We start from the raw sequence: 117,986 nt of genomic DNA on the forward strand, positions 1-117,986 counted from the left end.
GACACTGCTGCCTTTTTGAACAGCTGTCAAATATCATAGTGAAGGAATTGGGAAATAATCCAAAAGTTTATATATGGGATGGCCAAGGTAAATATTTATTCAAAACTGTCATCTACTTAAATATGCAAATTTTAGTTTAACTTGGTCATTAGACCCTGATATTGATCTCCACGTTTTTCAGAACCAAACCCCCGTATGGGGCATCTAGCTTGGGCCGATGCATTTGTTATCACTGCAGATTCAGTTAGTCTGATAAGCGAGGCTTGCAGCACTGGGTATGCCCGTGAAAAAGCATCTGTGTGTCAAAACATTCTTATGTACTTTCGTCGATTCAAGTTTTTTAGTACCATCTCTTTAACAATGTAACAATTTTGCTGTTGTAGGAAGCCTGTCTATGTTATGGGAGCTGAGCGATGCAGGTGGAAGTTCACAGAATTTCACAAGTCATTGAGAGAGAAAGGAGTCGCTCGGCCATTCACAGGGTCTGAAGATGTAAGTTATTGATTGTCATTATGGCTTAACTATCAAATGTTTTTTTGGTGGGCTTGCAAGGCAACTTCCTATCAAAGGCATATTGAATAATGGCATATATAATGGAAGGATGGAGGCTTTGGAATCTACATTTTTGAGTGAAAAACTGATTACAAATTAAGAGGGCTATTAATCAGAAACCTATGGAATTCATTAGCTTTAAGAGTGTGGTTAGCTAAAGCTATTACTTCATCAACCGATGAAAAAAAGATCTACAGTAGTTTTAACCGGGTTAATGTTGCCAATAAATTTCAGATGAAAGAAAGTTGGAGCTATCCGCCCCTTAACGATACTGCTGATGCTGCTAAAAGGGTTCGTGAAACGCTTGCTTCGCGAGGGTGGAAACTGAAGACGACGTAGAAAGTATAATTTTTTTTGCGCGGGTACAGTAGAGTTCAATTTGAGTGTGAAATAATACGCGTTTTTTAGGGCCTCCTATTAGGGGGCATTAATTTTTTTTTTTCTTTTTTGGAACATGCAAAAGCATGAATTTTCTTTGATAGCATGAATAGGATATACAGATGGCGTGCCCTGATTCTTCAACCCTAACAATTTTTAAGCGGATGTATTATAGAGCATACGATCTTGCATTTATGGAGGAGGAGCTTCTATGTATGGCAGTTTTGTAAATGGGGTGAATAAAATTGTTTTTGAGGAAACTATCCTAGTATTCTGTGTTTCGCTTTTCCTTTCGTTTTTTCTGCCGGTTATCCTTCGATGATCTTTGGCAAGAATGTTTGATTTACCGCTCATGTTTTTTACCCCCCTTCAACTAAGATTTCTTATTTTTGGTCAAAACAACTTAGATTAATTAGAAATGTGTTGTACGTGGAGGGGAAGAGGAGCCCGGTCAAGGTTATTTATTCGAGACCCTCAGGCATTGTATCGGGATAAAATTGCTGATGGGATTGGTTTTGTATTTTTTTTCTTGTCCTTGATCCTGACTATTACTCTCTACTGTTTAAAATATGGGACATTTTAACTACTTTACAATAATTAAAAAAATTAGTTAAAAGTGGTTCGTATTATTGAAATGGTTATGAAAAACAATCAATATTTTTCAAGATTACCTGTTAGTTAAAATCAATCAATCTTAATTACCTCCAATTTTTTTTTTTACATGACCTCTCTATAATAAAATTAATAATAGGGACATTTGTGAAAAAAATTAATGCTATTGATTTTTTTTTTTCGAGATATCTTACATTTTAGATCAATACTAGTTAGTAAAAAATGTCTTATTTCTTAGATACGGGGGAGTATGACGAAGGTGCGGAATCTTTCATGTTGGGATGAAGACAGCAGTGTTACATCATGCATGTATACAGAGCACAATAATTTTTATTCTTTTATTCTTTTTTTTGGGGGGGGGGGGGTTAGGTATACAAGGAAGGAAAACTAAAACAAGGCGAAACTAGCTGCACCAGTCGACGGGGGGTCAAACAAGTCGTCACAGAAAATCTCCTGAGGCTGGAGAAAATGAAGTCGAGGTGCAGTGCTCATAGCCATCTTTGCACACCAGTCAGCATCAAGATTGCCTTCTCTTGGAATATGTTGAATTCTGACATTCCAGTCCCTTTGCAAATTTTTTATTCTTTTATTAGCGCTTGCGTGCTCGCAAAATTTGATAAAAAATAGGCAAATAGCAACACTATAGTCTGTGCAATCTTGTTTCATATACGCCAATTTTCCATTTTCTACTTTTCAGCTTTTATGAAGTGTAGTTTAATCAAGGGGAAAACCTCTCAGTGAAGTAAATGACAATAAATAATAAGCCTCCTTACTCAATCTTTTATATATAAAAATGTCCAATTAAAGTTGGAGTAATCTTTTGCATGTAAACTAACAATGAGGGTTTGGTCCCAAAAAAAAAAAAAAAATACAATGAAGGCATCATTGGTATATAATATGAGTGCCTTTTGAAAGGATAGATCCTGACTCTTGGGAGTACTCCATCCGGTCTCATTTACAAGGTATATTACAAAAAATTTATTTGATCCTACTTATAAGTTATGGTAGCACTTTTTAAGTAATATTTAAAAAATATTTTTAAAATTATTTTTCATGAGGGAGAAAAATAACTTGATATTACTTTTTAAATTTTATATAAGGATGTGTTTAAAATTTTATACACTTTTATTTTTCATATTTTTTTTACATTGATATTGCTGAAATTGATAGAAATAACTTATACATGAGGATTGGGGATACTTTTTAAGTTTTGAGATTTAACTCACTCATTTTTTGTTTTAAAAAATATAATACTGTCAATATTAATATTTTACGTTTTAAATATAAATTATATAATTCATAATGGGTTGCTCTGTTTAAGAATAACAAATCCTGTTTTTTTTTTTCTTTTTACCAACAATAACAAACCATGCATTTAATTTCTTATTATCTAATTCACAAAAAGCAGGTACTTGTAAAAGGATGAAAACATGGATTTCAAAGCAGTACCACGACCCCTTGAAAGGCAGTACTACAATCCATTTGGCAAGTCCTGGCGAGAAGGCGATGAAAGTTTTTTTTTTTTTTCTTTTTCCCTTTCACCTAAAAATGTAAAGAAAGCCATTGACATATATTATATCTGCAATATTTGTAACTAGCTAATTCTTTTATTAAAATAATACTAAATCAAGAAAGTGATGACAAAGTGATGGAATATCTTATTTATGCATACTTTATTACTCACACGTTTACATGTTTCATTAATGTATAGCTCAAAAAAAAAAGCAAGAAAAAAACTAGAAAACCATACTATTTATAAATTGCGTTATTCCTTATATTATTTACTAACTATTATGCACCATTCAGCTTTTTATAAATTATTATATTATACATATACTTATAATAACTTTTAATATTTTGAAGAAGATAATTTTTTTAATAATACCGAGATATATTAATCAACTAGGTAAAAGACAAACAACTGAAGAAAGAAACATAAAGGAACAAAAAGAAGATAAAAAACCACAACCTATTGAAGAAGATAAATTTTATTGTTGGCTAAACCTATTTCTTATGTTCTAAAAAAAGAGGCCATCACCATTTGAACGTAAAAAAAAAAAAAAAAAGTCGGGGTGGGGGTAACCATAAAAAAAGCGTCGAGTATGAAAAGAATGTTAAAAACCAGGTCAGTCTAATTGGTTTAGCGTGAATATTTTGTTTATAACTAATTTAGTTACAATTTTACGATAATTTTGATTTAACTATTAATAATTGAACTAACAAGGCTCGCGCTAACTGCCAACAAAGCATGCTCACACTCAACAGCGCCCCTGGAAGCCTAGTTCAAACGAGCCTTTCCTCTTTGACGCCACGCCACGTGGCTGTCCTTCCCTCAGGTCTCACCTGTAGAGTGCGACATCCCGTGCCCTCGCTCTCCCTGCAAGTTTTCTCATTCTCTGTATTCGCTGGTTTGTCTGTTCAAGAACCCTAATCAATTTCTTGATCGCTCTAGCTCCCAGCGGTTTCACTTAGCTTTTTTGACAGATCATTCCAGGATTGCGGTCTTCCCCGCCTGTCATTCCCCCTCAGGTGTGTGTGGTCTTCTTCATGCTTATTCAGAGGTTCCAGTTCTCGTTCGCGTTCGATTCTTTCTGGTTTCCTTTTTGCAATGGAGCGCTTCGTTTCATCTTGATTTTCTTTGATTGATTATTTGTGGTTGGTTATAATTGTCTCCCCTTCTTTCCTAACTCTTGTGCTGGGTCAGTGTTTGCCTTGGCGATTCCTTACAACTTTTATATTGATATTGTTTATATTGAAAATTGAAAAAATTTTGTATGACATTTGGTTTATTTTTATATTGATTTCTTGGGAATTAATTATTTTATGCAGATTAAACTTTTCAAGTGTATTTTTTTAAGCTAAATACGACTGCTTTAGCCGGTCTTGTTGTTTGAAGTCCGAGGTCTGGGTCTCATGAGAATTGCTAGGGGAATGCAGAGATCGTTTTGCGAGGGACTGGGCTGGAAGACATCGTTCAGACAAGGGATTGGCATCACTGTGCCCAAGGCAAGAACACGCGACAAACCGATGAACAGGGTTTTGGAACTTTAAATTCGGGAGAGAAATTGTGGCTGAGCTTATTTGTGGACAAGAATAATTATATAAGATGACTCGGATTTTGGTTCAGCGGGGTTCTTCTGGCAATTCTTCGTCAAACCCAAGTCGTTCTGCTCTGTCCGGTTCTTCTTCAACTCGGGTAGAGCCACCTGCAACAGTTCCCCAGGCTCATTCGACTGTGAGAGATGAGGACAGTGGACAGGAGGTACCGGACATACTTGTTGACAACGAGCTTTTGGATTATTCAGGGAGTAGTGACGGTAAGACAAAGAACGACGATCATTTGGTAGAAAATCTTCATTATGGGCAGAATGACACTCCAAGTGATGAAATAGCTGACGTTGAGAAACCTGTTAAGGAGGAGTTAGCGGCTGCGCGAGAATATGACCATAGGTTGTGTGGATTGAAAATTTCAGAAAGACTTGCATCAGGAAGCGAGGGTTCAAGCGGTGGTTCGTTGCGCAGTGCTAACAGTACTCCAAATCCACCGCCTCCTCCTGTTCCTCCTCCAAAACCGTCACCGCCTAACTTGAGTTCAAAGAAAAATGTGTCATCAAATCCAAATGCTGTCCAAATAGGACCATCTCGAAGAGCATCTGCGTGGCCTGTTGTTTCAGCCAGGACTTCACCTGCTGGGTCTCGACCTACTTCCCCTAAGTCTCTTAATGAGAATGAGGGCTACAATAGCGCTGACGAACAGAATCCATGCTTCCCATCCTCTTATGATGATTTAGTAAGTTGATAGCTAATCAAATCTTATTTGGTAAACAACTCAATTTTATTTTATGATCGCTTGATTTAGATGAATGGGTGATTATATGATGCTTTAACATTGTGGACTATTAATTTTCACTGTAAATCTGTCAATTAATTTTAAGGAAAAAAACTATTTAAGAATAAGGTGGATAATTTTGTCCATATATGCAAGTTTCATAGAAAAAGTATGAAGTTTCCATTTAGGTTGACTTGACTATCCAACTTGCCTTCTGTTTTTACGTAGAACTATTCAATTTGAATTATATTCCTGTTTATAGAAGTTCTTTTTTCTTTTCTTTTTATAGACATTTCTAGTTATAGACATTAGAACAATTGCATGCATGATGGCAGAAGTTGTAAACTGGATCTTTGTGTTTTTGGAATATTGCTATTTTACTCAATTGGCACTCAGTTTTTTATGTTACGCAGAAATTGTGTCTACATTGCATTGACCGTAGTGACTAGTGCTGGCTAGTCATTATTCTTTATCCTGTCCTTTAGGATTTCCTATGTTGAAACTTGAAACCTCTATGCTGGGTTTTAGTAACGGCTTTCCCTGATATATTTACATCCTTAATTATATTAGTAAAGGAATTTCTATTTGGAGGTTGTCTATCTCCTAGTTCCCTAATTAGGTTCCCCCTTGAATTCCTTTCCTCATCTACTGTTCCCAAATGTGATACGTTCATGTACACAATCACACATCATGTATCTCCCTAACTATGAATTACACACACACTTGTGCTTTGGCAAAGTGAGAATCGGGAACCACTGGTTTTCATCGCTTTAATATTACAATTTATAGCTTCACAGTCTTTCCCATGATATTCATCCTTTATTGATAAGGTTTTGATATATAATGTAGGAGAGAGAGCGGCAATTTGAAATTGATATCAGAAGGGCAAAAGGTTATGAAGTAAAAAGAATGATGGAGGATGGAAACTGTCTTTTTCGTGCAGTTGCAGACCAGGTGTATGGGGACTCTGAATCATATGATTTGGTCCGACAGATGTGCATAGACTATATGGTATAGTGACATTTTAGTTATGTTGTTTCTAAATCTTCATCTTCAATCCACGCTAGCATTATTATATCTGAAAATCTGCCTTGTTAGTTGCGTATCCATTTCATGACATGCTCAGTAGTGCCTATGATTTTTGTGGTCTTAAAAAAATTAGATATTGTGATCTTGGGTTTATGACGTTTAGTTTTATTCTATTCTTGAACTGGAGTGGAAAGGGCTAATACCCTTGTTCGGGAGAATTTTTTAAGATTCCTGTTACCTTTCTCCATTTTGACATACATCTATGCAGATATTGGGATTGTAATTTTATTGCCAAATGTGATATTTCTTCTATATGACTCATTGGATACTTCGTTAACAAAGTGGTTCTGCTCTATAATATGTGGTTTCCCCCCCCCCAGTGTATGAATACCAGCTCCTGGATATTTTATTTTCTTGCTTTTATACATTGATGGAAGTTTTATTGAACTTCAGAACAATTGTTTTTTCTTAATAATCTCCAGGAGCGGGAAAGAGACCACTTTTCTCAATTTATCACTGAAGGCTTCACGTCTTACTGTAAGAGGAAGAGAAGAGATAAGGTATGCCAAAGTATAGTTTAAGTCTTTAGGATGCTATGGCTTGTGATTTTTGTGGTGTGTATCTATAGTTATTGGGCTGTCGAATTGTATGTGTTTATATAAATTGCTTTCCATCCCTCCTTTTTTGTTTTCTTTTTAACTGTTGAGCACCTTGGGAGACAGGCTGGCCAAGTTACTCGTTCTATTAATATCAATTTCAAATTGACTATTTCAATTTTGCAAGATGGAAACTTGACCTTCAGAGCTGTATGTGGGATATAACCAGAAAAAAATAGCATTGGAGTTTTTTTTTTCTTTTTGGGGGGGGGGGGTGGGGGTGAGGGAGTGAAATTTGAAGGAACATATTAGTGCATGATTTGTGTAGCCTCTGCCCGTTTTTGGCATGGGTGGTGGAGTTAAACACTGTTTATTGCCATTTCCCATTTATGATGTAGTTTGAACACTTTTTTTCAATTCTGGTAATTTTAGTTTTATTTACTTGAAATAATGCATGCTGATTAAGAGTAAAGCATAGCTGTAGCCTCCTGTCTGGTGAAGTATACAGAGACAATCATACACATGGATGTTGACTAGACACCTTTGCCCATTCTAGGGTGTGCTGCGTACCACAATAAGGGGTTGTGTAACGCAACTCCTGTTGTGTTGCAACTGCAATCTTGACTGTCTTGTGCATGACAAATGTGACTTTGCTCTGCCCTTTATGTGCAATATTGAAACTAGAGAATGGAACGTAATGGGTGCGGCTAAAGATGACTGTAACCTCTCGGTTTTGCTTGATATGGCCAGAGGATGTCTGGTCTTGCAAAAATGGTGGGATGCATGTCCATGCAGTGCATGGTCCAGAACGATGATATTTTGCTGTGTTTTATATCCATTTAAAATTTTTTGAAATTACATATATTTTGAATTTGAATCAGGAGATAAATTATGTATCTAATATAAGATTGCAGGTTGGAGTAAAATTTGAGACTATTTTATGATTTGGTTAGAGATTGGAAACTACTATAGTTAATTAGGAAAATAGATTTCAATTGAAGAAATAAATATAGTCTGTTTAAATGCATGATGAAAGGAAATATATATATATATATATATATAACTTTGGGCAAATCTACGTCAACTGGTAGGGGGAAGAGATTGGGTTTGGATGACTAACAAACTGATCTGTAGTGTGATATTGGGGAAGCTGGGAAAAAAATATTTTTATATATAATTATATAGAAATAAAAATGAAAAGGCCATAATACCCTTCATCAATGTTTTCCTCTCCCCTTCTTCCTTCTTTCTTCTACATGCCATCATTGCATCCACGCCAAAATTGAACTTCTTCCCCATCTCTGCCGCTGGCATCCACACTACGGTTGCTGCCATTCCTTCCTCCTTTCTTCAACCTCAATCCCTCTTCTTTCAACAGCAATCGCAGATCCAGCGTAAGAAAAAACAGAAACACATTAAAAAAGAAAAGAAATGAATTGTCATTGCCCACACAAAATTGTTGCTGCCAGGGGAAGGGTGAACCATGTCAGAATGATCTAACTGCAATCATTATATTTCTCCTTTCACCTAGAGGAGGGTTGTGGAGGTTGGATGATGCAAGGAATGAGATGGATGACCTGACACTGCGAGGAAGGATATGGATGGTGTGATATCTGGACATTTTGGTAGATGTGCCATCGATTATAGCTTGGGAATGGGCTTTCATCTCATTTTTTAAAGGAATGATGATTCCTTAATTTATGGTAACAGGCATTCCTTAGTGTGACAATGGCTGCAACCAAATGCACAAAGTGATGTAATGCCATATTTTCCCCATTCCCTAGGGCCCATTTCCACGCTTCCTAAGTAATCATTTACTTACTAAATTTTATCATTCTATTCGTTAATGAGTTAAAATATGAATACATGACAAAATTTAAAGGACTGTAGTAACCACTCTTCAGTATTACAGAACATGAGCACTAGAAATAAGATCAATTTATGTTTTTGCTTATGCGAAGAAGACATTGCAATTCTTTTAATATTATCTATCAAATGCACATGGTCCTCATGGGGGGAGGCTTTCTATTGTGTATTTGTTGTGCTTGGCCAGGTCTATGGAAACAATGTTGAGATCCAATCCTTGTGTGAGATGTACAATCGTCCCATTCATATATACTCTTACACTACAGGTATTATTTTATGTTAGAAATAGTGATTTTAATGAATGTTTGCAATTATCAGTTATGCACTCTTTGTTAACATCAATTATTAATGCAGAACCTATCAATATCTTTCATGGAAGTTATGACACTGACACACCACCTATTCGACTGAGTTATCATCATGGGAATCATTACAACTCTCTTATTGACCCACGACGCATGACAGTTGGTGCAGGACTTGGGTTTAGCTGCCTACGTGGGGTGTGTATTTCACCTATCATGCTGTTTCTTGCAGTATCTCCCTTTTGTATTCATTCTTTTGTGCTCTACTCTGATAAAGCATAGGTAATTGAGGTTTATATACCGGTTGAAACAATTGGTAGGTATATAAACGCCCCCAAGGTTCAGGAAGCCCATGGAAGCGACCCTATAACTTGGGAAAAGGACACTTGATTTACATAAATCATTTGGTTAAGTAATGGCTGATCTTCCATTCCCCCTTTTTTTGCATTATAATGCAGACGAATGTTGACAAAGATCAAGTCAAGGCTGCAATTAAAGCTCAACAAGACCAACAGATTGATAATGCAAGTACCTTGAAATGTAATGCAGGCCAAATGTTGTTGAGTTCAATTAATGTTGACAACATTTTTTTTCTTGTTTCTGTGGACAGGCACTTTTGGCAGAGGGACGGTTTTACTCTGATCTCGAGCTTACAGAAAAGGAGATTGAGCGCATGGTGATAGAAGCTTCTCGGGCTGAATATCTTGCTGATGTTACATTTAAGCAGCAGCTTGCCCATAGTGAATCCTCAACTTCAAATGCCGAGCCATCATCTTCTGGAGCAAGTGAGTTTCTTGATCACCTTCATAGAAGCTGGGAAGTTAATCCATAAGTCTTGCTTTTATAGTAATACTATGGTAATATATACGAACACAAATTTTTAAGACTGAAGGAAACTGAAATGTAAGTGATTAGATAAATCAATGTTTAGCAGGATCATCAGGTGCAGATGGCAAGACGGAGATTGGGAAAGAGCGAGATTCAAATATTAGCAACGGCATACAGATGTTGCTATCCATGGGATTCAGCTACCTGCAGGCGATAGAGGCTTATAGCATATTTGGGGATGATGTGGATTCTATGGTTTGTTACCTCTTGGAAACCAGCAGTAGCAGCAGACGAAAAGGCAAGGCCACCGAATGAACTCAGAACTAGCAGTCAATTTATTAGGAGGAGGGGAGACACTTTATTCTCCAAATTAACAACCTGCCTTTTATGGAGACGAGACCCGAAACTTCAAATATTCAATTGCCGTCCTTGTCAATTATATAATAATCTCGTACTAGGCAAGATGTCCGAAAAATGAAATGATTTATTGCTATAACATATGAATACTCACCTTCGCAACTGAGAAGAATTGGCTAGATATATTTTCCTTAAATTTTTTGAGAAGTTTATATTTGTCTATTCTTTTTGCCGATTCTGTCTTCATAGGTATTATCTTTGCTCCAAAAATTTCCATGTACTTTAGATGGCTAACTCCAGCGTTCTTATCAAACGTTCAGCTTGAATCCCACGTGTATTTGGTGACTGACAACAATTTAATGCGATCGTCACGTTTTCCGCGACTTCCTAATCAAATAATATGCCTTGTCAATTCAATGGACTTGTTCATTTTTCGTTCCCTTTGGTTTTCTTTTCAAACCTTATCAACTCTCCATTTGCTCGAAAATTTTCCCTTGACAGGATCCTGCGAATTTGTTTCCCATTTTTTTTGTCAGCAGCTAGTATAAGTCAATTTGAGAATACATGTCATTAATTATCGTCCATAAAGAAGGCTATTCAACATAATTTTTATATCATATACTCCTTCCATTTAAAAATATAAAAAATTTTTAGAAAGTTAAATGTTAAAAAATATAAGATATTTTTAATCTTTTGAGGTGTAATTATTATCTTTTTTTAAAAATATTTCTGTTGATAGTGATTTTATATTTACTATAGTGTGTTTAATAAAGGTAAATATAAAAAGATAGGGTTAATTTGAAAGTAAGTAATCACTTTATTGAGGGTAAAATTCGGTTAAAAATGTTCCTATTGATAGTGATTTTATATTTACTATAGAGTGTTTAATAAAGGTAAATATAAAAAGATAAAGTTAGTTTAAAAATAAGTAATCACTTTATTGCGGTTAAAAATGCCTTGCATTTTTTAACGAAAGGAATATAAATTTTTTGAATCTAAACTTCAAGCATTAATTTTTAAGTTAAATTACCTAAAACTCTTATAAATTTTGAGGCAATTGTGAATAACCTCTCTTACTATTTAAAATTTATCCCTTAATTTTTAATTTTATTTTTCAAAATCTTTACGATTAATTAACTCTTTTTTGTTATTATTAGAGTTTGTTGCATCAGATTAATGCAATACATATGGCATACCGCACATGATATGGAAAAAATATTTTTTATTATTTTTAACACAATTTAAGGAGATGTAAAATTGTAATTTCCACCCTAAACACACATGACAATGCCCTCATATTTTTTTTTGTTGAGCTACATTGTTCACTACTAAAATAATTTAAAAGAAAAACTATAATTTATTATTTTTATAAATTAAAATATTTTTTATATCAAACAAAAAAGAAAAATATATAAATGATGTCATTATAAAAATCATATAAATAAAAAATTTTACTTTAATACAAGAAAACTATGCACTTTTGATAATAATAAAATGGATAAAATTAATAAAAAATAAATATTTAAAATTTTTCAGTGATGATAACATTTTATTTTTGCTATCAATGTCTCAATACAGTAGAAACCACTGTACTTTTTGCCTTGTTTTTGCAAATATCTTCCACTATTTCTTTAATTCTTGAATTGAATCAATCTTCTAACAAGAATGAGCATACGACAGCAATAAGATAAAGGACAGTGAGGGTTTTTTAAATACAAATGACGTTTTAATCATTATAAAAAAATTATATAATTTTTATACAATTATTATTATTTTACCTAAGATGCCACATCAGCTTTTTCGTGATTTTTTAATTTGAATATGACAAACTCTGTTACTAACATAACAAAGTAATTAATAGTAGGGAGTTTTGAAAAATAAAATTAAAGATTAGGGGTCAATTTTAAACCTTTAAAGATGAGGGAAGTCACAAACAATTGCTTCAAAGTTTGAGAAAATTTTATACATTTTAGTCTAATTTTTATCTTGATACTTTGAGTATCTCTAATGTGTATAATTTTTTTTTAAAAAATATCACTAATACACTAATGTATACGCTCATGAATTATCTGATGCGAAAAAATATTATTATCGACGTCATATTCAAATTAATAAATTTAAATATATATTATTTTCAGAGAAGAAACATGATACGCGATAACGCAAATGCAAGGGATCACAACGCAACCTCCCCTAACCAAATTTAGAGACCTAAAAATTAGTTTCCTCCACAAATATATTTTTTTTACTCAAACATCGAATATACAAATACATTCTATTTTAAAAATAAAATTAATTTAAAAAATATATAAAATTTTATTTGAAATATTTTAATTAAACAGATTATAAATAATATGATATATCTGATCAGCCTAAGAATTTGTTATCAACCTGTAAGGATTTAAAAAGAAAGAAAGGCGACTACTTTTATCTAAATTAATATTTTAGGAGTCAGCTTTGCTCCTCTCAGCCTTCACTCCGCTGCAGCTCCTCCAACCTCGAGAGGAGATCTAAACTGTTCAGATTATTTTGGACAGATTTAATATTTTTATTTTTATTTTTATTTTATATTTATTAAAATAAAATATTTATAAAAGTTATAAAAATTTTTAATAAATTTGATCACTAATATGAACAATTTACATTTGTATTGGAAAAATAAAAGTTGTAAAAAATTTAATAAATCTTTTTATTATCAATTTGGACGATAAAAATTTAATCTAAACAATTTAATATCATATTAATTTTTTTTATAATTTTTATAAATTGACCATTCATGTGTATTATGAATAGTGTATATTTAATATTAAATTTTTTATAAATTTTTATTTTTAATATAAATGTAAATTGTCAAAATTGGTGATCAAATTTATAAAAAAATTATATCTTTTATAAATATTTTATTTTAATAAAAATAAAAATATTAAATTTAAACTATTCAAATTAATTTAAACAATCCAAATTTCCTCCCTAAGTGGGAGGAGCTGCAATTGAGCTAAGGTTGAGAGGAGCAAAGTGAACTCCCATATTTTGATCATTAAAAATAGGGATGAAAAAGCCGTCAATAAAACACATGTTTTGTTTTTTGTTATGAACATTAGGATATTATATGGATATTTATTATTTTATATTTTTTAATATCTTTTGATTACTATAATATCTTTCAATTGTTATTATCTTATATATTTTATTCACTTTAATTGATATAGTTGTACCTGTAAATAAAAAGCACCTCAATTATATTCGATAAATCAAAAATAAGAAAGTTCTTTATTATCTTATTCTCTTAGTATAGCTTTCTCTTTTCTCTCCTCCTCTCAATATCTATTTTCATAACACGTTATCAGCACGACAGCTCTACTCTTAGTACTACCAGGTGAGTGCCTTTATAATTATTGGATTAGAAATTAATGCTCATACCAATGAACATCTTTAATAGAGATGGAGGCACAATTAGTTAAATATTGAGCAAATATTTATCATCCATGTATTCTTGTTATTTATGTTATTTATTGAAATTATTTTTTGTTTAATCATTTTTTCTCCCTCAATCAATCAAATAATTACACATTGTGTTTCACATCCAGAAGTATAAGGCACAATTTAATTTTAAAATAGTGAATCTAGAAGTTATTCATATACAATATAAAATAAATCCTAAAGTTATCCATATTTAATACACAGTAAATCCTAAAGTTATTCACATAAAAAATATAGGGTGAATTTGAAAGATTACCACATAGAATAAAGTAAATCCTAAAGTTATTTACCTATTATTATGGATATTGATTTTATTCAAGTAAAATATAAAGTAAATTTTGAAGATATCTACAAGATTTAAGATTATATATCCACATGATATAATGTAAATCCTGAAGATCTTTACATTTAATTATTTATTTATCCTATGTGCATTCAATTTCTTATTTTTTAATTTATTATTTATATATATAATTTGTTTAGCTATCTACACATATAATTAAAAAAAATAGATCATAATGTTATCCATCCATAACATAAAATGAATTATGAAGTGATACATATAAAATATAAAGTGAATCTCAAAGTTATTCACATAAAATATGAAGTGAATCTTGAAGATATTCACAAAATTTAAGTGGACCTTGAAGTTGTTCAAAAATATAAAGTAGATCATGAAGTTATCTATATTTAAATATATATATATATATATATATATAGTTTTTATTTTCTCTTATTTGGTTTTTTTTAATACTCTTACAATAAAATTATTGATAGCCATATTACTTTGATTATGGCCTGAAGCCATATCACTTTAAATCTTTATTATTTTAAAAACGATCGTTTTATGGTCATGATAAATTATATGACTAGAAGTCATATTTAATTTTGTTATTATATAGTTAGAAGTCATATTTGATTTTGTTATCATATAATCAGAAGTTATATTTAACTTTATTATTAAATGATTAGAAGCCATTTGTAATTTTGTCATTAGATCATCGAAAGTCATATGTGATTTTACTATTAAATGGCCAGAAGTCATATTTGATTTATTTGTGATTATATGACCAGAAGCAATAGTTGATTTTGTTATTATATAACCAAAAGTCCTCTCAATTTTTATTATGACTACTATGTAAAAGAATAATCTTATAATCCTAATGAATTATATAAACTTCATGGAATTTTGATGGGTATATTGATTATTAATTCATTTGTTTTAACTATCACGGCCTTGAAGGCTAATAGTTCAAAAGAATTGTTGGGTTTAAGAGATTATTTTTTTATAATCTTAAAGATTATAGTCAATAGAGTTTATGTTACAAAAAAATATGGCTTGTAGCCATATAGACACATTATATATCATTTACTGAACTAGAGAAAAATGTTAAAGGATGATTATGTTAGTTTAAAGAAATATGTTCATAAAGTGTTACAATCAAATATTCAATTATTATTGTGTTTACATATTGATCCAAGCGTTTATCTATAAATACTTATAAGAATGAGTAAGTTGTTTTCCTCCTTCTATGTATATGCACATTGCAAATTTTAATGCATATTTGATATTAAAATTGTTTTTCTCAAGGTATATGAAGATATATTTGATAACTCTTACATATACATATGTGTTCAAGATATGGTATACATGATGCATTTTTATTAATGATAAAGTTTCATATTAAACTCTACATGCATGTGTTGATAATCATAATTGAGATATATATCATATTTAGGATTGAAATAAAAGTACTGATTAGAAGTGTGCAAGTCATACAATAAGTAAAGCAATGAAAATCATAAATATATAAAAGTAATTATATGTAAATAATTCTTATAGGTTACTTTGTTGAATTCTTATAGATTACTTTGTTGAGTGAGTTACTTTTAAAAAAGTTTCTAAATCATTTTAAGAGTTCTTGGATATCAATTCTGAAGGAATTTTTGATGAAAATAATATTTCCTTAAAAAGACTTTCTAGATACAAGTACATATAATTTTTTTCAAAGTTTTAATAGTTAACTTATTTACTTCTAATTAAAATAATAATATATGATATCTTTATATCCAATGATGATATTAGATCTGATTAGATAATTATGATCAATATATAAGGAGTGAAATATTTGAGATCATCTTAATTATTGAAAATATTAGCACTACAATGTCGATTGATTGTAAATGCTAAAATGAAATAGCAAGAGTTTTAAGGTCTTTATAGAAAATTATAAACTTAGAACTATTCTTGTTTTGTTTCATATAGAACTTAATATAAAAAAAATTTCTTTGCATAATATGTAAATAAGATGATTAATAATCCTTTATTTTAAATAGCATTATTGTTTATGTATATCTGGTTATACAAAATTGGTAGTGTTTTTTAAAGATTTCTTATGCATATGAATCAAAATTCATCGGTGACATGTTATCTACATAAGTTTTAAATGAGTTATTAAAGATTTTTTTGATATTAGATATCATATTAAGATTGTAACTAGAAGTTTACAATTCTTAGTAAACTGAAGGTTTACTATTACTTTGGTTTGGTATACTAGAATTATATTAATATTATTTGGTATGACCGGTTAGATCATCTTGGATCAATATCAATGCAAGAATTATTGAGAATTCACAACTAGAAGATTCTTCCTGAATAGCTAATACATTACATACTTCAAGAATTCTCATATGTTGCTTAAGAAAAATTATGATACTATCACTGACAATAATTAAAATTGGATCACAGATATTTATGAATATATTGAGTGAAAATGAGCCCATTTAGATACCATGTGAATCATGCAAATGTCTAATGAGATTGATAGATGCATTTATAAGATGGTTATACACATGTATCAATTTACAACCAAGAGTTTGTAAAAAAGAAAGAACTATTATGTGCACAATTGTTAATATGGTGATCAGGATGAATCACTTAGAAAATGCTAGTGGTTTCATATCCTAGACTCTCAATGATTATGAGATGAAGAAAAGTCTATTCATTAGAATAGTCTATCAAAGATTATTTATGCCTCCAATAAAATAATTAGACCAAAATTTGTAACAACAAGATTTTTCATTTAAATATGCAAGTTTGCAATTACAGTAAGCTAATAAAGTATTGTGAATACCCCTACCATAATTTGACCTTTTGTCAAGAGCTAAAGACTGAGTCTTTATGATGAAGGCTCCACCACTGTATATGAAATATACTTTCAAAAAGAAAGTTGAGAATAATGCCAAAGTTTTTATGGTTCAATGGAATTTAATTAAGTTGTGATGTGTGGCACAATTTATGAATTCAATTTGCGCTACAAGCATTCATCTTGTGAACACGCAATAAAGTTGGGAATAAATGTTGGTTAATATTCTTCTTCTTGTTTGTTTCTATAAAAAACAAATGAATTTAAAAGGCTTATACTATATGGTTTGTGATCCTAAAAAGAGGGGAAGATGATGAAAAGTTGGAAATGAAAATACATGAATGCATTATTGATATATTATATAGATTCTCGTATATGAAACAAAATTTCATATAACATTGCATTTATGAAATAAAATAATTTCCAAATATGTAAATATTGATATAAAGAATAACTTTTTAATTCATGCTCCAGCTAATAATAACAAATAAAAAAACCACGCTTGAAGCGTGGAAGGCTAATCGGTTTAAAAAGAAGGAAAATATTATAAAAAAAAAGGAATAGATAAGTAAGATGATCATATTAAGGAGGCTATCATTCTAAAAGAAGCCAAGACATAATTAATTTTAAGTCTCTAGAAGAGGATTAGGTACCTGCTAATAATAAAGAGATATTGAGAAATAATGTTAATATGAGAAATGATGGAACCAAAAAGATAAAAGTTGTCAACAACATTTTTAATGAAAATAAAATATTACTATCAAATGAGGATCTTGATAGGAAAAAAAGAACACAATACAAATAAAATTACATTCACTTATTTATGACATGAAAGTTGTGAACTGATAGTTCAAGCACCTGAAGTATGATATTATACACGAGCATTTATGTAAAAAGAAAAATATGAAATGTCACATGCAAAGCTTGACTTTCAATATAAGAATATCTTACAAAGATTCAAAATATGCATTAATATATTATGTGGTGGATGAAATGATTTGTGATATGTTATTGCCTTAGTAGTATAGAAATCTGATATTCATCTACTAAATGATAGATTGCTTATATGGCTCTCTATACAACGACATTTACTTGAAAATTTCAGAAGAACTCAAGATGACAAAAGCTTGTAGAGTTTTTTGGGAGAATTTCTCGTTCATTATATTTGTTCGTATAATTGTATACATATTGATTTGCATTAAATTTGATTAATTGAGCATTATTGAACATCCTAAAGAGTATACATGAAACTTGATTGTTAGAGAAATATGTTAAAATAGCAGGTGATTAGATTGAAAATCAAGATCATTTTTCTCCAAAAGGATGATGAAATATGGTCCTGAAGCATTATATATGAATGCTTTCACATCACAATTTATGATATGGCCTTGATTTGCGATAAAGATATCTATTTGATATGATATGCTTGTGGAATTATTATTTGTAGTTGATTTACTCAACTTATTTGGGATTAAAATTAATTGATTATGCATGTGTTATACATGTCTATTTTGAAATATACAAGTTGACTTTTGAAAGATTATTTATTTATGAAAATATTTTTTACCCTCACAAGATATACCACAAGCAAAGAATGTGTTCATATCCAGAAAATATGTTTAAAGAAAATAGTTCAAAATATACATATATAGTCTAGCTGTAACACCATATCAACTCACAGATTTAAAGGCATTACTAATAATAATATTCAAGAAATTGATACACAAGTTAGGATACAACGACTCAAGAAAACTTAAGAACAAGGAGTGATATCATCATCAAGGAGAGTGAAAGTTATGCTGTACTCTTTTATTTTTAACCAAAGTTTTGTCCCACTGAATTTTCTTGATAAGGTTTTTATTAAGGCAGCTTCAATAAATATGATGATACTGTATACTCTTTTTTCTTTACTAAGTTTTTGTGCCATTGTGTTTTTCTTAGTAAAGTTTTAATGAGGCACAACATTTGAATATTTAAGGAAAAGTGTTATAAATATTAGAATATTATGTAAATGTCTATTATTTTAGATTCTCTAATATTTTTCAGTTACTATAATATATTTCACTTATTATCTTGTATATTTTATTCACTTTAATTGATATAATTGTGCCTATAAATAGCAGACACCTTAATTATATTCGATACACCGAAAATAAAAAAGCTCTCTATTCTCTTATTCTCTTAGTATAGTTTTCTCTCTTCTCTGCTCCTCTCAATTTCTATTTTAATAACATTTTTTGTTTTTAATAAAATATAAAAACTATTTTCTGACTGAGATCACTAGTTGAAAGTAAGTTGCAAGCCCGCCTTCGGTCCAAAAACAAATTAGTAGCAAGCATGCCGAGTCCAACCTGTGATTTGCACGGGGAAGCCATCAAGCTCTAACCAGCAAACCATAGCCTGGATGGGCAAATATAATATATAATATATATTCATGACCTTACACAAAACAGTGAAACACAACAAACCTCGGTTACGAGGTTGTTTTCGTCATTGACTGAAGGTTTCCTTCGACGATAAGCGCCCAAATTCGTTCCCCAGCCTGCGCTACCCGTCACTCTCTCTTTCGTTTAACATTGGCCCCAAATTCTAGGGTTTGCGTTGCAGATACCATCCGCGATGTCTCAGAACGGCAAGCTGATGCCCAATCTGGACCAGCAGAGCACCAAGCATCTCAACCTTACTGTTCTGCAGCGAATCGATCCCTTCGTCGAGGAAATTCTCTTCACTGCTGCTCATGTCACCTTCTACGAGTTCAACATCGACCACAGCCAATGGGTTCGCCATCCATTATCTCTTCATTTTCTGCTTTACCCTTTTTTGATTGCTTTCTCACTTTTCTCTCTGCTTTATGTATGACTGGTTTGCAGAGCCGCAAGGACGTTGAGGGATCTCTTTTTGTTGTTAAGAGGTTAGTTTCTTTTTATATTGTATCCAACGATGTCACAAGTGAATTTATGGTTAGTTAGGAATCTGTTGAAGTGTTGGTGTTGAAATCCATGTGCTTAAGGATATACAAATGTAATTGGTGTGAAATAAATCGAATAGTAGGTCTGTTACGTTTACCATGGATCAAACGGTTCATAGGCTCAACGATCAATAAGTTTAGAATGAATTTATGTTTGGGAAGCACGGGGCTTTTATGTTGGATTTTCTTAGGTTTCTATTCATCAGCTGATGTTAATCATGCCTGATTTTATTGCTCTATCTTGCTTCAGGAATACTCAGCCGCGATTTCAGTTTATAGTGATGAATCGTCGCAATACTGGTTAGTACGTCCACCTCCCTTTTGTTTATTGCCGTCAGTTGGTCAGTTATTCATTTTTGAGAATCTAAAATTATAAATTTTTGTGGCTTATGGAAATTCAGCCTGGTTCATGACTTGTCTTAATAATAATATGGATTTATGAAACCTTTCTCTTAAAGATAAATGGATTGTGGGGATGGCCTACACTTACTCTGCTGTTTGCTTCCAAGTCTTCCTTCCGGTGGATTCACTATTAAAGTTCATGTGGCAGTGATGTTTGCTCAGCTCTCCTGCGCATGAAAATTATTTCCAAACAGATTCTTGTCTTATATTTAGTATACTGTATGTTTAATATTTTCTTGTGTATAATATAATATTTTTGTAGTTATTAGGTGTGCTTCTGCCTTAAAATTTTAGGATTGGGGCTTAGGTATTGGCTATTGGCACTCCACGGCTGGCTTCTTACACTCTAATCAATATTGTGAGTATAGCAAATTAGTGAATATATGAACACCAAATATGCCTTCTATAACTTCCTTCAATAACAAATTGCATATCATGTTGCTGCTAGACATGGGGAAAGGAAATTCCTAGTGTCCGTTTGCGTAGCTCGCATTTGAGTCTTGTCTTTGTTTGAACTAGCATAAAATTGTGTTGGCATAAGCAGAAAATTTGGTGGAGAATCTCCTCGGAGATTTCGAGTATGAAGTTCAGATTCCATATCTGCTTTATAGGAACGCTGCTCAAGAAGTAAATGGCATCTGGTTCTATAATGCACGTGAATGTGAAGAGGTTGCAAATCTTTTTAACAGGTGCGGATGCAATTTTGCGAGCCCCTGCTTTCTGGCACGCACTTTCTATGTGATGTTTGAATAGTCAGTTGGTTACTTTTCAGACTGTCTTCATTATTCTTCCGTACATCCATGCCCCCATATTAAGGTCATGTAAATGTGATGAGTCGAACCATTTGTGCTACTTGAGAGGTGCCTATTTTCAAATCTATAATCTCTCCCTTCACCCCATTGTTGGTTGGATGTATGGTTTTTATACCAAAGCAGAACTGAGTGATATGCTTTAATTTCAATTTTATACTTTTTTTGGGGGTGGGGGTGGGGTTGGGGTTTGGGGCTCAGAATAGTTACTAGTTTGTTGGCATTTGATGCCTATGTCACCATCGATTTAGAATTATTTGGAATTGGCAAAATTGTCCATTGAATATTGTCACAAACTCATCACGCCCGACCATATATTCAGCTGTGTCCAGTTGATTTTCAGGATCCTTAATGCCTACTCCAAGGTGCCTCAAAAGTCAAAGGTGTCTTCAACAAAGAGGTAATAATACTCTTCCTTTTACGGTTCGTTTAATTATAACCTTTCTTCTTCCCAATCCATCCTCAAGGAAGGTTGATGTGGGTTGATTTACGGTATTCTATTTTCCTTATTCTTTCCCATAGAATTCTTTCATTACACCGTGCTTATATCCAGGCTCTTGAGAATATCATATGCAATATAATACAGGGTGGGTTCTGGTGTGATACTGATTGTGTAACCATAGCCCTAATATTCTGTTGAAGTTACTGACTGTGCAACCACATTGACCATAGCCCTATTATTGTGTAACCATAGTAACCATACTGAATTGAATTGTCTATATGATTTCTCCACCCCTGCACCTGTGCAACTTAACTACACTTTCCCCCCTATTTGTGATTGAAAAATGTACGTGTCTGAATATATATGATACAAGTGTGCTTTTATCTGATTAATGATAATTGGGTGAAGCTTGCACTTTGATGTGGGATTAATGCTTGTGATGCAACTGAAAATAATTATTCAAGTTACTGCTCAGTTGCATCTTTATTGTCAGGTCTTATCTTTAATCGGGGGAAGTGTATAAGTTCTGTTATTTCAGTCATACATATTTCATCTCTCTCCACTTTTTTGTGTCAGTGGTAGGTTATCATTGCAGTTGACAGCTTGGCTACATTGTCTTATATTAGACTTTAAGAAGTAAGCCTTTGCTTTTATTTACTCGCAGTGAGTTTGAGGAGCTGGAGGCAGTGCCAACTATGGCAGTTATGGACGGTCCTCTGGAGCCATCATCATCATCTAATTCAAATCTGGTTGATGTTCCTGATGATCCTTCCTTTGTGAACTTCTTCAGTGTATGTAACATAGAAACAAAATTATTTGCTTCTGATATTTGTGATGGATGTATCTTTTCTAACCTTTCTTTCATTGGACATGCTGTGAGTCTGAGTTACTTGCAGAGTGGAATTTTTATTTGCTTTGTTGCTTAACTTGGTTTTGCTCCTTTGTTTTTCCCTGACACTGGAGTGTCCTTTCTTCTTCAGGTCTTGTAATAGATTTATATCCAACCTAGCCTTGTTATATGTTCTAGGATTATTTCCAACAGATTTTATAGTCTTATACTTTCTTAGATCTAACCCTAAACTTGTTGGTTTTCCATTTTTCCTGAGTTTTTTTATCTTTGGAGACTTTTTTGAAAAGTTTCCTGAACTGGAGTACTGGATGCTTGAATATGGTGGTAGTAATAATTCATAATGCTGGAAAAGGACGCATTATATTGTGCTTTGCCAAAAAATTTCTTGTTTAAATTTGTACTGATGTATCCTGTGAACCTATTTATCTATTTCTGAGATAATATTTTATAATGAAGTTGTATTTTACCAGAAATGGACTCAATTGCTATATATGGCCCTTCTCATGTGTAAACGTTATATTTTGTGATGTTAACAGAGTTTCTAATTCTAAACTGAACATTTGGAACTTAGTTCTGATCAGGGTAAGTTTTTTCTCTAATAATGTTGCAGACAGCTATGACCATTGGGAATTCCACCAGTGCTCCAATCACTGGACAACCTTACCAGTCTTCTCATCCGATTCCTTCTCTTTCCGTGCCAACAAATGCTGCTACACCCACTGTGCCAACCTTGCTGTCCTTGCAGATACCTGCTCTATCAGCAGCTACACCTCTAATGCCCCTCCACACCACTCCTGAAGCTGGTGGCAGCAACAACCTAGCCACAAATCTTGTGAAGCCGTCTTCCTTTTTTGTTCCTCCCCCTTCATCTTCAACATTGATGGCCCCTTCTACTCCTTCATCCACTCCAGCAGCCCCCCCACTTCATTCTGCTGTTAGCATACAACGCCCACTTGGTACTCCCCTGCTACAACCATTTCCACCTCCAAATCCTCCGCCATCTCTTACTCCTGCTTCTGCTCCTCCTCCGAACTATGGTCCGGTGATTACCAGGGAAAAGGTCCGAGATGCACTTCTAGTGCTTGTTCAGGTTAGCCTGGTTGCTTAGTACTGTTTGATATTCTTCCTATAATACCATTTACAAGCAAATAGTATACTGAGTCAATCATAATCTTTTATGTTATATGGTTAATAAGGTTGTGTGTTGTCCTTTTTTCTTGCCCATTCTCGTGTTCTAACTTTGCTGTGTGCTACTTCTAGGACAATCAATTCATTGATATGGTCTATAGAGCGCTGCTGAATGCTCACCAATCATGACTTTCAAGAGCTGTCAAGTCATCAACTTGCTAGAGGCATTGTTTATGGTACTTCACATTTACTGTTATTTTTAGGCCAGGTCTTGATCATTATGTATAAGCTTTTCAGTAAAGTATCCCAATATGTAACATTGGTTGTACAAGCTGGTGATGGCCATCCGGCTCTCGCTAGTTTTTTGAAATGTCGCCATATTTTTATGAGACCGACGTGGCGTATTGTATCAAAAAGATTACAAGAGTATATATACATATATCAAAAGCTTATGGGTTGAATTTTAACGCAAAATAAACTTTCACGTCGAATGTATCGCGCCTCATACAAGAAAATGACTAGGCCCAAAGTTTAAACAAATAGAGAACAGGCTCCACGTGTATCGCTGGATTGAAACTTCTTCCCTGAGCATATTTATGGGCAATTGTGAAGCGGTGTTGAGCCTCATTTGGTTTGTATGTTGTGTTTAAGATTTTTATGATTCCGACAAGTCATTCGATAAAGGCCTATCTCTATAATGCGGAACTTTAGTCAATCAGAATATACGTTGATCCCTGGTGTATTTATGACCCATTATCGACTAGATCGGCTTCCAACCATGTCACTTGGTAATCATGCCTTTGTCGCATCCACCATCTCGCCAGCAAGAGGAATATTGTGATTCATATCTTACCGATTTCCATTTGAAACTTGAAATATCAAACCACAGCTAGGACAATTGATCTGAATTTGAATTTCCTCTTAATGTCCCCTTTTGCAATTAAGAAAATAGAAAATAACCTTAAAATTGTTTTTATCTTTTAAATATTTGAATTCTATTAAGACTATATTTAATATATTGAAATTGCTTTTATCGAAGTTGCCCAGTCAGATAAAATACGAAAACAAGCTTTTAAAAATAATTTACTTGGGAGTCATGTAGAGGGGAATATTTTGGATGGTTATAGTTATATCACGTTTATAGTTATAACCATACCTGACACGCTCGGAGACACGGGTCGGCAACAATCGGAGTTCAAAACTGATCTTACCGAAGATTCAACTAAAATTACTGACACGAGATTTGATGAATAAGGAACAGGAAAACCTAGTCGCTATTCAAATATATTCTAACAGTATATGCCACCTGACAAATGCTAAAACATGAAAAACCATCAAATGCTTTCCAATCTTATTTTTCACAACTAGCATTGACCATTGCAACTGGAATTCCGACGAGGTTTATTCCAGCCAACGTCTCATTCTTTGAAAAAATGAGATGCTGCTAAATTCCATTTCATCACGCTGCCACTTACATTTATCCCTTGCTCTGCCAAAACGCAGCAAATAAGATTTTCAAAATAAACATCGAAATTTTACTTGAGCCCCAGCGTCCTCATTTTTAGCAGCACACAAATCAAACATCTTGCCGTTCTCAACCTCTAAAACCAATCAACGTTACGCAGTTTCATTATAGACTCATCCTAAAGTTCTTCTACCGGAGATCGCAATACACGGGCAAACCTTGACGCAAAAGCCTACCTATTTATTACTATGCAGTCTTCACTTTTCGTGAGGGAGGCCGTCGAAATAAGCTGATTAGATCATCAAGGCCCTGATTAACAGCATCACCAACAATGAGTACCCAAACTACGCTGTGCATAAAATTTTTGCAAACTGATGTTAAGTAAGAAACAGAGGGATACCCTAGTTGTGATGACCAAGAAACTGAAGAGCAAAATTAAATACGACCCCAATACTAACAGCAACAGAAGGTCAAATGTGACACTGGCGACCTGTAAAATCAAATAATTTGATTATTTCCCAAGCTAAGGGTATACAACATGTCATAAAACAAAAAAGCTCACGCCTTTTTGTTATATGTTGAAATCCTCTCTCTTAACTAGGAAAATATGTAATTGGAGGGAAGGGAAGCCAGGCAGGTCAAAAACCTGGGAAAAATGTTGCACCAAAAAACCCCCCCCCCGGGGGGGGGGGGGAGCAAAGACAACAATCAAGAAGAAGATTGAAAATATCTAAATCAGTGATCTATCCACTCTATCCACAAAGATCCGTTTATTAAGTTCTCTTCAGCCACTTAAAAAAGGGAGAGACAACTTTTAAATGTTTCAAAGTGAACTTCAAATACCTGATATACATTAAGCATTGCCCTAGTTGAATCATAGAAAGTGAACATCCCATCTAGCACATCCCGATGCAGATCAACCTGGTCAGTGTGATCTTCTAATTCCTGGAAACAAGTATATCGCCTGGGTTAGTAGAAAAAGGTGGTAAAACAAGGGATGCTTTATTGTCAACTCTAAGTTTTAAGGGAATTGGGGAGTTATCACCCTTCACTAACTTTTTTCTTCAAAAAAAATAATATTCCCCCCAAAACACTACACAACATTAGTTATTAGCACTAAGCCCATTGGCACAGCACATCCAGTCCCTAATCAACCAAAAACCAAGCCATAACATAAACATCCCAAGTCAGCGCAAACTTACTCTCAGCTGGCCTATCAGTAAAACATACAAGAACAATACCTTTTTCAGTGCTGCGACAAAAGGATCGTCTTTTGGCAGAAATGGTGCAACCCGAGGTGTTTGGGACAACACATTTAACCAGGATCGAATATAAGAAGGATTTACAGCCAAACTACTGTTGTCTGCAAATACCCGAATATTCTTTCCTTCATGTCTGTAGATATGTCTCTGCAGAAAGAGGAGCAGATGATTGTTAAGAAACAGTGAGGCTTCACAACATAAAGATGCAAAATAATCAATGCTACATCTTACAAGCATCAATCTTGTCATTCCAAGAAATGTATGTATTTGTTGGGGATAAGACTCTTAATAGCTTTTGGTGCTAAACATAAAATTAATGCACATGCCAAATGTCAGACCACTCCCTCAAAGTCCGAACTCCCATTAAGTGATAGAAAGAAAGAATTTACAAGAAATGTTGCCAATCTGTTCTTACAATGTTCCTACGATCACTATGCAACGTAAATAAATTAATCCTACCGCAAGACTCTCAGCAATTAACTTCACACTTCTGACAACTGCTGTTTCATTGACAAAAGGCCTGCAGAATCAAGCTCTCAGAAAAATGCTATGTGAGGAAAAATAATCTGGGTTTTAGGTCAAAAGATGAACCTGCTGTCAACAAGGCCCCCAGTCCTTTCTAGCAAGTCAGGTGCAGTGGAGAGTTCAGAGAGGGTGGCAGCAGTAACTCTCAGCCTAGAAAATTGTTCATGCTCCCAAGCTACCTACAGCAAGTAGCTTGGTAACCAACTTCAAAACAGTAAAAGGAAGAACGCACTGGTAGCAGAATAGTGAATACTTTTATGAGATATCAAGAGAGAAAATTTTTATTCCTAAAGGCAAAGACAAATAAGTAGTAGGTAATAGCAGATGGACTAAAAGTCATTAACATATTCCTTTCAAGAACCAAGTAAAAAAGGAACTAATAAAAGAAGCATGGAGAAGATACGTGAGAGAGAGAGAGAGCCTCCCCAGCACCTTGCTCAGATGCTAATTAAAACAGACAAAGGCATATGGAGCTATGCACAAATGTTCAGATTGTTGAGATTAAGGAGGGTGGATAAGGAAGTGAGTGTCTAATATGGCATCTATAATGAAGTTGAATACAAAAGAAAGGCTGAATAAAAAATGATTATAGACTCTACTAGTTGAACGGATCTGTAAGGTTCAGCACTTACTCGAGGATTCGAAATATTTATTTTCTTGTGCTTCAAATTAACAGTAAAGCCCAACTCTTCTGCCACGATAGAAAAATCCTGCACGAAATCCAACAAAAAAACATCAAAACATAAATTGCACGTCAATGCATTTCTGTATAGCTACCTACTCTGATGTGACAATTTACTAACGTCGAAAATTTGCTTTATGTAGACATTTTCTGGTGGCTTAGACACATGAATCCACAAATCATTTTCCCATGAACCAATACTATTCAAGCAGATAGCATAGTCAATGCTTTCACGCATACGTTGATCGAAGCTGCGAAGCCACTGGAACAAGCGGATTCAAAGTTACACAATATGAAATTAAACAGGAAAGACTAGCTAAAATGTGACAAAATCTGTCACCAAAAAGTGAATTTACAAACAGAATCTATCACCTTACGAGTTCCATTGTAGTTGTATGGCCCGCCAGACATCAGTCCAAAGAGTACATTGTAATGTCCTCTTGTCTTTGGATTAGAATAGAGGAGAGAAAGCAACCTGGCTACTTCGAGGAGAGCCACAACACCACTTCCATTACTATCACTTCCCACTGACAATGCCTACAGTTACAGATATTTTTAACGCGTACATGAATAACACACCAAGTGATATTATACCTATAGGTGCAACAAGAAAAAATGCATATAAATTACCAGAAAAAGAAGAAGAAAAAAAAGTACATACAGGAGCAGCCCCAAAAGTGTCATACGATGCCACTATAGCAATGGTGGGTAATTGACTAGCGTCATCATCAGTCTTCTTTCCTGCCAACCATCCCTGCAGCGATACCATTGATACAGAACAGTGGTTAAAATAGTGATTCAGGTTTTTCCCAATAGCTAGGTTAAAGATAAAAGAAAGGGGAGTTTTATTGAATGTTTGTAGAGAGAGGTTGGTGAAATAAGTAGCATTTCTGACAATACCATGCCCCTAATTATCTATCCAAAATCAAGCCAAATCAGAATAATAAGAAGCTCTCTAACAGATGTCTGAAAGCTTTTTAGATTCTAAAGCTATAATAGGTCTAAAATACTTTTCACACTCAAGCATAAGAAACCAGAGTCAAGAGCATCAACCATGTATTATTAAAATATGTTTCAGTTTAATAATGGTTCAAATCACTGCCTCTACCGAAAAGGCTGAACTAAAACCTGAATGTTTGTAATTGAGGGAGATGCAACTTTCTTTGGTTCTGGAGCTGAAACAACAAACTTGTATCTGCAATTGTCACAAGGCAAAGAAATAAATGAGAACACCAACATTGAAAAGAATAAGGGTTAAAAAAAAAAAGCAACTCTAAAATCAATAAATTGAAACATAATCCATCAAAGTAACAGATAGTATTGAGAAGGGAAAAATATAGGAACAATGACACTATCAGCAATTGAGCATGCCATATCTAGTGCACGGATACCAATTAACTGGGTTCAAACACTCCATAGCTCAGCCTGGCTGTCAAGAAGCTTTGCACGATTTGATTCAAACAAGGAAAACTGCCACTAAGTTGCTATATTTAGGGCATAGAGACCAATGAATCATGTCATAAAAAATCATGTCAACTGACGTGACTGTCAGGCAAGTTAGCAAGATTTGATTCAAACAGTGAAACTATACTAAGTATTAACATATTTAAACTTACCCGCCATTAGTTGCAGTAGCAGGCTGGCCAGTGGCATCATTTTTCTTGATATCAGCTAACACAGCATGAATGTTGTCATCCTCATAAGCAAAATAAACAGGGTACTGTAACAAGTAGCAACTCCGTAAAGTAAAACTTCAGTCAAAAATACAAAAAAAAAAGGTGAAAGATGTAGAAGGACAATGTGACAGAAGGGGGGAAACGCAATTATGATAACCATGTTCCCAGCCTCAAATGAAAAGGAAGCCACACATACTTTGAAAATGAAAAGTATTAGAAGTAAGCTCTAATATCTCATGAATCTAATATGCATACAATGAAATTATCTAAAATCTGATATGCAAACTTACAATGAGTTTACAAGGACAGTTTTGGAAAAATCAATGCATTAGTTGATACTGTTAATAAGATTCATGTTGAACACAGCTTGGCCAGGTAATTGGTGACAACGTATTGTGGATACATACAACACCAACAAAGGAGAAAAGATATGGAAAAAAATCAAACCAAGTTTAATGAAAAGGAATTCATATGCCACTCCCAGGTGGAAAATCTTTTATTCCCTCCGGTCCTAAATACAGGTCACATTTTAGAAGAAATATTGTGTTCCTAAAGATAGAAAACTTTGCATGAGTTTTTGGCGTATTTAATGCTTTTCTCCAAAAATGCCCTCTTTAAAGAGGATAGAAAGTGTACTTGATTTTTAAATTGATGATTTTAATTACGGGTAAAGATGAAAATTTATTCAATTTTAAGACCAATTTAATGAGATAACAACCTTTCTTTGGTTCTAGTGAGGTGCTTAAAAATGACTTATATTTAGGATTGGGGGAGTATTTTACAGGAAAATTAAGAAGGGAAAATAGTACAGGAGAAGCTGGATCCAATCTACTCACAGGTAAGTTGTTGTGTATTAGTATCTGTTCCAGTTCAGCCAACGCATTCTTCAGCTGCTCCTTACCATCATCTTGATGGTCACTTTTCATGCCACCTTTATTTTCCAAACTGAACATCTTAGGTAGCAAAAATAATAAGCCCCCCAGTGGTTTCTTTTCAACAATATATTCTGCCATATACGATCCACAAGAAATTAACATTTGGCAGACTTATAAGTGTAAAATCGAATGACATTCATCAAATAATAATCTTGACAAATAAAGAGGCTTAAAAAGTAAAAACTAAGCATTCAGCTACATTACTACATAAAATAATGTAATTTGTGGTTAACTTTTTTTTTTTTTGGCAACAAGAATGGATAGCATTAGTAGGTTAATTACAACAGCTAATTTATCAATTTAACATTTATAAACTCAGCGCAACTTCCCATGCCTCCCAGTCATATCGCACTGAATAAATTTATATGGAAGCTGTATATTTATGAGCACTTCAAGACACGCTACAATATATTAGAATGCCTCTTTGCAGCTCATTACTTAATGTCTCTTGATGGTTTGTAGCTCCCTCTCGTGTATCAAGATTATTACGTTCCAAGTAACTCAACATTTTCCAAATCTCATGATGGGTTTCTAATAATTATCCTTTGTCTCTTAAGACTAGTATGAATCCCCCAATTCAACACTTTAATTATTTGAACGCCTGTGGATTTTTTTACCCATAAATCAAGAATAAGCACATCCATTATTTCGCACGTTAGAGAGGAAGATTAATATCAAGTGCAGCGATCTGAACCACCACTTCTCGTCCTCGCTCTCAAAAGGTGTCAGATTGCCATGTAATGGTTTGTACTGACAAGAAAAACAGAACAGACCCAACTTCCAGCCTAGCGCTGGTGATATGGAAATTTATTTCGGTTCGCTAGCCCCATAATAACACGCGTTCAGACCATATATGAATCGAGAAAATTCAGAGTACAAGATAACGCCATGGTCATTTTGCTGTTTCACCAAGACTTCTGTAAGTATCGGGCCAGAAAAGACTGCTGTAACTAGCACAACATTAATCGGGTTATGCTTCAGAATTGCGTCATAAATCACTTCTTGTGCAACCAAGTCAGCACGAAAAAGAAAATAGGAAGAAGAAGAAACCTTTGACAAAAGTCATGTTCAACTCGCGAAGCGGAATCACGAGCACAGTGCGTGAAAGATCAGCATGGGGGGAGAAGTGAAGAGAGCCGGCATGGTGATTGAGACTAGCGAGTCGAGATCCGAATGGAGCACCGGACATATCATACTGAATCAGGCGGTAGACATCGACTACAGTGGCGGCGTCACAGAGCTCAACGCAAGTGACAAGGAGGAAGAGAAGTGCAATGACTGAGTACATGGACTCCACGAGCAGTTGACGCTCGTGAGCTTTTCTTGGCGCCATAATCATGGAGATCTAGGGTTAGGGGAACCTGCGACTGCGAGAGATGGTGGCGATCTGGCAGGTTTACATAAATATATTGTTTATATGTCGTAGGGATGGTCGCAGTAGAAAAAACGAAGGGATTGAGAAGAGATAAAGCGAGCTATCGAGGAGGAAGAATGGAGGCCGGAAAGAAAGCTCAGTTCCAGTGTAGCCAGTGTTAGCTGAGCCCGGGATTTGCTGCCTTGTTGTCACTTGTTATGTTGTTCGGTTTGGGGTCGTCAATGGGAAAGCCCGGTATCACTTGTGATCTGACGAATATTCATGGTGAACTTTAATGCAAGCAATTTTGCTTGTTGAAAAATTTATACAATACTGATTTTAATTTATTTAAATAAATATTGTTTTTGTTAACAATAGACATTTTTTAGATAGTGAGTGCAAGACTACGAATCTGGCTAAACATGTAAGATAAGAAGTCTTCAAAATAATTTTTTCAATAACTATAATTGCTTGTTATAAGTGGATGCTCCTCACAGCAGGACCATTTCAGAGCCAATCAAATAATTTTAAAAGAATTACTTTAAAGTCTCTCTTATCATAACTAATTAATCTTGGATTCATTAGCAATTGAGGTTAAGAGATTGTGTTGTCATGCTTCTAATTTCGATTGCCAATAAACTTATAAGTAATTAATTGTATTAGGTGAGAATTTATATGTAATTCTCTTGACAATTTTTTATCTCGTTGAAATTAATAGGTGATAGTGAGTGTGAGTACTAAAGCCGGCACAATTTGGTTTGACACGATACCATGAGCAATGCTCGTAGCTTCAAAAGAAAAGTTTACCCAAATATTTTCAAGGCCTGCTTTAAATAGATCCTGAAGTCCAACAATTGGGGTTGGGATAACAAGCCTGATAGAGTAAAGTTAAATGCTAGCAACCTTGATTGATTATCTCCAATAAGTCTTGGAGATCTTCATTTCTTATGCCGATTCCGATCGCACTTTAAATGCTCAGCAAGTCACAATAATGAGGATGAATGAGTGTCATTTTTATTGGAATTGTCTGGTATGACTATATCAAAGTTTTCAGCTTTACTTCCTTGACTTATTTTTCATAGAAATTCGAGGAATGGTTTCATTGGTTAGATTGATTGCATGCTGATGCAAGAACTGAAGGCACAAGCAACTACATCGATGGAAAATGAGAACCAGTAAAGAGCAACACAGGAACATCTGTATATTATCCTTCATTATAGGCCAATTTTGAGGCAAAAGCAGAAACCATAAAATGACCACCCTCTATGACCCGCAAAGAGCAACAATCACGAAGATTAACTACTTTGCACGCTTCCACAAATTTTGTTCTCCTTTTTACCTTTTTTCAGGTCTACTCTTCAAAAACCCTTAATTTGTTGGGGCTCTCTCTCTCCATGCACTAGTTGACTTATGTTGGCCTTATTTGGTTAACTAACCATTGTAATCAATAAAGTCGATAATTTATGCGAGTCCAATTAAATTTAAATCAATTTCAAAACATCCTATCATTTCTAAAAAGCTCATATAGTTAAGCTTGATCATAATATTTTCAAGTTTTGGATTCATTCGAATCAACTTGAATATTCAAAACTTTTTAAGAATATTTTTTTCTTTATCTTTTGAAATAATATTAATTTTTAGGTAATTGTCTTAAGCATAACACATTATTTTAACTTTAAAATAATAAAAAAATAACTTATCAACTTGATACTTAAGTAGCTTTGTTGTATTATGTGTAATTATTCATTAATATTTTTTACTTGTGAATTAATATCTTAGTTGTTTAAATATTGCTCTTATCACATTCATATATAAATATTTTATATATTTAAATTAAATTAAATTAAATTATTTTAATTATGATTAAGTTGATGTCAATTCAATCATAGTTAGACCACTAACTTAAAATCATTGCTCTAATTAGTTTAAAATTTTTAATAACTTCTGAGTATACTATACTTTTTAATTCTGAGAATATGAGAAAAATAATGATCATTATATTATATAAAAATTATCTAATTATGAGTAAAATACTATTTTTTAATTATTTTTTTAACTTTTTATATTATTTAACTCTTACATATAACGAATACTTACTCTAGTTTATTCTTACTTTTCAACCAAATTTGGCGTAGATGATAATCAAATAATTATTTAAAAATATTATTTTATTTATTATATTTATTTATCTAGTAGTAGAGTCAGAAATTTGTATATGTCAAAATTTTATTTTAAATTAATCATCTTATTTTATAAAAGATATAAAATATATTTGGTGGATACACGAATGTTATATAGGACTAATTTTTTAAAAAAATAAATTGGGTCTTAAAATATAAAAATTAATATTAAAATATATTTTAAATATTAGTTTAAAATATTTTATTAATTAAAAATAAATAAAAATATGAAAATATAAATATATTTAATTTTTTGAAAAAACTTTAGTAATGCACTCAAATATATAATATTTTAATATAAAATGATATAAAACTTAAAAATTTAATTAATATTTGTTATATTTTATATATTCCTTGAAATTTTTTTACTCAGGCTAGCCAAAACCAAATAGAGCTTGGCTTGAGTTTTGTTAGGCTTATTCAAGTTCATCCAAATAGACTTAAATATTAAAAAATATTTTTTTAATTTGGTCCTAAATTTTTCAAATTCAAGTTAGCCTATCGAGCTTGATCCAAATTATCGATTATAATAATAAGGTATATTTTTTGATTGTAAATGAACATTATCAATTAAAAAGCCTTGAAAATGGCATTACATTTTTCTTTGAAAAGCTTCTGCTAAATCCAATTTTCGTTATACACACACACACACTTTCATTAATCATATTATACTAATTTACAATACAATTCATAATGTCAATACTGTATGTATTACTATTTAGAACTTCCATTAATCCATTATACTAATTTTCATACAGACTTTGTTTTACTACCTTCGTTAAAAATATAAGATATTTTTTAAGGAGTTGAATGTTAAAAGATATTTTTAATCTTTTGAGGTATAATCATTGTCTTTTTTTTTTTAAATTATTACTATCAATAATAATTTTATATTTATTATAAAGTGTTTTATAAAAATAAATATAAAAAAATAAAATTAATTAAAAAATAAATAATTATTTTATTAAAAAGTAAGATTTAATTAAAAATATTTTATATTTTTAAATAAAGGAAGAATATGGCTTTTTGTAACTCTATTTTTAATGTCTTGAAAATATTTCAAAACATCTGAGTTAAGATTTAAGGAGCAAGCGGAAACACCCAAGCTCCTTGCGCGCCTCCTCTGCTCCCTCGTTCTAAAACCCCTGGTTACAGATTGTGGAAACCGTCCTTCCCCTCCGGCAACCACCTGCGAAGAGAACGACAGCCATCTGTTGCAGAAACCGACGACGGAAATACTGCAGAGGCAGTGGAAAGCGTTTCAGTGTCCGACTGGAGGTCTCTGCAAAGCTGAGCAGCTAAAGAGAGTTATTAATGGAGAAGATGAAAATAGAAGAGGTTCAATCTACCACCAAGAAGCAGCGCGTTGCCACCCATACACATATCAAAGGCCTGGGACTCGAGGTTCTCTGTTTCTCTCTAACATACTCACCACGCACATTCCGACGAAGGAAACTACCCCACTCTTCCATATCTTCTGTGGGCTCTTTAGAGTCTAGGGAAGCGGGTTTTAGCAGCTTGGTTACTGTCAAATCTTGTTTATTCTTCTTTACAAACTTTCATATTTTGGCAATCTGGGCAAAGGTCCTCTCAATTTTCAATATTCCTCTGGAAAATGCCATTTCTCTAAATTTTACATTATTAGTACTTTTCAACGACTTTAAAAGTTCATTGCTGTTAGAAGTTCAATCATCTCACCGTGGACAAATTTTAATCTTTGCTTTAATGCGGTTAAGCAAGAACTGAATCCTGTTTCTCCTCATATTATTGTTAAATTTAGTTCTGTAGAGCCGTTATCAGTGGCACATTGCAAAGTTAAATGTTAGGTTCCCTTTTGCGGTGATTCTTACACACGCGTGTAATGTTGTTGGGGGAACCTACTCTTCTTGTCTTATAATGAGAAGCTAGGAGGTTTTGGAAGAATCAAATGTATTGTTTGTAGACTGACATAGGCTTTTTTTATCGATCGGATAGGCATATCATTAGTGGTTTCTTCCACTCTCGAACCATGTGAATGACCTGCTCCTCCCCCCCCCCCCCCCAACAGGCCAATGGAAGAGCACTACCCTTTGCTGCAGGCTTTGTGGGACAGGCAGAGGCAAGAGAAGCAGCAGGTCTTGTGGTTGATATGATTCGGCAGAAGAAGATGGCTGGCAGGGCACTCTTACTGGCCGGACCTCCTGGAACTGGAAAGACTGCACTAGCCCTTGGGATAAGTCAGGACCTTGGGAGCAAGGTTGCTACATAATTCTTTCATAAGTATATTGTTTTGATATCAATTATTTTCTTGTCAATCTTATTGATTAAAATGAACTGTGATACTGATGTGAACTTCACTGGCTTATTGATATTCAAAGGTAGGAATCCTCTAATCTGAGCCAAAAAGAACATGCTCAGCTAATAGCAAACCAAAAGATGAAATAAAAGAACGAAAACAAAGGGGTTCTCTAGCTCCCGAGAGATTAGAAGCTCCCAACCATTTTCTCAGATTTTTCCTACCTACTTCAATTGCAACATGTTCTTAAAACCTTCTTCTGACCTCTCTTCTCTCTCCAAATCTCCCTCCCTGCTCGCACTTTATTACATATAAGATTTAGTTACTCTTGCGTTCTATATTGTTTTGCTGGTCCTTTTACTGCTACTGGCCTTAATAGCATGAGGCCCATCAGAGGTGGCTTCATTAGAAGTTTCTTTTCTTTTTTCTTTTTTTTTTTTAAATTCCATGCAGGTCCCATTCTGCCCTATGGTTGGTTCAGAAGTGTATTCATCAGAAGTCAAGAAGACAGAGGTTCTGATGGAAAATTTTCGACGGGCTATTGGCTTGCGAATAAAGGAAAATAAGGAAGTATATGAAGGAGAGGTGAATTAATTATTATTGATTTCCCCTTTGAAATTGTTGACAGTATCATAGTCTGTTCTTGTCATCTTCAAATCATTGTTGATGTCAAGTCCTTATGTGTTGTTAGTCTTTTGTTAGGTAACGGAGCTCTCACCTGAAGAATCAGAGAGTATAACAGGCGGCTATGGCAAAAGCATTAGTCATGTCATTATTGGATTAAAAACAGTAAAAGGAACCAAGCAACTGAAGTTAGATCCCACCATATATGATGCCTTGATTAAGGAGAAGGTGAGGCTTCCAATTTCTATGGGTTTCATTTTTTTTATTTTGTTTGTTTATATGCAAGAGAAATTATAAACTTTTTAAATGGTTATTTGAACGCTATTTTATGGTTATGTGAACCTAAGAACGCAGAGAACCTGAAGTTTTAATTTAAAATGTTTACAGGTGGCTGTTGGGGATGTCATATACATTGAAGCAAATAGCGGAGCAGTGAAAAGGGTGGGTAGAAGTGATGCCTTTGCAACAGAATTTGATCTTGAAGCAGAGGAGTATGTCCCACTTCCAAAGGGCGAGGTTCACAAGAAGAAAGAGATTGTTCAGGTAATTCATCTGAAGAAATGCACCTGTACACTAATAACATCCCTCAGTATTCCATTTTGGTGTAACTAGTTTATATGAGAACCCCTGTAACTTTATCAGGCTCAAGACTTTCCTATTTGTCTGGTTTCATTTTTGTGAATGCTGTTGTTATTTTCAGTCTGAACAATTCTTTTTCAAGTTCTTATGTAGCTGCTTCTCGGGAGATTAAGTATTCAAAATTAGTAGCTTTTTTATTTTTTTGGGGTAACTTAAGTTGTAATGGAGAATTTTTGGAGCAAATGTCAGGAAATATGTAGCCAAAAAGGTCCATATTCTATGTGAAAATTCTCTTTAAGACATTCTACACACACACACACACACACACACACACAAACATATATTACTCGTTCCTGATTGTGATCAAAGTTACATTTTTTTTATTGAAGGATGTAACGCTACATGATCTGGATGCTGCCAATGCACGGCCTCAAGGTGGGCAGGATATTCTATCCCTAATGGGCCAGATGATGAAACCTAGGAAAACTGAAATCACTGATAAGTTGAGACAAGAAATTAACAAGGTACTAACTTTTGGCAGAACTTTTGACCGATACTAATTTTTCTCAGTATCCAAGTGTATGTGAGGAGTTGAATGTTCAGTTTTTGGGTTTCTTAGATGCTTTCTCAAAGCTCAACCACTTTCAAATTTCCTTGCCATATTTTATAATCTTTTAGATGTTGTGTGCAATGATTTGAAATCAGTGATGTTCACATAGTCAATTTTTTCAGAAGAATGACCACAGGAAAAGAGACTAATGAATAATAGACTATGTAAATAGATTACTTTTCACGATCCAGGCCCAAAAAAAAAAAACAAAAAAGACTATGTCTAACAATGTGCTTCTGTTATTGACAGGTTGTCAACCGTTATATTGATGAAGGTGTAGCTGAGCTTGTGCCTGGAGTTCTATTTATCGATGAGGTGACTTTTTCACTCACTCACAGAGTCGCAATGCATAGCTTCTATTTTTAAATTATAATTTGATTGATTTGATTTCTAAATGCTTTTTGCAGGTGCATATGCTAGACATGGAGTGTTTTTCGTATTTGAATCGTGCTTTAGAGAGTTCCTTATCTCCAATAGTAATCTTTGCTACTAATCGAGGAATATGCAATGTGAGGTATGAAACTCTAGCAATTGTTTTTATAAAAATTGTTTTAGAGGTAAATTCGGAGAAACCAGAATCAAATGAGAGAATGATATCTGATGTTCAATGAGATTTGAATTCTATATTTAGACATGACTTTATTGAGACTTGCTAAATAAAGCATGCCTTGCTTCTCTTGGTTGCTTCTATTGCTGGCTAACTATCTTTGTTATGCTAAAAATAAATGTCATTCCATATTCTGTCCTAGTACTTGTTTTTGAGCCAATTTGTTCTGTGGGGTCAACTTTGGGAAATGTTTTCCATGATTGGAGAAAACAAAATAAATGACAAATCTTTGAAGAGCCTCATTCATTTTGATGGCATAAGTCAATTTGTTTTTGTATAAGTAGGATACTAATATAAATGGTGATTTTTTCTTCCTCAATGTTCTTCTGTTATGAGACATCTAATTAATTTGGGTATTTGGAGCATTTCGATGGATGGAATTTAAAGGTATTGCTGAGCCCTAAAAGTAAAAGTCCTAACAGTGTATATCTGATCAGATTAATTGTAGTGTTGATTGGTTGTATTTTCATTACTACTCCACGATCAACCTTGACATGTTAAATAAATTGCCCTGTTATGCAGAGGCACGGATATGACTAGTCCTCATGGCATACCTGTTGACCTTTTGGATCGGTTGGTGATAATTCGGACCCAAACCTATGGCCCTGCTGAGATGATACAGGTTGCGATGCATTTAAGTGGGCTGCTTCTGTTTCAAGAACAAACCTCTGACAATTGAAAGTATTGTAGAATCTGAGTTACACTAACGTATGTGCTCATTGCATTTGAGACAGATTTTAGCTATCCGTGCTCAAGTAGAGGAGCTGGGTGTGGACGAGGAAAGTTTAGCTTACCTTGGGGAAATTGGACAAAGGACATCTTTAAGGTACGTCTTCAGAATTTTGTTCTGCTGAAAATCGATCTGAAATTAGCCTTCAGTCCAGTAGAATAGGCCTAGGTGCAATACTTCATTTTCCTTGGGTACTTACAAGTTATACTGGCTTATCAGACACGCGGTTCAGCTTTTGTCCCCGGCCAGCATTGTAGCCAAAATGAATGGTCGAGACAATATCTGCAAGGTGTTTATGATTTATGCTTAATTAGGTTCTTGAATGAATTATTATGCTATTATCATCAACTACATGAGTATGATTTGAATTGTGTAATTTATAGGCAGATCTTGAAGAAGTTTGCTCGTTATATTTGGATGCCAAATCATCGGCCAGGCTCCTTCAAGAACAGCAGGAAAAATACATCTCATAATGCAACTCCTCAAACATCATGGAATGTGTGCCAATTAGACATGGGAGCATCTCGTTATGCGGGCTGCATTCTGACATAGGCGAAGTGAGTAGTATATTAAAGGATTCATGCTTTTGGTTGTTATTTCATGCGACTTGTTTTGCGCACCATTTTCATCATCACTCTTGACTACTGAAAACCTAAACGGCAACTTTTATATGTATTCTGGGATATATTTTCTCCATATATTTCATTTTTCCTTTTACGCTATTGCTATTTTTTTAAATAATTCCTTTTACACAATTTCTTTTACAAGCTTAGGCTTTGATGCTAGATTTTTCTTCTTTCCCTAGAACTTTTTGTTTTTTAAGTTTTTCAAATTGTGGTTTTTTTATTTAAAGATGCCCTTCATATATACCTTCAGAAATTCAACTTTATGATAATATTTAGGGAGAATTTTATTTAAGGATCTAGGTAGCAACATATCTTTTAGTAGGTCTTAACAAATTCAAAACCTCAATTCAGTTCTTAGGGATTAAATTAAAAATAATTTGAATGTAAAAAAGACCAAAATACCCTTGGTTGAAATATTAAAAAAATCACCAGCCATTGTTGCCAGAGTACCACTGTTGGACCACCGTTGGCGATGGTTGGAGAATTATAAAGAATTAATTTCTCGAAAGGTAATGAAGGTGGGTGTAGAATTTAAGATCCCTTAGTTCACCAAAAAGTTTTGGACTGTCAAGTCACTCAACCCATTCAATCATATAATGCATAAAATTATATATATATATATATATGTATATAATAAATTTTGTTTTTAAATCACTTGATTATTATGTTACTTGTTAATCATGTAACTTTACTTGTTAATACCTTAACAGGACTTGTTAATTACTTAATTTTTCTTGTTGACCCCTCGACTATTGCAACAGAACTAAATTACTTGTTAGTTGTGTAATTATACTTGTTAATATCTTAATAAGATTTGTTAATTACTTAACTCTTCTCGTTAAGTCCGTGACTCTGGCAAGAGAGCTACATTACTTGTTAATTACGTAATTGTAATTGTTAACACCTTAACATGATTTGTTAATTACGTGAATTTAGTGGTAAAATTCATGATTTCGTCAACTAAACTGCATTACTTGTTAATCATGTAATTTTACCTATTAATTGCACAATAATATTTTTTAATTGCATAGCTTGACTTGTTAATACCATAACAAGATTTATTTAACTATTATTTCAAAAAAGCAATTAAATTACTTGTTAATTATATAACTTTACTTGTTAATTCCTCAACAATACTTATTAATTATCTATTGTCACTTGTTAAATGAATATATAATTTATATAAAAAATTGAGTTTGTCAAGTAACGAAAGCGATGATAGTCGAGTCTCTCTTATCAGTATTCATCAAATTAGATATTCAATTATATAAGCATATATATATATAGATAGAGAGAGAGAGAGAGAGAGCATTACCCTAACAAACAAATATAATATTAACAATTAAAATTGAAGAAGTGATAAACTATATTGGGCTTTTAACAAGTATACTTCTTATCATAATACTCAATAGGTTTTAAAATAAGATTTATTATACAAATAATTTTGAGGGAGTCACGGCACTAACAAGTGAAGTTGCATGATTAACAAGTCAAGCTGTGTAATTAACAAGTATTGCATAATTAACAAATAAAATCACATTATTAACAAGTAATGCAATTCAGTTGAAGGAGTCATAGATTTTATAAATAAATTCAAGTAATTAACAAGTCTTATTAAAATATTAACAATTATATGTACGTGATTAATAAGTAATATAATTTTATTGTGGGAGTCACAAACTTAAAAAGAAGAGTTAAGTAATTGACAAGTCTTATTAAAATATTAACAAGAATAGTTACGCGATTAATAAGTAATTTAGTTCTGTTGCAGGAGTCGTAGAGTTAATAAGGAAAGTTAAGTAATTAACAAGTTCTGTTAAGGTATTAACAAGTAAAATTACATGATTAACAAGTAATGTAATAATCAAATGGTTTGGAAACAAGATTTATTATATATATAATTTTATGCATTATATGATTAAATGCGTTGGGTGGCTTAGTGGTCCAAAACCTTTTGGTGAACCAAGGATTCTTAAGTTTTACACCTTACCTTGGCCACTTTTGGAGAAATTAATTCTCCAGCCACCACCAAACGGTGGTCTAGCCGGAGCTTCGATGAAGGTCTAGTGGTTGCTGTCATCGACGAGGCTTCGATCACCGACGGTTGTGCTTTGGCGACGGTGGTTGATGTTTTTTTTTAATATTTGAACTGAGAGTATTGTAATTTTTTTCTACATTCATCTTATTTTCAATTTAGTCCCTGCAAATTGAACTGAGGTTTTGAAATTTTTTTAGACCTACTAGAGGATATATTGCTACCCAGGTCGTTAAATGAAATTCTTCCTAATATTTAAAGGGTTTACATAACTTGAACATTTCTTGTTCTTTTAGAATGTGGGGTAGAATGGATGAATAACTCTTCACCCTTATTTAATCCCTTGATGTGATCGGCCTGCAAATCATATAAAGAAAATAACTCAGAGTGTGTTTGGATAATTTTTCAACCTAGGTTAGGATGGCACAAACCTAAGTTGAGATATTCAATGCCTTAAAATCTTGTTTGGAAAAAAAAAATGAGTGAACGAGCAATGGCCTTTGAATGAGTGTTATTGTTGAAGCTGGAAAAAAGAGCTTCTTAACATGCATTGGAGATTTGGTGGGTGAACATCTCCTCTCTCCAGGCTATCTATGTAGTATGCACACTCCCAATCCCCTCCCACCTCCTTGCTCTGCTTGAAGCTCTTCACCTCCTTCTCCTTGCTGCCACTTTAATTGTCCATTGTACTCACCATCGTTGCCATCCAAGAAGGTCTTCTGTCGATTGTGTTGCTTGCCTATCGCGATCTGTGTTGTTTGCTGTCAAGAGTTGAGAACTTCTCTGTGGCAAGCTTAAATGTCTTTCTCATCATCATGGCATTCACAACTCCAGCTCTTTTTCTTCTTCATCTTCCCCCTCGTTTAGGAGCTTTGTGCGGTGGTCACCCAATTGCCTTGTTGTTTCAACTGTGTTTTGAACTTTACTACTCCGTTTGCTTCTTCTGATGTCATCTTGCTAGTTCTACGGTTCAAGGAAGAAGAAGGGGATGACTAAGGAGGAATAATTATAAATATAAATATATTATAATATAATTATAATTATAATATTATAATAATTATCCATTTTTAAATATTCTATTCCAAATTGTAATATTATAAGATAATTATAATTATAGTATATAAATATAATGATCCAACAAATAAAACATCAATCAATTTCAGTTGCATTCAAACATAAAAAAAACAGTTTGGTAAAAATAAACATAAAAAATAGAGTTTTTTTTTTCTATTTAGTTTGCTTCTTCTAACAAATTTCAGTTTATTCAATTGACTTTTTTCAAAAAAAAAAAAATAGCCAAACATAAATCACATTACATTCATTGACTTATTTTTTTTATTCTTAGTTAAATTCTAACTTTAGTTATAAATTTTTTTATCCAAACACACACTCAATGAGCTAAAGTGTAAATAATAGAGTTTCTGTATTGGCCCAAATGGTGAGAGATGCATTTGTCATAATTAATTTTGTTTGAATAATTTGCACCAATTTTTAATAGGTCATGCGTATTAAAATTTTTTAAACTTATCCTTATAATGTCTAATCCTGAAATGTTAATATGAGTCCTCACTAAAATTAGAAAGTTTTTTATCCAAAGTATTTTCATAGTCAATAAATCTTTTAAGAAATTTAAATACTGTTTAACGGGTTATTTTCTTTCAAACAATATTTTTTTATATACATTTTCAAAAATCAAATTTTTGAATGATGTTTAGACTCAACTAAAGTTAGAAAGCTGTTGACAGGTCAATTGGATTTCTTTTCAGTTGAAACGAGTTGAAGGCCGGTTTTCCAGAGCACTTTAACCCGACCCAAAGGTTTCCGACCAAATTGGCTAAAGGTGCAACGGGCAGCACCAACAAAGGGAGGAGGTGAATAAATAAGGAATTTTTGTTTTTGTTTTTGGATAAAGATAAGGAATTCATTTTGAACCAACTAAAAAATGATGAAGATTGAAGAAACTGGCCCAGAAAAATTGCGGCCCAAAAGCATTGGCCCAGCAAAAGTAAAAAGTAAGGGTTTTCGTTTGGAAGGACTTTAGAAACTTGGCGGTTTAATCAGTGACCGGATAGTGCAGGAACGATGACTCGCCTGAACTCGGAGCGGATATTGAAGGAAAAGAATACCGGCGATCCCAATTCCATTTCCACCCTTCACCTCAATCATAAAGCTCTTTCCGATGTAAGATTCTGTGCACTTCCCTCGGGTTTTCTTATCCTCTGATTTTGGAGCATAACTATTCTGAAGGTTTTGCATTTCGTATCGGACATTCTTAGGTATCAATATTGGTCGACTTCAAGAACTTGGAAAAGCTTGACCTTAAGCTTAACAACCTAACTTCCCTTGAGGTGTTCTCCCTTTTGTTTTGTTTTATTTCTAAACCAAGCTATGAGCCTTTCTGACTAATGTTTTCACCCACATTACAACAGGGGTTGAGGTCTTGTGTTAATTTGAAGTGGTTATCCGTCGTGGAAAACAAATTAGAAAGCTTAGAAGGAATTCAAGGACTTACCAAGCTCACTGTAAGTACACGGTGGACCAAATGTAGAGAAACAAGATGGAGGTTCTTTTATTGAAATAGTTGTGATTTGGTCTCATGTACTAAGTCTCTTGACTCTATTCGTGATACTAAGCTAGAATTTCAATGTGCTTATAGGCATTGAACTCAACCACGGATATTATTGCTTTATCTGCAGTAAGGTGTTTCTTTATAAGGGCCCTATGGACAAGTTATCGATGCGCCTAATTTCAAGGCGATACTTTTTCAGCTGAAGCTTCTGAGAAAATTTTTGTTTTTACATAAAACGTTAGGTGTTTATCTAGTTATAATTGGTTTTAGGATCTAACAGCTCCTGTTAGAGCCTGATGAGATAATACCGACTCACTGCTAGGTTTTGTGTTATGAGGTTAAGTAATTGTTCATGTATTTGTTTGTTTGCGCAGGCGTATTTCCATTGATGTGTATAATTGAATAATTTCATGAGAATTCAGCTGCCTATGAGCTAGTTTTTCTTGTAAAGTTTAATGAGTTACGTGAGGAAATAAGAGTCAGGTTTACTCACATTTGTCAACCAGGTATTAAATGCAGGAAAAAATAAGCTTAAATCTATGGATCAGGTTAGGTCTCTTGTTAGCCTCAGAGCAGTGATTTTGAATGGTGAGTCTTGTTACATGATATCTTACCTACTAACATCAATAGCAGATTTCTTTTAATTTCCTTTCTCCATGTTTTTAACTGACGTTTCTTTTTGGGTTGGGTAGATAATGAGATTCTCTCCATTTGCAAACTTGATCAGATGAAAAACTTGAACACTCTTGGTATGGTTCATTTTGCTTTTTTCCCCCTTTAAGTACTATTAATGCTAGTAACTGGTATCACTTTAATTTTATGTTCCTATCATAATCGACAGCATTTGAAATTTGATACAATCTTTCCCATATTCCCATCCTTTTCAATCCTTTTCAATGCTGTTTTATTTGTCAAAAAAATGAAAAATGAAAAGATAGGAGAATTATGATTCTTGAATTGAAGACATGAAAGCAAGAGAGGAAACAAAAGTTTCATGTGCAAAGTCAGGATAAGATCATGAATTTTTTTATTTTTAAAAAAAGGTTGTAATTTTGACTTGATATAAGTTACATTTTGTTCTGCTTAACCTTGCGCATGCATGATGATAGGGTTTTCTTTTTCTTTACGCTTCAATATATAAACTGATCTTAATCTATTTTTAACACAAACACACACACACACACACAAACCTACCATGTGAATTATAGGGTCTGTTTTCTGCATATTATTGAACTCTCTATTGACTTGAATGTAAAGTAATCTTTCTATGACTATGATTTCACCTGCAGTTCTTTCCAAAAATCCTATCCGTAAACTTGGTGATGCTCTTATGAAGGTGAAATCTATATCTAAGGTAAAATGCGCTCTAATATATTGAGCTCCTCTAAGGATTGCTTATGAACTGTATTCTGGAAGGTAACAATATTTCTTCTTTCCAAGCTTTCTCTCTCTTATTGCCAGCTTCAGACTATTGACTCCTCACTCAAGTCTTGTGTTGAGCTGAAAGAGCTCCGCCTTGCTCACAATGAGATCAAGGTGTGTCTTGAAGTGTAACTATCCTTGGAATCCCTTTTGAATTCATTTTTTTATTCAATACTCCCTCTGTTTTCAAATTTTAACCAACTCACATAATTTAAGAAAGTTAGTTAATCCTAATAAATATGTTTGAAATTGAAACATTTGGAGTAAAATGCCTTTGTAATTTAATGTTTAATTTTTTCTTTAATTTAATGGTACCATCCATTTATGGGGGCAAGTTCGAAAAAATATAATAAATACTTCTTGAAATTTGTAGTTTTGCTTATTAAAAAAAAAAATGAAGCATATGGTAGTTTCTGTTATAATAAAAAAAAGAAGAGGGAGTACTTGGCTATTTCATGTATTTTTTTAACTCAGTTTTCATTTTATGTGGTTTAAAACATTTCACTAAATCTTGGATTTTCAGAGTCTTCCAGATGAATTAGCTCATAATTCTAAGCTTCTGAATTTGGATTTGGGGAATAATGTGCTCATGAGATACTCAGATATAAAGGTTTGACATGCAGATATGGATTTTTTCCATGTTTTTTTAATTTTGATCATTATCGGGAATAGTCTTTACCTTGTATCATGTTCATGTGATGCAATGGCAGGTGCTCAGATTCCTGGTGAATCTGAGAAATCTCAATCTTCTTGGAAATCCCATTGCTGGAAATGATAAAATAGCAAGAAAGGTAAGTTTCTTTTTATTGTTCTTTATCATTTGTTGTTATTCTCACGTTGAAGTTTAAAATTTCCTCTCTGACATGAACTGTCATGCATATAATGTGACAGATTAAAAAAGCATTGCCAAAATTACAGATATACAATGCTAGACCAGTAGATAAACTTACCAAGAATGAGAACAGAGACAGGGTTGATGGAGGAGATTTTTTGGCAGATTCTGAAGGTGAAAAGGATAGAAATACTAGTGCCTTTGAAAAGAAGGATGTGAAACATCATCAGATCGAAGGTGAGGATGATCGTTTTGAAACCACAGGAAGGAAATCAAGTAAGAAAAGGAAGAAAACTGTTGATGTTGTCTCCAAGAAGCATGTCACGTTACTTGATGAAAATATGGTTCAGAATAAGGATAGGAAACATAAAAATCCTGCCATAGAGGGAAAGAATGCCGGTCCCATAGACGCTGTTAAAAATGACAGAGAGAAAAAGTCTATTAAGAAAAAGCTAAGAATCAATGACAAGCCCCAAGAAGAGGGTGTGGCTTTTGAGGAGAATATTACTAAGGTTGATAAGAAACAGAAGAGATCAAAGAATAGGAAACAAAGTGAAATTGATGTCATCGATGACGCTGAAGCTTCATTTGTGGATCTTTTTAACGTCAATGATGAAGATCTAGAACATGGTGGCCAAATAGAAGTTGTTGAAAAAGTACTGAAAGATGTGAATTTTGTGGGTGACACGGTTCCCTCTGTGTGCAAGCGCAAGAGCTCTAAAAAGCGAAATGTGGAGCCGCCATCTTACCCAATATCTGAAATTGGAATGGGAGGGCCATCAACTTGGGGTGATGAGTAATTATCCGGAATTATGCTGATTCTTCAAGATGAAGAGTTGAAGACTAAATAGAAGTTATGTTCTGTTAGTCTTCCCATTGCATTCCCCTTTGATCTTGATGAATTCACTAGTTAGTTTATGATATTAAGTATCTGGTCATTTTGCCATGCTTTTACAAGGCTAGTGGATTGTTATGTTCCTATAGAGTCAAATTCTGATCCTGGTATCAAATCCAAGGGCAATAATGATGGGAGCCCACTGAAACAATGAGGTTCTTGGAACACATGAACCAAATTTAAATTTTAGTTTCCCATGTTGTTCAATATACATTGTTAAAATGACCGGTTAAAGTAGTTTTCTTTTGTCAATGTAAAGGGCAAAATTGATACTTGAGATTTCAAGTGATTGTAAACGGATCTCCATGATTTATTTGCTCACATTAAACGTTTTTATGGTTGAAAGTCATGTGATGGGTTGAAGCTCACTCTCTGCAATTCAATAGAACTGTTCATCTAAAGTCAGATATTGATTGTTGCTTTGTGAAGAAGTACCACGCTATAAACAGTTGACCTAATTTCGCATGTGTTTGGCTATTAGCCAATATAAGGAAATACTCTTTCCGTTCGTTAATATAAATTGAAGTTTACAAAAGGAAAAAAAAGTTAAAATTAAAAGAATTATTCTAGTCGTCCGCAATCAGCCTCGTTTTAAACCCTTCTGAAAATCCATAACAATGATGGTTCCGGCTGCGTTTGTTGAAAGGCGTTTAACTATGGTCAGACCAGTCAATGGTTAATTTTGATTTTGATCGCCAAACTCTTGTGCTTGGATGTGAATAGTCACGCATGCAACTTTCCAATAATTGACTACTTTTTTAATGTGCAGTGCACATAATAAATAATAACCTCATACAAAATTTCTGATTGAAAGATGTATTGGTGTAAAAAAAAATGAAAATTTCAAATAAGAGAAAGGATATAGGAAAGATAGAAGTTAAAGGCAACAATGTTGGAGAGAACGTGAGTTGTATTATTTTTGAAAAGAAAGATTAATCATTTAATTTCTGTAATTTTAATTCAGTTATAACTCAGTTTTTAATTTTGACTCGTTATAACTTAATTTTTAAAGTTTTGATTCAATTGTAATTTAATCTCTAAACTTTAACTTGCTGTAACTCAATCTTTATAGTTTTAACCATCCAAATATTAGTCCTTATATCTTAAAAATAAAATTCTAAAAACTAAAAGTATGTTGACATTTAGTGATTAATTTTAAATTATGAAAAATTTTAATTCGATAATGATTATAAAGATTTTATCTTTCTAATTTTATTTTCTAAAATACATAGACTAATATTTTAAATGGTTAAAATTATAGAGACCGAGTTGTATTAAGTTAAAGTTCAAAAACTAAATTATAATCAAATTAAAATTTTAAAGATTTCAAGGACTAAATTGCAATTAAGTCAAAACTGTTGGGATTAACTAATTAATTTTTTATTTCCTAAAGCTTATGAATAGCATGTGGATAGTATATTATGATAAAACTTTTAATTTTTTGTAATTTAAGAATAATATAACTTATGAGATTTTATAAATATACAAACTTCTCTTGTATTTTACATTCAACTTTTATAGTAAAACATTATGATTTGTTGAAAAAGATTTCAATTATTTGTCACAATAAAGCCTAGAAAGACAAAGACTTCTCCCAGCCATGATGCTTATACTTAATATAGCCTCGTACTGTACATATAGGCAATGCTCGGCAAATGCATACTTGCTTATGAGCTGCTCAAGAAAACGCGTTATTAGTATATTTACATACGAATCGAATATGGCAGGCAAATTTGATGCTTGCATTTTCTTAGTCAATGTAGATTTAAATAACTCTTACCATAGCCAAAACATTGGGCTTTTCTTAATGGATTAGCCCATTTAGGCCCGAAAAAAATTTAATGTTGGATTTTAAAATATGTTTAGATTTGTTTGGTTTAACCAAAATAAGCTCATTTTAATTACTTATATTTTCACTAAGATAAAAAAGAAGACATTGTCGGCATTAGACTCATAACTTACAAAGTTAAGAGATCAAATTTTTTAATGATGTAAAAACTGTAGTGGTGAATGATTTGTAAGTAATTTTATAAGTGTTATTTGAGTCTATAAGTATGCTTTAATCTTGATGAGCTCACATATTTAAACTTATCTAAACTTTTTTTATTAAAAAAAAAAGGATGATGAGGAGGATATGGAAAAGGATTGGTGAAGCAAATTTGATTTGGTTTCATGAAAAGAGTCAAATGATGCTTCTTATTTTGTGAATTTGTTGTTTACCTTATTATTTGTGTTTGTGTCTTCAATTAATCAACTTGAAATGTTGATAGATTTGCCATTATATATATATATGATTTACGAGAAATATTTGTCATTTAAAATTTGCGTAAAAGGAGTAAACTAGAAATGCCTTGAATTTAAAAGAAGTCCGTTACCCTGAAACAATAGGGATAGACTTATATTCGTACTTATTCAGATCGGTTCGAATAAACTCAACTAGAACAAATTTCCAACCCTACATTAAACCCAAGCCAAAATAAATGTCTGGGAATGCCCAAACACAACGTGAAAACGGCTATACATGATTCTCTTTTGTACGTAATCGGAAGAGGAGGAGGAACGACAAGAACAATAATATTGTCAGCATTGGCCATTATTGATGAGTTGGCATATCTAGTTGTTTGCTTTCGTTTGTTCTTTAGGTTCGAACCAAAGAACAAGAATATTGAATAAAACAGATCGGTTATAGAATATAGATCTTACCAGTAAATAATACTCCAAGTCGGGCCTTTTTTTTTTTTTTTTTCAAAGTCGTCGCTGTCATGCATAGTATCTCTACGAACCCTTCACGTACGTTCTCATCGATCTTTCTCTTCTTAAGAAGATCGAGGAAAGTGTTTGGTAAGGATTTGAATTTTCTGCACTATTGGATAATAGGAAGTGAAATTAAAAAAAAAATCAATGTGTTTCCAATAACTACGTATTTTATTTTATTAAAACAAAATCTAACACCAATGGAGAATAAAATCAGACATGCATAGGTATTTATTATGGAGATTTAATATATAAGAATTCATATCATTAATAATCTGTCACTCTCGGAAGGAGACAATGAATCATTATTCCATGTCTGTCTCTCCATTATTATTTTCATTTGATAATTTAACTGGCTTCAAGTTCGTTGTGTTGGCTATAATCAGTTGACCCGAAAGCAAGCATACAGTTGTACAAATAAGAAAAGGGAACACAAATTCATGGAACTTCGTATGGTGAAGTTGGTAGGGCATGTAATCCTTCTTGTGGTCGGCCATGAATCATGATTATATTCTTTCTTCTGATCAAATTAATTAAAGGACTAAAAAAATATATCCAATTATAAATGCTGACGGTTTTTTTCTAATCAAGAAATGTTCACGGTTTCACCACTGCTAATAACAAATCGCTATTCATAATATTCTTACGCAAAGGTCACAAGCATTATTCATTTACAAATTTTTCTCCATCTCAAGTTATAAGATATTTTTAGATAAAATCTCATATACCAATAAATTTTATTAAATACATTTAACAATCTTATCTTTTCAAAATAAAAATATAAATTTTTAAAAATACCTATCATTTAATATATTAAAAAAAAGGATAAAAATTAATTATAAATAGAGAAAGAAGAATATTAAAATTAATATATTTAATGAAATCTTAATCTATCTAAAGTATCTTGTATTTTAAAAAAAAAATTAAAAATATTTTATAATTTGAGGCAGAAATAATATTATATTAAAATCAATATATTGTTTGTAACTTGAACCCCCGATACATTATCGACGAGGCTTTCAGGATATGAGGAGACTTTAACAAACTAAATGCTCCAAGCTATCACGAATTATCATTTTTTCACTATTGAAGAAATTAATTGAAGTGGCAATGGTATTTTCATAGAAATTATCACAAATTGTTAACATATTAGCTTTAAATAATTAAATTAACTTCTTTTATTAATCATGTGAATTAAGTAAAACCAAGGGGCTTCTGTATTTATGATCAGATGGATTATCATGTGAGAAAGTTACATGTATTTATATATGTGTGTGTGCCTTTATATTAAGTTGAAGCACAGAATCAAAATTAAAGAGAGTAAGTAGTGTTTTGATTTAAGAAATATACAAGTAGGAATTTTATTTAATTATGAGTTTCTCAGGGTTAGCGTCCAATGAGGCGGCTTTCATGCCCCACACTTTGAACAACGTAACATCAGCGTCTTTGAAAAAATGACTTCACTTTTTCTAATCACTTTGGCTAATAATAATGCCATGTGACCACATATTTTTCCACTTTAGTTTGCTTTATTGTGGTAGTTGTTGGTTTTCTAAAATTTTAAAAATCGAAGGGGCACGTCACATGAGTGATTATTAGATTTAACGGTCCAATATTGCCTGAATGAAAAAGAGAGATAAAATAACTTTTTAATCATTTATTATATCTTTATTAGTACTGTTCAACATGTCTAATGATTCTAGGTCCTTCGTATTTAAACTCTAATTATAAGTCTCTATTTTTAACTAATCCTGAGAGTGATAAACGGCTTGCCGTTTTCCCTGACTCTACGACCCTTTTCTGCCCTGGCCAAGGGATTTAGAATTTTCTCATCACGATATGTACTGGGTTTTGTTTCTGTAATCTGGTAGCTACTGGCTAGATGATCGATCTCTTGTATTTCAAAAGGCAAAAAAAAATCCATACTATAATACATTTATTTACAGTAAAAAAATCAGGCAATTTGATGATAAATTAAGCCTTTAATTTATATGTTTTCATGACATAAGGAACAAAGTCATGTAACTTAAAACATCTTTTTATTTGGAAAAAAAAATAGCAATCCAACAAGGTTAATTACTTAAAATCTGAATCCTCTAAAGTCGAAGCCTTTGATACTAGTGAAGTTGTACATGAAGTATCATCAGTTTGCGTGCAACTTCATGTCTTCAACCATTTCAGAAAGCTCAAATATAATTTCACAGGATTCAGGTAATTTGGCACGTAATAACTTGTGACTTGGGATTCAACCAAGAACAACACAGACATCAACAGTTTGATCTGCAAGCTGCAGAGATGCCATATTTGAGTGTTAAATTAATCTCATTTAAAAATTATAAAAATAAAATTTTGAAAATACAATTTCTAGATTCAATTTGCCGGGTGAAGATTGACTTTGTGAGAGAGTGAGAGAGAGATGGACAATAAGGAGTAGTTTGCTTGAAGAAAAAGCATGAAATCAGAGTGCCCCTTGTGGAAATACAGACAAACTAAATTATAAAATTAATGGTAAGACTGGGGATTGTAAAGTGCGCTGTTTTATAATGGATTATTCAATTCGGGGATCTAGAATTCCACATGTATATATGTATGAAATTTAATTAATGCGGCGAGGAAGACGTAACATTGTAGCCATAATATTCACATACAGGTGGAATATGACATGCACGTATATATCAATAATATTACGATTCGCGTCAATGCAAGCCCAAAGTACTCCCACTTTCGACCTGTCAGACACGCCCTGTCAGTCAACGTTGACCCTAATTGCAGCTTCATTTCAGACGGCCACGTCATGTCTTTTTCTCCTTAATTTACTTATATATTTTCTTCTTCGCTTTCTTTTGTTCCTTTGTTATGCCACGGGGAACAAGTTGAAGGGCCCCTTAATTTACTAGAATTTTATTTCTAAATAACAGAAATAACGCCAGCATGTATAATGGCCCGCCCCAAGCACCAAAAGATGACTCCGAACTAGTTATAATCAAGTGCCTTTTAAATCCTCAATAATTATTCATTAAAATAGTTTGCCTATCAAATTATAGCCGTACAAATCTAACACGATTCTTTGAACTTTGTCAAGTTTGGTTTAAGAAATTGACCCGAATGAAAGGAGTTGTACAAATCAGAAAACGAAACGAAAATACATAGAATTTAATAGAAGTTTGGTAGTGCGTATGATCTCTCTTACTAATACCCTCAACTTTGTGCTTCATCTTCCATATGAAGACAAACCTTGGACCTCAATTTCTTCATTTACAATGGGTCATTCTTTTAGTCCTCACCAAACCATATATGATATATATATATATATATATATATTATTTAGCTGAATTCTACTTTAAGTTTTTTAATCTTATAAGCAATTCCAAGTACCTATAAACAGAGTGTATGTATATCAGAGACAAAAATTAAACATTCTCTTTTATATTCTTAGCTTAATGTACAAGTTGATTCTCTATCAATGGAGTGTCGATCTGTGCAAACTAGATCATGAATCAATTTAATTTATGAACTGATTTTAATTAAAACTTATTAAAAGTAATCTTCGCATGATTATGATTTGCACTTTGAAGTTTGAACCTTCCATTTGAAAATTTCGGTACCAGCCGAGGATTAAAAGGACAGAGAACAGTTGTAGAATAAAAATCAGCATATTAAACCAAATTAGTTGATCCACAGTAGTAGAATAAAAATCAGAATATTAAACCGAATTAGTTGATCCACGAGGCAAGCTATATATATATATATATATATATATATTAATATTTAATATGGAATGGATTTTTTAATCCCCAGGACCACTAAACCAAGCCCACAACCTTAGACGTCAACAGTTGTTAAGAAAGTGTAGTGTTTAATATTATAGCTTCGGGCCCATAGAGGGACGAGAACGTGAGGTCGAAGATAAGAACAAGAATAAAAAGGCAGTTTCAGTGTCGTTGAAGGAGACGAATGGATTGTAAACGGAAGCCACAGGGTAATTTCCACTCCTACCCCTAGCTTCAGCTTCATTCATTAGCTTGCTTTTCCCTTATATATATATATACACATATATATGCTCATTAAATTCGAATCATCGCGTTGCAGTTTGGATAAGGCCAGAAAAATGGAAGGAGGTGAAATATGGAGAGAAAAAACATGTTGTCCTCTTATATTTGGATAAGTATGAAAAAAAAAAGATAAAAGAAAGAAAAGTGACCGATCACATAATTATAAAGATACTCTCGTATTAGAAAATAAACAACATCCTCTGCAGCTGGCAAATAATTGAATTTTTAAAAAATGTTAGCAGGGATTCGACTCTTGATTGTGCGTATGAAAAATGTTCTATTAGGAGAAGCAAACTAATTTCTACGTTAAAAAGAAATTAATTAATTTGCCATCGACTGTCGGTTGAGGAATATACTCCCTCCATACTTATATATAAAAAGCTTTTTAAAATATTTTTTACCTTTAAATATAAAAGATTGTTAACATATTTTTTAATAAATGAATTACAATATCCTTATAAAATTAAAAAGAAAAAAATATAAATACTTTCATTAATTTATTTAAAAAATTATTTTTTATTTATAATAATTAAGAATAAAATTAAAATATTTTTAATATTTTTAATTAGATAATTATTTTTTTATTAATTTATATGATTCAATTAAAAATATTTTATATATAAAAATAGGGGTATATTTTTGGCACAGACAACAAGAAATGCAGGTTTTGTTGTGGCTTTTTGGGGACAATTTTGGCAAATGTGATAAGTAATGTAACTTTTTCCCCTAATAATGCACACTAAATTCAGATTAAAGGTCTAATCGCTAACACAAGAGCCAATTCTTGGCTACACTGTTATTAACAGTTTTAATTAATGAACATGTATGTACCCCTTCATTTATAAATATAAAATATTTTTAATTAAATTTTACTTTAATAAAATAATTATTTATTTTTAAATTAATTATATTTTTTTATATTTATTTTTATTTAATAGGATATTTTATCTTAAAATAAATATAAAATAATTTATTTAATAAGAATATTTTTTAAAAAAATTAAAAATTATATTTTAATAAATTAAAAATATATTATACTTTTTAATGAAAGGAGTATTATATTATTCACTTATGTCAAATATGGCACCCATTAAAGTTGGGGGGGTTTTTGAACAGCATACCCCCCTCTCTCTGAAAATATGACCCCACCTTCCGTTAATTGCGTCTCCTGATATAATGCCCCTGCATTGCCCATGCCAATTGCATCTCCATCTCTTAATAACCACCCGTGATTATTAGCTTCAATGCTAAAAGCATATATGGTGATTGGTGAGGCGTACATAAATATTTCTGTATCACATCTAACGTCTTGATGATGATGATGATGATGAATCATCTATATAGTTCGATAATTACCTGTTACAATCAAAAGTGACAAGACTAGCTGTGGGGCAAAAAAGACGCGCGAGTGACAAGATTTAACGGGTGGCCTTCAACAAGTGAAGGGAATTCCTACAATTTTAATTACATGCTTATGTTTTTTATTAATGACCATATAAGCATTCGCATGGGTATGATCCAGTATAGACATGGGTTCCAATTAGTTCCGAATCACACAAAGTACAAACGATGAGAAGGCATGGACGGTGGCCAAACGTGTAAATCAAATGGGGCTTGTCTGGTGATGTAAATTAACTATTATTAGGATTAAATATGCTTTAAATTAACAATAAAGTGATGGCATGGAATTCAGATTTTAAACCAATAGATCACACTGTCACTGCTCCTTCGTCAACAAAGAAAAAATGACCTTCTTTGAGTTTTAAAAGTCTGCCCAAAAAGATAAAACAAGATAAGTTTCAAATAATTGAACTTTATTTTAATCCAAATCAATGTTTGGTGATCTTGTTCAATTGTATGTTCGCAATCTAGACTGTTACGAGATGGAAATTGTTGATTACACCTTAAGTGTTTGATTTGGTAAATGATCACAGTATCCTGGCTCAAGTGCCCATAACATTAAGGCGGTGATTTTTCTCTCAGTATACAGTATATACTTTGTTAATCATGCAGTTCCGGTTATTAATTTCCAATTTACTTTTCTCCGGTAGTTATTACCCTGCTATTTTGAAAGAACGGAGAACATGCAAGCACGGCACGAGTTCGTTATTTATCACATTGATCCGTTCAAATATTTCATCATACACAAAAACACGTGACAAAAATTACAATATTCTAAGACGAACTGGGAATCAAATTTAGAATTTTCTTTGTAAAGAGGACTGAGCGTATATATAATTACAGTCACGCACAAATAAACAAGAAGGGATAAAACCCATGCACTCCATAAAATGAATCAATAATGATGTGCCGCACAACCTCTGATCCGCAATGATTAGCCAGCGTGCCACGGCCGATAAATGGATCAGATAAATGAACACGTCATCCTCATGCCTTCCAGGGCGGCTTATTACTTTAATAATAACTCTCTCTTCATTTTTATATATAAAAAATTTTTTAAAAAAATTTTATTCTTAAATATAAAAAATTATGAACATTTTTTTAATAAATGAATCATTATATTTTTATTAAATTAAAAAAAATAAATACTCTCATTAATTTACTTTTAAAAAAATTATTTTTATTTACAATAATTAAAAATAAAATTAAAATGTTATTGTGCTTTTAACTATATCACTAATTTTTATTAATTTTTATGATTTAATTAAAAATATTTTATATATAAAAAGTATGCATTAGCTTTTCAATTAAATGTTAATTAAGCCGGCTCTGCCTCCAAAACTGTGTCTTTTTATCTCGACCAGTCAACCGGCCTCAGCCTGACAACCCAACCGGGTTTTCTCATAATTACCCAAAATCAAATGACCATTTTATCAATCAATCAATTTGGTTGATCTATCATGTATAATTTCACGGCCTATATAAGATTCTATGGAGATTTTGAATGGAAGATTCTTGATCGGAATTATACGGTGATTGTATTACAAGATTTGTTACGCAGCTTGCACTTTTATGAGAAGGTAATCCATTATAAACAACGATAATTTACCAGGTTTGGGAGCAAAATTGGACTTATATTTTTATTGACAAGTAAGGATTAACACATGCATTACCGATTAAACTACACCGCGTTTTAAAAAAAAAAGTAAGTAAGTAAAATGAGAAAGTGACATAAATGTAATGGTCAAATTGTTCCTGGTTATCTGATCTCTATTTCGTTAGTAAAGCGGACTTCTTTTTTTTGTTAATTCTAAAATAAAAGTTGTTACATTAAACGAAATGTCCAGGATGGCTCCATCGAAGGTAAAGTACTGGGAAAACTGCTTTGATCTTTGAATAATGTTTAGTTTTGAGCTGACAGCCAGTGTTGACTTGACTACTCCACGTGGCTTTTCTTTTTTTGTTTTTGTTTTGGTTTTGGTTTGTTTGTTTGTTTTTTTGTACTTTTACTATGCTTATTTAGCGCTATAAAAAGCCATTTGCATTCCACACCCCCCTCGGTGTCGCGACCTGATCACATCTTCCTGTATTCTAACATTCAAATCTGTTCTTGACGTTACGATGGATCCGCCTTCAGCATCAGAGGTTTCCACCGTCGATGGTGGCGCCGGTTCTTCCATATCCACCATCCACTCTGACGTGATTCAGACTCACATCCTCACTCGACTCGATGGCCCGACTCTCGCTTCCGCCGCATGTGCGTCAGCTCAGTTACGCCGTCTCTGCACCGAAGATGATATCTGGAAGAATATCTGCACGGCCACGTGGCCCTCTCTCGACGACCCGTCCGTGCGCGATGTCATCTCCGCCTTCCCCAACGGTCACCGTGCCATTTTTTACGATTCCTTCCCTTCTCTCGATGCTCTTCCTTCCAAGACGAAGCAATTGTACCGTCCTTCTCCCTCCGGGGAATTAATTTCCGCCGTCGATATGTACTACAAGGACACGCCCATCTTCTCCAAAGTTCAGCGCACCGATTCGCAAACAAGCTGGTTCCTCTGTTCGCCTCTGTGGGTCGACCTGCTCCAACCGAAAGAATTTGTGCCGACTCCCGTTAAATACGTACCGAAAGACGAGGAGTGGCTGAAGCACCTGGAGGATAACCTGAGTCTGAGCTGGATCCTGATCGACCCGACCCGGAAGCGATCGGTGAATCTATCCAGCAGGAGGCCGGTTTCCGTGCAGCGGCACTGGTTGACTAGGGACCTGGAGATACTGTACGCGGTGACGGTGGCGCGTGATCAGAAGACACCGGAGTGGGTGCAGTGCACGATAAAGGTCACGTGCTGCGGGAAGGTTGGAGGGGAGATGCACGTGAGGGGAGCGAGCTTGACGGTGGAGGATATGGAAGGAAAAAACCTGAGCGGGAAGGAGAGTCTGGGGATTCTGCAGGGTGCGATGGAGAATGCGGAGAGGAAAAAGGTGAGCCGAGAGGAAGCAAAAGGGAGATATGAGAAATTCTTGCGGATGAAGAGACAGAGGAGGGAGAGGAAGCAGAGGATAGAGAAAGCGATGGACATGATTTCAGTCATGGTTATCATCGTTGTTTTTTTATTCTTTTGCTCGTTTATGCTGTTCTGAGTCCTAACGTAACAGAAAGAAATAGTTGGATGAATAGTGTAATTAGCAATCAATGCAGCAACGCATAGCAGTGAATTCTTTCATCTTCTACAATATTTACTGAGAGTCCAGAAAAAGCAGAGGAGGCAAGGCCTTCAATGTCGGCACGTGACACTCTTAGCCTGGAATTGCAAGTAGCAAGGCTCGAAACAAAACATGCCGGGTTAATGACCGTAGATTAAATCCAACAGAAAGATAATGTTACATAGCACATTTAATCGACCATCTACTTTTTGGTGCAACTTCATTCGCTCATTAACTAGAGTAACAGGCAGCTAAACATTGCATTGATGAAACACATTACGGTTCCCTTTTTGGCGCAGCTTCATTCAGTCATTAACTAGAGACTCAGTTTCGCTATTTGAATCAACCAAATGTAACTTAAACCCTTTACAAAAAAATGTGAACAAAAATCGGAGCAAACAAGATTTGAGTTTGTGTTGTCAATGGGATGTGCCAAAGTGTGAGATGTTTCGGCCTTAAAAATGGGGACGTGGATCGGCCACAGAGCAGATTGCAAGGCGGGGAGGCAAATTGATTTGCGCGCAACGCAGAGAGGACATCGCAATAGAAGAGCCGTGCGGGCGTGGGAAGCCGTGTTGGACCAGAGGGTCAAACGACTGAAGGAATCGGAGAAAACGACAGGGAGGACTTGGGTGCTGGGCCTTATTGGACGTTAACTTCATAACTTGACTCTAAAACCATCAAACCGCAAAGCACCCGTCTCCGGATCCTGCGTTCCAAAGCCGCGGACCCTTCTGCGTTTATTTCGATGATATTATTTCATTATCATGTGGAACTTTCCCAGCTGATCTTTCATTATCAGTATAATATAACTATATGTTTTATCAAAATTTGATTTTTCGTATCATACATTGGTTCAAAAGATTCTGGTGTCAATGGACTGATGTTGCGTCACGCTCATATCAGTATTCAAATTTGAAAGAGTGATTTGCAGGTCTGAGTGGACGTGGAGTGGGAAAAGAAGAAAATTGAAAGCTTGAGGTCATTATTATTATGGTTGAACTCCAAATTTAAGTGACAAATACAATCACAAGCCATACATATGATATGGCACTCATCTGAAGTTGTCCGCTGAGGATCTAAGAGGTCAACAACTTAACATCCTCCATCGTACGCCAGCGATTTCACTTCTCGAGTCACCACTTGTCCGCATCCTGTGTTTTCTTTTTCACCGTTGTCTCAGTCGAGGTATGAATTGAGCGGAGCTGGGTCGATCAATTTTTGTAAGAGGTTGAGATTTTCCCAACTCAACCAACAGACTCAAACAATTTTTTATTAATTTTAATAATCTTGAAACCTTAAAACTGATCTGGTAATCAACTTTAAATTTATATGTCACGTAATACTCATCATTTAATCTTAAATTTTCTCCAGAGCATATCATGCGTTAACTTAGTTCTTAATTCACGATCACGATCACGATCACGCTCACGCCACTTCCTTCCTTTGCTTCGTACTCATTTGCTTGTGCTTCCCCCAAAAAAAAAAAAAGAAAATCACAATCACAAAACAAGGAATTAAGGGGTTGTTTGTTTTCTATAATTTAAAAAAAAAAAAGGATAACTGTTCTGAATTTAATTGTTTCCAAAACTATTTTTATTTTTATTTTTAAAAATAAAAAAAAGAAACAACTTTAATGGTTTTTATTTTATTTAATTTTTTTAAATATACTGTATTTGATTATTAAAAATTATAATTAATTTGACAAATTTTTATCATAAATCACCACTATTAATTATTAGAATATAAAAGAAGTTATACATCTAAAGATTAAAAGATATATTATAAATACATAACTTATGAAATATTTAATCAAATAGTTTAAGTTATTTTTATAAAATATATTATCTTTAAGTATACTTAATATAAAAAAAATTATAAGTCATTTCATCGGGAAAAAAAAAACAAAAGAGAGAGAGAGAGATGGAGGAAAATGAAAAGAAAAGATGAAAGATGAAAAAAAAATAACAAGAGATTAAAAAAAGAAAGATAGAAAGAGAAGAAAAATAAGAAGAAATTAAATAGATCTGTTGCCCTTGAGATTAAAAAAAAAGTACAAGCCTGTGAAAAAGAAATGATAAAAATAAGAAAAAAGGTAATAAAAAAATATTAAAATATAAAAGAAGTCTCACATTTAAAGATTAAAAGATGAATCACGCATGTATAAGCTTAAGAAGTATATAATTAAATAGATTAATTTATTTTGATAGAGTATATTATATTTAAGCATACTTAATATAAAAAAATCTAATATCAATCATATGCAACTATCACTATTAATCTACTTTTTTATTATAACATTTTTTAAATTAACAAATTCAAACGTATTTTCATTTTATTTTGTTTTGAAACATAATTCTAAAAACTGAATTGTAAAATAGTTTTAAGGACCTGTTTAGTTTTTATTTTTTTTAAAAATGTTTTTAAAAAAAATAAAAAAGATATATAGATAAATGTTTTGCATTTAATTATCTTTAAAACTGTTTTATTTTTTTTAGATGGAAACATCTGAAAAATTATTTTTATTTTATTTTTTATTTTTAAAACATATTATATTTGACTATTGAAAGATATAGCTAGTTTGACTAATTTTTATCCTAAATCATATCATTAACAATCTAAACCATTATTAGTAGCCTATATTTTTAATTTTAAAATTAATTTTAAATTAATATAACCAGGCAAATTTTTATTTTGTTTTGTTTTAAAAAATAATTCTAAAACTTCTATTACAAAAGACTTTTAGAAAAATAAAAAATGGGAACAAAATCAAATAAGGCTAGATGATGTGACATATTCCCTTCTATCAATTTCATCAATATTAATATAAAAAATATAAGGAATAAAAGTGTATAGAATTTTGAATATGTTACTAGATAATAAATTTAAAAAATAATATCATGTTACTTTTTTTTTCATGAATGATAATTTTAAAAAATATATTTTAAATATTATTTAAAAAATTATACCATAACTTATAAATAGAATCAAATAGAACTTTTAAAATTTGCCTTATCAATGAAGCTGATAGGAGCACTATACAATCAGAGTTTTCAAATATGCAATGTACAATCCCAATCAAATGGTCATTCATCAGTAATAAAAAAATAACCATATTTGAATGCTGCTTGGAATTTGGGTTTGATATCAGGTTAAAAAAACAACAAAAAGAGTGTCAAATGGGTCGAATCGTTTAACCCACAAATTCAAATGGTCAAAACTAAAAAAAGAAAAAAATCTGTTTTTATTTTAGATGGCTTCTCCTTAAGACAACCCATTTGACTATTACTAAATCCATTTAACCCAACACATATTCCCGGTCAGTGACGAAACCAGGAAAATTTAATTGAGGGGGAAAAATGTATACTTAAATATAAATATAAATATTTTTCAAAAAAAATATAATTCTAAATATTAATTAAAATAATATATAAATAAATCATATGAAAAGTTTAAAAAATATATAAGTTAAAATATACATTTAGTACTTTAATTTTATATAAAATTTTATTTTAATCTCTTAATTTTATAAAATATCATTCAATTCTTTAACCCTAACATCATTAATTTTATGAATAAAAAATTCCTATATTAATATTTTAAAGATTAATAAAATATTTTTAAATATTGACTAATATGGTTAATTTTTTAAAATAATTATAATTGAAATGAAAAATAATCATTTCAATCTAACAGAGATTTGAAGATTGAAAAAATATTTTATAAAATTAAAGGACTAAATTAAAGCCTTATACAAAATTAAAGGATAAAAAATACACTTTAACCATATACATATTAATGTCATTTTAATCATAAATTTATTTTAATAATGAATATAAGAGTAAATAATATTTTTAAATATATATGCTTGATAATTTTAAAAAGAATGTGGGGTAATTAATTTTTTACAACAACAGTTGTAATTTTAAAGGGGGAGACAAATGTAATTTTAATTAAATCTTAAATAATTTTTTTACCTTTTTCATGGAGGCAATTGTCCCTCCCACCAATAATCTCTGTTTCCAACTTTATTATTATTATTTTTTAAGAATTAAAAGATAAGGAGTATTATATCTTAATTCTTAAACTTTTTTCTTTTTAAACCAATATCATCCTAAATTAAAAAAACACAATGCCACCGAACTGGCGTTTGACTTTAGCCAAAAAACATAAAAAAAAAAAATTACATTCACTCATCAGAAAAAATTTTATTATTAAAAAGTTTTATAAATTTTATAAAATACCTTTAAATTTTAAACCATGCACATTAATAATTTAATTAAAAACATTGACAACCAGATAATAATGACTATTTCCAATTTATATTGATAACTTTTGCTTGATTATCAATTTGTATGATTTAAAATTTAAAAATATTTTGTAAAATATATGAAATCTCTTAATAACAAACTTTTATTACCATTAATTTTTTAAAAAAACAAAAAAAAAAACGTTTGACTGTTAATTTTTACTTTGATCCATGGCTTCACCTCTTTCTATACTCTTCTTCTTCCTCCTTAATCGAACTCCAGGTTGCACGACTTCAACGAACTTTGCCGTTTCAAACACCCCCTTAACGCTCACCTTCGATTTATCCAGGTCCAACTCCACTGATTCTACTCAGGGGACTGAAATGTCAATAAGAAAAAAAAAAAAAGTGAGGCGTCCTCAGCTTTTGTTCAAGTCCGTGCCAGTCTTTGACTTTGATTCGGCTAGATTGGAGGAAGCAGGTGCAAAGTAAAGCTCTTGGAACTTCAGAATTTTTTGAAAATGAAATCAGATCAGCACACACATAACCCATAATCCGAAAACCATAGGCCACTAAAGAAGCAGAGATTGAACAACTGAACTAACGAATATACAATCAGCACAAGGTCAAGTTGATTCTACTCAGGCCCAGCTCCGCCGATTCTTCTTCTTGATTTCATCTTCTTTCTTCTAGATAAAGGGGGCTAACATGTTAATAAGGGGGAAAAAAAGAAAAAAACCTCTTCTTTCTTCTCCTTAGGCTCAGGCTTCTCTTTCTCTTCGAGTTTTTTCTCCTCTTCTGCTGGCGGGTTTGGGATCGGGGAAGGAAACTTGACTTGTCTATGACTCTTCCTCTGTACTCTTTCCAAGACCTAAAGCGGATCTGCCTGCTCTCCTTTCAGAACTTCAATTTCATCTTCTCCTCCACCAGCAACTTGAAGAACTCATACGCCGCCTCTGACATTTTCTTCACCGCCTCCAAATCCACCCCATGGTTAATCACCTGCAGCAGAAGAGACCCCCAGTTTGTTGTATTGTTTATGCATCTTACAAAAATAGACCACTACAGTAGCAGGGCAAGACTCAAGAAGAAGCAACGAACCAGAACGGATAAACCCTGTCTCGATCTCTCGTCTCGGACCCGACACAGGACCCACGAAGACCCGAAATCATCCCGACGTGATATTGCGATCTCTGGCACGTGAGTTTCTGGAGTAAATATCTCCGGCGCTGTAAATAAAGAAGGAGAAGAAAGAAGTAAAATTTCTGAAGGTGGGCCCTTGGCTAACGCAAAAGGAACGGTTCGGAGTCTGGTCAAAGTAAAATTTATGGGTTCAATTATATTCCACGTGGATAGTACACAGATCACATAAAAAAATTGCTAGGTATAAATTTCAATGGTCAAATTTTAATTTTAATTGTCAATATTTACCATATTTAATGATTGGATAAGGTAGCTTTATTTTTTAAAATTTCAAAGTGAAATAGCTTAAATTTTTTTTAAAAATACTAGGTTCTTCTGATAAAAAATTTTAGAATATTTTTATAATTTTTTTATATGTCAATAAAGTTTAAAAACTTGAGCTTTACAGACACTTCATCCCTTTCTTATCACTTGAGTTAATCTTGGTGATTTGGCTATATTTTTTTTTAAAGAACTATTTATTTGGATCAAATTGGGGTGTTGTCCAGGTAATTTCTCAAAAACGTTTACATAACCATTTCTTTGAATTATATTGAAGTATTGTCGATGTTAATTGAATATAATTATTTTAGAAACGCTTAATTTACCCTTTGCAAGACATGTCAATATTCTTGGAAATTGGGCTTAAAGGTTTTTCCCAAAAGAAAAAACCGTATCATATTTTAGAAATGCTGATTTATTTTGAGATGGCCCAGTAGGCTATTCATGGCCTCAGGCTCTGGCAAATTCATGTTGAAAATGAGAACCCGATCTTGGATGCCCACAGCAAGAGGCCGAAGCGCATGATGTTACCGTGGACCCAACTTTATCCTGGAAATACTGACGTGGCACAACTTCATTGAGTAGCATCCTCATCCACGCAATCCGAATGTACATCAGAAACGGCAGGATTTGATTTTGGACCAATCACAGTTCGCCAGAACCATTTTAAGTTTTAACGCATCGCGATTGTGGTAAAGAAAATCTCATTGCGAAAATGGCAACCACCTTCGGCACCCCATCGACGGTCGTAGGACTCGTCAGCATATCGCCGTTGTCCGCTCCACGCCTCACCTCAGGTCACTTCTTTAAAATCCGCCGCTTTTTCAATCGTCAACTTTAACTTAAGGTCATGTGTATTAGGATATGATCGACTTGCTTGGTTGCAGGGTTTCTGAAATCGCCGGTGAAGGCAAGGAACCCTCTGAGAATAGCGGGTGCCTCAGGAGGAAGATTTACGTGGTAATTTACTGATCTCAACACCTGAATTGTTTATTCAATATTTTAGTAAAAACGGGGTTTGAAGAATGAAATCGTGGGTTTGTTGGTTGGTTGGGAAATGAGAAGTTTCGAGAGGAATTGGCTGAGGACGGATTTCAATGTGATCGGGTTCGGGTTGATCGGTTGGATAGCTCCATCGAGTATACCCGCAATCAATGGGAAGAGCCTGACTGGACTCTTCTTTGAGAGCATTGGGGCTGAGCTCGCTCACTTCCCTGCCCCTCCTGCTCTCACTTCACAGTTCTGGTAAGCCTACTTCATTTCATCCATATTTCATCTTTATTTTTGGTTTCAATTGTCATGCTTATTGGTTTTGTGCTTCAACTAATCCAATCTTGGTTCACCATAACATTCTGGAAAATCTCTCAGCCTTTAACAAACTAAGTAAATTAAAAACAGTCCAGATGTCAATAATGCTCATACTCTAGTCCTGCAATACAAACATAAAAAGAGAAGAACGATGCATTTGAAAGTGGAAAAGAGGGGCAGTGCAATGAATTGAAGATCCTGAAGGATCACAAAAATTGAGAGCGTTCAATTTCATAATCATTGGAGGATCATGAAGTTTTTCTCTATTGAAAATTTTTTAGTTGTCATTTTAAATTTGCAAGAAATAATAGTGTGTGGGTGTGTGTGTGTGATCGGGTGAATGGGAGCACTACCCATGAAATAACTATTAAGTTGTCCCGGTCAGGAGAAAGGAATAGGTGGGCTTTAGGAGATAAACAGTAACAGTGTAATACTTTCGAGCCCGTTCCTTTGAATATAAGAAGGCCTGACTTTTTGTTTGAGGCAGAAACACTAAAACTTAAATAAATAAAAAATGAAAACAAGAAGAAAAAGAAGTTCATCTTACGAGGTCCCACCGAGATTTGAACTCAGGTTACTGAATTTAGAGTCCAATGTCCTGACCACTAGACCGTGGGACCGGGCTACATGCAACTTCTTTTTGATAAATAATATACTTAACCCTGGGATTACGCTAAGCGGGCGTTTTTCGTTATGAGCAGGCTATGGTTGATCACGTGGCACTTAGGGCTGTTCTTGTGCCTCACTTTTGGGCAAATTGGCTTCAAGGGAAGGACTGAAGACTACTTTTGAATCCTCCGCTTTCATGGCCTGTTTTCCTTTTGCTTTTGTGCCTCTCAGGCTCTCACCTCCTTGTAATCTATTAATGTATCTCTATTCGCTACTTTTTTCTCTTTTTTTATTCTGTTAGAAATTCTGCGTGTTACATCTCCATGACTCCATCTCCTTCCTTTGTACTGTCTGTGCTCATACCCTCTCATGCCGCCCTTTAACATTCCTCTCAATGTAACGTAAAGTACTCTTGTTTCCTGCCAGTGCTGCAACCTATGCCAGAACCCCCCCCCCCTTTTTTTTGCCTTCAAAAGAAGAAAGAGACATTACTTTAGGCAAAGGCTTAATCAGCCACGTGTGGCATCTTGGTTGTCTCATTAAGAACGTTCTATGGAAAACGAGCCTCCCCCTCTTGTACAACCTGTGCATGTGAAAGACGAAATACTCAATAATGCAATTTCACTTTTGTCTTTCTTCCTCAAACTTAATTAATGTCATTGAAAGATCTTATCTTTGCCAAACCAATAATGAACACTAAGCATCATTATCTGGCGAAGAGGGGGAAAAAAGGACGAGCTAATGTGTGGAGGGGATCTCAGGAGAGATACATTGGGCCCATATAATAGCAAAAAGCTGCAGGCTGGCTCCAAGAAACGAACAAGAAGACAACGGTGACCTACAACCACATGCCACTGCCATGCAACTTTCGACAAAAAAATGTATATATTTTGTGACGTGGGATTAACACCTAGTGAATTTAGCCAGCAAGGGAGGTCTAACATTTTGGGGAAATTTAAATTGTCTTGAGAAGTTGGACTTGGAACTTTAATCGTCTAATTACCATACTTTGAAACTTGAAATATCAGCAGATAAATTATTTTTATTATATCGTGATAGTAGAATACCAGGTTACAGTTCACTGTATGAGTGTGGAGTTGAAAAATGAATCATGATACTTGGAAACTCCAACACGTTCATTGAGAAATTGTTCAACTTGACAGACTAAAGAACTCTTGAATATTGGTCTCTGAGCAAGCAAGGGAGGAATGGAATCACGCAGCATGTTTGGGAAGAGGGTGAACAAGTGGTGTGGCCACAATGCAGCCAGCATTTAGTATGTGAATTTGGGGGAACTGATCATGTGCATATTTTTTATTGGTGTTTTTCGCATTTCTTTTTTATCAGAAAAATGAGATATATAAAGTAAGAAAAGATATGGATAATGTGTTAATTAATAGCAATAAAATAAGAAAATTCACATGGTGCACTCTGAAGAAATCTGAAATGAAACAAGTCCAAGTTTGCCAATTAAAAAAGATGTCCATGTCAACACATATTTTTTTTTTAAAAAAAATCGAAAGCTAAGTTGGAAATTCTAAAAGTTTGAGTTTGTAAAGTGTTTAATTAAGTAATTTTTTTCATGTTCATTCTTTTAAAATTGTTAACTTGCACACATTGTTTTTAAGATTTCGGGTAATAAGTTAAGAAGTCATTTTATGAGTGAAACCAGCGATGATTTGAGGAGGTTGTGTGGGGGCCATGCTCGTGCTAAAAGGAAGGGCAGTGATTGATTAGATAGCGAAGATTAGCCTCCAAATCCAATAATTATTCCTACTCGTTCGTACTCGTGCGTTTTTGCGGCAAAATCTTCTGCTTATAGCCTTTTTGGGACGCACCGTTGTTAATAAAATTAGAGTTAATTTCACTTGAATCTTGGGATTATCTTTTTGTTTGATCAATTATGTGGGTGCATGCTCCCTTGATTATCCGTCATTCATTGCACCCACCAAGAGAGGGATGCCTTGCTTAGGCGGCGCTAATTCTCATATATTTGTTTATTTGTTTATTTTATATTATTTTCATTTAAAATCAATATTTTCTGTGTGATGTAAAATTATGGGCTCAACAATTTTGTGTATTTTTTTTTCATTTGGTTACCTTATTATATGTTTGCTGTAAATAATTAGTCACTTTTTATGTTATTACAGTAAAAAAAGTTAATTAACATATGATAAATAAAATTTGTTCCGTATATACCGATAAATGCAATATTTTATACAAATATAAAGTATCATCATTGAATATACTTGCACCTAAATAGTAAATACACTTTCAAATATTTTCCCTTTAACATTTTTTTTAAATAGATGAAAGTCAAATGCTATTTAACTACATAGCACAATATACGGAAGTTAAATGATAATGATTAGCTATATAATAATTGAAAAATAATGTCATTTATTAATTATTATGAATTTTATTATTGTTATTTGTGTGTGTAAAAACATGTTATAATAACATACATACAAGAAGGTGATAACAATAAAAGAAAATTAATCATTTAATTAATATAGTTTTACTTAATTATAATTTAATCTATAAATTTTTACTTGTTATAATTAAATTTTTATAGTTTTAATTTGATTGTAACTTAATTTTTAAATTTTAATTTACTGTATCCTGTAATTTTGATAATTGAAAAAACGGTTCCCATATTCTAGAAAATAAAATTATAATTATTAAAATTATTTTAAAATTTAAGGATTAATATTTTAAATTACTAAAACTTTTAGTCTAAATAAATATTAAAATCTTATAATTTTATTTTTTTAAAAATATAGAGATTGATATTTTAAATTATTAAAAGTATAAAAATTATTTTAAATTAAATTAAAATTTAAGAATTAAGTTATAACTCAGTGAGATGTAAAATAAGATGGAGGTGCCACAAAAAAAAAACATGGGAGGTGATTGGATTTATTTTTCTTTGAAAAAAAGTGTTGGGGTTAAAAAAAAGTATATAGGGCTACCATATAGGAAGTGACAGAGACATCAAAAGCAGCTTAGATATATTAGAGCTCAAAAAATTACTGTATCTAAAAGTTTGGATAACGTAAAACCCTTGTGTTGAACTTTTCATGATGCATCACGGACAAGTCAATCAATCTAAATATTGGTTTAGTTTTTCTAAACATATAATTAAGTGCAACGATTTAGTCAAGTATTAAAGAGAAAATGATGTATTAAGAGATATATCTTTTGATGAAGCCATAGAGAGAATGATTTAAGAAAGAATTCTTTATGGATGAACACTGAGGGTGGGGGTTAAGAAAGAACATGGACTGAAAACGAATCAATTCACAGAAGCAGGTCTGAATAGAATAAGAAACATGAAATACTTGAAATGGCCCTCGTTTGGATGAACATGCATGTCCCTCCTCGATGCACCTCATCATCTGCTCCTCTCCGCGCGTGCCTCCCACCCTCCTCTCTCTCTCTCCCTCCTCGTCCTTTTTAAGCCCTCCGTCGCATTTTGCTGACCATCTCAACTTTCCGCTCACCACTCTACCCTCTGCCATAGATTCGACCTCCTTCCTTCCCCTTCCTTTCCATCTCTAACGTATTTTTCCATTTCTGCACACCTTCCCACTTTCCTCGCTCCTGATCATATCTCCACTGCTTTGATTGGCCCACTTTTGTTTGCTGAATTCCAGGCCACTCCCCATGAACTCTGCGCACCTGTTTTCCCTCCTCACGCTGTTCAAACCACCTCATCAATTTAGCCTCTTCTGCATACCCTATCCCTGAATTTTCCTCTCCCTTCGCCTCACTATGTCCTCTGGCCCCTCCCTCCACAATCGCAACGAGATCAGGAAGCGAGCTCGTTCCTCTTCCTCCTCCTCTTCTTTGGTCCCACGCAAATACCGATTCAAGCGAGCCTTTTTGGTTGCCAAGAAAGGAGGTTCCAATACCCCCGTACCCATGTGGAAGACTCGCACGGCGTCCTCCCCTTCTACCGCCCCCCATCACCTTGCTAAATTCCCCAGCCCCTTGCCTCCTCCTTCTGGCTTCACTAGCGAAGATAACGACGTCTCTGTCTCAGCGAGGAAGCTCGCTGCTGCATTGTGGGAAATCAACGATGTATCTTCATCGAAGATCGACAGGGATCTGAAGACTGAACAAGTGAGGAGACGCAAGGGGGCGAGAAGCAGAGAGAAAGTCACGAGCTTATCGAGATCGGACTTCTTGCGGTCTCATGTGTCAGATCCATTGGACAGTCCTAAGTCAGAGGTGAATCCTCATCGCATTTTCATTTGAGGCCTCTTTTTATATTGGTTTATAGCATCTAACATGACTTCCTGTTCTTGCTGTAAAATTGGTTGGCGCAGCAGATGAACGGGATTCAAGGTGAAAAATTGAAAAAAAGAGTGTCTAATAAACTCCGGCTGGGGGATCACGACTCCGGAGGGTTCGATTTTCTTAGCAGTCCTGGTTTCATGGAGGTACGATAAATGTAGAAAACATATGACCTTGTACTTGTCGTTATTTTCATAATGATCTTCCAGTTATTTAACTCTGCTTTTCTGATATGGGAGTGGAAGGTGGTCAATCATAATGACATGAGACGAGCTGGCTACAAATTTTCAAAGTTGTCTAATAACGTTATCTTATAATGATCATTTTTCGATCAGCATGATGATAGTTAGCCTTCTTTCGTTTTCAACCACATTGTAACTCTGTAAGTTTGTAACAACCAAAACCTTAGTTACTCAGAAATCATACTTATAGGTCACTTAATCTAAGTTCAAGCAGCTGTTCTCCTTTCACTCTGAACTGTTGTTCTGATGCGATATTTAGTAAATTCACGTGAAACTATATGCGATCTGAATGATTAAGTACGAAATTTATTTTGTTCTCGGCCTTGTAGTATTGCTTGGATATTCTGTCAGTTTGTTCATTTTAGCAAATCTCAAGTTGATATCTGTAAACTATAAAGATTTTTCGTTTGAGATAAAATTACTTTTAATTTCTATTTTCTGATTTTCGGGGGAAGCATGAGGCTGAATTATGCCAAACTGCAGGCAGCGAATCAGCAAAGAAACAAGACTTGTGGAAAATGCACAGCAGGAGTGAAGAACCGTTTGAAGGAGGCCAGAAGTGGCCTATCTACATCTAAGAAGCTTCTGAAGGTTTTAAATCAAATGTGCCTTCAAGAGCAGCATTCGTCAAGCATACCCGTCATTCTGGCCCTGGGAAGTGAACTTGATCGGGCTTGCAACCAGATTGACCACTTCATTCAAGAACAGAGCTCAAATCAGAATGATACTGAGTTCCTCATGAAGCGTTTTGCAGAAGAAAAGGCTGCTTGGAAAAGAAGAGAACGTGAAAAGGTTAGAGATGCGATAACACACATTGCAGAGGAGCTTGAGGTGGAGAAGAAGCTAAGAAGGCAAACTGAAAGGTTGAACAAAAAGATTGCCAAAGAAATGGCTAATGCAAAAGCTTCACACTTAAAAGCATCGAAAGAGCTAGAAAGGGAGAAACGGGCAAAGGAGATTCTGGAGCAAATTTGTGATGAACTAGCTAAAGGTATCGAAGAAGACAGAGCACAGGTCGAAGAACTGAAAAGGGAGTCAGCTAAAGTTCGGGAAGAAGTGGAAAAGGAGAGGGAAATGTTTCAGTTGGCTGATGATTTGCGCGAGAAGAGAGTTCAAATGAAACTTTCAGAGGCTAAATATCAATTTGAGGAGAAAAATGCTGTCCTCGAAAAGTTGAGAAATGAGCTTGAGGCCTTTTGGAGTACTAAGGTTGACGAAGGAAAAGGTGATATTTCTCCAGAGTTCAAACAAATAAAGGAACTTGAATCTGATTTGAACAAAACCTGTTGGGGATATCAAGCTGCTTGGAAAGAGGACGATTTGAATGTTGGGAATGGAGTGGAGCACGAAGGAGATGACTCTGCTGACAGCGATCTCCATTCCATTGAATTAAACATGGACAATGACAATAGAAGCTACAAATGGAGTTATACTTATGAAAATGATGCTCAAGACGATTCAGGAAGAGTTTCAATGGACAAAGAAAGTATAGGGAGGAAATCTTTCTCCGAGAAAATTCAGTGGACAAGTATTTGTTTCAACAAGGGAAATGGCGGTTCTACTAAGAGGGATTTCGGTATAGAAATCAAGGAAATTTCTGATGAGCTTGATCAGGAAATATCCAGTGGGTTGCCTTCACGAGCTCATCCCCGAGACGACAAGGATAAAATTGAGAGCTACAGGTCTATCATGGGTTTCCGAGACAGCACATCATGTGCTAATCCTGATCAGAGATGTGGCCAACCACTCTTTCTGCAGGATACAGTTGGCGAATCTGAGGATAATTCTGTCGTCGTAGAGAGAGGAGATTTGATTCAAGAAGCTGCGGGAAGAAAGTTCGGACGGTAAGAGATGACAGTTAGCACAATACCTAGCTCTCACTATTGTTGTTCCAAATTGTTAACTCGTGCTGTTGAATATGTTTAAGGGTCACAATCACTGGCGCAATAGTTTGCATCAAGAAAATGTATATAGTAATTAAATTAAATAAATAGAATAGCATACAACAGTTTTGCTTCTGGTTAATCGTTTCTCGTTTAAAGATTCTGCAAGGAGAAGAGCAACTTTTGTGAATCCAGGGTAGCGAGACTTGAGGGTAAAAGTGGCATGGACAGGATTTTTTATGGTTTGAGAAGAAAATAATGGAGAGTTGTTGGGTGCCAGAGCTGAAAATAAGAGCAACTATAGTACTGCTAAACGAGATTCCGGCTGTATGGCTGAGATTTAAATGAAAGAGTCAGTAGTTTCTGGCCGCGACAGACTGATGGAGAGAGCATTATTAGATACTTCCAAGGATTCAAACGTTTGAACGCCGTCCTCTGAATCCTTATGCCATTGCCGTTTTTTTGTTTGGATACCGATTTACATTCATAAGGGACAAGGATAATTCTGGCTTTTCATTTCAATTCAAATGGACCCCTGAAGTTCATTTAAATTAATTTTAAATATTTTAAATATTATATTTATTAATATAAAAAAAAGATAAATATAATTTTTGATCTCTATACTTTATTCATGTTTTATTTTTGATTCTTATACTTTTTTATAATATTTTATGTCTCTACACTTTTATTTTATATTATTTGGATCCTTTCAAAGTTCTTATATTTTGCTCAAAAAGGAAAAATAAAAGTGTATGGATCTAAAATATTAAAAAAAATATAAGAATGAAAAGCAAAATATAAGTAAAGTACATGAGTCAAAAATTATGTTTATCTTATAAAAATTTTTAAAATTTTAATAAATATGTTCATTATTAATTTGACCAGTAAAAATTTAATCTAACAGTTCAATTTAATGTTAAAATTTTTGATAATTTTATAATTTGATTGTTCAAATAAACTCTGGACAGATCAGATATAATTTAGATAATTTAATTTAATATTAAAAATTTATAATTTTTATAAATTAACCATTTAAATATACACTAAATAGTCCAAATTTAATATAAAAATTTTTTATATTTTTTTATTTTAATAAATACAATATTAAAAGTATTTAAAAATTAATTTAAATGGACATTAAGGATCAATTTGGGTTGAAATGCCAAAATTGCTCTTAACCCTGATGAGCATTGAATGCGGCCACATTTGGATACCAACATTTACATTGCATTCAAGTGACACAGGACCATCCAACCCCTCCACTGCATTCTTTGTTTTTTTTTTTATTACAAAGGCAAGCAGTAGCTTGAAAAGAAAAGAAAAGGGCTGACTACACTCGTCCCTGTCTGACAATAAGATAGCAAAACAGTCTGATGAACAGTGCCATATTAGCATGATGTCTTCACCCACTCCATGAGCATTCTTTGCTAAGTAGTCAGCATAACCCAAAAAATCTCTTGAAGTCTGGCTTATGATGAGATCCCAATCTCTATATATCAACTCTTTAATTTGAGTCACTATATTCTTAAGGGTTGAGTTATTGCCACCATCTCAGAAAAGTATGTTCACTGCTTCCAAAGAGTCAGAGAACATCTTGATCTTTTTGAAGTTTTGTTGTTTACATACATCTAAACCTGTTTGAACAGCTAATATCTCAGCAGCTATGATAGATACACTGCCCAACTCCTGTTTGAATCCAAGTATCCAATCCCCATGTTCATCTCTAAGAGCTCCCCCACATGTAGCATATCCTTGTTGATTGACAGAGGCATCCATGTCCACACGTATGTAGCCATTTGGTGGAGATTTCCATCCTGTAGCAGAGTCAGAAGGGTCTTGAAATATCATGTGTTTAAAGCTGTAACTATTAGAGTCTTCCATGAGAAGGTAGAGGCTCTGATGAATCACTTGCTGAGCTGTGCTATGATACCAAATATCTTGATCCAAGGCTATTTGTGATACTGATGGATTCCTGCATTCTAGTGACATAGGACGATCTATTTCACATCTTTACCAATAATAATATTCCCCCCTACTCATCGCATATTTGTGTATTGGTTTTTTTTTTTTTCTGTCGTAAATTTATTTGGTCCCCGCGTTTTGGTAAGTTCGCATCCTAAACGTCTTAATTCAAGATGAGTTGCATCCAATTTGCCGATCATAGGGAATCGGATTCTTCTCACGGAAAAGTTTGATCACAAAACTAATTTGTCAGATGGTACTTGTTTTATCATAAAAACTAAAACGCTTGATCACGAGTAAAGAAAACAAACACATCGAACCATTAGTCGTTAGCATTTTATTCTCGCGTTGCTTCTCAGAAACGCTCCGGTTACTTCAGTTCCCACCTTCCCGTTCTTGCCAGCAGAGCACCCAAAACACCGAAGAAACGAAGCTTTTTCGGTTCAGACATCTCTATATCCACACCTTTTAAATTCATAAGAGGCACACTATTTTGTGACCACTATAAAAGGCACAGATGACAAATCTATCCCACCATGTAATTTAATTCGTTGAAGAAAAAAAAAAACACACCATGACAAGTTATACAAATATACAAATCCACTCGTCATAAGAATTTATTATTCACATCCTACATTATAAAAAAAGTTTCAGCTAGACATCTGGTTTCGTAGACAAAGAGAAAACGAACCGTCAAAATTTTTTATGGCCTGCTAAGATAGCATACGCGGAATGTGAGATAGCATGGACGGTCGAGACTAAACATAAATGCAAAACATTGGGCTTTGCCCTCATTTCTATCCCAAAAAAACAAAAATGCAAAACAACATCCTTTCACTTGACGCTCAGTGACACTCAAAAAGGGTCTCCTTAGGAATTAGGAAATCCAGCATCCAGGCGCTACGATCTGCATTCTTATACAGAAGTTTAGCACGCCTCACTCCTCCAGTCCTCCTTTCATGCCACGCACCACAAATTTTGGACTAAACGTAGAAGATACGATGTATTATTGACGAATAATATAGTTTGTTTATCAAATACATTGATTACAGGTACAAAAGTACGTACAATAATGACAGTGCAAGCTAATATTATATCCCCCGTCCGGCACATGGGGGTAAAAATTCCGAAATGGAAACATCCAGAAAATGCTGATCATGATTTCTGAGAGTCCTCGAATTTTGAAGATGATGCAAAAATAACTGGGTTTGTTGGATGGTCCCTCACCGTCAAGCTCAGCACTTCAGGCCTTGAGTAGTGTCCAACCACGTCAAAATCAAACTTTGCCCTCGCTATTTCTCCCAGATCTGTGTTCACCAGCACCATCATTTTGAGCTTGCTCTCCACTCAGCACAATAATCAATCAAATATTCTCGAAATTCAACTACAGTATCTTTCACAAAGCAGCGGATCCAACTTTATTGCATATATTATACTAATACTATAGTCTCTTAATTTTATTATGTGTCTGGCCCAAAAAATAAAAACTAAATGCACTTTGATGCTTTCTGTGTTCTGATTTGGGAAAAGGAAAGAGGGCATTGGATAGCTTTCCTTCATTGTTTCTTGAAAGACATCACATCTACCCATAAAACAGTATGGCCCTAAAACATATAGTTGCTGCTGAACATTGTGATGTAGTTGAATCAGCATTTATGAATGAATGGGAGAAAAAAAAAACAAGTAGCATAACATACCAAGATCTGCTGAGATCAGAGCCTCCCCCTCATAATTGGGTCCTGCCAGAACAACCCCAGAGGGTGATATAATGACGCTGCCCCCAGCACATACCACAGAGTCTGGTGTCAGGTCCTCTTCTGTGCCTGAGAAAACATACTCGGGAGGAGGTGGGTAATCTCTCCTTCTGCAGAACTGGTTTGCTGACAGAACAAAGCATCCACCTTCAAGAGCAATATGGGTCATAGATGCTTGCCACACATCCCTAGCATCAGCAGTAGGTGCACAATATATCTCAACACCTGGGAAACAGAGTTCCATAGGTTTAGCTATACCGAACAAAACTATCTCCCGTGATAAACAAGTAGTCTGAAACAAGCCATCATAGTGTTTGTTATCCTGATATTTCACATCCAATGTTAATATGTCATCTTGGGCACAACACAGCAGAATTTAACAGAAAAATGTCTACCTTTTGCATACATGGCTGTCCTCAAAAGAGGCATTTTGTTCTCCCAGCAAATGGCAGCGCCTATTTTTCCAAGGGGAGTTTCGAAAACTGGGATGGTTGATCCATCCCCAAATCCCCAGATAACCCGCTCCATTGCTGTTGGCATAACTTTTCTGTGTTTTCCAAGGTAACGACCTTGAGGATCAAAGAAAAGAACAGTACAATATAGCGTGTAGCCATCTCTCTCTATCACACCTATCACCAAATAAACCTTGTACTTCCCAGCCATTGCCGCCAGTCTATCAACTTCGGGGCCTACAACAACATCATACAGGTTAGTAAAAAGGTATGGCTAGAGTTTCACTGATCTATTCAATTTAGAGTTAAATGGCAATATAGATCCTAAATTATAAGTTCAAGGGTGATTAAAACCTTGAACTCATATTTGGTGCATTTTGAATCCTCAATAATTAAAATTGGGACAATCTAATCCCTACTGTTACTTTTATTCAAATGTCAAATGTGTTCAAAAATTCTCTCTCTCCCTCTCTACCTCACTCCTCCCTCTCTCTTTATCTCACTCTCTACTCTCTCGCTCTGCCCCTTCTTCCACAGAGATAACACAAAGCCAGACACAGGAAATTATACTGCCATCTCCAAAGCTTATCCTCTCCTCGGTTCTGCCTTCTCCATATTGCCTCCGACAAACACCGCCATGTCCTCTGGATCGCTGACATCCTTCACCACTCTCCTCCACCATGGGAAGAATCACCTTAAGGATTAGTTCATCAGTATCAGTTAATTAGTCGTTTGTTTCTCTTTCTCTTTCTCTTTTCATTTTTTTTCTTTTTCTTTAGCTTTTATTAATGAGATTATGAATCACCTAAAGGATAGTTAACATGAGTGAGATTATATCCTGAGGGAATTTATTTTCTGAGTTTCATTTTCTGAGTTTCTATTATTTTGCTGCTCATCACATGGTTCCTATGAAAATATCGGTAGATTTTAGTTCTGACTTCTGACCCTTTTGTTCCTTCTCGCCCAATTTTTGGCCGAATTTGCTTGGGGTGTTCTGGACACCGAACTCAGGAGCCTCACTGGCTTCACTGCTTGTACTGTTCTAGTGGGAAAAAAATAGAGAATCTGATAATCTTATATGTATCCTGCCTCGTATCTGAGAGAAAGAGGCAGAAAGTGCTGCTATTGTTATGTGGATTTTTAAAGAGCAAGTCGGTTCAAAGTGTGCAATGCCATTCTTTAATTTAATCTATTTGATGAAGCAAATTGGTGGGGGGAAGTGCATTTAAATTAAGTAGTATCTTAGGTAGTGTCTTAAAATGCAAGGTTTTGCCATTTTCCATGATAATCTTCATCTCATCATGAAGGCTCAAGTTCAACTGGGTCAAATGCTCGCTAATGCTTTTCTTACCATTTTGTTGCAGCACCATGACTGAATTGTTATTTCTACTTTTCTCGTCAGCTTTATAATTTTCTCTGTCTGGCCTTTTGTTATCTGTGTAGAAGAAGGAACAGAGCGAGAGAATAGGGAGAGAGAAGAAGAGAAGGGGAGAGAATTTTTGGACACATAATGGCCATTGGGATAAAATTAACAATAGGGGTTAGATTGTCTCAAGTTTAATTGTTCATGGTTCAAAATATACCAAATATAAGTTTAGGGTTCAAATTGCCCTTAGCCCTATAGTTTAGGGTCCATATTGCCATTTAACCCTTCAATTTAAAAACTATGCCCAAAGTAATTCTATTCCTTGTTAGCAATAGTAGACTTAACAACTAGCTAATCGATAGAGGCTTGATTATTTGATCTATTATCAACAACAGAATTTCAATACCATCTGGAATGGAAGCGAAACTAGAAAATCCTGCTTGTGCTCCAAAACATGAACATTGACACAGAACTATCTTTACATTCTATGTATTCAGTGTTATGCCTGTACATTTTCTTGGAGACATGTTTCTATCGAATTTACACAGGCAATAGTTGGGAATCCACAGGAGCTGTATCAGCAAATATTAAAAACAAGGTTACCTGGGACATCAATGGCTGCAGCATGATACTTGCGGAACTCCTCTTTACCCTTAGCCGTGCGATTTCCAACAGCAACACCGAAGCTGGACCCGCGGGGATAGCCACCCACAAATGCTTCTGGAAACACAACCAGCTGGGATCCATGGCTTGCGGCTTCAGCCAGCAACCTCTCAGCCTTATCTGCTTCAACGTTGAACAATCATCAGCAATAAAAGAAATCATCATTCACCCGCAGTCCAACATCTACATTTTAACAAACGACAGTATAGTTCAAGCAGGAAGCAAATAACTCCAAGACATATACATATCACACGACACATTCAATTCACTTGGAGCAATTCCAAGCGCCCAAACGATCATTTTTACTCAAAAACAAGGGTTAAAAAAAGCTCCATTTATAAGTAAAATAAGAAACAGAGTACAGGGGTTTCTTGGGGTCAAACAGTTTGAAATCCATATGAGAATCCAGGTCAATCAGTCAGAGAGCTCATCTGAAGAAAAAGGAGGGGGAGGAAATCGGACCTAAAGTGGCGGGTGTATCGTAGAAAATGGTGGAGGCCTGAACGACGGTGGCTCGGACAGTGGTGGTGGTGTTATCGGAGCCCATATCAACCTCGGCGAACAAAGGGCCATCGTTGACAGTTTGAGTAGTTACAAGCGCCATGCCTTTCCCTGGGGTTTCTCCTCCGTTGTCTCTTGCCGTATTGGAATGGTTCAGCCCAGCAGACACAATTGTTTGCATGACGTCTTTACTCCATTTATAGTCATTAAAATAAATAAATAAATTTCAATGAGGCTGAATCAGCGGACTGGTGAGGTTCGGCTATATGCCTTTACCAAAATAGGGGAGGCCAGGGTTCCAGAATCATCAACATATCATTCAAATCTATTCTACAGACTACAGCTCAGTTAGTCCCAAAAAAAAAAAAAAATCTACAAAAATACCCCTGGTGAAGCGCTTTCGGGCTCTCAGCTTGAAAGGGACTGGAAGGATATTATTTGTAAATAAAGTTATTCTTTAAAGAAATGTGACTTTAAAAAAAATAAATATAAAAGTGCCATATCTTTTGGAAAATTTCATTTAAGGACACAAAAAAAAATATATTTTTTAATGGGTTTCAATAGATTTTAAAACTTTAATTCAATCTCCAAAGATTAAATTAAAAATGAGTTGAATTAAGAAAAGATAAAAATACTCTTACTTTAAATATATAAAAAAAAAACCATCAGTCACCGTCGCCAGAGCACTACCGGTGGGGACTGAAGCCTCTCTAGCTACAGCAACCACTAGACCTTTGTAACAGGAATTTCGGCCACTGGCTGGATCATCATTGGCTGAGGCTAGAAAATTAAATTCTCCAAAGGTGGCCAAAGTGGGGTAGAACCCTTGACCCCTTAGTTCACCAAAAAGTTTTAGATCACCAAGCTACTTAACTCATTCGATTATATAATACATAAAATTATACATATAATAAACCTTATTTTCAAACCACTTGATTATTACGTTTTTTGTTAATCGTATAATTTTACTTGTTAATACCTTAAAAAGACGTGTTAATTAGTTAACTTTCCTTGTTAACCCCATGATTCCCACAACAGAAATAAATTATTTGTTAATTGCGTAACTATACTTGTTAATATCTTAACAAGACTTATTAATTACTTAACTTTTCTTGTTAAGTATGTGACTCCTGTAACAAAACTAAGTTACTTATTAATCGCGTAACTATACTTATTAATATCTTAACAAGACTTATCGATTACTTAACTTTCTTTATTAAGTTTGTGACTCTTAGCTTCTTTCCCAAGCTGTCCAAAGATCCAATAACTCTATTAGTGTCTCAAAAACATCATTAATTTATAAATCATATATTTTAACCAATTTACCCTTTTTAAACAATTAAAGTTTCAAGTTTAAAACTTAAGATGTTACAACAAACATGTCATGAATTGCTATTTAAGATTTTCAAAAGATTGATCACAGCATCAATATTTCAAGTGAACCATTAAACTCTGAGGGATAAATTGAATCCTCACGGTAAAGCATACTAGCCCAGTTATAAACCATGAGAGATAGACAGGATCCTTATAGTAATATACGCATGGTTAATCAACAGTAGAGTCAACATGCTCAAAAAAAGTCAGAAACTTCCTAGGTTGACATCATATACATTGCATAAACTAAATAAAGAGGTAACATAAAAAGATGATATCTCATACACCAATCTGTGCCTTTGGTGCTCATCTAGTTACAATTACTCTTGTAAAAACGTTGACCATGAGAGATAAGACACGAAGGTCTTAGTAACCAATCTAATATGCTACAATGCATGTAAAGTAGTTAACCATGTGATTGCTAAGCAGGCATGTAAAAATCAATTTCCATACATATGATATATATATATATATATATATATAACCAAACAAAAATAGAAGTGCATGACTTACCCTAAATTCTTCTATACTCCATGCTCGGGACTGAGTCACTCAGCCAAAAGTGAGTTATTTCATGCTATTAGTCACTCATAAGGTCTAAAGAGGGCTTACCATATGATAAATCTCTATAGGACAAAATCCCTGTCGAACAAGTTCAAAATAACCCAATAAGTAATGCACTAAGAATCTAGAAAAAAAACACATTTTCATTTCAATCTAGACAAAATATATCTCTAGTAGGTTTTCAGGTGAACTAGACAAAGATATCTCCGGACAAAAATATTCCATTCATATCCACATATATTTACTTACGTTTATAATAACCCACTTGATAATTAATTTTTCAAACAACAAATATACAATTTTATAATGTAATAATTTTTCAAATAATATCTCATTTCAACAAATTACACATAATAAATAACAAAGAACTTGCTGCAACAAATTAATAAAGATTATCTTTGCTCCTAATAAATCAAAGTCTCCCAGACATGCAATTTCTCACTACTCTTTCTGTTAATATAATCAACACAACCATTTTAATAATATATAACATTAATTTTACAACTATATTCAATAATTAATTCTAATTATAGAGTTAGGAAGTCTAGACTTAACCCACACTTAGTATTAAATTAAGGTTAAAACATCTTAACTCTCCAAAAAATTGTCTCTAAAATCTTCTTACACTTCTACACTTTAAGTAAATTCTTTAATTAGTCCCAAAATCAATACCTTCAAAAATGAAAGAAACATGTCCTCAGGCATTAAATTATCATTCTAACATCTTGAAAACATTTATCTCTACTTAAATAAACAATTAGATACTAGAAAACTTTCCAGTAATTTGAATTAATCCTCATATTCAATCTCAAAGGCTTAGGGTTTTACGTAAAATTCTCAATCTCTGTAGAATTTTATTTTACTTTATTAGTTGAAATAAAATAAGTAAATAACCTTGTGTTGCTCGACCACACAGGGGCTTAAATTGTTCTTCAGCAAAGTTTTTACCTGAATACCTTAATTGTTCTTAAATAAAGTCAATGTATATATTATTAATTATTAATATTAACGAAAAGAAATGTGAGTAACAAACTCTAGTGTAATCCTTAAAGGAGAGTTTTCTCTCTAACTTTAGAGGTTATTCGTTGATGCTTCTTATCTTCTGTTGCTGTTTGCGTAGCTTTTACTGGCATTATCAATGGAGGTCTTTAGGTGCTCAAAGGTTGTTTGATAGTGGTTCAAAATTGGCAACCTTTCATTAGTCTCAAGGAGGGTTCTTTTCATCTTGCTCCTTTATGGGTGTAATTATATGGATTGCCAATTCAATTTTACACTCAACAGTTTGCTTCTTTAACTGGCAACTGTCATGAGTCCCATATTGGGAGCCTCACATGTAGTATGAAGTTTATAAGTTCAAAGGGCTCTCTCATCTAATAAACTAGTCTTTTAGGATAAGCTCTCCCTTATAGACTTGTGCTTGCTTTTGTTAAGAGTTCGGTGTCACAGAAAGAACTACCCACAAAGAGTTTTAATTGGTAGGAGGGCAAGTGAAGTGCAATAAAGTGGAGTTGCTGGGGACTTCAGCTTTTGATGGGGCGGTATTGTCACAAGTCCTACATTGAGAGCCTCACAAGTGGTGTGGAGTTTATAAGTTCAAGAGACTCTTACTACCTAAAGTGTTAGTCTTTTTAGATGGACTCTCTCTTTAGGCTTGTGCTCATCACAACAACTTCATAGGTACTCTTCCATCTTTTGATGATTACAGTTTCAGATGCTTATATGGGATGATATTTCATGTTCTTGTGGATGTATCACATCCACTAAAGTTATAAGGAGTTTTAGCCTTTCTTGATGGTTATGAGTTTGACTTCAAAATCTACTATGAAAGAGCCAACGGGATTTGTTTCGACTGTCATAGAATTGAGCATGTTCATCAACAGTGTTCTAAATCTTTTTCTTCATTATTTTTCAACTTTGCAAAATCCTGGTTTTTTAAGTACTTGCATGAAGAGTTTGTCCGAGTGAAATTTGATTGATTAGTTTATTCACATGAAGTTTTTAATTGGCGAGCTTTGCTATTAAGGAATCAGGATGGTCCAATTTCTCTTTCTCTAGAGTTGGAACAATGTTTAGCTTCAAGTTCTGCAGTCTCTAGATCTTGGATCTTAGGTGTTGAAGACTGGTGTTCTGTGTTCAGTTCAAAAGGGACAATTGTCGAGCTGCATGAAGCCCTTCCACATCTTAGCTGTCATGAACGGAGTTTAGAAGATATATCTAACAACTTTGATTTAGCAAGAATTAAGTAAAGAAAATTGCATCGGGATCATTCATTTTCTTCTCCTGATCAAATACACTCAGCCAATATTTTCCAAATGTCTCCTCCTTATACTGATCTAGCTTCTTCACAAGCAACTGGACGTTGTTATTGCTCCTCTTCAGGACAGGTTGCTAAGCAGACAGAGTTTTTTATACCATCACTTATGTCATTTGATGGTTTCACTAATGTAACTGCGTCAACAATTACTTCTTTTTTCACTGGCCTTTTTTTCTCTGCTTCTTTCACTTATCACTTTCACACTTTGCTACTTTCTCCATCTCTGACTTCATTTTGGCCCAAAGAAACAATGCCATCCCTTGTACTTTTGGCCCACAAATGGATGGTTGGATAGACTTATTACGACAACATGCAACTCAATAACTTCAGAGCTTCTGATGTCTCTAAGTTGTATTCTCGCAAATGCACGCACACTCTGTTTTCTAACTCAGAAACAAAGTCATCACTCACTATTGGGTTTCCCGAGTTTTTTCCAAAAAAAAACCCCATATGCATGGATGATTCTCAAGAGGACCTTCATGGGTGGTAGTGTCATGAAGGTTATGAGATCGATGCTGCATCTTTTTTTGTTTTCTTATTGTCTGGTTATTAGTTTTTTGAGTTTGCGTCTTGTTTTTGTTTTGAAGGCTGTCATTGATGTTTGCTTGGTCTGTTATTTTGTTCTAGTTCTTACAGATCTTCTTCTTTTAAAACCAAAGCTGCTACGTCTTACATCTTTGGCCTTTCAAATTCTATGGGATATCTCTTCGATAATTGGTTATTACGAGTTGGATTTGTATTAATCAATTAGCTTTATGGCTCACTGTTTTAAACTTTTTAATGGACCCGTTTTTGAACGAGTTACTTATTGCTTATACGTGGGCATTTCTTATGGTCATCTGTAAGAAGCTGGGCCTAACAAACTCAAGCATTTCCTCATGTTAGCTCTTGGTAATTTTGGTTTTCAGTATTATCGAGTTTGTAATTTGAGTCTTTTGGTTGTTGGTTTTTTCTTCTTATGGATTTTACTTTTTTGTATGGTTTTTTGTACAAGCCTCTAGACTTTGGTTTTAGTGGTCCTTTAGGTTGTAACTCATTTTATTGTACATATTATTTGTCCTTTTATAAAAAAATATTAATATTAATATATAGTTCATATATAATTAAGAGATTAAAAGCAAAACAAACATATTCTCTTGTTACATTTTTAAGTGACCAGAAGAGTGCCCTTCCAACCAGTATCCCAAAAAAGAGAGTAAAACTAAGACTCTTTTTCGTTTAGGGCAAAGGAAGGGAAATAATAATTAATTTATTATTATTTTTCTATATATTAGTCTATTTTTTAAAAATTGTTTATTTTGTAAAATTTTTTTCCTCCTTAATTAAATTAAATTATAAATTTTAAATGTTATAAATTATTAATAACTTGTATATTAATTATTCTTCTTTCATAATTTTGGGGAGAGGATGAACAAGATGTTAAATGTTCATACTTTGCTTTTTAATTTTTTTCCATGTCCATATGGGAGGAAGGCTAGAACAGGAAAGTTTAATTCTTTTTTTTTTTTTTGTTATTTCATCTTTGAATAACTTGGCATCAGAATTTTGCAAGTATATAGACAAAAAGAAAAGAATAAACATAAAATTCGTGTTTCAATTCATCTTCTCCCTTCAATTGTAACAATTTTTTAATATCATCCCGATGCATGACACTCGACTTGTATATGATATTTATTCACACACTAGAAGGAAGGTTTTGTCTTTTAACATAAGCAACATTAATAAATTAATGAAATATCAATAAAAAAGTAAAGGTAATATTGTCAAATATTTTAACTCCTTTCTAAGAAATCCAAAATTGTAGGGGAGGAACATGGTGGGAGAGGAGAGGAAATCCAAAACCTCTCAACCAAACACATTTTAAGAATCAAACATCCTATCACTTAATTAAAAACAATAACATGCATAGGCTCGTAAAATTGAATGAAAAATACTTTTAAGATAGTTATTAATTGGGTCTGACAATATTTAAATATGATTTAATTAGATGGCTATATAAAATAAATATATTAATATGTAAAAAAATTATATTTTTAATATATTCTTAAGTTATTTTAGTAATTATTATTGTAATTAAAAATAGTGCCTAATATGATTTTATACTTTTAAAACAAATGCTCCGTTTAAAAATATAAGGTATTTTTAATCGAATATCACTCCTAATAAAGTTGATACCTATTTTCAAACTAACTCTATTTTTTTATATTTATTTTTATTAAACACCTTATAATAAATATAAAGTTATTATCAATGAGGGTATTTAAAAAAACAATGATTATATCTTTAAATATTAAAAATAATTTATATTTTTAAATATTTAACTTTTTAAAAAATATTTTATATTTTTGAATAGAAAAAGTAAATCAAACAGAATTTTTCTTAAAAATGATGTGTTAAAAAAAAAAAAGGAAACCGTTTTTCCTTGAAATTTTAACTTATGTCAAAACATGTGGAAATTGGCTTGCCAGTCCTCAACGACGCGGGCGGCGATGGTCAGGTGACGTGGCAACATTATGAGAGTTTTAACTTTATCGTACGGGAACAACCATGTGCCCAACTACATGCGATTCGATCCTTTGCTGCTCCTTGTTACCACCGCAAGCAGTTACCAATTCTTCACCCAGTCAAAAGACAAAGTAAATACTTTCGAAGATTATCATGTTACCCTAGACTTCTTTGTGTTCGATAGTTCCAATAGGTGCCCTGGATAGGAAATTCAAGTCTTTTTCACTCTGCGATTGAACAAAGCACTTCTTGGCAGATCACGAGTCGGTCTTCTATCACCTCGGAGGAGCTCGAGTTCACTTAGATAATGAATTTAGGGCTTTGTCGGCTACATCGATCTGTAAGTATCTTTCGTTTATATGATTTCTTTCCTTGCATGCAAAAATACTACTGTGCGGTTCTTCATTGATCATCATTTGACCTCTTTCCGGGACTCCCCGTAAAATGGAAACGATCCTGGTTGGTAGATATTTTCATTATCCAGCGTAGAAGATGGCCCTAATTTGAAATTTTTTTGAACATGTCTCACCTGATTTAACTGGTTGACTTTTGTATTCAAAAGGTTTGGAAATCCAAATTGCTAATATTACGGTTCGCCAATCACAGTGTTGCCCTCCCCGCCCCCAAAAGAAAAAAAAAATCATTGGTATGGGACTTTCGCTATGGATGTTAGAACTTGGTGGTATCGCTGGTACGACAGCCTTCTTTCCTAAAGCGAGCTCCGAATTTCCCCCTTCCCTCTTGTTTCTGACGTGATTTGATTTGAATATTGCTGCATTTATTTTTTCAATTCTTGTTCGGTCACAATTCTACAAATGCACAAATCCTTTAGGGTTTATTCTTTCTGGTCGTTGAACAAAATGATGGGTAAAGAATACTTCAGTTATCAGCCCAGCACTCCTTTATTTTTTGTGGGTTTCAGAAAGGATCATAATTTTTTGAGCAGTTGAAAACGAGGAAAAATCATGGAAGAAAATATCAGAGTTTTGAATTTTTCATCAATTTCCTGTTCAGCAGTTTTGTTTGCTGTTATTAATTAAATTGCTGTTATCTGCAGGTTTTCTGTCTGTAATTGGTAATGATGTCGAGGCCTATGTTGCTTGTTTTCTTGCTGCTCATACTTATAATCACTTCTCAGTTTGAGTGGAAGCAGCAGCTTGTGGCTGAGGTTGATTCAAATCCCAGTGTGTCTCAAAAGCAGAACCAGATTTCAAAAAGAGAAGAAACAGTTAAGGAGAAGGTATGGTAGCTTTACCCCTTCCTTTACTAATAAAATCCGAATCTCTCTACTGACATGATTCGTCCCCTTGCTTTGAATTATTATGATAAGTTAGGAATTATATCTCTCCAAACGATCTTGTTGGGTCATGCTTACAAGCTGCTTTTCCAACTGAATGATGCATAATCTTAGGTGTTAGTTATGAATATTGAAGAATTAAATCATTACTAATTATTTGAAGAGTTGTGGCTACAATAAAGATGATTTATAATTTTTCAATTATCTCTTAATCACAGTCTGCACGCGTCTCTTTCTTGATTTCTTTGTACGTTAGTGCTTGTCCTTATGCTGTCGGTAGATGTATTCTTTTCATTATTCAGCTTCAGCCCATGAACTCTGGAATGTCTAATGGTTTGTAATTGTATTGCTTCCCCTGGACACTGCAGGATCATGCTCTTTCTGCATTGCTTGGTTGTCCAATTTTTCTTTAGTTGGAGTGGGGGAGAGGTGGTTGTTTTATTTTAGCCTTTCTTCTGAAAACAAAATGATGAGTGAACTGAAAGAGAATTGAAATTGGCAATGAATGTGCATTCGAAGCATGGATTCATAATCTATTCATTTCCATGTCTCTCATTTTATCTCCCATATTTGTTTCTTGAACTAAGGGCTGCATTGTTTGCTGAGTCTACTATTTCTTTTGATCTAATTTAGAACCTTGCTCTTGGAGTAGCCCTTCCATCCTGAAGTTTTTTGATTTCCTACTCCCTGTGTTATAGGTTCAGCAGTCTTGGTGATCCTGGTTGTTGCCAAGCTTAGACAGCAATACAGATCTTGTTTGGAAGTGGATCCATTCCAATTTTGTATGAAAACATGCACACCTGTTTATCACTTGCCAGCCATTGCTTTAGTCATTTGCTTTGTTTGATAATCTGTTGCTTTTCAATATGAAATTGAAGGTATGGAGTTTGCCTGGAAACCATCAGGAGGGCTCTTGTTCTGTGCTTTATATCCCTTTTTTACCTTTCATTTTTATTACCAATGAAACAATAAAATTCAAAATTATTGTGGGGATAAGAATTTATCTTACCAGAAATTAAAAAATCTCAAAAACGATTAAGAAAAGCCCTATAAATCTTCCTGTCAGCTTATAACAAAACTTCACCGCTCAAGATTGAAGTAAGCTTTGTCAAGCCAGTTTACGGATTTCACAGCTTTAAAAAATCTTTTGATATGAAATTCTATGTTATAAAATAAGAAAATAGTACGCTGAATTATTGAACTACAATGATATATGCTAGCAAACAACTTTTGTTAAACCAGACAGTTAAGAAATGGTTTAACCCTTTTAATTTGATTTTTGTAACCTAGAGATCCATGAGTTGGGATCCTAAGTCTTGAAATAGGAGTAAGAATTTCCTGGCAGTGCGTTTGGTTTATCTCTTGGTGAAAATATCAATCTTTCATCATTGGTGACAGCTCATGCTTTATGTGCTATCCAAATGCTATTAGGCTGCTGAAAGTAGCGAGTCTATTGACCCAAGTACTCGCTCTACTTAGATGGTAGGCTCCATTAAATTAGGTTTGGCTGTGGCTCATTGTCCCGTTTGTTGAAGTTATCCACATATAGGAGAATTAAATGTATTGGTAATGATGATGGATTCACATTAAATGTTAAAAAATCGATGGGAAATGGTTAGGAGGCAACATTTATTTTCCATTGAAGTCTGGACCAAGGTAAGTGATATCATTCACAATATCCACATATCAAATTCCAAATGCTTAAAATCTTGGCTGCTAGTTCTCACTTATCAGGATGGACTACAAGGCCACATTATTCTTGATCGGATAATCGATGCATGTTTCTTGCTGCAGATTATATTGGTGCAAGAGAAGAACATTCGGAGACTCAATGAGCTTGTAAGGCATCTCCAGGAACAACTGCAGCAGTGTAGAAGCAATAACAAAACAACTAATGGAACCGTGACTCCTCTGGCCGAGCGCATTCTTGAGCTTGAGCGACAGCAGATTCTAGAGGATTAGGCTGAGACAACGAGTATGTCTGAAACGCTTGTCCCTATGTTTAAGTCGTAATTTGTAAAGTTCCTCGATTTTTTTTTTTCTTGGGCAAAACTTTGTATCTATTCATTTCATTTGAAGGTAAAAAAAAAGGTTGTACAAGATTTGCATCCTCATCGGAACAACGACAATGATGGCATCTGAATTTAAGTCCCACGTTATTTCAATGGAAATTGAAAGGAGTGGTAACGCAATATAATATAGGACGACCATTTGTGTTAGTGAAGGGCTGTGCGCATAGTCCAAAAGACTTTTAAGCCTGATCTTGCCCGAGCCATTTGGATTCATTGGTCTGGGCAGTCATAAGGTGAATGTTAGGGATTTAATTTGAGGCTTGTGGCATCTGGCGGATCTGGTATACTTTTGCTTGAGTGGTTAAGATCCTCTCCAATATTGTGCCAAGTGGGAATACAGTAACGGATTCAACAACCGGGGCTCATGTGGAGTTGAATTCATCACCTGTGTCTTATCTTCAGGTTGTTTTTGGGTAAGATATCTTCAATTTTTTTGGCCACTTTTATTGTCAACTTCAGACCTGGTTTCTTTCTATTGACTTGGTCTCCACTACGCCATAACTGCAGTTTTGAACTATTTAGTTCAAATTTTAAAGGTATTAATTAATTAATTAATGGAAAAATGTTATGTTTGGTTCCTACATTTTATTCAGGTTTTAGTATTGGTTTTTGCATTTTTTTTCTGGTATTTCAGGTATTATACTTTTCTCTGTTTGTAATGTTAGTCCTTGCATTTTCAAGACATTGACATAGTATAAAGTATAAACAGTTTTAGTAATGCTGACATGTTAATTAATATCATTAATTTTGTGTTTATGTATGAAAATGATGTTGATATGAATTGTTTAATAAGCTAAAAAAAAAAAACCTACACTCTTACAATGGTCATCAAAATGCCTAAAATAAAAAGATTCGGACCCTCATCTTTTAGAGCATAGAAAACCCCGAACTACAATTAGGACCTAAGGGCCCTACAAATATGATGCCGGAAAAGTCTTGGTGGACCTTGGAAAAGAGCGTTCCATGGCATCGGGAAAGTCATCGCTAGTGAATGATCATCTGACAATCGTCGAAGGAGGCAACCTCTGGCATTCGATGTGTCGTCCCGAAGGCGTGATCACTCTCATTTGTAGTGTAGCGAACCACGTTCATTTAAATTGAATTTATTCGGCTCAAATTTAAAATATCCTTACTTTTAAGATAAATATATATAGTTAAGCTCGATTCTAATGTTATTAAAGGCTTATTCAGGTTAATTTAAATATTCAAAACTTTTTAAATTTATTTTTTAAAAAAAATCTTAAAACATCTTTCTTGAGCCAATTTGAACTTAAAAATTAACTTATAAAAAAATTTAAAAATTTAAAAAGCTTAAGAGGCGCTTGGTCAGTTGGTCTCATCATTGTAAATGTCCAGGGCTAAGACCTTGACCTTGTGTGACGTCTCGTCCATAAGCTTCTCACAGAGATGGGATAATGCTACAAAATACAAATGCCACACTAAGAGGAGGTTGGAGAGAATTCGAGACGCAAGGAAAAAATAAGGAAGTAGAAGATTGAAGTGGTAAAGGTGATCCAGTGAAGGAAGAAGAAAACAATGAAGCTGAGCAACTCGTGAGTCATGCTTTGAAATCAAATATGAGGCCGAAGAAAACGCTGAGTCAGAGGCGCAGCCTCGGAGTGAACTGGAGTGGTTTGGGTTGGAGAAAGTGGCCGTTTGCTGAGCAAAGAAGAAAAAAAGTTAAGTGGAGAAGAAAGAGGATGCGTGCTTGAAATGAGATTGGCCTGAATTTTTTTATACTTATTTGAACAGCCCAAATAAGGCTGAAGTGAAGGTATTTTCCTTAACTCTCAAGCTTAACTTTAAAACTTAGCTCATATCACTAGCTGTACTAGTTCATTTGATTTTAATTTCCCTGATCAAACTCATGGTCTCTGTTCTGTGATCCTCATTAAATTCTATTCTTTAAAAATAATTATACATTAAACTTTGTTATCCTCATTAAACTCGTATATGTTTTGTGTTTGTTATACACATCTCTTATCCTCCCAGTTATACACTTTGTTTTTTTAATGGCTCTGTCTTTTATTACCTTTTTTCTCTTAGAATGATTAGTGAAGTTTTCTTATTTGCTACAAGGTATGATATGACATTGGAAGTATGCAAGAAAAAATATGAATATTTATATTTGACCAATAGAAGGTATGCTTAACTATGCTTGTTTTACTCTACAACATCTTTTAGTAGTGTATCTATATATCTATTTATTTATTTTATTTAGTGAAGATAAGAAATTAATCTACATGCTGCAATGGCTCACAGAGGACGTTGTTATTGCCTGAGGTTAGTCATTTTTGTTGACCAAGTACTCTTTGACCTCGTTAAAGCCCAAAACTCTTACCTGAGGCATTTCACCACACAATTCTTCATCGTCGTCAACTATCTTTGGCATCATTTGACAATCTTCTTTGACTTCTGGGTAATACTCACCTTAACATTACTAGCACACTTATTAAATGATAATTAGAAGTCATTAAACCTCTAAACTTACCTTACATATGAAGGGTTAAAATAGACATGAAGTTTTGCAAATAAAATGAAATTCCAAAAATCATTCAAAAACATGTTTCAGCTTAAACTATACGTTCATAAAAGCAACAAAAGAAAAAAGAAATATAAAATCATAACGCATAAGAAAGATAAAGGAAAAAAGTCATTTTTGCCTATGCAATAACATATGTAGCGGCTTGTGTGCCATACGCCATGGCATATGACACAGAGAAGCACGTTCAAATCTATGCTATGCACCACAACATGTCACCATGCTTTGGCACACATGGCTTTTCATGACAGCATTTTGCTGCCATGACAATTTGCTAGGATAACTTTTGATATGCACCAACTTCCACATTCAAGTCTGATTAGAGTGATTCAAGCGCTTATATAAAGCTTATTTAATAATTTAGCTAATGGCATTAGTTTTATTCTAATCCAATTCGCATTTCAAGATCAAATACTCGAATGTAAAATGATAATTTTAAAGCAAATTTTCAAACATCTAAGTGCCCAATTCATGATGCTTATACCATCAACCTCTTTTAAGGCTTGAACTACATCCAATGAACCATTATGTACCAGAATGAACAATTATATACACAATAAAGCATCATACTCAAGATTTGACCACTCAGCCCCAATTTCACAAATAGGACAATTTCATGAAATTCATCATATTTCATTATTAGGTTAAATATTTACAACGCAACACATTTAATATCCACGAATGTATATTTGTATTCTTATTTTAGCATATTTTCACAATGTTTTCTTCAAAAGGACACTGGACCATATTATCTATCTGAACCTCTATTAATCCGAGTAAACCCATAGGTTACCACACTAGACCAAACCCAAATGGTTTGGTCCAAACTCACCTTTCATGAGAGAATTGTCTAGCCAAAGACATGTTAATCCACTTCTAAATTATAGATTCCTCCTATTATACATAATTAGGCTATCATTACTCTAATGTTGTACCCTTAGATGCTAAAGAATGTTTTGTCCAACGCCACACCCTTTTGGGTGCTAAAGAGATAATGTTAGCTACATTGGATATCCTAAGGTGTCAATAAACCATATAGATTTCCTCACTACTTTACTTAGGTGAACTCCTACCCTTACTAAACATGCTTTAATATTTGCGTTATAATCATGCATATATACTACACATAATTGCATTATATTTAAATGATCATGCTTTAGTACTAATGTAATAACCATATATTCAATAATACATTTATCTTATAATTAAGTCATAATTTAAGCACACATTACATATCTTCTCAAAAATTTATTTCTTTTCCCTCTATATCAGTTATAAAGGCATACACATTATCATATATAATTTCACAAATAACTTATAAATAATTTTACAAGGTAATAAATAGTATAAATCATTGGTTACTTTAATCCTTTTGACACAAAAGGGTTCTTTGTAGCTAAACGTAAGCTCCAATAGCATATATAACCTCAAAGAGTTTCTAAATTGTTATAATCCATATCATTAAGTATTATATGTCAATTTTCTAACTTAATATAAGTACTCTTTATTTAAATTTAGATACCCACAACCCATATATTCTATTGTTGAGCTATTTGAAGCTATTATCACTCACATTATCTTCATTCAACAATAAACAAGCTAATTTACACTAATAATTGGCTCTCATAACTTTAAAATTCTTAAAATATAACTAGGGTGTTTAACCCTTTAAATCCAATACCTGGATTTATGTTAACACTTATTCAAGGTAAGGAAACTTAAATCAAGCTTCTCAAGTCACATGTAAGCCTTTAAACACAAACCCATAGTTTCAACAACTTAGAATCCAACTACCCATTATTCAAAACCTAAGAAAAACGAGATGGGAAGGTAGAAGAGAAAGTTAGGAAGCTTACATGAAAGATTGATAATCCAAAATAGCTCCCAAATGCTCAAACCTTTAATCTGTAGCAGTGAATAAACCCAGTTCCATAAGCTCTTCTGTATTTTTTGTAACATTCCAAATTTTAATCCCAAGGTTAAATTAATTAATTAAGGGGTTTGATTAATTAATTAGAGTAATTAAGGGTTATTATTAGTATTTGGATGGCCATTTAGGTCTATTGGACTCTCTAATGGGTTTGTAATAAGGTATTAGAGATCCTAGAATTTTGAATTTAAGTGAAGCTACTCGTTTTGAACTGTTTGCTGTGATGGCTGAGATAAAAATTTTAAATTGTAGAATGCTATTAGTTTTCATTCCTAAAGAAGATTTTGAGGGTCTTAATTGAGAGTAAACTATATATTTAGAGTGTTTTGGAGCTTTGAAATCATTGGGTAAGCCTTAACTACTCTTCCATCTATATTAGTGTGTTTTCCTAATTCTTAAGTTTTGTGAAAGCCATGTCTAAATCTATGATTGATTTTCAGCCATTAAGGTGATTTAAATGGGTCGTTTGGATGTTAATAAATACTTCTACACCTAGATTTAATGGTTTACATCATTAAATGCTTTTAATGAGGGGACTAACAAAAATTAGTTTTGGAGCTAGAGATGGTTAATCAAGCTTAGTGAGGAATTAGGCTTTAATTACAATTAAGGGTTAATTAATAATTATTAGTCATCAAAGCACTTTTTGTGAATTATTATTATAAACCGATTGTGCTTGGAACTTATGGTCGGAGTAGCTCCCTTAGGAAATTCAAATTTGACTATTAGAGTGATAGGTCAAAAGTGGAGGTCATTGAAAGTTTAATTATTGTATATCATTGTATCTACAATTGTGTTTAATTGATATGTAATTGATGATATGCAATGAGTTGTATGAAATTACCATGCATCCATGAACTTAAGACTATTTTTAAATGATAAGCATGTCTAGTGGTGACAAAGCACTTGATACCTGTGTTTAAATAATTGTCATGTGATGATGATATGTGAACTGTGGGCTCAGACTAGCCATAAATTGGATAAATGTTTGCTTGGATAGGCTATATGTGTAATGATAATATGAACATGTGGTTATTAAATGACTGGTGGTTATATTTGTTGTGATAATATGCAAGTTCTGTTGAGAAATGAGAATGTTAACTTACTAAGATATGCATGAGATAATTACATATATTGAATCAGACTTGCATGAGCATGATGTGTGAGGGTTTACCTTAAAATATCATAAGTAAATACAAAAAATGAGTGAGCGTAACCCATATGGGCTCAAGCTCGATTCTCCAAAAATTGACTAATTTTTAAAACTTAATCCTTATTTAAATGGCTTAGGGTTGGGCACATAAGCACATTATTATTATTATTATTATTATTATCATCATCATCATCATCATCATCATCATCATCATCATTATCATTATTTGAATTTTTTAACAATAAAAAATTTCAATTATAATATTTCATGTTTTTTAAAATACAAATTTTAATATTATAAAATTAAAATAAATAATATAAAATATAATTATAAAGTATAAATATATATTTTAAAATTTAAATTTTATTTTAAAAATAAAAAAATTATTTTTTGAGAGTTAAAATGAAAAAGAACTTAAAAAAGTTGCCCGAGTTATTTCTTTAAGGCTTAGCAGGGCTGAGTTTTAAATCTTAATTTTTTTAAAAATGACATTTTTTCATGTGGCAGGTGATTCTTACTACTACAGAAAACAATTTTAATGTCACCTTTTTAAACATTTTTATATTATTATTAAGAGAGACATAATATTGATGAGTATAAAAAATTATTTTATCCACATCATTTTTTGCAGTGACATAGAAAAGACTATTTTTGATGAAAAGTAACAAAGAAAGGGGAGAAACCATGTCATTTTATTTTAAAAAGTGACATGATTTATAGAATTTCTATATTGAAGTAAAAAGAGTAGTGTTTTTTTTAAATATATCATTTTTTAGATTGAAAATGATTTAAAATCACCCTCAGTTCAATTAAAATATCCTATATAATTAAAAATATAAATAGAGAAAAATAATAATTGATTAAAAAAATTTATTGCCAAAAAAGAGATATTTTATTAATGAAAGAATAGAAATACAAAATGAAATATATAAACAAAATCATAAAAAACATAAATATTAAAATAATATCAACTCTAATGATCATCATTCCACACCATATACCCTGAAAAAAAGCCATAGACAGTCTCTTAACAATGATGTTTCTGCAAATTTTAGAACATTATCTTCAAACAAGAATATACTGTTTTCATAAATTTGATTTTGAGCAGAAAGTGTTGAAACTCAACTAAAGAATTTAGATTAGTGGGTAGAAATTATGAAATCATGGCAGTCCTATTTCTTGCACTTTGGAAAGCATAGAAAGGAAATCAATACGTTTGCACATAATTGATAAGTATATGAAGCTAAAGTAATTTAAAAGCATGTCTATTAAATAAATCAATGGCTGTACAACTTTATATTCACACAGCTAAGAAATATTATACTTTAGCATATCACCTTATGATCTTCATTATCTAATCATTTTTATCCATAAGACTATCATATTTCTGCTGAAGATGAAGGGAAAGACAGATTAGAATCGCTAGATGTGTCTCATGGCATAACAACAAGTAAACTTGATTAGAGTGGAATTGCACTCGATTATCTAAATGGACATAATTAAAATTTGGCGATGATAATAAACATTAGAATATTCTAATTAGAATGAGAAAAGGAAAAGGAGTTGAACGAAGACAGAGATATGAGTCAGAAACTAAAAGAATTCTAGCTGTTAGGATGAACCTTCAGCCTACTTCCCCTCGAGATGTTCACATTTTCAAATAATTAATTGATGGGAACGCATAGGAGAATTTTTTAATCCAATGTGAGCTTATTTCTACTGGATCTCTCTTCTAGAAGAGCATTTAGAACACTAATATAATATCAATGTCAGCTTAGGTTTCCTCTAAGATATATCTTAATTTCAAATTCGTGTGCTTGGACTCCACCAGAAGCTTCTCTTTTAAGAATGCTCCTAAGTAGAGGTAGGAAATAGGTTGGCTTGGCCTATATGGGCCTGATCCCTATTCAAATAACTCAGGGCTGGGCCTATAAGCCGATTATTATTATTATTTTAAAAAATTAAAAATTTTAATTATAATATTTCATATCTTTTAAATACAAATTATAATATAAGAAAATTAAAATTAAATGACAGAAAATCTAACTTTAAAGTATAAATATATATTTTAAAATTTAAATTCAGTTCAACTAAAAAAGGGTTGTTTGAGCTAGAGCTCTTTTTTTAGAGCCTATTAGGGCTAGGCTTCAAAGCTTGATTTCTTTACAAATGATATTTTTTCTAATTCAAACCTTTATAAAAATGGGTTTAAATGGGTGGCCTGCTAGATCCAGCTCTTATTCTTGACTCTATTTCCAAGTACATGGAGCATAGAAATGGACTTCTCTTCTCATCTTAATCTTGCTAAATCAAAGGAGAGTGGACATTTCAGGATGGCATAGATGCAGAATCCAAGATTATAATAGGATAATCAACATTGAGTACATTTTCCTGTGATAGAAATTTAGTATTGTTATAAAAACAAGAACATTAAATTGTGTTCCCTTTGTTCAACATTAGAATTGATTCAACCTGAAGGGGAGTTTTTGAATATTACGTTTTGAAAAATAGTCAGAGTTAATGAAGAGATTTATCGATGAAAAAGAATTCAAATTTTTTATAAAATTATAAACATCCATGCGCATGTCCATAATGAATCCAGAATGTAAACCATATATAGAACTTCAAAGTTTTCATTTCTATATAACACACTAGTACTTGTCTCTCTGGCGTTCTCCATTGCTTCTTTTCTTAGAGTCAAAAGGTCACTATTTCATAAGCAAAGACAAATAGTTACCTTCCTCAATGCATAACCGAGGGGGGAAAAAGAATATTGACTAAGAACACAGTACCTTAATTATAACAATAGACAGCAGCTAATCTTCTGAGAACTCACATTGAGCTTGGACCTTTTAAGTAGAAGAAAATAAAGGGAATCTACCATTAAAAAATTTTCAAGAAAAAATTAGTCAGACTATGGATCTAGTCTAGATTCACTCATTCATATTATTTTGTATGGTAGAGATAAAACTTGAACCAGAAAAAGAACCATTCTAACAAAATACATTAAAAATATTTGCATTTTAAATTCCAGTGGAGATGAAGTGCTTCATAATAGAACTTTGATTTAGGCATTTTGCTACATCTCATACATATAACATGCTATATATTTGCCCCAAATTTTAGGTTCTTAAAATGAATAATTGAAAAACAAAACTTCTACATGATCAAAGAAAAATAGCAAAAAAGAGGCCATCCTTGGAGCCTATGGTAAATTAAAGGTCGTAGACTTTGTTGTGATGAACCTAAGAGAAGTTACAATATGTTTTCAAACAATAATCAAGAAGTGGAGATCATCATAATAGATTTGATCAATAAACAAACCACGGAAATGACACAGTGCATACGCATCTGTTAACATAGATATTCTTATCAAGCAATACAAACAGCTTACTCTTATTTCCAAATTTCAGCTTACTCTTATTTCCAAATATAAATTTCAAAACATATTTCTAGGCATGTTTCCAAAAATATCCCTCATAAAAAATTTAAATTGCTTATATATTTCAGCCCCTGATATTAAAAAAAACACTCCAGTCATTTAATAATGAAAACAAAAAAATTATTTTTTTCATATTACCTAGATTTTAGCATATCTTTGATTTGTGTGCTTTTCAAAATTAAGAGTTATATTAAGCAACGGAAGAAATGTTAACTGTGAACAACAAATATACCCAACAGTGAATTGATATGAGTAACTCTGAAAACGCAAGGTAAAGGTCTGGCAAACATAAAGAGGCAAGGTGAAGCATAGAAATATCGGACAGAGTTGGTGTGCAAGTAACAAGGATCTCGTGTACGGTGGACATATTACTAGATTAGCTGCATGTAATTATCATATGTATGTGTATGAATGGAGTGTGTTTATAAGTTTGCATTGATCTATCAACTACAATTGCCGTTGGGTGTGATGTGATTCATGAGAGGAACCATCTACTCTCTTCACTCCTTATTACCACTTACCTTCTAAAGCAGCAATTTTGGTTGATGAGTCCTCCTAATTAATACCAATCACAAAACCTCCGCTCTTTCATTCATGGGTGGTTGATCCAAGTATCAATGAATGGCCTCATACTGTTAGTCCTTTTATGTCTCAATTTAGTATAGTGTACATGTTCACTATAAAAGCATTGTGACAAATACAACTCTACTTTTTGTGATTAATTTTAAAGGTTATCCACTCAATTAATGAATAATTATGATCGTGAAAATGATTTGTATTTGTTATTTTTCCCCAGGCACCTGATGACTCTAGTAAGATATGCTTTAATGCGCACACATTTACATTAACTTTTGGCTTGGATGTACACTAAAAAAATACTAGGAGGAAAAATAGTCAAAATTAGTAAAAAGAAATTACTATACTTTTTAGCAATTTTTGTCCTTGTATTCTCTCTCTTTTACTTTCCTCTCATTTTTCCCTCCATGGAAAGTTGGAAACCGAATATAAGTATCAACTAGTGTAGGAATATACTAGAAATCAGTTCCCTCTCTTGTAGTGTTTATACACTCCTCTACTTGTACCCGCAAATTAATTTGATTATTGAAGGCCAATTAGTGTGGTCGCAATATCATCCACTATATATATATATATATATATAATAACCCTTTGTCTTCAACACCCACACAGAATCCCCCATTCACCATCCAGCCACCTGTTCCTGCAATTTTGAAGCAACCCCACATTATTCCTGTGATTGCTTTCAAATTTAGCAAGGTATTCTCATAAATCCATCTCTATCTCTGTTTAATAAAAAAGGATTATATATATATATATATATATGTTTTTATATATATATATAAATACATACATGTATATATGTTTTAAACGCATGCATGTAGGAAAAACTAGTGAATTTGCTGTCACACATGCATCCAGGTTTTGGAAGATTGCAGCTGGAGGCCGGTGGGACGAATTCAGAGAAAATGTTGAGCCGTAAAAGAGAAAGTAGTCCGAGGCTGGATCTGAGGCTGAACCTGTCGCCGGTAAACTCATCATCGGAGTTTCAGGCGTCGTCAAACAACTCGTCGGAGAAGACGGAGGAGGGGTCATCGGGCGTGTCATGGGAGGCAGGAGATGAGGGGGTGGAGACAAGGACCATGGTGCTGGCAGGTTGTGGTCGGTGCCTCATGTATGTGTTGTTATCAGAAGCAGATCCTAAATGCCCCAAGTGCAAGAGCACTGTCTTGCTTGACATCGTCACCCACCATACCTCCACCTCCACCACCACCAAAACCTAACCACTGATAACTTCCCTTCTATCGTTACATCCTTAAGGTTGCAGAAACTTTCTTAATCTTCAATCGTGCTCTTCATCGTCTTCTTCTCTCTTGGTGTCTTCCTTGAATGCCAGGCATTGTTCAAGTTGAATTAAATCCGACCAAACAGCAAGCATAAAACGATCGAATAATGAACTGGGATTTCATTGTTGAAAAATTAGATTTTGAAAGCCATTTTTGTTTATTACTTTAAAATTATTATAGCTTGTTAGCTGTAGACAAGGAAAGTCAACATCTTTTCTTATAACTACACAAGAGTCTGTGTATGTCATATCGTAGTTTATACGTGTTGCAATTTCCTATATAATATATTGTTAGAATATAAAATGTATTTATGTTGATGTTTAAATTAGATACCCATTTTGATATGGTCAAATTATTAGGATTTTAGGTATTGAATATTGCATCCGAGTGGTCCTTTGTTTTTTAAAAAGGGCATTTCGATTTAGCTAAGCATATTTTTAGTCTTAATCATGTTTTCTGCATTTTTAATCAACCCCACCTTTTATCAGTGAAGACGGTCGTTAATGAAAGTGTTGTTTGGCTTTGTTTTTAGTTTGGTACTTGGTTTGTATTGTTCTTAGTTCTTTTTGAATATAAGTTTCCCCTTTTCGATTAAAACAAAGAACATTTCACGGTCGGTGAATGAGTGATTAGTAGACTTACATAGTAAAAAATTGGGCTTATGAATAACATGTTCATTGACCAAGATGTGATTGCTTAAGTGTGCCTTTGGTTTTCAATTTGTTAAAAATTCATTTATTAAAAGTTTATTTAGCAAAAGTCAATATAATAAAAAGTTAGTTATTATAACAAAATTTATATTTGAATATATTTTTTTAAAAGTTAGTTTGATAAAATAAAAGTTATTTGAATTAATAATAATTTATACTTTTGAATGTATAATGATCAAAAAGGACATTGATTTATGATAAATTGTAATTATTGTTATACAAATATTATATATTAGAAATATTTAAAAAATGTAAAAAATAATATGAAGTTTAAAAAATCAGCACCTACAAATAGTTCACAAAGAGACATGCATAAAATCAATGCCTAAAAAATAATATAAAGTTTAAAAAATCAGCATCTACAAGCAACACTAAGTTGAAAAGAAGAGGGCAGTGATCGGAGGTGTGCAAGTCACGCTAGAAGAAACAAGAGATCCCCATCGTGTGAATTGTGTTGATTAGATGGTATCTTGGAAAAATAATAAGTTTTGACTCACTCATTAATGCCCATCTGTCACATTTGGGATAAAAGCTCCAATTTTTTAGACTGAGACAAAGTACATTTGAAATTTTTTACAATGAACTTTTAAAGAGAGAATAAAAACTAAACAGTTGCTCACATTTCAAAATTGAGTAAGTATTTTTTATATGTAAATAGTTAGAAACTCAAGTGGTGCCTAAATTGATCTCATCTGATTTTTGAGAGGTTCCTACTTCCAAGACTCCAATGTGACTTAATAACTGTCACCATTGTTAGAATCATCTGACCAATTACAAAAGTGTATTTTTCAAATCTCTTATGTGGTTTCGGATATTAATTCTAACTTATGATTAAGCTAAGATCTGCACTAAATTTGCTAGATTATGGCGAGAAACTCAAGTCTTTCATTGCTTTAACTTCTAGACAAGTGACGTCAACAACATATGTGTGTAGGAAATTCCTAACAGATAGGAATCCTTCCATTTCTAAATATAAGAGAAAATAATTAATTCACACCATTTAAAAAAATTGATTAAGTGTAATAATTATATTTAAAAATTTAAAATTTATATTAAATTATTTTTGTAATTAATGAAACAAATTTATTTAGTGAAAATAAATATTAAATTTACAAGGAACAATTTAGAGAAAATATAATAAATATTTCTTAAAATTTATAAATTTTCTTGTAAATAAAAAATGATAATTTCTTTTATATTAAAAACGGAGTAGTATGTAAACTAATTAAGTAATCTTCCACATTTGAACCCAAAAAAAAAAAAAGTAATCTTCTACGGCGCATATAAATTTTGATGATTCACTGTTCGGGGAAAAAATGGGAAGACGATGGGAGTTCGTGCAGATGACAAAAAATGCGATGACTTTTTTTGTTTTCTAATGATTGACTGATTCTCAATCTCAGACATCATCTTTCAGAGCTTTGGAAGTTTGAGGGGATGGATTATTTTTTCTCGATTTTCAATTAAAAATGAGTTTCCATTGCTTGATGTCAGTGAATTCACATTTCTTAATAAAGTGTGGGATTAGGACTTGAGAGTTTGACTTCTTTTTTCGTTTTTTAATAACATGAGGGTTTAGCTTTCAAGTTACAATCTTAGGCCTGTTTGATAGTATAGAATCCTGAATATGAAAAAGAAATTTGAGTAGGAATCTAAATAGAGCAGTGTTTGGTACACGTTAATCAGTATTATTGGGAATCCTAATTCAATGAAAAAAAAAAATCAAATTCCATCATCCTATCTATGAAATTAGGCAAACTTCCTAAAATTCAATATTTTTTCTCTTCTACCCTTCAATTCATTAGCTGCCGAACTTTGCCTGAACATCATCGTTTTATTGTTGGCAATGGTAAATGATGGAAGCACCATCACGACACACAACCATCGCCTCCACCTTTGCCGCTCGCCATCGCCATCGCTTCCAACTCTTTTGTGCCATTGACATGCCATTTCATGAGTGCAGGAGGTTTATTTTCTTGATTTGCAGCTCCCTCTCCTTTGTCTTCTTTTTCTTCTATTTTTTCTATCGTGAGTTGCCGAGATTAAAGCTAGACGATGATTTATCCACTATCAATGAACAACAAGATGAGCTTCTTTGATCTCCATTGTCATTCTCTCTCTGCCACCATTTCTTGACTATTCATTGTGCATAGCAGGCATCGATCTTCACTTGATTTTTGTATATAATGATTGTTGCAAATTTTGTGTGATGGTGGAAGAAGGTTCAGGTGGGTTTAGTGGCAACCATCACTGGTTTTGTGTATCAAACGGGGAGAGGGAAGATAAGATCATGAAAGGGATGGGAAAGTTTTTTTTTTTATTTTGAAAAGAGGGCACTCTAGTCTTTTCTTATTTTAAATACATATATTTATTAAAATTATTTTAAGATTTTATCTTCATACCAAATATCTTTTTAAAATTCAATTCTATTTCAATTTCGATTTTAATTTTATTTTCAATTCTATCAAGAAATCTTTTAAGATACCAAACAAAGCCTTAAAGATCTCTTATCTCTACCATTGATTCTGATACTTATAAAAAATATCTGTCAGTGAAAAAATAATCTGGTTAAAAAAGAGTTTCTCTTGGTGTGAATAAAAGGACTTAACCTACATTGAAATAAAATTAAGAAAAAAAGAAGTATTAATTGAGGTAAAATTAAAATTATTTTACTGATATGTATAAATGAGATGATTTTATTTTATAAAAAAAACGGAATAAATAAATAAGATTAACAGAAAAACAGCATGACAGAAAAAAAAAAAAAAAAAAAAACGGCAGCGTACGTCCGGCAGAAGGAAACAGCGTAATTACGAAGTGCTTCATAGATCACTTTTTCGCTGATGTCTTCTCCCTTTAGAAGACATATGAGTTAATGGGCTAACGTGCAATTTTATTGTTAAATTATTTTTAGAAGAATAATATTATTTTTAAACTATTTATTATAGTAATATTATTTTTAAATTAATTAAATTAAAATAATGTTACCATCATCAATTAAATATTTATTATAGTAGTTAGTAAGACCTATTTTTTATAAATTAAGATATAATTTTATCCCTAAATTATTCTTAAAAGAGCAATATTGCCCTCACCATTTAAAAATTATAGAGTTAAATAAAAATAAAAATATAATAATATTAAATATTAAATGTATATATAAATATAAAATTATAATAATATTAGATAAAAATAATATTAAATGTATACATAAAATAAATATAAGAAAAAAATTTATAGTATATTAATAAAATGTCATAAATTAATAATATTATAAATTATAATTTTATAACTTGTTAAATATAAGTAGATCTTAATTAAAATTATATATAAATAGACTCAAAAATATATACATTTATACATATAACTATTGATTGAAGCCATCAATAATGACTCAATTTGAACAAAAAATTTGTTAACTTGATTGAGCTGAATTGAATAAGAGTTAAGTCATTATTAAGTCAAAAATTAAACTTGAATTAGGAATTGAAGTGGTTTTCAAAAAACTGGACAGTTTAAAATATAATAAATATTAAAAAAGCTTAAAAAATTTAAAAAATGGAAAAATTTAAAAATTATATCATACTAAAAGGCAACTTTATTTTTGAACAACTCATATATATAAAATATGATATGAAACCATTCTTTTATAAAAAATGTCGATTACTTATATCTAATTTAATTAAGTTCCATTTATATTTGAAAAGTTATAGAATTACAATTTATATTTTCTATATTTATTTTATATGTACATTTAATATTATTATTATTTTATTTTTATTTTATTTTATAATTTTAAAATAGAAAGGACAATATTACTCCTCTAAAAATAGTGAAAAGTGAATTACACTAACTACAGCAATAAATATTTAAACAAAAGAAATAACATTGCTTCTTCAAAAATAGTTTAAAAATAAAATTACATCTTAACCTTTAATTTATTGTTGTGTTGCGGTTATAATCTCAAAGTTTTGAATTTTGCATTTAATCCACGTGGGCAACATTAATAACAAATTTGAACGTCATAGCCGCCGAAATAATCCTTCCTCTACCTTCATTAGACCATCTTCTATTTTAAACTAAATAGTAAATGCTCCACATAATAACAAAACATAATGCACCAACAAGGGTGGGTTTCAGGTTAAAAAAAAAAAAGTGGGTTTAGTTGGTAAGTATCTAGTCTATAATTTAAAGGACTATGAGTTCAAATCTTATTATTAATATGAAAAATTTATTAATAAATAATTTATAACTACTATTATAGAAGCTTTTTAACTTTTGAGACATATTTTAATTATGGTAAATATCATACCTAACTCACTTACATCTTTTTTATGGGGGGAAAAAAATTACTGCAAAAGCTTTCTGGAGAATATCAAGTGACTTGGGTGGCAATTTTAACATGCTTTTAATAGCATGTTCAATTAAAATACTTCAAGTAATTTAAATAAAATTTTGTGTGACATTCTTTTAAGTGATTTTATTCTTATAATAAAATGTAAATTTGATTTCTTGCATTTTTTTCTTCTATTATCATTAATATCAAAATTAATTTATATTTAATATCATTTAAATATTATATTTTTATTAAATAGACTATAAATGATGTGGTATACTCGGTTTATCTAAAAATTTCTTTTACATTTATATCAGCTCACATCTTGACTATCATTGATTTGTTATAAATAAATTTAGAAGTAAAATTATTATTAAAAAGCAGATATTTGCATTTGGTAATTGGCAGGTAAGAAAATAGGAGTGAACGAGGGGCAGATAAAGAGGGGAAGTGAAATGTTATTATTTTTGAAGATGAGATTTATTAAAAAAAAAAATTTGAGAAGTGAAGTGATAATTAAATTAAATTAAATGTTGAGGAGTGACATGACATGACATGATAATGACAATGATAATAATCAACAAATGTTGCAAGATGTTAATAATAATATAAATTATTAAAAATAAAAGTTTTTTATTTAAATTTCAGGCGTTGAAAGAGAAAGGCCGGGTGCAGGTAATTTGGGCACTATTTTGATGTTGGGGGTTCAACAACTTGAACGCCGTGTGGAGGATGGTACTATACATTGTAGAATAGACACACGGATGCTGACATCTCTGCGTAATTAATTACTCTCTCTACTTTTATATCTAACTTTAAAAAAAAAATGATGATTACCCTTTTTTTTTATACGAGAGATTGAACAGAACAAAACAAAAACAAGAACACTATTATCCTTCTTAGAAGTTACTTTATACGCAGAGATGGGTTATTGATTATTTTTTATTTTATCATTATATATATTTTTGATAAGCAAAGATAAAATATTGCATGTGAGAGATTATATTTTTAAAATTAATATATTTTTATATGATTATTTAATTAAGTTGTATTTAAGCATTGTTAGCCCTAATTAGGAGATAGTTATCCCAAAAATATTCTGTATTTACATAAATTTAAACTCAAAGATAATGCGTTCAATTAAGACCAATTTCAGTTAATTTAAAGACAATGAATTAAATTAATAAAACGTAAATCAAGAAATTTTTTATTTTCTAATGAATATTAATAATCAATATCAATAATTTTAAATAATAACATGTACATAGAATTGTACAGTGTATTCCTTCCATTCAAAAATACAAAGCATTTTTTGAGGAGTTAAATGTTAAAAAATGTAAGATATTTTTAATCTTTTAATGTGTAATTATTATTTTTTAAAAAAATACTCCTATTTATAATGATTTTATATTTATTGTAGGGTGTTTAGTAGGGATAAATATAAAAATATATGATTAATTTAAAAATAGTTAATTATTTTATTTAAATATGAGATTTAATTAAAAATATTTTTTTTTAAATAAAGGAAGTATATATTTAAGGTTAGTAGACAGAGCACGCGTTTTATATTCGTGTTCCTAATCATTGTTACGAATCATCATCATGATGAATCATGCTGCCTAATTGCACACTTCTCAGTCCTCACCAACTGCTTATGAATCATACCTTGCCTGTGCCCCACTTCTCCATTCCGCTCCCTATTCTTTTCCTGTCTATCCCGTTTTCCTTTCCTTTTTTTCCCCCCTTAAAAAACGAACAAAAGAACTCTGCACTAAGAGGTTAGTTAGACCGGTGGAGATTTGGGGTCTTCCCTTTTTTTTTTTTTTCCATTTTCATCATTCATTAATTTTATTATTTTAAAAAATTATTTAATAAACTAATTTAAACGACAAGAATTGAAAAAATAGATGAAAAAAATGAAGAAACTCTTCTCCTAATCGGTGGTGGGGTCTCTCATCATCTCTTTCGATTCCTTCCTCTCACTTGCAAACTTTAAAATATTCTTAACTATGTTGTTGAGTGTCGACCCTCTTTTCATATTTATTATTATCATACATTTTTTCTACCCCAAGAAAGAAATTTATAGGCTTTCTTGGATTTTAATTTGGAATTAATTATGTGATTAAAATTATAGTTTTGCAAATATTTATTCAAACATTCTTAGTTTTGTGAAACTTTATTTGGTTTGTGAAACTCAATTTTAGAGAAGCTATTTTTTTCTCTATTTGATTAACATTTGAACATTTTTTATTTTTTTCATCTTTACAGTTAGTTCTTAAAAATTATCCAAACATCTTAGTGATCAAAATTAATTTCAGAAAATGTTATCCATACATCATTGGGTTTTGTTAATTAATTTTTTTAATTGAAATCCAAATACACTCATATAATTTTTTCTATCTGATCAAAATTAATCAGACGTCCCTTAATTTTTTTTAGAAGTATTAGTATTTTCATGTAAATAAAAAGGCATGTCTTGATTAAATTTTTAAAAATACATATTCATGTAGGAAATTAATTAAATAGGGATTAAATCTGGTTTACTTGTTAAGGTGATTCTATATAAATGGCGACGATATCGTACAAGACATGTGAGCAAGGAAAGCGAATTATAACCGAAACAAGCGTTTAATTTATAAATACTTAAAATCAACGACTTTTTGGTTTTTAGGTAATTAACACCTTTAAAACATGAAGGGTTCGGTGTATGTTAATTTTTTTCCCGTTTTGACCGAAGATGTATGTCAATTCAATCTTGGCTATTTTATAATCCTCCATACATTACACCATGGTTATGGGGAAGTATTAACATAAATTACCAACGGAAGGTACTAACAATACAGGAGATGTTTCTTGGAGGCTGGGAAAAGTGGGTGTATATGTTCATGATCATGATCCATGTAGCAGAACCCTCATCTCATTAATAAAGGCATGCTATTATTAGTTTAGAGAAGGACGAATATTCGCAAAGATTTTTGTTAGATATAAAAAGGGGAGATTAAGTAGGGAAATGCACGCACAAAAGGATGGATATAAAAAAAAGAGGGTGAACATTCTTTAATTAATAAAAAATGAATTAAAGAAATGAAATAAAGGAGGCCGTCATTGGACCGGGTCCGTGATTGGACTCATAACATGCGTTGCCCACATTTGAGTCAAAATTGCTGGACGCGTTGAACTTGGTCAGTTTACACTCACAACCCACTTTTCTAGCCCCTATTCGCTCTACACTTCGTATCACGCCTCTCCCACTTTCCAAGCAACATCTTCTTCTTCCCCTTCCCCTTTCACATATAAACCCTCCTCTTCTTCTCTCCTCTTATCCACAGCCAGCCGCACCGTCAGGATCACAACAACAGATCAATCCAGCCTCTCATCTTCTTTCTTCTGCTCCTGCCCTTCAACATCACTCATCATCGCCGCCTGAGTTTTACTCACCATGATCACTCAAGATCCCAAATCCAAGCCTGTCCAGATCCGTGAAGTAGGGGCCTCTAACCTTGAATCTGAATTCCGGCTCATCCGTGAATTGATCGATCGCTTCCCTTTTATCTCCATGGACACCGAATTTCCCGGCGTCATCTTCCGCCCTCCTGTCGACCCTGTGATTCCTTACCACTACCGCCAGCTCCTTCCCCCCGATCACTACCGCCTCTTGAAGGCCAACGTTGACGCCTTGAATCTCATCCAGGTCGGCCTGACCCTCTCCGACCCCGATGGCAACCTTCCTGACCTCGGATCCGAAAATCGCTTCATCTGGGAGTTCAACTTCTGCGACTTCGACCTGGCGCGTGACGCCTTCGCCCCTGATTCCATCGACTTGCTTCGCCGACAGGGGATCGACTTCCAGCGAAACGTCGAGGACGGAGTGGACTCGGCGCGATTCGCTGAGCTGATGATGTCGTCGGGACTCGTGTGCAACGAGTCGGTGAGTTGGGTGACGTTTCACAGCGCGTATGATTTCGGGTACCTGGTGAAGATCCTGACCCGACGCAGCTTGCCGAATGGGGTGGAGGAATTCTTGAAGTTGCTTAGGGTGTTTTTCGGAAACAATGTTTATGACATCAAGCACATGATGCGGTTCTGCAAGAGCCTGTGCGGGGGATTGGACCGGGTGGCCAGGACCCTCAACGTGAACCGGGCGGTGGGGAAGTGCCATCAAGCCGGGTCAGACAGCTTGCTGACGTGGCACGCCTTTCAGAGGATGAGGGATATTTATTTTGTAAAGGACGCGCCGGAGAATTATGCCGGCGTTTTGTATGGATTAGAAGTGATGTGTTAATTAAAAATTATATAAAAATAATTGGTTAATTATTTTACTGTTGAAAATATAAAAAAATTTATGTGAAAATAGGAATTGCGAACAGATAATTTGGTCAGTTGGGCTAAAAAGAACAGGCAACTTGTTTTCGGCCAAGCAAGTTGGTTCAATTTAGTACTTTGAAGGAAAATTCCAAATGGGTAATTAACGTGATATGCAGAGTTTCAACAAGATATTGTCTGCCGTAAAACACGTCGGATTGTTTGCAGAGAATCAGAAACCGTCCATTGTAGCAGCCATTGGACTGATCTGGGCAACATGAATCCGCTTTCCTGTAACTGATCCTGGTCATTACTACTGCGGCCCAGATTGTTTGACAAACGATGATGACATTAAGACGCTCCACCTATATTTTACACACCCGGGAAATATAATACTCCTGATTCTAAAAACAAAGGAGAAATTCAAATTGTTACATGATAGCCCTTCCACGGTAAATTATAGAATAAAATATATAGACTATCCTTTTATTATAATTTAATTATACGGACATCCTTTTTATTTTGAAAATACATATAAACTTCTAAATTTACAGTATATGTTATATAAATCTCCCTCATATATTTGAGATTCAATTCCCATACATCCAATTGGTTGATCGATAAATTTGATTTTTAAACTTTTAATTTGACCAAAATACCTTTCTTTAATGTAAAAATGCTCTAAAAATCTATATTTGCCAAAAAAATATTTTTCTTATACAACTAACATTATAATAAATACATTTTCAAATTTTTATTATATTAAAAAATTTATTGATTTTTATCATATTACAAAGTTTTATTATTTAAATTTTTATCAAATTGATTGAAACTTATTTATTTATATTTTTTAAAATTTCTAAAAACATATTTTTGTTCATTACGTAGCATAAAATGATATAAATTTAAGAGATTATATAAATAATTTAAATTTAAAACTTAAAATTTATAAACATGTTTTTTACAATGAAATTATGTAACTATCAAAATGATATAATTTAGGATTTATTAGTGTGAGGACCTGAGGGATAAACTAGTGAATAAAATTTCTTGTAGCATAAATTTTAATTTAAAAATAAATTTGTAATCAAAATAATAGAGCAGACTAAATTATGTGTTTTTAAAATATATGGCGAGTCTATGTAATCAAAATAAAATAGAAGGGTAGTTAAAGTATTTTACTCTAAATTACTACATAAGATATTTCTCAAAAAAATTTTGCGTTTCAAAATATAAAATACTTGGATAAAAATAAAATTTTATTAATTATAATTTTCATATTATTCTTCCTATTGTATTCTCTCTCTTTATGTTAATATTAATATTCTTTCATAAGTTAAGTATTAAATAAAGGACATTCTTAAAAGTTTATAATTTTGTTTTTAAAAAATAAAATTTTAAATTATATTTAATGAGTTTTATTAGTATGCAAAATTTTATTTAGAATTATCTTATAACTCAAGACAAAGGGAGTATTTTATTATTTTTATAAGTAAAATTACACATTTCAATTAGCATTTATTATAATTTATCTAAATTACCTTTCATAAAATTATAGTTTTCATTTAAGAGACAAAATATTAATGCATGCTTATTTGATTAAGTATAAGGATATTTTAGTCCAATTTTTTATTTTTAGACATAATTATTACATTTATCCAATTTTTTTAAATTGTTTAAATTTGTTATTTTTTCTTATATTCAGAAATGGAGGGTGTAATGTTGTAATACCATGTTGTTCTCTCTTTACCTTTAACATTTTTATTAGGAAAAATTACATTTAAGGACTTGACAAGAAATTTACTTGCTAACAAGAACTAATACGAAATGCATTATTGGCAAAACAAGAATATGAACTTTTTTTTCAAGTGAAACTTTCTATTAATCTTTGTTTGTGAATAAGTTTCTTGTTAAATCCTTAAATGTAATTTTTCCTCTTTATTATGATGAGTGAGTAGGAATATTTAATTACATTATATTTTTCACGCCTGCTTTAATCAATATATGAAGAAATTTAAAAAAAATCAAACAATAGTAGGCATAATTGCACTTAAAATAAAGTTTAGTTGAACGAAAGATTGGAGCTTGGAGGTGAGTAATATGAAAAATATGGAGAAAAAACGGTGGAGAAATTATTATTGAAGAAACGAGAGGGAGTGGTAGGTTGTAGAAAATGTGATTGCCTACAATTCTGGATACACGGATACATACATACATATATATATATATATATATATATATATTAATAACAAACTAAGAAAATACAGAAATGAAAGGCTTACAAAACAAGTGATACTGGCATTCATTTCATCATTACCCATCGTAGAGGATGATCAAAAGTCTAGATAGAGGTGGGGTAAGGATTTAAGAATAAAGAAGATTGAGAATAAAACACATATAATATAAAGTTTTTATAAATTTTAGAGGATTAAAAATATATAATATTTATATAATATAAAAAAAATTTAAAAATTTAAAGGGTCACGACCCTCACTAATCCCCCCTCCTTCCGTCACTGAATTCAGAAGTGTAATTTAAATCATGAAAAAGTTTATTTAAAATAATATCAGCACATTCATTTACTTTTTTAAAAATGAAACTCCTAACTTTAAAGATAGCCAGCCTCCGTGAGAGGGTGGCTAATGACATCATCTCTGAGAATCAGATTCAAGGCTTCTCTGCAATCAATGTTAGCTTCAATGTGCCTCTGACCCAGCTCCCATCAAATTTCCAGACCTTGAAAAATCCATTTGACCTCCGCAATAGTAATAGAATATGGTTCTAACTTCTGATTGACAATAGAACTACATAATTCAATTTTCCTTATAAACTCTAATTACACCTCCACAGACTACAAGCACTCATTCTATTTTCTAAGATTCCCTGCATTTCCATCATCATTTTTGCATTGCAGAAGTAACTCCTTACCACTTCTACTGAACATGCGATAAAAAATCAAAATAGTGAAGTATTGATTAAATTGTGATTAATTTTATCAAATTATCCAAATAATATTTTTTGGCTCCATAATTCCTTTTGGATTTCAAACAAGATTATATGTTAAGGTCTCAAACACTCATCCAAAAGCCGGCATGGTTCCTTTTGGAGCCACGACGCTTCACAAAGTGAAGCATGACTTGCAACTTGCTAAACAAATGTTCACATTTGAAAAGCATATAGATTTCATAAATGATCGATGGACAAGGCTTGAGTTGGGCTATGTGAGGCTAGATGTAGATGGATCTATAAAAAATGGTTTAGGCAAATGTGGTGGTGTAATTCGAGATTGGAATGTTAATTGGGTGGGTGGTTTTAATGTTTGTGTTGGTAATTACCCCGTTGCTATGACTAAGTTATTGGGAATTATATATGATCTTCAACTATGTTGGGATATGAAACTACGGAAGGTCAAAGTGTTTATTGATTGTACAGATGCAATGAACCTCCTTCTTAGTTTCAATCAGGAATATCACCCATTTGTGGATATTATTAATCAGGCACAATCCCTTCTGTATAGAGAATGAGATATTTTGGTTAACTATATGTTTAGGGAAGCCAATTATTGTGCTCATTTTTTGACTAAATTTGCTTTAGATAAAATATGTGTGTTTCAATTTTTTAATCAATTCCCACCTTTTTGTTTGAAGGTGGTGGATGATGATAAAGAGATTTTTTTTCGAGTCTCTTTCTTGTAAGCATTTTAGCTCTTGACTTCAAATGCAATCCAAAAAATAAAAAATAAAAACAAAAACAAAGCCGGCATAGTGCTGCTTCTCTTTTTTAAGAACAGAGATCTTTACATAGTGTTATGTTATAGATAAACACAATCCAGAATTATGAATTATCCGTATTTGAAATTGGAAGGTTGTGATCTATTTGGTAGACAAAAAAGAGATAATTATTGGGCGAAAAAAGAAAACAAAAGGCTAAGCTGTGTTGTTACTTTTTTATACTTTTCCTGGGCTCTTTTTTAAAACTTATCTATGAACGAGAGATGAACTTTTTTTTTTTTTCCTCCCAAGACATTTCTTACACATAGTTATGTAATATTTAATATTATAGAATTATATTATAGTATTATCAAACTTAAATCTAATTGGTTATAGCTTTTGCAAAGTTACAGAACCTTCTTTCACTAAATTCCGAAAATCTGAAACCACTTCAAATGAAGCTGGAAAACCAGGGGCCGGTCGATAGCTTCCAAATTACAATTTCTAAAAAGAATCAATTTATAAATACTTTCTCTCTCCACAGTACACACACATGAAACACGAACAGTTGCATATATTGAAATTACAAGAAAATGAAAAATTGATTGCGTAGCAGTGATTGTTATTCAAGATTCGAGAGGGTGTCATTTTAGAATTAAGGAAAAAAAACAAAAGGTTCGGCAAATCGAAGAGATTTGAACGTTTCAACCTTCAAACATGGTAATCACTTTGAGTTAGGATGCATATTTTCTTGAGGAGTCAGTCAAATCGAAGAGATTGCAAATGTCAACAGATAACTGGAAAGTTGAGTTTGAATCGGTCCACGAAATCTTAATATACACATTAAATGCTTACAGGTCAGCCGGGGTTAAAAACTCCTATGTCTATGCTACGTCGGTCAATCCCGTAAAAGCATAAATAATAGAAAGTATGTATATATTTTTTTAATTTTGTTTCCATTTTATATTTTTTAAAATAAAAATTTAGGACGGCCTGGGAAATCACTTAGATGCAAAATATTTATTTAAACGAGCTTTTTGTTTTAAAAAACTCTACAGTTAAAAAACAAAACAAAACAGGCCCATATGAATATGATTTGATTTGAATAAAATTAGAAATCATGTGAGTCCTGTGTTTTGCATAAAAAATCACATTATTTATTATCTACGAGTGAGTTGGGGATAACTGTATTTTTTTAATGAAAATATTTATTTGTATTTGAGGTTTTTGGGCCTGTTAAAATAATTTAGAATACATTGAACTTTAGGTGCCATTTTCTCATTCTGGGAGCTTTAAGTACGATTCTCCCTATTTTTTATTTATAATAAAATGAAAAAAAATTAGGAAAAATAGTGATGAAGGACCACTAGAAGAAAGTTATATCAATTAAAGACTAATTGTTAACAATCCGAATGAAAAAGAGCCAAAATGAACTGTTGTTAATTTAAAATAAGTTATTGTTAAAACTCAAATGGATACTTATCAATAAAAGACTAACTTTCATCGATAAATATCCATTTAAGTTTTAACAACAGATAATTTTTAACTAATATAAATTTTTTCCATTGGTTCTTGATTGATATTTTTCCAAAAAATTACCTTCCTTCCAGTCTAATTTCATCCATTACAAAAAAAAAATATTTCAAGAAATAAGAATTCAAAGAGGCTATGGTTCCAAGGTTATTTTGATTGTACTCAGAAAGTTTAATAGTTAGGTGTCCGTTGGGGTGCAATCAAAAGGAAGACACAATGCATTCTCTAAAGGCTTGTTTGATTGGAAGGGGCTTTCTTTGTTTGGATTAGGACAAAAGCCGGGGGGGCATTAAAATTTTCTCTCCCTTCCTCAAAAACCTCTCCTTCAAATTGGGTCGTTCCCTCCCTCTCTCCCTTTCCTTTCAATCAAACATAACCTAAGAGATCATTTGAGAGTGGAGTAACAATTGAAGAGTCTTGTTAGAGTAGAGACGTGAAATACTTGCAAGAGCTTAGATGGAGCAGATTGGATTTTGTAGAATTTGAAACAATATGTTGGAAATGAGAAGACAAATTATTTAGCTTGGGATGTCTTGTTTGGGTATGTATATATGCTGTGATTTATGACATTCTAGGTGTTAAAAAAAAAAAGCTTTTTTCAATAGCTGAGAAGGTGGAGGAAAGAAAAAATTTATATACTATTTGGAGAGTGTTGAATGATATGAAGTTGCTAAATTAATTAATAATCATCTAATATGTATCATGGTGCTAAAAGAGGGAATAATAGTCACTGGTCCAAACCGAAAGATGCTATTGTGAGGCTTAATATAGATGATTCATATTAAGAGGACAATTTTAGATGTGGTGGTGTAAGAAAAAATAACGAGGCAGCTGATTGGGTTATTGGTTTCAACTGTGGAAAACTTTTCCCTTGTCATCACTGAAATCATAGTTATTATTCAAGGTCTAGAACTTTACTCATAGATGGGGCTTCAACACATCAATGTGTCTATAGATTGGGCTGAAGTAGTGAATCTTCTTACACAATCGGATGTAGTAACACATCCATTTAGAGGCATAATTGATTATGCTTGGTTTCTTTTATTTAGGATAGTAGTTGTATATGTTTGTTTGTCCTTTATGTTTAAAGAGGCAAATGTTTGTGCCCACTTGTTAGCCACTCGTGATCTTAATTTATTAGAATTTTTTATTTCTTTTGATCAACCCTTACCTAGCTTACTATTGGAAGGTAGTAGATGATGATAAGTGGAGATCTTCTCTCATGTACTACTCTGAATCTTGCGCTTAATGTTGTCACTTTGAATTACAAAAAGTTGGATATTTTTCCATCTTTGTCTCAAGCAGATGGCTATTATTTTTTGGAGTTGCGCTATCAATATTTATATGTCGGGGAAAAATAGGATATGTTCTCGAATTTTGTCATACTTATCAACTCATCAATCAATTTCAGGGAATTTTTAAAAAATTAGAATACATATGTAAATCAGTTTTTTTTTTTAATAACTGGTATAGATGTCTCTCTGAAATGAATAAACATTTTAAAAATAATATATATATATATATATATATATAAACCAGTTACATAATATAATCAGTTTAAATATTAATTTTTAAATTGGTTACACATGAAACTAGTTTAGATACCATCACAACTTTCAATTTACTTATAGTAATCCCACTGTCTTCATTTTTTGTGCGCATGAACCAGTTTAGAAAAGGGGTTTAAAAAGGCTATTTCATCATAATGTACGTAATTGTTTCAATATTTTTCTCTTCCCTTGTGAAATATTTTAAAATTTCGTATATACAAGATGATCTTAATTAGTAGGTGATTAAAATTAATTAAGATTCATACAAACATTAGAAAAAACGTATATTTTCATAAACAAATATTTTCTGCAGGAAACTATTCCCGATCAATGTTTGGGTGCTCCCTGCCTCCCTGGGATATTTAGACTTTTAATTAAGACTATAAAGAAAAACGTATGCTTGTATGTTTTGGCTCCTTATATAAATCAGTGCTGAGGTGAGAACGTGACTGCCTGGGAAAGTGAGGCTCTGTGAATGAATTGAAGTAAGGGGTGGATCGTGAGTATTGGTTTAAGTTTGTAGCTTGAGAGCCAAAAGGAAAGAAAAAAGAAAGAAAAAGGAATGTTGTTAAACCTAATCTTTCACAACTCAATTAACGTGACGTTGGTAGCTTTAATGAACTTAGCTTGATGTTCCGTTACAATTCGGAATTCAGATTGTGAATGTACATCATCAATACCTTCCGCCAGCTAAACAACGGCTTTCTTTCAAATATACATCATCTGTAACTCTGCAACTAATTTCATTCACCTGGGGCCTTTAATTGGTTGGTACATATACAGCTCAGTAATTAAGGAATTATATATACTACATATAATTAAGTCAGGGGCTTTATTTCACCCATTCATTTCAAACATAAGTAATCTATATGCCAAAAACGTAGCCTAGTTAATTTATTGAATCCCAAGGTTACTTCACTGGACCACATTCCTCATCGTGTCAAACTCAACAGGCCCACTTCTTTTACTCACTTGCGCCATAAGCATTTGATTCTCTTTTCCATTTAATTACCATCACTCTGTGTGTGTGTGTGTGTGTGTGTGTGTGTGTGTGTGTGTGTGTGTGTGTGTTATACAAGAGATATTTCAAAAGTCAACATTATTCCAGTAACAATTTCTGACTTTTCTCCCTACGTTTCTTAGGTGTGTCTTTCCCCAAGGGTTCATCCC

The 117,986-nt window shown here is 32.9% G+C and overlaps 13 protein-coding genes and 1 long non-coding RNA gene across 25 annotated transcripts in view; 11 read left to right on the forward strand and 3 right to left on the reverse strand.

The window, feature by feature from the left end:
* The window catches only part of LOC129312643 (mitochondrial fission protein ELM1), a 6,324-nt gene extending 5,134 nt beyond the window's left edge, over nt 1-1,190 (forward strand). Inside the window, exons 7-10 of one of the 2 annotated variants that reach the window (XR_008593643.1) lie at nt 24-87; nt 182-297; nt 384-492; nt 787-1,190. Coding sequence is in view for 1 of the 2 variants with exons in the window: in XM_054955318.1 (XP_054811293.1) it covers nt 24-87; nt 182-275; nt 384-492; nt 787-891 (372 nt within the window). In the remaining variant the exon portion in view is untranslated. The remainder of the gene's footprint in view (nt 1-23; nt 88-181; nt 298-383; nt 493-786) is intronic. The other variant, XM_054955318.1, reaches the window with a different exon arrangement.
* Nucleotides 1,191-3,815: 2,625 nt separating this feature from the next.
* LOC129313641 (OVARIAN TUMOR DOMAIN-containing deubiquitinating enzyme 6-like) lies at nt 3,816-10,582 on the forward strand. 6 transcript variants are annotated; one of them, XM_054956915.1, is made up of 10 exons: nt 3,819-3,950; nt 4,027-4,071; nt 4,372-5,332; nt 6,221-6,382; nt 6,883-6,960; nt 9,050-9,128; nt 9,217-9,362; nt 9,623-9,688; nt 9,775-9,949; nt 10,096-10,582. In XM_054956915.1, the coding sequence occupies exons 3-10, from the start codon at nt 4,649-4,651 to the stop codon at nt 10,305-10,307; spliced, it is 1,602 nt and encodes a 533-aa protein (XP_054812890.1). In that variant the 5' UTR covers nt 3,819-3,950; nt 4,027-4,071; nt 4,372-4,648; the 3' UTR covers nt 10,308-10,582. The 6 variants fall into 6 exon arrangements, with proteins under 6 accessions (XP_054812894.1, XP_054812889.1, XP_054812891.1 ...); XM_054956917.1 differs by having other exon boundaries at nt 4,480-5,332; XM_054956919.1 differs by having other exon boundaries at nt 3,816-4,071; nt 10,080-10,297.
* Nucleotides 10,583-19,392: 8,810 nt separating this feature from the next.
* LOC129312833 (mRNA-decapping enzyme-like protein) lies at nt 19,393-24,035 on the forward strand. Its single transcript, XM_054955582.1, has 8 exons — nt 19,393-19,753; nt 19,846-19,886; nt 20,194-20,243; nt 20,890-21,034; nt 21,498-21,554; nt 22,261-22,387; nt 23,057-23,536; nt 23,707-24,035. The coding sequence occupies exons 1-8, from the start codon at nt 19,595-19,597 to the stop codon at nt 23,761-23,763; spliced, it is 1,116 nt and encodes a 371-aa protein (XP_054811557.1). The 5' UTR covers nt 19,393-19,594; the 3' UTR covers nt 23,764-24,035.
* An 853-nt stretch (nt 24,036-24,888) lies between these two features.
* On the reverse strand, nt 24,889-31,688 carry LOC129312832 (uncharacterized). 2 transcript variants are annotated; one of them, XM_054955580.1, is made up of 14 exons: nt 31,170-31,686; nt 30,021-30,190; nt 29,125-29,228; nt 28,637-28,703; nt 28,170-28,262; nt 27,881-28,045; nt 27,630-27,770; nt 27,459-27,536; nt 26,893-27,005; nt 26,761-26,821; nt 26,281-26,448; nt 25,883-25,984; nt 25,440-25,529; nt 24,889-25,348 (listed from the first exon to the last, which is right to left on the reverse strand). In XM_054955580.1, the coding sequence occupies exons 1-14, from the start codon at nt 31,456-31,458 to the stop codon at nt 25,286-25,288; spliced, it is 1,704 nt and encodes a 567-aa protein (XP_054811555.1). In that variant the 5' UTR covers nt 31,459-31,686; the 3' UTR covers nt 24,889-25,285. The 2 variants fall into 2 exon arrangements, with proteins under 2 accessions (XP_054811555.1, XP_054811556.1); XM_054955581.1 differs by lacking the exons at nt 26,761-26,821; nt 26,893-27,005 and having other exon boundaries at nt 31,170-31,688.
* A 3,051-nt stretch (nt 31,689-34,739) lies between these two features.
* Nucleotides 34,740-39,800, forward strand: LOC129313540 (ruvB-like protein 1). The gene is made up of 12 exons (XM_054956746.1): nt 34,740-35,057; nt 35,701-35,889; nt 36,382-36,513; nt 36,631-36,780; nt 36,940-37,095; nt 37,521-37,655; nt 37,991-38,056; nt 38,149-38,255; nt 38,871-38,970; nt 39,083-39,174; nt 39,298-39,367; nt 39,462-39,800. The coding sequence occupies exons 1-12, from the start codon at nt 34,968-34,970 to the stop codon at nt 39,549-39,551; spliced, it is 1,377 nt and encodes a 458-aa protein (XP_054812721.1). The 5' UTR covers nt 34,740-34,967; the 3' UTR covers nt 39,552-39,800.
* Nucleotides 39,801-43,591: 3,791 nt separating this feature from the next.
* Nucleotides 43,592-47,802, forward strand: LOC129312338 (leucine-rich repeat-containing protein ODA7). Of its 3 annotated transcripts, XM_054954894.1 has the most exons (11): nt 43,592-43,610; nt 43,817-43,920; nt 44,016-44,087; nt 44,169-44,261; nt 44,815-44,896; nt 45,001-45,057; nt 45,598-45,662; nt 45,749-45,844; nt 46,254-46,340; nt 46,441-46,521; nt 46,622-47,802. In XM_054954894.1, exons 2-11 carry the CDS (start codon nt 43,822-43,824, stop codon nt 47,360-47,362), a joined length of 1,473 nt encoding a protein of 490 aa, XP_054810869.1. In that variant the 5' UTR covers nt 43,592-43,610; nt 43,817-43,821; the 3' UTR covers nt 47,363-47,802. The 3 variants fall into 3 exon arrangements, with proteins under 3 accessions (XP_054810869.1, XP_054810868.1, XP_054810870.1); XM_054954893.1 differs by lacking the exon at nt 43,592-43,610 and having other exon boundaries at nt 43,788-43,920; XM_054954895.1 differs by lacking the exon at nt 43,592-43,610 and having other exon boundaries at nt 43,788-43,920; nt 45,770-45,844.
* Nucleotides 47,803-57,709: 9,907 nt separating this feature from the next.
* On the forward strand, nt 57,710-58,898 carry LOC129314244 (F-box protein At2g27310). The gene has a single exon (XM_054957615.1). The coding sequence runs from the start codon at nt 57,786-57,788 to the stop codon at nt 58,803-58,805; it is 1,020 nt and encodes a 339-aa protein (XP_054813590.1). The 5' UTR covers nt 57,710-57,785; the 3' UTR covers nt 58,806-58,898.
* Nucleotides 58,899-63,639: 4,741 nt separating this feature from the next.
* LOC129314638 (uncharacterized) lies at nt 63,640-64,336 on the reverse strand. The gene is made up of 2 exons (XR_008594198.1): nt 64,219-64,336; nt 63,640-64,119 (listed from the first exon to the last, which is right to left on the reverse strand). It is a non-coding gene; the product is annotated as an uncharacterized LOC129314638 (long non-coding RNA).
* Nucleotides 64,337-65,218: 882 nt separating this feature from the next.
* LOC129314637 (photosystem I subunit O) lies at nt 65,219-66,923 on the forward strand. Its single transcript, XM_054958122.1, has 4 exons — nt 65,219-65,378; nt 65,469-65,541; nt 65,647-65,826; nt 66,591-66,923. Exons 1-4 carry the CDS (start codon nt 65,297-65,299, stop codon nt 66,679-66,681), a joined length of 426 nt encoding a protein of 141 aa, XP_054814097.1. The 5' UTR covers nt 65,219-65,296; the 3' UTR covers nt 66,682-66,923.
* A 2,907-nt stretch (nt 66,924-69,830) lies between these two features.
* Nucleotides 69,831-73,297, forward strand: LOC129314492 (uncharacterized protein At5g41620). Of its 2 annotated transcripts, none has more exons than XM_054957943.1 (3): nt 69,831-70,731; nt 70,830-70,943; nt 71,523-73,297. In XM_054957943.1, the coding sequence occupies exons 1-3, from the start codon at nt 70,273-70,275 to the stop codon at nt 72,885-72,887; spliced, it is 1,938 nt and encodes a 645-aa protein (XP_054813918.1). In that variant the 5' UTR covers nt 69,831-70,272; the 3' UTR covers nt 72,888-73,297. The 2 variants fall into 2 exon arrangements, with proteins under 2 accessions (XP_054813918.1, XP_054813919.1); XM_054957944.1 differs by having other exon boundaries at nt 70,833-70,943.
* Nucleotides 73,298-75,868: 2,571 nt separating this feature from the next.
* On the reverse strand, nt 75,869-79,915 carry LOC129312640 (bifunctional nitrilase/nitrile hydratase NIT4A). Its single transcript, XM_054955313.1, has 5 exons — nt 79,582-79,915; nt 79,060-79,239; nt 77,034-77,327; nt 76,582-76,863; nt 75,869-76,191 (listed from the first exon to the last, which is right to left on the reverse strand). Exons 1-5 carry the CDS (start codon nt 79,799-79,801, stop codon nt 76,040-76,042), a joined length of 1,128 nt encoding a protein of 375 aa, XP_054811288.1. The 5' UTR covers nt 79,802-79,915; the 3' UTR covers nt 75,869-76,039.
* Nucleotides 79,916-86,485: 6,570 nt separating this feature from the next.
* Nucleotides 86,486-89,898, forward strand: LOC129312591 (uncharacterized). 2 transcript variants are annotated; one of them, XM_054955252.1, is made up of 4 exons: nt 86,486-86,717; nt 86,940-87,068; nt 87,435-87,617; nt 89,469-89,898. In XM_054955252.1, exons 3-4 carry the CDS (start codon nt 87,456-87,458, stop codon nt 89,634-89,636), a joined length of 330 nt encoding a protein of 109 aa, XP_054811227.1. In that variant the 5' UTR covers nt 86,486-86,717; nt 86,940-87,068; nt 87,435-87,455; the 3' UTR covers nt 89,637-89,898. The 2 variants fall into 2 exon arrangements, with proteins under 2 accessions (XP_054811227.1, XP_054811226.1); XM_054955251.1 differs by lacking the exon at nt 86,940-87,068 and having other exon boundaries at nt 86,490-86,717.
* Nucleotides 89,899-100,240: 10,342 nt separating this feature from the next.
* LOC129313220 (protein GL2-INTERACTING REPRESSOR 2) lies at nt 100,241-100,612 on the forward strand. The gene has a single exon (XM_054956184.1). The coding sequence runs from the start codon at nt 100,241-100,243 to the stop codon at nt 100,610-100,612; it is 372 nt and encodes a 123-aa protein (XP_054812159.1).
* Nucleotides 100,613-108,941: 8,329 nt separating this feature from the next.
* On the forward strand, nt 108,942-110,035 carry LOC129313721 (probable CCR4-associated factor 1 homolog 9). Its single transcript, XM_054957055.1, has one exon. It carries the CDS (start codon nt 109,161-109,163, stop codon nt 110,001-110,003), a length of 843 nt encoding a protein of 280 aa, XP_054813030.1. The 5' UTR covers nt 108,942-109,160; the 3' UTR covers nt 110,004-110,035.
* Nucleotides 110,036-117,986: the final 7,951 nt, after the last annotated feature.

The sequence above is a fragment of the Prosopis cineraria genome, unplaced genomic scaffold (genome assembly GCF_029017545.1).
Source record: "Prosopis cineraria cultivar Desert tree isolate PC_DT_omini unplaced genomic scaffold, ASM2901754v1 PC6, whole genome shotgun sequence".
In the NCBI taxonomy this organism is placed as follows: Eukaryota; Viridiplantae; Streptophyta; class Magnoliopsida; order Fabales; family Fabaceae; genus Prosopis; species Prosopis cineraria.

Bases quoted from the DNA above. Each gene is read 5' to 3' on its own strand.
- LOC129313641 (XM_054956914.1), top strand. From the start codon at position 4,649: ATGACTCGGATTTTGGTTCAGCGGGGTTCTTCTGGCAATTCTTCGTCA. The intron at 9,129-9,216 runs GTATTATTTTAT...TTATTAATGCAG, and splicing joins TATATACTCTTACACTACAG to AACCTATCAATATCTTTCAT. The intron at 9,950-10,095 runs GTGAGTTTCTTG...ATCAATGTTTAG, and splicing joins GCCATCATCTTCTGGAGCAA to CAGGATCATCAGGTGCAGAT.
- LOC129312833 (XM_054955582.1), top strand. From the start codon at position 19,595: ATGTCTCAGAACGGCAAGCTGATGCCCAATCTGGACCAGCAGAGCACC. The intron at 20,244-20,889 runs GTTAGTACGTCC...TGGCATAAGCAG, and splicing joins GATGAATCGTCGCAATACTG to AAAATTTGGTGGAGAATCTC. The intron at 22,388-23,056 runs GTATGTAACATA...ATAATGTTGCAG, and splicing joins CCTTTGTGAACTTCTTCAGT to ACAGCTATGACCATTGGGAA.
- LOC129312832 (XM_054955580.1), bottom strand. From the start codon at position 31,458: ATGATTATGGCGCCAAGAAAAGCTCACGAGCGTCAACTGCTCGTGGAG. The intron at 25,530-25,882 runs GTATTTGAAGTT...TTGATTTTACAG, and splicing joins CAATGCTTAATGTATATCAG to GTCGCCAGTGTCACATTTGA. The intron at 25,349-25,439 runs GTATCCCTCTGT...GCTGTTAATCAG, and splicing joins TCTTGGTCATCACAACTAGG to GGCCTTGATGATCTAATCAG.
- LOC129313540 (XM_054956746.1), top strand. From the start codon at position 34,968: ATGGAGAAGATGAAAATAGAAGAGGTTCAATCTACCACCAAGAAGCAG. The intron at 36,781-36,939 runs GTGAGGCTTCCA...AAATGTTTACAG, and splicing joins ATGCCTTGATTAAGGAGAAG to GTGGCTGTTGGGGATGTCAT. The intron at 38,256-38,870 runs GTATGAAACTCT...CCTGTTATGCAG, and splicing joins CGAGGAATATGCAATGTGAG to AGGCACGGATATGACTAGTC.
- LOC129312338 (XM_054954894.1), top strand. From the start codon at position 43,822: ATGACTCGCCTGAACTCGGAGCGGATATTGAAGGAAAAGAATACCGGC. The intron at 43,921-44,015 runs GTAAGATTCTGT...GGACATTCTTAG, and splicing joins ATCATAAAGCTCTTTCCGAT to GTATCAATATTGGTCGACTT. The intron at 44,897-45,000 runs GTGAGTCTTGTT...TGGGTTGGGTAG, and splicing joins CAGAGCAGTGATTTTGAATG to ATAATGAGATTCTCTCCATT.
- LOC129314244 (XM_054957615.1), top strand. From the start codon at position 57,786: ATGGATCCGCCTTCAGCATCAGAGGTTTCCACCGTCGATGGTGGCGCC.
- LOC129314637 (XM_054958122.1), top strand. From the start codon at position 65,297: ATGGCAACCACCTTCGGCACCCCATCGACGGTCGTAGGACTCGTCAGC. The intron at 65,379-65,468 runs GTCACTTCTTTA...GCTTGGTTGCAG, and splicing joins CGCTCCACGCCTCACCTCAG to GGTTTCTGAAATCGCCGGTG. The intron at 65,542-65,646 runs GTAATTTACTGA...GGAAATGAGAAG, and splicing joins TCAGGAGGAAGATTTACGTG to TTTCGAGAGGAATTGGCTGA.
- LOC129314492 (XM_054957943.1), top strand. From the start codon at position 70,273: ATGTCCTCTGGCCCCTCCCTCCACAATCGCAACGAGATCAGGAAGCGA. The intron at 70,732-70,829 runs GTGAATCCTCAT...TGGTTGGCGCAG, and splicing joins TGGACAGTCCTAAGTCAGAG to CAGATGAACGGGATTCAAGG. The intron at 70,944-71,522 runs GTACGATAAATG...GCCAAACTGCAG, and splicing joins GCAGTCCTGGTTTCATGGAG to GCAGCGAATCAGCAAAGAAA.
- LOC129312640 (XM_054955313.1), bottom strand. From the start codon at position 79,801: ATGCAAACAATTGTGTCTGCTGGGCTGAACCATTCCAATACGGCAAGA. The intron at 79,240-79,581 runs GTCCGATTTCCT...ACGTTGAAGCAG, and splicing joins CGATACACCCGCCACTTTAG to ATAAGGCTGAGAGGTTGCTG. The intron at 77,328-79,059 runs GTAACCTTGTTT...ATGTTGTTGTAG, and splicing joins TGCAGCCATTGATGTCCCAG to GCCCCGAAGTTGATAGACTG.
- LOC129312591 (XM_054955252.1), top strand. From the start codon at position 87,456: ATGATGTCGAGGCCTATGTTGCTTGTTTTCTTGCTGCTCATACTTATA. The intron at 87,618-89,468 runs GTATGGTAGCTT...TTCTTGCTGCAG, and splicing joins AAGAAACAGTTAAGGAGAAG to ATTATATTGGTGCAAGAGAA.
- LOC129313220 (XM_054956184.1), top strand. From the start codon at position 100,241: ATGCATCCAGGTTTTGGAAGATTGCAGCTGGAGGCCGGTGGGACGAAT.
- LOC129313721 (XM_054957055.1), top strand. From the start codon at position 109,161: ATGATCACTCAAGATCCCAAATCCAAGCCTGTCCAGATCCGTGAAGTA.